Genomic DNA, 141,442 nt, shown 5'->3' on the forward strand with positions numbered 1-141,442 from the left:
TGGGCCCTCTATCTGAGGTTGGGTAGAATAAGGTGGGAAGGGACTGTTTGGAAAGGTTTCAGGATGGACCTAGGAGAGGCCATGTCTAGCTCAGGATTCAAGGGACATAGATGTTAGTCCTAAGGTGTGGCCTTTTGGAGTTTCAGATGGAAAGCCAGACGGGTTTGCCCTGCTCCTCTAACATGGAGGAATCGAACCCAGACTCTTTCTCTGTGGCCCTGGATAGCAGCCCGAACCTCTGCTCAGCTTTCAGACGCCCCAGCTCCTACCTTTTGCTGGGCTCCTGGGACATTTCTCCTTGCATAGCTCAGCAGGCAGGCAGCCTAGGATTGGAGGGGAGTTTGTGTGCGGAATTGAAGGCTTCCTCTTCTGGGGCATCCTTCCTTCCAGGGGACCCACCTTCCATCTCCAGCTACTCTGGAGTTCCAGACTCTGTCCTCTAACTCTTGGGGGGGGGGGAAGTTTGGGATTTTCCACTGGAGTTTCCGCCGTCCCCTGCCCCTTTAGACTGGGAAGTGCCCTCAGTAAATAATCCATTTGCACGTAGATGGTCCCCTTCATTCAATCAAGGATTGGGTCCTTTCCCTTTCTGCCCTGCCTTGGGGTACTTGATCGCGCTTTCCAGGAGTCGTTTTTCATATTTTGTTTATAATTTTTCCCTGTGGGGGGATTCATGGGATACAAACAACGGTGCCAACAGGGGCCACTTTTCACTTTCCCTTGTATCTATAAAGTGCATCGCTTTTATCTCTGGGCTCAGGGACGCTGAGGGGGGGCAGGGAACACATTTACAGGACTAAGGGCAGAGCTGGCCTCGCTGGGGCAAGCTGCACCAGCCAGGTTTTGAGTCCGGCTGTGAGAGCTGAGCAGGACTGGAGACCAGACACGGCAACACGGTGGTGACTTGGGCACTGCCGAGTTCAAGGTGGGGGGCCAGCGAGCCAACCAACCTCAGCCTGGCTGGGAGTGGGGGTTTCTGAGCAGAAAACCTCCCTGCGTAGACTCCACATTAAGAAACAGCGGCAGCATTGTCCCGTTGCCCCTGTACTGATCTGTGAAGGCCCTTCACTGAGGTGCTCCCACCCGGGGTGCTCCCCATTCCCTGGCCCTTCTGTGGCCCAAGGTTGCTTCCCAGGCTGGCTGTGAGCCCAAGATCTCTGGAGGGGCAGTCTCAGGGGGCACCCTCAGGGGGCACCTTCCACAAGGGAGCAGAAACGTATAGGGATATAGTCACGCCAGAAGCCAAACGGAAAGGCGGACCCTCAATAGTTCCATTGAAAGGACACACACACACAGAAAGCGGACACATCTCTGCTAAATATGGGTCAGCATGCATTTAGCACTCAGCTGCCGTGAGCCCACTCCTGTTCATTCCAGCAGCCAGCACTGCCTGTTGATTTTATCCTCCCCAGAACACACAATCGGCTTTGGGGCCACAAAAGGTTTATCGTGGGGGCTTGCACATCTCTAATCTCAAACTTCATCCTTAGGAAGCTTAGGGTCAGTACTGATCATTCAGGGAGCCTGAAAGGGGCTTTGGAGGCGGGGGAAGTGGTGGTGGGACGGTAATCTATAAGAGGAATCAGAGAGGGTGGGGGACATCCCATGAGTAAGATGTCAGGGGAGGAGGAGTTTTATCTGTTCAAGAACATCTCCTTGGTGGGGCCATGGGATGGGCCTCAGTACCACATTGCCCCGGTCTGGGCCTTCCGCCTCCAGGCAGTCTTCATGGGCTTTGTCTTCTTTGCAGGGACACCACTCAATGCCACGGTGCTGGTGGCCACCCTCCGCTACAAAAAATTGCGACAGCCACTCAACTATATTCTGGTCAATGTGTCCCTGGGGGGTTTCATCTACTGCATCTCTGTGTCCAGCGTCTTCATCGCCAGCTGTCACGGATACTTCATCTTTGGGCACCTTATTTGTGCTTTGGAGGCCTTCCTGGGAACTATAGCAGGTACTGGCAGGGAAGGAGACTTGGGGGAGACAAAGAATTGCTTCAGGATCGGAAGCAGGGGCCAGAATGTTGGGTTTGAGTGGGCCCCTAAAAGAGGAGCCGGGGAAAAGGGAGTTTGGTGTTCTTTATCATTGGGGTACAAAGCAGCCGGGACTAGAAGTTTAACCAAGTCCCAAACTCCACACCAACCATCAGTCCAATCCCTTCTTTACCCCTTCTTGCTCCACCGTCTGTAAGTCACTCTGCTTGCCAGGCTGGGTGGGGCTGTCTACCCCAATTACTCTCACGTTTCACTACAGGTCTGGTGACAGGCTGGTCACTGGCCTTCCTGGCCTTTGAGCGCTACCTGGTCATCTGTAAGCCCTTCGGCAACTTCCGCTTCAGCTCCAAGCACGCACTGATGGTGGTCCTGGCTACCTGGACCATTGGTATCGGCGTCGCCATCCCGCCCTTCTTTGGCTGGAGTCGGTGAGGGTGTAGGGCAATGGTGCTGAGCTAGGAGCTCAGGTTGGTGTGGGTGGAGAGAGTTGGGTATGACCTTAGTCTTTGACCTTTTAAAAATTTATTTCTTTTAGAGAGAGGGCGAGGGTCGGGGAGGGTCAGAGGGAGAGGGAGTCTTAAGCAGACTCTGCCCTCAATGTGGCACACGATGTGGGGCTCAGTCTCATGACCCTGAGACCCAGCCAAAACCAAGGGTCAGAGGCTTAACTGTGCCACCCAGGCGCCCCTAACTTCCACTTTTAAAGAGCTGGTGGAGTAGGTGAGGCTGTGGGAGGCAAGTGCTAACGTTCACCCTGCAGTTGGAATTGCTATAGCCTCAGCTGGTAAGGGCAGAAACTGCCCCTGCAGGGAGTCCTGGAGTATCCTCTAAGTGGAGAGCACAGTCCAGAATCTCAGCTCCCACTCCACTCATTCTTGTGGTGAGCCCCGCAGTGGGTAAGTGCTTGTCCGGTGGGTGAGTGCTTGGTCCCTTGCAGGTACATCCCTGAGGGCCTGCAGTGCTCCTGCGGCCCCGACTGGTACACCGTGGGCACCAAATACCGCAGCGAGTACTACACCTGGTTCCTCTTTATCTTCTGCTTCATTGTGCCTCTCTCCCTCATCTGCTTCTCCTACTCGCAGCTGCTGGGAGCCCTCCGAGCCGTGAGTGATTTTTGTGAGGTTCGGGAGGGGGGCAGTCATGGGGCTCCAAATGAGCGGGAAGAGTGGGTAAGGGCTTTAGAACAGGAGACCTCTGGAAACATCCACAGCCAGGTAGAGGGGATATCTAAAAGCAGTGAAGAAAGTGGGGGCAGGGAGTATGATGGAATGGTGGGAAGAGTAGGGCTCAAATGTGTGGTAAGAGATTCGTGTGATCCCTTCCTAAGTCACAGACCAGAGAGCCGTCTCCACTCGCCTTCCTCAGGGAAGGAGAGCAAGAGGCACTAGGCCAGAAGCTGGGACAGAAGAGCGGCCATTGAAGGGGACGCCCCCCTGGTAGGAAAGGGTGGAGATGTGGGAGTTGAGGGCCAGGGAGAAGAGAATATTCCTCTGTGCTCTGCCCAGGTTGCAGCCCAGCAACAGGAGTCTGCTTCAACCCAGAAGGCCGAGCGGGAGGTGAGCCGGATGGTGGTGGTGATGGTGGGGTCCTTTTGTTTCTGTTACACGCCCTATGCTGCGATGGCCATGTACTTGATCAACAACCGGAACCACGGGGTGGACCTACGGCTGGTCACCATTCCTGCCTTATTCTCCAAGAGTGCTTGTGTCTACAACCCCATCATCTATTGCTTCATGAATAAGCAGGTAAAGCTCTCTATTTACACTCCTATGAAACCCTGTTGGTAAGACCTGGTTCTTTTCTAACAACTTTTGATTCAGAGCACCTTAGACTCCACTCAAAAGGTTCTGAGGGTTGAACAAGGGAAGCCCTTGGTGAGCACAGGGGGATGGGTGCGGTTACCGAGACAAGGTAACAGAATCCAGAGAAAACATAACTTGAGCCATAAAAATCAGTTTGCTCCGAGGGGCAGGATGTGAAGCGAAAGGAGTTTTTCTGAAAAACTAATAGATTAATCATTCTCCTAAATTCCTAGTCCTTCCATTTCAGAAGCTCTAAAATTCTTTCCCTTCCAACTGCCAGCTTGCACAAGTGTATGCAAAAGCACAGGAATCCAACACATTCATAAATCTCTAACACAGCTCATCACCTGAAGGTACTAAGTGGCCTCCTAATCCAAATTCTGTATCTGAGCTAATAAAAACCCAAACTTAGATGAATCTAAGAGAGTTCTTCTCTTATGGGGCAAACTCCCTGCTTTGAGAATGAATAGCTATTTTGTTTCCTCGGTCCACAAAGACGGATTCAAAACTTCTGGATGGGAACAAAACTGGCAATTCCTTCCAATTGGGAGCCCTCCCTAATAATGGTGGGGTGGGTGGGCAGGCCTACTCTGGCCTTGCTTTTGAGTATTTTGATGAGGCAAGTGCTGCTTGGAGGTTTCCTGACAGCGAAGCCTCTGAGCCAAAATATGTAGGAATTATTAATGTAAACCCAGGAATAGCTCTAAGGATTAGGCATTTGTATTCAAAACCACCTGAGGAGAGGACACCTGGCTGGCTCATTCAGGTAAGCGTCTGCCTTTGGCTCGGGTCAGGATCTCTGGGTCCTGGGATAGAGCCCCGTGTCAGGCTTCATGCTCAGCATGGAGTCTGTTTTTCTCTTTCTCTGTTCCCCTCCCTCCACTCATTTTTAATAAATAAAATCTTTAAAAGGAAAACCAACCAACCATGTGAGGAGATCCTGGGTATAAGGCATTGCACAAGGCTTTGGGAATACAAACCAAGAGATCTTTGTCCCCCGTATTTCTTGATGTACTTCCTCTGTACTGGTCACAAGGGGCTAGCTCCAATTCCGCCCTTTCCTTCCAGTTCCGAGCCTGCATCATGGAGATGGTGTGTGGGAAGCCCATGACAGATGATTCTGAAATGTCCAGCTCCCAGAAAACAGAAGTCTCTTCTGTCTCTCCCAGTCAAGTTGGCCCCAACTAAGGAGCCATACTGGCTTACCTGCAGCAATTAGGATTTTACATTTAGAGAAATTTCTTCTCTCTCTCTCAAAAACCAAACTAACAAATGCAGAATAAGATGGGAAGGGAATAGTGGGAATTCAGGGAGTCAACTTTCCATTTTCCTACTGCTCCTTTCCTACCTACAAAGCTATTGTTCCAACTGGGTCTTCTTCAGGTCACTCCAAAGGCCATGTCAACAATCCTCAATTTCTACTCCTAAGTGGCATCATTCATAACACTTGGAGAACTGATTAAGTATGAGGCCACGATAAAGGAGTATGAATTTTTCAGTGTATGGATAAGCCACTAGGGAAATTCAAATCAAAACCACATTGAGATATCACCTTACACCAACTGGAATGGCCAAAATTAACAGGATAGGAAATAACAAGTGTTGGAGAGGAAGTAGAGAAAGGGGAATCCTCTTACACGGTTGGTGGGAATGCAAGTTGGTGCACCCACTTTGGAAAACAGTGTGGAGATTTCTTCTTCAGAAATTAAAAATAGAGTTACTCTATGACCCTGCAATTACCCCAAAGATACAGATATAGTGAAAAGAAGGGCCATCTGTACCCCAATGTTCATAGCAGCAATGACCAACTGTGGAAAAAGCCAAGATGCCCTTCAACAGACAAATGGATAAAGAAGATATGGTCATTATATACAATGGAATATTATGCCTCCATCAGAAAGGATGAATACTTAACTTTTTGTATCAATGTGGACAGGACTGGAAGAGATTATGCTGAGTGAAATAAGTCGAGCAGAGAGTCAATTACATGTTTCACTTACTTGTGGAGCACAGGGAATAACATGGAGGACATTAGGAGAAGGAAAGGAAAAGTGAAATTGGGATAAACCAGAGGGGGAGATGAAGCATGAGAGACTGCAGACTCTGAGAAATAAACTGAGGGTTTTGGTGGGGGGTGGGGTGGGTATTAAGGAGGGCACATATTGTATGGAGCACTGGGTGTGCTGCATAAACAATGTTGGAATGCTGAAAAATATAAAATAAAATTAAGTTGTTAAAAAAATAAACTTATCTTTTTTGTAATTTTTTTTTCCTTATTGGGGGATCTGTTCTGAGATGATACATTTGGAATTAGAACAAACTTAAACACCCTAGAAATGGGAGATATAAAGAAAAAACCAAAACCTTGAGTAGGCCCCAAATATAAGTTTGAAAGACCGTCTTTATGCCACCACAGCCAATAACCCACTAGTTCTGGCAGGGACAGCCATATACGGAAGCTCCTGAGCCAGCATGAATTATTTGAGCTCCTCCCACCGAATTTGGCTAAACGTATACATTTGTCTTAAGCTGCATTATTTAGTAAAGTTAACAGTTAATTCCCTTCATGTTCTCAAAATGTCTATGTACCTCTTAATATCATCTATAAACTATAAACCAAAATGTTCAAAAAACTTGATACTTGATGCTTCCCTTCTGAACCCCTTGAAAAAGAGCCTTGTTGAAATAAAAGTCAAGATAAATGCTGTGTGTGCGTTCAGGAACGGCTTGTGTTTGGTATCAGGTAATTCTGTAATGAGCAGCTGGACTCCCCTCCAGTCATACGACCTGAGGAAAGCAAAGAAGGGAAAGAAGGGGTCCAGCTGCAGTGGGGAAGATGCCAGAGAATTTCAGAAATAAAAAAGGAATAGCTAATCTGGGAGAAGGCAGACCTTCTCTGGGATGGGGAGGAAGCATAGTAGAACTTCTAGACCTCCTTTTCTTGACAGTTTATAGCACCCATCTTTCTAAGCAAGGATTCCATTTCTTAAGAGAATAAAGGACATACTCATACCCCACCATGAATGTAAACAGTTTTATTTAGAAACAGATAGGTACCTGTTTGCATTATAGAATATAAAACTTGGTTTACACTCTATAAAAAATAACCAGTATCCAAATTTAAGAGAGCTAGCATTCACAGAACACACAATGTGGGTGTGTAGCTACTGTTCACCAGCCTCAGGCTTGACTGAAACCAAAAAGATAATCCGGGGTCATCAGAGGTTAGAGTATGCTTGCTGCTGAGCACCCAGTATCCAGAATTTGCCATTTCAGCATATGAAGGTTTGTTTTCTAAGTGCATAACTTTAACATCAGGCCTGGGTTCTCTGTACCTAGTGAGCTGCAAGGCCCTCCTGCCCCTCCGTTCATGATGTGCCCTCTCTAATCCTGGGTTGATGTTATCATCTTTGATCTTCTGGATGATAAAAATGGGGCATCTGGAGAGCTGAGAATTTACATTCCCCTATACTGGGGTTAAAAAGAGTGTATCCACTCTCAAGAGCTCAATGCAAAGGCCAGGATCAAATTACGTTATAGTCTGGCTTTTAACCAGGCCAAGTAGTCCACTTCAACATGATCATGGAAGACCAAAGGATACACCTAGGTTCAGATTATAATAATCACCCAGCACCACCTGAATGTATTATCCAGAAAGATATATGAAATAATAAAGGTTAGATATACATATATTTATCTTAGTAACCTGAGGGCTAAAAAGGTTTGGAATACAATAATTCTTCTCAAAAGAGGTCCATCTGTAAGAAAAGGACCAAAAAAGACAGAGTTCGTGTTACATAAACTATGGGTAAAGGTGAGTTGGGAACAGAAGGCGGCTTCTTCAGCTCTTTCTACAACGTCCCTCTCTTTGACAAGAACTGGCAACCTGCTGATCCACGATAAACTTTTCGGGGGGCAGCGCAGAGAGGGGGCAATGGGTCAAAGGCAAGAAAGTTGAGCTATGGTCCTCAAACCAAAGAGTCCTCTTGTAGGCCCTCTCATCTTTGAGTCTGAGTTCAAGCTCTTCAGCTGACACAGAAATAGGCCTGGTAGTAAGTGGTTAGCATTCTGAGGTATGAGGATCCCTGGTAAATTCAGCAGCATGTGGTTTTTGGAAACCAGCCCACAAGATAAGAACACTGCAACCAAGCTCCTAACTAATACTGCTATTTAACCACTGTCTGAAAGAGAAAGGGAAAAGAAGGAAAAAAAAAATCCCCAATACATTGGGAGGTTGTAAGCTTCATATAAGGTGGCCCAAATAAACTCTTTATTTCATCTCAGGGTTTCTCAAGAAAACTCTCATTTGGTGATCATTTCTCTCATTAAAGGCACTTTCAATGAAATGACATAATTGAAAAGGAGTACATTTTAACTGTAGTGAAAGCAAGATTAATTCCTAGGAACACCTGGGGAAATAGGAGCTAAACGGGGCACTTACAGTGATTCAATAGGCAAGACAGTCTTGAGCACTTCAACAGATGCACACCCTAAAGAAAGTGTGTGCCCTAAAAACACTTGTACTTTTCCCTTAGTTTTCCAGCTGTTTCTATGTATAGCTCTGTAAAGAGATCACACTCACTTGATTGATTTTCAAGACACTGGCCCTAACTCTTCCCACACAGCTGTGCCTGGCAAAATTAGCGAACAGCTAGTCCTACTGGGAAGAAAAACACTGAACGAAATCAAGTCGAGCCAAGCTTTCTGACAGCACAGGGATCTGTCCTCGCCCAGATAATGCCACGATCAATTGCTGGACTGAGAGCAACTGAATGGAATATGTGGCCCCTACTACTTACGAAACACTTTTCAATAAGCAAGATGAAGTGTTGTCTCTCTAAATAAAATAGTGGGGTGTATTTTTTCCCTTTTCTTTCTCCTAAATATCTCTTATTGATCTCAGGCTTAAAAAATTAGTTAAGTCAGAATTACAAAAATTATATGGCAAGGGTTGAGAAAGAGTGAAGGGCTAACGTCTGCCTACAGCGTGAGTTGAGGATGTTGATCCTTCATATCATACTCCCAACCAGAGAACAGATACAAAAATAAACACACCATGTTATACATAATACAAAGTGTAAATCTACAAACACAAGTGTACTAATTAGAGTTGTTCCTCAGAAGCACAGTTCCCTCCGGTACCTCGAAGAGGAGGAGGAATGGGGACGGGATGGTTTTCATTACACCTTTTCAGGTCTTAAAGTTTGTAATAACAGTCTCAGTAGCGCAAACAATTTCATGTGAAACCAGAGGCTGTAAAAATAAATTACTTTGGAAGAAATGTGGATTCCTCTGTCTGCAGCTCAGAACTCATCATGTCGTACTAAGGCCTCACCAAAATCTGTGGCCTGGCTGCCCACAAACAAATCATACTTGTCAACAATCTCCTCCTTGGTAAGCTTGCCGTCCTGAAATTAGAGAGAAGAGTAAATTGAGGAAAAAACGATCTCCCATTCCCAATTTAGCAACACCACTATAAAACAAAACGGGGTAAGTCAGGATTTAAGATTCAAATTCCTACTAAATTAATGTGAACTCAACCTTCACCCCCAAGCCTCCACAACATACAAAGAGGGAAGAAAATAGCAATTAACACATTTTTCTTATCAAGAACGTTAAAAGTGGAAGGGTGGAAATAACATAGCTCAGTAACTTAATGCATCCAGCAAAATGTGGGCCATCTCCTATGTATAGGCAAGAGACAGGAAGAACTGGGGAAAATACTTTAAAGTGAATCCAGTCATTGCCTAACAGGAACAATAAAATCTGCTAACGTCCGCACGAAGTTTTCACCCCTGCTATGCCTTAGCCAGCAACAGATTCCAGACACAACCCCTAACAAAGGCTGAGACACTCAGCTCAAAAATTATCTAGGCCAGATTCACAAGGGATGACCTTGGGAGTTTCCTTTTCTCACATATCTGGAGACACAGCACCTGGCTACTGAAGTGACTGCAGCAAGAACTCAAAACAGACTGTCCCTTAAAACGGCTCAGATGATAAGACACCGCATTTGAAAGCAAAGACTGGCCTAGACTGGAGAATGCTCAGAATACAAAACCCTTCATCTTTAGATCGATTTTCAGCCTACTCTAGGCAGAGCATTCAATTGTTGAAAAGGTGACGGCTTAGTGAGACTACCACTCTTTTTATGAAACAAATGCCTCAGATAAATGATCAAGAAAACTTTTAACAAGCTCCAGATAAATGCTGATTTATAACCTACTACAAAGAACTTAATTTTAAAAAATGTATTTAAGAAGGAAATGACCAACTCTGAGCATGCAAATGAACCTGTAATAGGTAAAAGCACAAAGGAAATAACAGAGGGAAAAAAGCAGAGAAAATTTCTTGGGGATCTGAAGATAACAGATGATGCACACTGGACATACGCTACATACAGAGGTTCTATCCTGAAGCCAAATGCCTCCAATGGTGTGAACACTACTGGGCATAGGGATTTTTTTTTAAAGATCTCATTTATTTGACAGAGATCACAAGTAGGCAGAGAGGCAGGCAGATAGAGAGTGAGAGAAGGAAGCAGGCTCAACGCTGAGCAGAGAGCCCAATGTGGGACTCGATCCCAGGACCCTGAGATCATGACCTGAGCCGAAGGCAGAGGCTTAACCCACTGAGCCACCCAGGCGCCCATGGGCATAGGGATTTCTAAAATGAGATCACCTAGCTAGCACTGCCCTGTTAATTTTCAATTGTCGACTTAGTATTTGTAGCAGACTTAGACCAATTAAGACCTTACACGCTCTATGTACCTCAATAGGAATGTTTTAGGCAATTCCCTAGAAACAGACTTCGATCACTACCAGGTTGTTTGGGCCTAGCCAGACTTACCTTGTTCTGGTCAGATTCATAGACTAGGTGCCTGGCTTCTGCCTCTGCATGATCATAGTCAGAGGGGAGGATCCAGTCTTTGGTCTCTTCCTTGTCCATCTTCCCATCACGGTTCTTATCTCGAAACTCAACAAACTGTTCTCTTTCTGTCTTTACCCACTCCGGCTCATCAGCATTTCCATCATGGCTGTACATGTCACCTGCACACACATGTACATAATACAAAAGGTAAGTTTGTCTTTTTCTCAAGACTGCCACATGGTAATCTGGCTTAACTCTTCTTGCTCATCCATCTGCCTGGAACCTAGTAGCAATTACAAAGGTATTTTAGGTCAGAGAAAGCAAGGCATTTTCCTGAGGCTTACTCAATAACCTTATAACAAGAATATTTCCAAATGCTTAATATACTTAATAGCCAAAATATGGAAAGAGCCCAGATGTCCACCAACAGATAAATGGGTAAGATATGATAAAGTCACACACTGGAATATTACTCAGCCAGCAAAAAGAATGAAATCTTGCCATTTCCAACAACTACAGAGTATTACGCTAAGCAAAATAACTCAAGAGAAAGACAAATACCGTATGATTTCATCATATGTGGAATTTAAGATACAGAACAGATTAACATAAGGCAGGGGAAGGAAAAATAAGATAAAAACAGAGAGGTAGGCAAACCATAAGAGACTTTTAACTATAGGGAACTGAGGATGGGGGACAGGATAATGGGGAGATGGCCCTCGACACAAAGAGCACTGGGTGTTATATGCAACTGATGAATTGTATAAATTCTGCCCCTGAAACTAACAATACACTATATGTTAACTAAACTGAATTAAAATAAAAAAAAAAAAAGAAGAATGTTTCTAGTAGCTGATTGTAATAGGAGTGCAAAGAGAATCCTTAGCCCTCAAGAAATGCAGAAATAAAGGGCAATGACTAGCGTCCAGAAAGATAAAAGATTAACTTTTAAAAGATAGCTGTTCCCTACATTCCATTTCCACCCAACGTAGCTAGCTAAACGTACTGCTACTAGAAAGGTGCTATTTTAAATTCTCAAGAAAACTTTAGAAGTGTATGCTAGAAACCCAAACCAATTACTGAGTACTTTTAAAAATGTATCTTGGAGTGCCTGGGTGGCTCAGTGGGTTAAGCCTCTGCCTTCGGCTCAGGTCATGATCTCAGGGTCCTGGGATCGAGCCCTGCATCGGGCTCTCTGCTCCACAGGGAGCCTGCTTCCCTTTCTCTCTCTCTCTCTGCCTGCCTCTCTGCCTACTTGTGATCTCTGTCTGTCAAATAAATAAATAAAATCTTAAAAAAAAAAAAAAAAAAAATGTATCTCTAAAAATGATGGCTATATATATGCTATAATGTCCATGATCACATTTCAAAAAATGAACTTTGGGGACTATTGAATACTCAGTCCAAATGTGACTTTCCTAATTATCTTCTGAAGTTGGTTTGTTCAGAGGCACCTGCAAAGCTCCGTTGGTCAACCATCTGACTCTTGCTTTTGGCTCAGGTCATGATCTCAGGGGTGTGGGATCAAGACCAGAGTCAGGTTCTGTGTGGGGCATGAAGCCTGCTTAGGATTCTCTATCTCCTCTCCTCCCACCAGCCCCACCCCGCAACTAAAATAAATAAATAAACAAATAAAGTTGGTTTGTTCAAATTACTTATATGAACACTATAGGCAAGAAGTTGCTATGGTACTTGAATTTTACTAGATTTATGTAAGAGTTAAGGTACTTTAAAATTCAGTATTATAGCCGAGAGAGATTCTTCACAATTGTTTAAATGTCTACTTAGGGGCGCCTGGGTGGCTCAATTGGTTAAGTGTCTGCCTTCGGCTCACGTCATGATCTCAGGGTCCTGGGACTGAGCCCAAAGTCAGTCTACCTGCTCAGCAGGGAGTCAGCTTTTCCCTCTGCCTCTCCGTACCCCCACCCCCACTTGCTCCCTCAAATAAATAAATAAATAAAATCTTTAAAAAAAATATATGAACTTCTACTTAAATACTGTAGATGCCAACTTTAAAATGTGTAAGGGAATACTGTTTGGCAAAATTCTTTCAGAATTATGTGAGTGAAGAGGTCTGAAGACTACTGAGTTTACTACATTGAAGTAAGTGTATGTGCACTGCATACAAGATATGGAAACACACCTAATATATGTCTAGCAGTTCTAAGGAAAGGTAGCTATTTAGTTGTGATAAAGCTAATTCATACATTGAAACCCACAAAATAGAGGTGGCTCAGGTAGCATGGCCCACACCACCGATTTGAACCCAAGTTAGCCTGCGCTTAGGGGAAATACCACCCTGCAAGGAAATTTAACATATGCCAATCACAATTCTCCAATTGCACAATTGCAGCTTACCTGACCCTAGAAAACAGGAACTGCCAGCCCTATAAGGAAATCCCTAGCCTTCTAGCCAATCATATCTGTTTCTGTTACTACTTCTAATGCTTTATAAAACTCACTTTTGCCCAAAATCCCTTGGGGAAAGTGCTCCACTGCTTGTTAGGCATTGCACTCCCCAATCCGTGGACTATTTTACCTTGAATAAAAGATGAACTTGTTACTAAACTATATTATTGTCATCTGGTATTGCTGTCTTTCTGAATTTGAGGGCTAAGAGTAGACCTTTTTTTAAAACAAAACAAAACAAAACAAAACAAAAAAAAAAAGAAGAAATAACTCAAAGTAGGACTTCCTAGTTCTTTATCTATGTTATAGCACATTCAGAAAATGTTTTTGTATGAGCTGCTGGACTAGCTCTCCTGCGGGCCAAGAAAAACTTTCACAGTACACCTATGAGGAAATTCTGAATTAGAGAGGGAATAAATGTGTACTTAAGAGAGGTACTTTTGAATAAACAAATGAATGTAAAAAAACCCATACTTTTATATATTTTTATTTTTTTCAGAGATTTTATTTATTTGAGAGGGCAAGCGAGAAGCAAGCAAGGCAACAGAGGGAGAGGGACAAGCAGATTCCACGTTGAGCGCACAGTCTAATGAGGGACTAATTTCATGACCCTGACCTGAGATCACTACCTGAGCCAAAATCAAGAGTCTTGATGCTTGAGCACCTAGGCATTCTTTCAAAGACATACTATTAACAGTATTTTAAATACTATATATAAAAAAAAAATACAGGGGTGCCTGGGTGGCTCAGTGGGTTAAAGCCTCTGCCTTCGGCTCAGGTCATGATCCCATGGTCCTGGGATCAAGCCCTGCGTCGGGCTCTCTGCTCAGCAGGGAGCCTGCTTCCCTTCCTCTCTCTCTGCCTGTTGTTCTGCCTACTTGTGATCTCTCTTTCTCTGTCAAATAAATAATCTTTAAAAAAAAAAACAAAACCATAATTTAAGTACATTTTAAATCTAAATAAGATGACAATAATATTGAATTTTCTATTTAAGAAAGAGTTAATCCTTTTAAAATATAATCTCAAAAAAATTTTGAGATTATGTAAAAAATTTTTTTAGAGATACATAACCTAATGCTTACAGATGAGATGAGATGATAACTGGTATTTACTTCAAAAGAATTAAAATTTAAAAAGTGGGAGGGGGAATAGTTGAAGATTTAAAAGGACTGGCCATGGGCTGATGGCTGTTAGGGCTGGGCACAGGTACACAGGGGTTCATTATACTATTCTAATTTTATGTGTTTGCAATGTTCTATAACAAATTTATTTTTCATTTTTTTAAAAAAATTGTATTTACTTATTTGACAGAGTGAACAAGCAGGGAGCGGAGAGGGGGAAGCAGCTTCCTGCTGAGCAAAGAATCTGACATGGAGTTCAAACCCAGAACTCGGGGATCACAACCCAAGCCAAAGGCAGACGCCTAACCAACTGAGCCACCCAGGTGCCTCTATAACAAATTTATTTAAGACTAAAAATACTCAACAGTGTAACTCCAGGGACGACTTATTAATGCTAAATATGAGAGACAATGACCGTCTGGTTTATGATCTCTTTCCTCAACAGGGTAGAAACTAGCACAATCCCCAGAAACTGGGAGACACTGCGGGGAGACTTTCAGGTTCACAAAGCCCTGCATCCTCAGTGTAAATGTTTACATTACTTGATCATTTACAAAAGAAAGTAACAAACATACATACACACAGTTGATAGTTTTAATAGTTTCAAAATACAATTCCTCTGCCCTTGGACCTGTATGATAGAGATGTAGAAAGAAGTATCTATCTCCTTCTTTGACCTCAGTGCTGGTACTTAACAGTTATAAACCTTAATTCCTCTCCTCTGGAGGGTCAAATGAGTTCCTCAGTTTTAGCAATGGTGATAAAATGGCAAAAGACAAGAACGAAAGATAAAATAATTAAATATTTAAAGGCCGAAATACTCAACTTTGAAACAGGCTCAGTAAGTGCACCCAGACATTTATTTCCGCTGTGCTGATGAACTCCATTAAAAATAACCATTTTGGTGTTTAAAAAAAAAAAAAAATCTATCTTCTACTGCTCATCTCTCTTTTCTAAAAAACTCAAAAAACACATCAGTGAGTCTTTGAAGAAAAGAAGGGTAAATATTCAGGGAGTAATTTAAGTAAATAACCTTATATATAAATAACAAGTGTAATTAGGCAAAAATCTGAGAAAAGAAATAACTTGTTTAATTCAAAGGACATGTTTGAAAAAAAAGGAGACAGAAGACCTAGACAGAAAACACAACAGAAAATCATGAAAAGGAACAAAGAAAGGATTTAAGAGAAATCAGCAACTTGTGGTCATTTATTTACTCACGGATCTTTTTAAGATTTTATTTATTTATTTGACAGAGAGAGATCACAAGTAGGCAAAGAGAGAGAGAGAGAGAGAGAGAGGAAGAAGCAGGCTCCCCGCTGAGCAGAAAGCCTGATGCAGGACTCAATCCCAGGACCCCAAAATCACGATCCAAGCCAAATGCAAAGGCCCAACCCGCTGAGCCACCCAGGCACCAATCTCTTTTATTCTATTCCCTACCTTCCTCTCTTGGGTTTCCTAATGCCAGCCTAGGCTCCCTGCAACTCTTTACTGTCAATTACATAGGCATCTGGGATGCACGGTATCACTGCTATCCAATATGAAATGTGGCTGGTCTGAACTGAAATGTGCTGCAAGTATAAAATATGCTTTTGAACACAGAATAAAAAAAATCCTAACTTTATATTGGTAACACATAGAAAGTATAGTATTTTCGAATATTAGGTTAAATAAAATATATTATTGAAAATCATCATGTTTTAAAGAAACTTTTGACGTGGCTATTAGAAAAGTAAAAATACGTATGTGCCTCACATTTACATTTTGACTGGACAGTGCTGCTTCAGATGCTTTATCACAACCCATTATTCCTCATGCTCATCTGGCCTTAATGACACGCTAAGGGTTGACCCATGGGATAAATTATTTCTATGCACTAACGTACTTCCACAGAGCTTCTCAGCTTCTCCTAGGAAAAACAGTAAAAACAGACTTACCAATATACTCTTCAAGATCTATGAAACCATCAGCATTCTTATCTATATCCTCCATTGTTTCCTAGACAGAAGAGGAGACAAAATAAATATCTGGATGAGATTTAGGCAATACCTTATCATTCATTAAAACATAAACATATATGTTTATGTGTGGGTATGGTTAGACCACAGGAAACTGCCATTTCCCAGCTAAAAAATGGTAAAACATCACTTATTTTTTATGCTTCAACCCAAAATAACTATGAATCTTCTTGGGAAACACTGGTACCATTTAAAAATGACTATCCCACTAAGCCCATGATGATGTGGAATAGCCCGAGTCATGCTGAAGTCATTCTAACAGGAGATGTGACCAGTATGTCTATAACTATAGTCTATATTTTATGTTTATAAAACTATAAAGTCTGTAGTTTGTTTTATTGGTAACTGCCCTCTGTGAGAATTCTTCAATATTACTGTTATTAGTGTCTGATCACTGGTTATGGGACATTTTTAAAAACAGGATTTTTGGTTGCTGGAGGTAGGGGGTAGAGAGAGGGTGGTGGGGTTATGGACATTCGGGAAGGTATGTGCTATGAAGTGTGTAAACCTGGCGATTCACAGACCTGTACTCCTGGGGCTAATCATACATTATGTGTTAATTAAAAAACAAACAAACAAAAAACCCCAGGATTTTCTTGGGGCGCTGGCTGACTCAGTCAGTACTGCATGTGATTCTTGATCTCAGGGTGGTGAGTTCAAGCCTGACACTGGGGCTTAGAGCTTGCTTAAAAATAAATGCAAGTCATTCTTTCAGATACAGAGTAAAGAATAAAGAGGAAAAACAGTATAAGCAACAAAAAGAGGAACTGGGTTTCTGTTGAGAATCACTACTCTCCACCAACCTGTACTACTATATCTTTCATGTAGTCATACTCCTCAGGGTGCAGGAAAGCTGTGAATTCCTCCTTTGTGGCAATGAGGTCTCCATCCTTATCTGCCATTTTAAATCTCCGCTCATCTCTAACCATCATCTGTTTATAGTTAAATCCATCATCAGGGTCTGGATCATCTAGAAAACAAAACGTTTAGGTCAAATCATAAGACTGCCACAAAACATGAAAATGTGTGGACTGAGGAATCAATTTACAAGAAAGATAAATCAAGCAATGAAGAAATAACCCGACTACACAGGTAAAATTGTAACAGTATGAAAGCATTCAGTTTTGGTAGTCAAAGTCAGGTGCAAATTGAATGTAAATGTTTGCCATTCCAATGGAACCCTGGCTCCTTGGCTATGTAACCTACTATGTGACACTTTGCTACTTTTGGTGTTAAGGTTACTAGAAGGTTCAAGCTTTCTGGTTATATCTGAGAGACACTGGTTCTAAAGTCATACTATTTCAGTTTCAATCCTAAACTACCACCTTCTAGCTGTGTGACTGTGGGCAAGTAACTAAAGTGTGCTTCAATCTACTCATCTGTAAAATGATAACAGCAGTGCCTGCTGCTCAGGACTATTAGGAGGTATGCATGAGCGAATAAATCTAAGTGCTCAGAATAGTGCCTAGCTTATAGTTGGCTCTCAGTAAGTGTTAGCTATTGCTATTTTTATTGAACATTAGGCTCCCACTGAGAAGCTAGATATCAAAGACCTCCTATCTCATATTAAGACCACTTTGATTCAAATCAACAGAATATTATCCTCTGAAGGTCACACTTTAGTTTTTTCAGCCAACTCAGAGATCTACCATGAGTTATAAGTACTGCTTGCCAACACCCTCCCCTCCGCATTTCTGTAAGATTATAGAATGCCAAACTAATCCAGAGTTATAGAAAATAGGTCAGGGGTTACCCAGGGATAGGGAGAACTATAAAGGGACACGAAGAAACTTTTTGGGTGATGGCTATATTCATTTATCTTGATTGTAGTGATGGGTCCATTGGTATATACCTATGGCAAAATTCATCAATTGTACATTTTAATTATGTGCAGTGTATTGTTTGTCAATTATACCTCAATAAAGCCATAACAAAAAATAAACATTAGATTACAACCAAATTGAAGCTGGACCTAAACATCTGTTTGCTGAACTACAGAAGCAGTAGTTATTTAGACTCTATAAGAATCTAGAAGAATGAAACTCAGTTTAAGCTGAAAAAAATGTTAGGAAGGAGTTATCCGTAGGAAAAACAAAACAAACAAGCAAAAAACCCCTTTCAATCTGCTGTGTGGACCAAAAGGAAACATGTGAAGACATTATGAAATGTAAAAGACATCACATTAAACCTAAGAACCAATCTTTCCTACAACATACTGATCAAATAAAAAAAGATACAACACTAGTTTTATAAAAGACCCACAGGACCCCTTTAACAATTAACATCACACTGCTGATTGCTGATACTGTCGTTCAATCTTTCCATACATTACGCACAGTTTAGAAAACAAAAACTACTGCTATACTTTGAGAGTTGGGCAGTTTGAAGCTTCATTCTTTGTCAAGTGTCAAAATTCAGTAAGATGGCTTATTGAATCATGAGTATCTGTGATAGTCAAAACCATAACAGGTTGAAGATGGAGAATTAAAGGAAAATATACAACTCTTTAAAGATACTAAGTCATCTCTTCTAAACAAATGAAGTTTCAGTACTAACTACGTAACAAAAATAAGAATAGAAGAGATGCCTGGGTGTCTGACCCTCGCGTCCTGGGGTCAAGCCCTACATTGGGCTCCTGCTCAGCGAGAAGCCTGCTTCTCTCCCACTCCCCCCTGCGGTCTCTCCCTGTCAAATAAACAAAACCTTAAAAAAAAAAAAGGTAATAGAAGACAACTTATACATTAAGACTAGATTCTTAACAAAGAGCCCTCTTCTCTGCTTAGGGTAAAACATGGTGACTGCAATCATGGATATACAGAAGGATGAAGAAGGAAGATAAAAACTTGACTTTTAATAACTAAACTCCTGTGTTTGCTGTCATTGCTTGGAGTGCCAGATCTATCCTAAGTACGTTTTCTGTGCTATCCAGCCAGTATCATTTGGGGCAGGCTCTTGATCTAGTTTTGGTACAGCCAGAATGGATCTCGGTATTTTAAAATTTTTAATTGTGGCAGAGACAGAGTTAACCTTCCTTTTGTGGAAAGCAGATTCATTAAGACAGATTTTAGTTAAAAGCTACGATGATTTATGCCTGAACTCAAAAACTGAATCAAGAATATACTCACAAAAAGCCCCTCAGCACTTCTGCAAGTCGCCTCATTACCTCAGCACTAACCACCCACATGCCTTGAGGGAAAGATGCCTTATAAAGATACAGCTTCTCTAGCAAGTGCTTCAGCATACGCAGTCTCAGTAGAAATACCCATTACATTGAATCATTTGACCTATCCAGCAACAGAGCTCTCAGTAGATTTCTACGCACATAATCATACAAAGAGTTTAAGATTCATTCTGGATAGCAAGTGAGTGCCTACGTAGGTCTGAATGGAGATTTATTAACACACCATTTTGTTTAGATCACCAATAGCCTACTCTTCACTCTATTTTTATAAGTCCAAATAACTCAGGAGGGTGTTGGCTTTCAGCCAGAAAGCAAGAAGCACGGGGTGCCTCTCCATCTGCACTGACTTTTAATATACATGTTCTTAATTGGGTGAAAGGTATGTTTGGTTCTTGGCTAAGTGTCAAGCATGAAGAGAGATTGCCACTTTAGTCTTAGGAATGAGAACAAACCCAACACAGAAATAAAAGTTTCTTCACTAGAAATGCATGCAGTCCTGTAACTAACACAGACAGCTGGCTATCCAGTGGGGGAAACAGACTTATTATACACTCACTGCTTGTTAATCAGTGGTGGAGAATGCCTGCTTTAACCCACAAATTTGCCTAACTTCCAGGATAAAAATGCAAGAAGTAACATTTATACATTCCCATCTCAAATTGTAACCAAGTACAGGAATCTCACTAAAAAACATCCTAAGTCATCAACTCAGTAAGATTGCCACCTAGCATTCAGCAACAGGCAAATGTAATAAGAAAAAGAAAATTACGAACAGGTGGCCCAAGCACATAAGCTACCAAATAAACAGAAAGCAATCAAAGTCACATTTATTTGCCTTGAAGCATTTGCGTAGCAAGCTGATAAACTCATGTGCCAGAGAAAACAAATGGGAAATTTTCATTTCTAAACTTTGGTTGGCAGACATACTAAAATAAAGGGGTTAGATTTTATCAAGGGGAAGCTATTATATTTGATATTTATTTTATTAAGGAAAGACAGTCATTTTTCTATTCCCATGAGTTACAAAGGAATCTAATTTGGTTTGAATTTCAGGTCCATATTTATATATGATATATTATATATATTAAAATATATATTTATATATTATTTTTTAAAATTCAATTTATTAATATATATAGAGTATTATTACTTTCAAGGGTAGAAATTAGTGATTTATCAGTTGCATGTAATACCCATCAGGTCCAATACTTTAGTGTGACTATGTCAAGAGACATCTCAGTCTCTTGCTTTTGCATTAGTGAAACAATGCAGCCTTTTAGACGAGATCTACTCCAACAATGGTCTCTGAGGGATCACAGAAAGAAAATTTGGTAAAATAATATTATCTGGAATGCTAAAGATATAGAAGATGCCAGACCTTAGAAAACCAAAATTAAATAAAATACTTAATATACACATTGAAAGTTAATAAGATAAAGGGAAATCAGTTCAGCATTGGACTATTTAAAATAAGCACTTTCCTTCACTGTGTGACCCATTTGTTTCTTTGACTCAAGACCATGGTCTCTATCAGGCTGACATCTTGCCCCTTACCCAGGTAAGTGCCATAAGTCACGTTTCTGTACTCATCCCAGGAGATTAAGCCGTCTTGATTCATATCAAACTCGTGCCATTGGTTTTCAACATTGTCATATATGTATTTCTTCTGGGCGTGCTTAATCCAGGATTTCAGCTCCCCCTCCGTCACAAACCCATCTTTATCCACGTCTATTTTATCTACAATCATTCTACAAGACAAAACAGTTACGTTTCAAGGTGCCAGCTCCATAAGGCTTTTTCCCCCAGATAGCAGGGACCTACCTAAAACGTAGCCGTAGGTGGCATTTTTATACTCCTCCCAGGAAACGAGGCCGTCCTCATTGAGGTCATGCCCCTTCCACTGTCGCTCTACATCCTCGTATATCCAGCGCTTTTGTGCAAATTTAATCCAGTCTTTGAGTTCATCCACAGTGACAAACCCGTCCTTGTCGCCATCTATTTTACTTACAATCTTTCTGTAGAAAATGCAGAGAAATCCAGCAAGAGGTTAAAAGGACACAAGGCTCCCTCTAGACTTAAGCCAGGTGTGTGCTGTAACCAGAGGTGTTGGCCAGGGCTAAAGCATGGACATAAAAAAAAGTCTCCAAAAAAACCTTCCAGACAGGCAACTGCAAGTATTTCTCTTAAGTGACCTGTCACTGGTCTGAAATGAGCTCTCCAGATAAGGCAAGCACAGTCCATGGCTGTTGCACCTATATCCAAAAGCAAACCCAGTCTCATCCCTTTAGGGGTAGGTTACTGTCAGCCAACAGTCAGAACTCAGGAGTGACTATCCATTCCTATCTGCATTCTCCATTCTTTGCATCAAAAAACACGCAAATCTTGATGTTTTTCTTTACTGCTTTTAGAAGAATCTCAATTTCTTGATAAATAATCACAATCACTGATATGGTTTTCTAAAAATTCAAAAATTTAAACCAGACTTTAAAAAATCCAGTTGCTTTTTAAAAAAAGGTTAACACTTTTGTTAAAAATAAAAAGATACAAAGATAGTTCTGGGATCACTTCAAGTTAAGATTTAAAAACAGAAGCCAAAAACCCAACACACACACACACACACACACACACCCCAAAACAGAGGGGGAAAAAGTCCACAAAGTTACACAAAGACAGAAGGACTGATGCATGTTTATTCTAAAAAACAACTAGCAGCTAATTATACATTATGTTGAATTTTCACATATAACCACAAAGACAGAGAACTCTGAGGAAACGATGTGATAAGAAAGTCTGCCCCAAAATACACGAGCTTAGGAGAATGTTAATAAGCTGAGAGGGTGAGGATACAGATGATAAAGCAAAACTACAAAGCTAAAGAATCAATATACTTCACCCTTCATGAGCTTTTCTTCCAGGCTTGCCATCTCAAGTTTAATTAAGAATTCTGAAATGTGTGCATGACATATAAGCCTCTAAGGATGCAACCACTCATTTATAGAGGCGCAGACAACCTATGTAGTGTCACCCAATTAAGTGGCCCAGTTTGGAATGGGAACTTCAAAACATCCAAGAGATGTGAAATCTTGGCATACTCCTATGCTCTACTATTTGCAGGATTGAAAAAGACTGTCACTTGGTAGCAAATAATGTCTTTTCCCACTCTGCATTCATTTCATGAATACTGGAAAATGATTAAAATCACAGAGTACTACTGACACTATGAAAAAAGGTTCATCTTGATATTGGTATGTTGTTAGCCTTAACCATCTAGTCCTTAAACTCTGTAATTTTTCTTCAGGGAATGTGTAATCTAGCTTTTGCTCTAAAATGTTAATAGAAAAGTTAAAGTAGTAAGAAACTCTCTCTTAGGCACAAGACAAAAAAAAAAAATTTTTTTTTTTTCCCAACTTCAACCCTGGAGAGTTTAAAAAAATATTAACACATTAAGTTAGTTATACCAGTACACTATACACCTCTGCATTATCTACAAATGAATTCAGTTTATATCCAAATGGTATTACTGACTACCAATAGCGCCACTGTACCATTAAGAAAAGGGTAAGGTATCAGAATGCCTCCCATTCTCAAATGAAAATTTTAAACTATTATAAATGGCTTAAAGAGAAGGTTCATTCAGATAAAGAGGCATATGACTGCTCAAGATGGGCGTCTGTTAACAAAGCTGGCTGAACTCCACTCTCTTCCCACAGACGTATCTCAAATGCTTTCACCCAGAGGTTGGCAAACTTTTTCTGGAAAGGGGTAGACAGTAAATGTTTCTTATTTTGTCAGCCACATATGGTTCATCACATATCTCTATATTTTAATAACCATTTAAAAATATAAAAGCCAGGCGCCTGGGTGGCTCAGTTGGTTGGCCACTGCCTTTGGCTCAGGTCATGATCCTGGAGTCTTGGGACTGAGTCCTGCATCGGGCTCCCAGCTCCACGGGGAGTCTGCTTCTCTCTCTGACCTTCTCCCCTATCATGCTCTCTCTTACTCTCTCTCTCAAATAAATAAGTAAAATCTTAAATACATAAATATAAATATAAATATATATGTATATATATATGCACGCCATTCTTATCTTGCTGGCCATCAAGCCTGTAGGCAGCTGTAAAAGTACAGTATAAGTGAGGATATCCTATTTTAGGCACTAAGCTCTAAACTCTGATCTTTTAAAACCTGTGCAAATTTATAAAGCTAATGGTGTTTTTCTCCTGTGACACTGAAGGAACCTACAGATGTAGTTATGATGCCACCAAATAAGCATTTATTTCAGGATAGACATAATGTACTTAGTGGACCTCATGTTATTTCTAAGAAGTAATACATGCCTCTACATTTCAAGAATCAAAAAGCAAATCCTTTGGGTTTTTTGTTTTGTTTTAATGAACCCAAGTAAGTAAGCTCCATTAAGATGCATAGTATTCCTGAAATTTTTAGCATGCAAAATTTTATATATATTCATATGTGTACTTTTCTGAGGTAGTCCTTTGCTTTCCTTAGACTCTTAAAGGGGCTGGCCTGTGATCTAAAGAAGGATGAGGAACTGCTCTAGTTCATTTCTGAAGCAAATATGCCAAGGATGAAAACTTTTGAGTATTAAGGGCCACCACCTCAAAACAAATAAACCTCATTTGAAGGACACATAAATGAAAATTAAGTACACTTAAGACTCCTTTGGATGGCAGAAGGAGAATACACACATAAGAAAAAATATTCTATCTGTCAACATTCTTAAGAAAAAGGGGAAACTCTATTAAACAAAAATGTTTTTAAATATTACTGAAGATTTAAAAATAATGGTGAATTTCCACAACTATATATGTTAACAATGATCATCTCTCCTAATCACCTGCCTTCTACACAGGTGGAAGCAGGCAGCTGGGGGGTGGGGAATCTGTTGTCCCCAACCTCTGGTGTGTAGTTACCTAACAAAACAATGTTTAGAAATGCCACAATGAACAGGTTTAAAAAAAAAAAAAAAAAAAGTTCATCTGGAATCCTTACTTCCAATAAACATTATTTCTCATTATCTCCAAAATTTAGAAGCAAATACTATTCACTCATACATTTTATGAAAAGCATTGTCTTAACCATCTTATTCTAATCAAATATAGAGTCTGCTCATGTGCTGACATTTTGCTATTTACTAGTGACAAAAAGGAACATTCTCTCCACTGAAAACTGCTAGCAGAGCTCCACTACCTACATACCTGACTGACACACAGGCTAAATGCCTTTCATTATTTAAGAGTAATTCTGTGAATAGCCATGTGCAGACCCAAATGTGGGTTAGACATGCCCATTAGTATAGGTAAGACATGAAGACTGAGGACACCCTCATGCATCCGTATTTTTAGCCCAAATGTTAGCAGAGTTATAAAATTAAAATTAAAAGTGAGCATGGTCTCTTAGTTAGAAAAGCAACCTAACAGAAGACGGACTCCTTAATGTATTTGTTTTTCCTATTTTCAAATGTTTGTAGTTTCTCATTCTACATAGCAAAAATCTTTTGAGTATTTCTGTCAGGGTTTAAGAATAAAATAGTGTGTCCTTTAGTTTGCAGATAATCCAATAAAAGGATAAAATAAATTTATTCTTTTTTTTTTTTAAAGATTTTATTTATTTATTTGACAGAGAGAAATCACAAGTAGGCAGAGAGGCAGGCAGAGAGAGAGAGAGGGAAGCAGGCTCCCCGCTGAGCAGGGAGCCCGATGTGGGACTCGATCTCAGGACTCTGAGATCATGACCTGAGCCGAAGGCAGCGGCTTAACCCACTGAGCCACCCAGGCGCCCCATAAAATAAATTTATTCTGAAGTATCACCCAAAACAAACTGTTATGTCTTTTAAAAAAAAAAAAAACATTTATTTGTTGTTTCATTTATTTTTTTAAAAAACATTTATTTATTTGGCGAGAGAGAAAGTACAAGCAGGGTGAGCGGCAGGCAGAGGGAGAAACAAGGCTCCATGCTGAGTAGGGAGCCCGATGTGGGACTCGATCCTCGGACCCTGGGATCACGACCTGAGCCGAAGGCAGACACTCAACCAACTGGGTCATCCAGGTGCCCCTCTATAACATCTTCTACTCACAGTCCTATCCAGGATGGCAAAATACTTTTGGAAATTCTTACATAATACAACTTTCCAAACAAATCTCTTAAATATAGTTCAGAAAGTTACACCAATGGTGCTCATTAAGGAGAAAATGTTCACTAATAACGCATTTCCTCAAAAAGGAAGGGTTTGGATGAGCCAAAAGAAAAAAAAAAAAAAGACATTCTTAGATCCTCAGAAATAATCAAGTGGGATTCCACCAAATCAACTCACTAAGTTAAAAGACGCCTGCTGAGAGCCACAGAACCCAACTATGGCCCACTTGTTATTCAAACAGCAACACAGGGGCACCTAGGTGGTTCAGTTGCTTGAGTGAGACTGCCTTTGGCTCGGGTCATGATCCTAGAGTTCTGGGATCAAGCCCCAAGTCAGGCTCCCTGCTCAGCAGGGGAGTCTGCTTCTCCCTTTCCCCCTGCTCATGCTCGCTCTCTCTCACTCTCTCTCTTTCAAATAAATAAAATCTTAAAAAAAAAAAAGGCAACTCACACTCAACATTAAGACTGTTACTTTATTGGGGTGCCTGGGTGGCTCAGTGGGTTGGGTCACTGCCTTTGGCTCAGGTCATGATCTCAGGGTCCTGAGATCGAGTCCCGCATCGGGCTCTTTGCTCAGCAGGGAGCCTGCTTCCCTCTTTCTCTCTGCCTGCCTCTCTGTCTACTTGTGATCTCTCTCTCTGTCAAATAAATAAATAAAATCTTAAAAAAAAAAAGACTGTTACTTATTATAATCTTCTAAAAGGCTCTTGTTTTTAATTAAGCAAATATCTGAGAATGAAAACAAAGAGGGTGAAGGATATTCTCAGAAATCACAAACTATAGAAATTAGCCCAGGGGTCTCATTTGCAGTTTATTTTCCACTCAAAGACTTGGCTTGAGGAACAATCAATAGGTTACAGATCATTTTTAAAAATTAAAACTATCAGGGATAAGAGGCCCCCCATGTAATGTTCCTTTGGAAATAAGATGCATTTCAATTTGGGTGTGGTAGCATTTGGTACTTTTAAGAAAAATGACTTTGCTTTGTAGAATGAGGTAAAACTGTTAGTGGAGATATTTATGAAAGCAAGCAATTAATTAAATTTTAGTGGTAGCAATTCTGTGGTTAGCTTTCAGAAAATGTAGTTCAAACAGTCCTATACTGGGTGGCCAAGCCAGAAGAAAAAAAAAAGAATGAGCCGATTTGTAATGAAATGTAATTACTTTAGCCCCCTGAGAGCTGGTGCCTTACCCAAGCCTTTCCTTGCTCTCTTCAGGTGTCAGCTGATCAAAGGTCTTCGCTTCTTCGGCGCCCAGGAAGGCATCATGGTCATAATCAAAACTCTGAGCATCATTATGAACTTTGTCGCTGAGCTGAGGCTCATGGTGTACACGGTCCTTCTTTTCTGTGGGCTTGCTCAAGGCAAAGGCTGTGCACAGGGACAGGCACATAAGAAACTGTCGCAGGTCCATGATAATTAGATCTTAAAGAAAAACAAAGGTTAGTTAATTCAGGAAACAGTGTGCTCTATAATCAAATAAGAAATTAAAAGCTCATATCCACTTATTAATCTGATATTATCCCAAATATTATTACTTAATCCAAAAAATAAGAATGGTAGAATATCACTTTCTAATATTATGGTGAGGAATTTTCACCAGTTTCCTTCACATGATTGGAAGCTGACAAAGAATCAGTTAAAATATCCACCCTGTAAGTAGGCTCCCTTTTAAAACACATTAATCTTCTTGCCCAAGTTCTTACTACTAAAAGCGAAAAGACCAACTTTATTTAAATTCAGACCTACTGACTACAAAAAACTTTACTTTTTGTACTATATCAGGGATCTGGTCTTTAAAACTGGCTGGTTATTAGGATCACCTAAGAAGCTTTAAAAAAATTCCCCCATTCAATTAGAATTTCTGAAGTTGAATGCATGCACCTGAAGTTGTAAATGTTTCTCAGGTGGTAATAGTGATCATTAGATCAGGAACCACAAACTATTTGAGCAGATTCTTTGTCCTATATATAGCAACAAGTTGTCTCCCATATCCATGGTCAACTTCAAACCACCTTCAGAGATCAAACCATTCAAATGTGACGGAGAGCAACTGCTTCGGCATTCCTTATACTGTGTTTCCCCGACTTTCCCCGGCATGAGGATGCTTGGAGTACTGTTCAAAGCGCAGACAGACCCCAGGTCCTACTCCATACCTTCAGAATCTTGGCAGGCACAGCTGAGTCTAATGAACAAGCACAAGGCTTGGACACTTTACCAAAAAATACTGACCAAAAAATCGCAGAGAGGGTGCAGAATGGTAATTTGTTTAGCATACTTTACAGATGCCCCACAGTATTGTCTATAGACAGTAGGTCTTAGAGAAAAAAACTATCAAATTAAAAATAAAGAGCAAAGATTTTCCCAACTTTCATATTTTAACTAATCTTTCACCAGTAGAACATGGATTCTGAATGCCTTCCCCCCCGCAGGGAGTCAGTTTTTGTAAATTCAGAAAATCTCTTACACATTTCCACTTGTAACCAATGGCTCCCTTACTGGATAGGCAGGTAGTTATTAGGCATGAGGCTTGTTTGTGGGTTTGTGTCCCCCCAAAAGATATATATATATATCCTGAAGTCCTAACAGGCCAGTACGCATGAATGTGACCTTAGGGGCATCTGGGTGGCTCAGTCGTCAAGCGTCTGCCTTTGGCTCAGGTCATGATCCCAGGGTTCTGGAATCGAGTCCCATACTGGGCTCCCTACTCAGTGGGAGCCTGCTTCTCCCTCTCTTGCTACCCCTGCTTGTGCTCTGTTAAATAAATAATATCTTAATTATCAGATAAATAAAATCTTAAAAAAAAAACAGGATCTTTGCAGATGTAATTAAGTTAAACTGAGGTCATTTTGGATTACAGGGTGGGCTCTAATCCAATGACTGATAAAAGGAGGGAAATTTAGACAGTCACACAGAGAAAAGAATGCCAATAAAAAGCATCTGACCTTTTATGAATGCCGGATTAGAATGATGCATCCGCAAGTCAAGGAATGTCAAGGATTCCTGGCAACCCCAGAGGCTAGGAAGAGGGAAGGAAGGATCTTCCCCAAGGGCCTTCAGACAGAGCATGGCTCAGCCAACACCTTGATTTCTAACTTCTAGCCTCTAGAACTATGAGAGAATAATAAGCATCTGACCTTTTAAGCCACCCAGTTTGTGCTAATTTGTTACAGCAGCCCTAGGAAACTAGTAAATGGCTCAGTACAGAGGACCACTGCATCACATGAAAGGTAAATGCATTAATTACTTTACCCTAATTTGAAGATTATGCTAGCCAGATTTCTACTTCCCTAGGGATGTCACTAATGGAATCATCTAGTCCAAGGGCTCACAATTTTTATGTGAATATTTTTAAAAACGTGAAAATTCTTTCAGCAGAACTTCTAACTTAGTGGTTCTGAATCTAAAATGTACCCTAGAATTACCCAAAGACTTTTATGAAAATATGATCACTAAGTCCCACCCCTATTAATATTTTTAAAAGGCAGCCAGGCTGTGAACCACTATTTTAACTAACCTCTCAAATAGCCAAAGTAATATCTTAAGAAATTTGACCTGAGGGATGCCAGGGTGGCTCAGTCAGTTAAGCATCCCAGGGTTCTGGGACGGAGTCCTGCATTGGGCTCCCCGCTCAACATGGAGTCTGTTTGTCCCTCTCTCTCTGTCCCTCCCCCTGCTCATGTTCTCCTTCTCTCTCAAATAAATAAAATCTTAAAAGCCGCAATCATACAAACACCCTATCTTGTTTCTTCCTGATTAAGAATTATTTCTCGGGGGGCGCCTGGGTGGCTCAGTGGGTTAAGCCGCTGCCTTCGGCTCAGGTCATGATCTCAGAGTCCTGAGATCGAGTCCCACATCGGGCTCCCTGCTCAGCGGGGAGCCTGCTTCCCTCTCTCTCTCTCTGCCTGCCTCTCCATCTACTTGTGATTTCTCTGTCAAATAAATAAATAAAATCTTTAAAAAAAAAAAAAAAAAGAATTATTTCTCGGGACGCCTGGGTGGCTCAGTTGGTTGGACGACTGCCTTCGGCTCAGGTCATGATCCTGACCTTCTCCTTGCTCATGCGCTGTCTCACTTTCTCTCTCTCAAATAAATAAATATTAAAAAAAAAAAAAAAAAGAATTATTTCTCTTAGGGGTGCCTGGGTAACTCAGTTTGTTAAGTGCCTACCTTTGGCTCAGGTCAGGCTCCATTTCTGCTTGTGCTCTCTCTCTCGACAAATAAGTAAGAAAAAGCTTGGAAAAAAAAAATCTGACCTGAAAATATACTTAATATGAATAAACTTCATATATCTGATCCTGCCTGAAAGTACTGGGAGCTAGAATGAATTGTTCCAGGGGATAAAGAAATTAAGTATGCCAATAGATTAGACATATTTCAGTGTATGTTTTTCTTGTAATCCACAAATAGTAAAGGAAGTTACATTGCATTACCTTGGATTTATAGAGTCCTTTGGATTCAGTAAACTAAAGAAATGCTTACAACAACTAATGGTGAGCATGTTACATTAATATTCCTTAAAAGTTGGAAGAAAGCAAACAGAGAAATAGATTTAATCCCAACACAACCTAGAGAGATGATTATACAAAAGCACAACCTGAGGCTGCCATGAATAACTTTCAGGCTGCAAAGCACATAAGGACACTGTATTCCATACCTGGGAAAGCAGTGTAGTGGGGAAGGGGGAGAAGGTCCTGAAATGGCAGAGGAGTCATCAACAGACTGTAGAAAATATTCCATGTAAATAGGACAGCATGAGTAAGTCAAACACAAACACCTCTAAGGAGATGACAGGAAGCAGTCACTCCTGGGATGCCCATTCTCAAAAAAATACTCTTACTGGATGGTTGGTAAGACTGACGAAAATTCGTAAGAAACAAAGTGAAAGCATGACCATGAGACTGCTAGGGAAATGGGAAGAAGGTGGGACTTTTCTTAAGCTGTTCCCACCAATGTCAGAACTCAGCTATGCTTCTGAAACTTTATCAGTATTCTGTTTCATGCTATCCCATCAAAACGCCCAAATATGTATACAAGACACTTGCACAAATATATTCCATAATGAACGTTTATAATGATAAAAAAAAAAAGGAAAACAAACTAAACCAGAGAACTAGTAAATACATATTAAATCTATATTATGGGAAACTACACGAAGGCAGAAGGTGGATCTATTTACGCTGCAATGGAGAATTCATGAAGACATGTTAAGCGAACAAAAGAGCAATTTGCAAAACAATGTTAAAATTTATGTAAAAAGAGAAACCAAACAACCTCTGAGGTTGTTTTTATTTGTATAAAATAGAAGACATATGTGCAAAATTGGCGTGGAAGAATAAACATCTATATGAAAAGAGCTGTAACCCCCAGATTCAAGGGAGAAGAGATGGGTGGGGTGGTGAGGCTGGTGTGTGGAGTGGACTTTAATATTGTACTCTGTTGTCTATATTTGGTAAATGAATACACACTGTGTACCACCTCTGTATATTACTTTTTAAATATTATTAAAACTCTTTTCAATACTAGTTGCAAAGAAAACATTTTCAAGCTATTTCTCCAGACTAAAAAACGAGACTGAAAAAAAATCACATACCTTGGGGGTGCCTGGGTCGCTCAGTGGGTTAAAGCCCCACATCGGGCTCTCTGCTCAGCAGGGAGCCTGCACCCACCCCCCCGCCTGCCTCTCTGCCTACTTGTGATCTCCGTCTGTCAAATAAATAAAATCTTTACTCCCCCCCGCCAAGATTTTATTTATTTGAGACAGAAAGAGAATGAGAGAGAGAGAGAGAGAGCATGAGTGGAGAAAGTTCAGAGGGAGAAGCAGACTCTCTGCCTAGCAGGGAGCCCGATGTGGGACTCGATCCCGGGACTTCAGGATCATGACCTGAGCCAAAGGCAGTCGCTTAACCAACTGAGTCACCCAGGGACCCTCACATATCTATTCCTAAGACATAAACTTTATTTTTCTTTAAGATTTTTTTTTTTTTAATTTAACAGAGAGAGAGAGAGAGATTACAAGTAGGTGGAGAGGCAGGCAGTGAGAAAGGGTGGGGGGGGGGTGAAGCTGGCTCTCTGCTGAGCAGAGAGCCTGATGCAGGGGTCAATCCCACGACCCTGAGATCATGACCTGAGCTGAAGGCAGAGGCTTAACCCACTGAGCCACCCAGGCGCCCCTTAAGACATAAACTTTTTAAAGTAAAACATGCTGCTCTAGAATAACTCTTCAGCTTGCCCTTCAATAATTCAAATGATCAATCAAATCAGCGAACAGAAGAAAATTAAAAGATTTAATGGCTCTCTTAAATGCCAAAATGAGTATGCCTTTATTTTAGGGCAAAATAAAACTTCCATCTCGAACTACAAACAATTCTCTAGACCAATAAAACTCTTTAAGGACAAGAAACAACTCTGTTATTTTCCACAATAAATATCTATTTTGTGATACATCCAAACAGTATCTGTATGTTAGCGGTTTAAAAAATCAAGTAAAATCAAGTCACTGCAACAGAAGACTTTCTTTATGCCTATTAATAAGGAAACTTCACATTTAGGAAAATTTTATATATAATTATTTACATCCTCAGAATAAAATGCCCTAACAATTCTTGCATAATTCCATGACAACCCCTGCAAACCCCAAATGTTACAATAGGAATAAATGCCAAAGCCCATTACCAAGGCTGGAAAAGATACTGTACAAAGTTCTGATACATGTAACATACAGAAATTAACAGTAGCTCACTGATTTAGAGGCAAAACTACATTTAAGTTTGAAGCTTAACATCTTGATAACAAGGATAAGAGAATTCGAGAGTAAAAGAGCTTCTGCTTTATTTTTTAAAGATTTTATTTATTTGACAGAGAGAGATCACAAGTAGGCAGAGAGGCAGGCAGAGAGAGGGGAAGGGAAGCAGGCCCCCTGCTGAGCAGAAAGCCCTATGCGGGACTCCATCCCAGGACCCTGAGATCATAACCTGAGCCCAAGAGCTTCTACTTTATCATCTATCCATCCCTTTCCCTTTCTCTTTCCATTAACCTTCCAATCCCATGCCTCTAAAGGCTCCTTTCCCTATTCTTTTTTTTTTTTTTTAAGATTTTATTTATTTAACAGACAAAGATCACAAGTAGGCAGAGAGGCAGGCAGAGAGAGAGGAGGAAGCAGGCTCCCCGCCGAGCAGAAAGCCCGATGTTCCTGACCCGAGCTGAAGGCAGAAGCTTCAAACCACTGAGCCACCCAGACGCCCCTCCTTCCCCTATTCTGTCAATCAACACTTATCAGGTCTCCACAATCCAAAATCAGTCTTTCCCAGACCTGGCTATTCATTCAAGGTTGCCCTTCCCTTTGCTTCTCCCATAGGAGTGTCTATGTTGTTATCTCTGATCCTCACTATCTACTGCCACCCTGAAATCTTTTTTTTTTTTTTTTAAGATTTTATTTATTTGTCAGAGAGAAAAAGAGAGAGAGCAGAAGTAGGGAGAGCTAGCTACAGGCAGAATAGGCAGAGCAGGCAGAGGAAGAAGCAGACTCCCCACCAAGCAAGGAGCCTGATGAGGGACTTGATCCGAGGATCAAGTCAACCGCTTAACTGACTGAGCCACCCAGACATCCCCGGAAATCTAGCTTTCCATCTACCACTGATGAACCTACTTAAAAAGGTCACAAGGACTGCGTGATGGACAAAGCCAATGGTCCTAATTTCATCTCTCTGCAGTGGACAATGAAAAACCCTGCGTTTTAAATAACTTCTAAAAATAAATAAATGAATAATTTCTAAAAAATATACACTCTTTGTACCCACATATAGTATACCGACTCCTGACTATCAGAAACTTTCGCACGGGCCTCTTGTTCTATGACCATAGACACTAAAAAAAAAAAAAAAAAAAAAAAAAAAAAAAAAAAAAAGACTGTACTAGATTTATCTAAATCCATACAGTACATAAAAATGTTCAAGTAGAAACAAAGGATATCCCCCAAGACAAAGGTTATTTTATATGGGAAGATGTGAGAACAGTATAAAACAACTTTTCACACAAGGTATTTGAAGAACCATGTTAGTGCAGTTATTTCTGAAGCATCTCTATCTTTTCAAACTGAAACCAAATGATGGAAGACTATAAATGGCCCTTCTCTTTCTCCTTCCCTCTTCATCACAGCTACACATCAATGGAAAACAGGATATCAGGAAAACAGAAATACTTAGTTGCATGAACTTTTATCATGTGATCTAGAAGGTAAATCAATGGCTGTAGAAAAAGCATCTCCCCATCTCCTATTTCTCAAATGACCTCTAAGTTTCTCTTTCCAAAATTCTGTCTCTCCTTCGCCAAGGGTAACATCTAATTTTTTTTCTCAAAAAAAAAAAAAAAAAAAAAAATTTAGGGGCGCTTGGGTGGCTCAGTCGGTTAAGTGTCTGCCTTCTGCTCAGATCATGATCCCAGGGTCCTGGAATTGAGCCCCATGTTGGGCTCCCTGCTCACTGGAAAGTCTGTTTCTCCCTTTCCCTCTGTCCCTCCCCTGGATCCTGCATGTGCGCTCTCTCTAAAATAAAATAAATAGAATCTTTGAAAAAAACTCTAGACCTGTAGTGTTCAGGATAATAGCTATGAATCACATGCAGCTGCTAAGCACTTGAACTGTGGCTGGTGTAAATTAAACTGTGATCAAATGTTACACTTTACAAAGAAAAATGGCATTCTGTATGTACTGGATTAAATTATTAAAATCAATTTAATCTGTTTAACAATTTCAGGTGAAACTATATTCATGTGACATGTACTATATTTCTATTAGATAATGCCATATTAGAGACATAAATTAAACAGAACAGGGAAGATCACGTAACTATCATCCTTTTGAAATATCTCACCAATAATGGTCTTCCACAGTTACTTTCATGGACTGCTCCAGTTAATTTATAAGGAGAAAAGATTAACAGCACAAGCCTAAATTTCTTTCAATCATAAAGACTAGCCTTAAGAATGAATTTATTTTATCCATTCAAAAATTTCCTTGAAAGCTCTAAATTCTTGCCATATCCCTCCTTTTGTTCCCAGTCATTGGTCACAGAACACTGAAATTGTTCCAGGAAAATTCAGATGTCTGGATTAAATACAACTTCTCAAGAACATCAGCATTGAGTGATCCCACAGGTATTTTGGTTGACCAAAGACCCATTGCTCAAAGTTAACAAGTGGGAGAAATGGGTGTGGTAGTAAAATTCCAGTTCTCTGAGCTGGATAATCAGCAAAAAAAAAAAAAAAAAAAAAAAAAAAAGGGCAATCCTCTATAATGTAGCAAAACCAGGATCTCACTCCCTAAGTGTCTACATCATCTTGGGTTGGGGGAACAGCCTAACAGCAGTGTAAATGTACTAAGGCTGTTATGAATGTTATGAAATATAGAAATTAAAGCTATCTGTTTATTTGACATTCCTCACTTACAATTTTAGTGCAAGCACCACAATGGATTATCACATCCAAGGAATAATGTCATCCTTTGTGATCCGGTAAAAGTCATAATGAGAAACCATTTGTTCAATATTTCTCTAGTGACAAAGCAAATTTACATCATATCATGAACACATTCTAATTAAATTATTTGTGGTACTGAGAACACACATTTATATGACAGCTGAGAATACAAAAACTGCAAAATTTGCCTAAAGAAGAGCTTTGAGAATGACAAACCATTACTCAGGTTTCCTTAGTTTTATAACCAAAGCAGCTCAGTACAAACTTTCAAATTTTCTCGTTACAAGTGAAAACATTAAGAAAAAAGTTCTAAAAACTCTGGGAGAAAAAAGTTTCCTTTGAGGCTGATGAAACTTTAACACATAATTAATGGCCATAGGAATGCCTTGCAAAATGCAGAGACAGGAGTTTTGTTTTCTGGTTGCAATGCTGCAGTGCATGCTTAACACACAAAAAGTCCTTGAGAATTTGGTATTTATTTTAGCTCAAACTCCCTTTGGTGCCAAATGTCTATAAATTTTAAAGTCCTAAATGAAAAGACATATCTACGACAATTACTCCATCTGGAAGTAATCCGTACGCATTCAACTTTTATAAAACTTGTTTGTACCACTCCACAATAACGATCATAGGGTACTTTAAGTTGTCTCCTTAGCTCCCCTATAGACACTACATTTTTAAAAGGCAGGACTCTCAGCTATTACAAATTAGTATCTTTCTACAGTTCCTAATACAATGTCTTGCATTTTTTATATACCAATATATTTTACTGCATTAGTTGGACAGTACTTGGCAGCAAAGCAGTTCCTGCCTGCTCTCCAACCCCCAATTCCCCTTACTGGAACTGGCTATCAGGCAGCAACAGGCAAAGTGTTATTTCAGCTGTTTTAACTCTAATACATAAATTACAACACCAACCAACACCCGTATTTAAGAGTTCACAAAGGATCTAGGATGTTACAGCCTACCATCTCCAGTGGCTATCCCTGGCTACACCTCTGTCCTTCTAACACCCCGACATACCCACGTTATAGTAAATTTGTGTTAATATCAGTTACCTATCTCCTGTACTAGTGTAACATATAGAAAATGCCACAAATACATATCATGTGACACATCATTAAATGAACAAAGCCAACAATTATATTGAGAGTTATCAATAGGAGTTGATGTCAAAGCTGCAACCAAGTACCATCCACTTAGGCTTGCCCAATTCACCTTTATCAGTTCATGGTCCTCCTAGTTGCAATCCCCCCCCTCAAAAAATCCTACTGGAGACCCCTGAATCACTGTAAAACTCAGATTAGGCCTAGGCAACTCATCCTCTACCCGCAAATACAATTTACAGGTTTGCACTATAATACTTAAATTCTTCAGCGATGGCCATTGTTACCTGGTTAACTAAATTCAAGGGATGAGGTCAGACATGTATTTGTCTTGTGTATTCCACTCTCAGGCAAAAAATAAATTAATCAGAGATTACACGTCCTCTACTTCGCAACTACTAAGCCGTATTAGAAGCAACCTTATTCCCAATTCATTAACGTTGACTTTATGGTCCATGCCACCAGGAAGTGATCGCAATTCAATTCTCAGAGACATTACTTTGGGAATTTATACAATCAGGAATTGAGATCCTACAACTTTAGTAGGAAACTTTTGCCGCGGTGCAAAAGCTGCTTTCAAAACTACCGACCACCTAACTATGCTCTTAATCAGGGCAGCTGTTGGAAATTAACTTTACTTCTCCACACAGCATGCCAAAAATGAGAACTAAGATCCACACAGCTAAAAGCAACAAAAAAGGTAAAATACAATTCCCTACTAAAGCTTTAAAAATTATTTCCCGTCGCTGACAGAAGTATGCAGCCAAACATGGAGGCTCGAAGCAGTCAGCTTTTCTTTAAAATTCTATCAAAGTTTTTGTGTTTGTTTTAATCACACAGTGTCTTCCGACTTTCTCCCCCTCCCCCCTCCCCCCGCCCCGTTTCTACACCCTCAAAGTCAGCGAACACGACTTTCCTGGCAGACGCACCCTCCTCTCGGGATGTGGCCTTGGGGCAGCGCTGGAGGACACAGGTAGGCCCGCTGGTGGGAGGTGGCAGAGAACTGTTACAATAACACTACCCCACCGCTCTCCGCCCTTCTGTAGGCAAACAGGAGGGACTCGGTGAGAGACGGGGCCCAGGCGCGGACGTGGCGAGCCAGGCACAAAACAGTACCCCCCAGAACGCAAATCCGGGAGCCGGAGTTCCCCGAGACCCAGGCCCCTTCCCAGCGCTCGCAGGAGGGCGAGCAGCGGCCTCCAACTCAGACGGCGCGCGGAGGGCCCCGGGGTCGCAAGCAGGCTCAGGGCCCGTACCCCGCGCTAGCAGAAACAAGGGCCCCGAACGGAGGGGACCTATGCCGCGTCGCGAGCGAGGGCCGAGGACAAAAAGAAAGCGATAAAGGACGAGGCTGCAGAAGAACCGAGGGCCGCTGTACCTACCTTTCCTCGTAGCGCCCACAGCCCACGGTCCCGCGGCCGCAGCTCACCCACCGGCTCAGCTCACGCGCGCAAGCACCGCCCAACCGGAAGCAGCTCCGCGCCCCGCTCCCATCCGCCTCGCCGGCAGCCTTCTGACCAATCATCAACTAACCCGCCGCTGACGTGCAGCATTCCTGGACATCCATTGGCTCTACAGTCGCGTAACCGGGATTGGCTGGAAAGCGCCACGTCCCCGCGAGCGCGCCGAGTGCGTGGACCGGATTCCCGCCCAACCCGGGTTCCCGGCCCTGTGGGGATGGCGGGTCCCAGCCCCTTACTCCGGGTGGCGTGTGCGCGCTGCTGTCTGGCGGCCACGCCCCGGTTCACAGCGCGTGACTCGGCCTCCACACGGCTTTTTGGATTAGCCTTGTAGTTATCTTCAAGGATAACTGCTTGTGGAAGCACGCCGGGCCGAATTAATTCGACTCTATCAGTCGCCGATTGTATTAACAATCCCAATTTATTTCCCGTCATTGATACCGCCCTGATGTAGCCTACGAGAGGCTCTTCACTCGTTGGCTCCAGTGTAACTTTCAGCTTTATCTCCTACCAGTCCCTTCCACTTGGCTTTTGCTCTGGCCACCACCTCTCGTTGTTTCCTAACAACCCGCCCTTTCACATCTCTTTGATCTGTATTTGATTTGATCTGTCTTTTTCAAGTGATCTCCTCTGCCAGGACTAAGTACGTTTTTCTGATTTTCTGCCTAATGAATGGCAATAGAAGTCCCGGTTAGCTTTTGAAGTCATTCCTGACCCCGCTAGACATAATTCCTCTATTTGACTTCCTAACACTTTGTATCTTCAATACACTTTGCCAAATTTTGCTATGAAAAGCTTTTTATCGAGATGTCCTCCTCTAGGCTAAGCTCCAGGGTAAAGAGCTGCCTTATTCATCTTTTTTTTTTAATAAGATTTTATTTGTGTGTGAGAGAGAGAGCCCAAGCAGGCAGAGGGGCAGAGGGAGAGAGAGAAACAGACTCACTGCTGCGTAGGCAGCTGGAGGGGGGCCGGATCCCAGAACCCTAGGATCATGACCTAAGCCAAGGCAGACACTTGACTGAGCCACCCAGGCGCCCCTGCTTTATTCATTTTTTTAATCTACAGCTCTGACCTTGCTGCCCAGTTCAGAGCAAAAGCTCAATGATTTGGGGCGTCTGGGTGGCTCAGTGGGTTAAAGCCTCTGCCTTCGGCTCAGGTCATGATTCCAGGGTCCTAGGATCGAGCGCCCCCATCGACTCTGTGCTCAGTGGGGGCCTGCTTCCTCTCTCTTTCTCTCTCTGCCTGCCTCTCTGCCTACTTGTGATCTCTGCCTGTCAAATAAATAAATAAATAAAATCTTAAAAAAAAAAAAAAAGCTCAATAATTTCATGAACTGAATGGGCAGGGCCCACATCATGTCCCTGATTTAAGAGGAATACAGGAAATTTTTCACTTATTCAATTTCATGTCATGAAATTCAAACATTGAATGAGGACTACTATGTTTGCAACACAAATGGAACATAAACTTACTCTGTTCTTAGCACATAAAGCCTCATGCTTTAACATCCAATTGAAGCAAGTAGTATGTTGATGAAAGCTTTAAATACAAAGCAAGTTAACCCACTTTTAAGTGCCAAGGAGACACTGACAACGAATGCTTTGGCAATTCAGACAAAAGAGTGACGGTGACCCTTGCTGGTAATCCGAGAGGTCTTCCTAAGAAGCTATGACTCAGACTGGACTAAAGAATTCCTGAATGCAACTATTTAGCAACAGCAGTAGTGAGGAACAAGAGAAGGTGGGGGACAGATTGGGGGGTAAATTCTTAGGCCTGGTAGGGGATGGAGGAGGTAAAAAAAAAAAAATGTGGAGAGAAAGCATAGATGTAAGTTTCTCTAAGTAATATAAAGTCTTAATCTGAGGACCCTGAGCTGAAGGCAGAGGGAATTATGGGTCTTTTGAAGGTTTCTAAATTTGTGCCTATGTGGGAGGTAGAATGAGATTGAAAATTCTAAGTGTTCTCTCTAGGAGGAGTTCTTTCTAATAGGGATTAACTATAGAAGAGACTGCATCAGGAAGTGTTTTTAACACTTTAGGAATTGCCTCCTTGAAGTCAAGCACCGTGGCAGGTGCTGGTAAACCCACAATGAATAGAACATGGTCCGAGCCCTCAAAGAACTGCAGTCCGATGGGAGAACGACCCATCTTGGAAGGGTCCTAGAGGAAGCTGGATAAGGCAGTGGGACTCTGCCAGTGATGGGACCCTCCATCCCTGTGATTCCCTGTGGGTAAGAGCTTGGCCTAAGGCAGAGCAAGGAAAGTGGAAAAAACTCTTATATAGAGGAATTTTTAAAGTGGAAATAAGTCCTGAGCTTAGTGACTGCTTACATGAAAGAAATGAAGGAACACTCAAAAATTTATATTATTAATCATAGGAAACTGGGAGAATGGGTGTAAGAAAAGAGAAATGAGTTCAAGACATGGAGAGCCTAAGACAATGGCAGAATATCTTAGAAGAGTTAATAGGGGCCTCTGGGTGACTCTGCCTTCAGCTCAGGTTATGATCTCAGGATTCTGGGATCAAGCCCAGCATGGGGCTTCCTGCTCAGCAGAGAGTTTGCTTCTCCCTCTGTCCCTCAACCTGCTTGTTCGTTCTTTCTCTCTCTCTCTCTCCAATAAATAAAGTCTTCAAAAAAATTAAAATAAAAAGAGTTATTAGGCTGGAGGAGATACTCAGAAGGATCATTGACCAGGAGGCAGCCAAGCCAGCCATGAGAATGAGTGAGCTGAGGAAAGAAAAGTACATTAACCCTCCAGGGAGCCCAGGATTTAGAAAGTAGGTGGAGGAGGAAGAGGACTTGAAGGGTGACACACATAAGAAATGTCACCTTGGGGCGCCTGGGTGGCTCAGTGGGTTAATCCTCTGCCTTCAGCTCAGGTCATGATCTCGGGGTCCTGGGATCAAGCCCCACATCCAGCTCTCTGAACAGCAAGGAGTCTGCTTCCCCCCCCCCTCTCTGTCTGCCTCTCTGTCTGCTTGTGATCTCTCTGTTACATGAATAAAAAAAATCTTAAAAAAAAAAAATGTCACCTTAGCTGCCCCCAAAGCCTATGAGTCCCAGTTGCTGTCTCTCAGAGAAGTACTGAGGTACTGTTTATGGCAAAAGGCTGATGTTCTTCAAGCATGATGTTCTTCAGTGCTCCTGAACATTTACTCCACAAATAAATGGATTGTTTCCCATGTACCAGGCACTGTTCTAGGCATTGGGGATACAGCACTGAACAAATGGACCGAACTCTCTCATGATGCTGATATTCTGGTATGTAGCCAACTGTCCAGATAAAAAAGCAAAACAGAGAGAATGGGAGGTAATGATAGGTACCAAGGAATAAAATAAGGCAGGGAAGGAGAGAAGTGAGAGCTGGGACTATCCAGGATGGTGTTGCAATCTTTAAAGAGTGGCCAGGGAAGGTTTATAAAGAGGAAGACATGTAATATCCAAAGGTGGTGAAGAACATTCCAGGAAGCGGGAACAGCAAGAATGAAGGTCCTGACCTGAAGCATGCTTGGCAGTGTTCAAGAAGCAGTGGGATGCCAGTGTGGCTGGACCTTGGTAATTGAGTAGAGAAAATGAGGTCAGAGAGGAAGGAGCAGAGATGTGGAAAAGGAGCAGAAGGACACCATGTACGGCCTTTTGGCTCCTATAAGGGCTTTCACTCTACTATGAGAAGGACTATGACTAGGACATGGAAGAGACTGGCTGTTGACCGGACTATTTCCTACTATGGACATGGCTGGACTACAGTATGGTTGGGTAATTGAGCTCTGGCCAAAGGAAAAGTAGCAGAAATGATGTCTACCACTTCCAGTACTGGTCTTACAGACCTGCTATGAGCCATTCTCCAAGCTCTCTTTCTGTGGCAACCCTAGAAATCATGTAGTACAGATGGCCCATCACAAGACGGAAGGAGCCCAGGTTCTTGTGGAAAAACACTCACTAACAGGAACAACTTTTTTGGACTTTTTCTGAGTGAAAAATGAATTCTGTGGGTTATTTTCTACCTCTGATATATTGGGATCTCTTTCAGAGCTAACATTACCTTAACTAATACAGATGGGAAGACATTGGAAGGTTTTGAGTGGAAAAGTGACATGATCTAACATTTTAAAGGGGTTACATGTGACCGAAGGAGGTGAGATTAGAAACAAGCCACCCATTTAGGAGGCTTTTGCAACAATCCAGGTGATTACAATGATGAGGATGGCTTAGTCCAAGGTGGTTAGCAGTGAGAAGTGATCCTGCAGATATTCTTCTGAAAGTAGCCTAAGAGGATTTCCTAATGGGTTGGAAATGGGGTGGAGAGAAAAAGAGAGTCAAAGATGACCCCAGAGTTTTGAGAAAGCAGAAAAATGGAGCTGCCATTAACTAGGATAGAGAAGACCTTGGAAGGAGCAAGTCTTGAGGGATAATATTAAAAGGTTAGTTTTGGACATGTTAAGATGCCTATTAAATATTCAAATAGAAATGTCAAGTAGGCAATTGGATGTGTGTCTGTGGAGTTCACAGTGTTCTGGACTAGAGATATAAATTTGGGAATAATTGGCTTATGTGTGATATGCAGCCAAGAGTTTTGATTTGGAGATGGTAGAAGGTGTTGATGAGAATGAATCAGCAAAGGAAACTGAGAAAAGTCAGTGAAGGAGGAAAGCCAGGAGAGTGTAGTGTTCTAAAAGTCAAGTGAGGAAAGCATTTCAAGGAGAGAGGAGAAGTCACATATGTCACATGCCGGTAACAGTGAGAGGAGGACTGATTAGCCATTGGCTTTAGCAACGTGGGGATCAGGTTTGGTGGGGTAGTGGGTGCCAAAACCTACCAGAGGGGTTCAGGAGAGAATAGGAAGCAAGAAATTAGAAACCATTTAAGGAATTTACTTTAAAGGAGTGGAGAAAATTGGAGCAGAGGGGTAGTGGGGCTAAGGAAGGTTTTGTTTTATTTTCTTCTATTTTAAAATGGAAGAAATATGTTTAGCAGAAATACCAGCTTGTTGCAGATGGAAAGGATCTAGGAGTGAGGATAAAATTGATGTAGGAAAAAGGAAGAATTGCTGGAGCAACGTCCTTGAGTAGAAGAGATAGGATAGGATCTAGTACAAAATGGAAGGAGTTAGACTTTGCTTAGAACTGACACGGTTCTTCCACAGTAATAAGGAGAGAAACTGGATCTACGGGTCTGGTTTCAGGTAAGTGGTGGTCATGGTGGAGAGAGCTTGGAGTTCCCTTTCCATTGCTGTGATGTTCTCAGTGAAAAAGGAAGCACTGGGAGGCACTGGGGGTCTGAGGGAGGAGAAGGTGTGAGGTAGCCATTCAGGAGAGAGAACAGATGAGGGAGCATAGTGCAATCTCCAAGCAACATTGAGGACTCTCCCGAAAACTGAGATGACTTTGAGGTAATACAGGTTAGTATATCACGTGGTTTTTTTCCAGCCAAGTTTAGCAGCATGATGCAGGCATGGAGTTGGTGGAGAGTTGGACTTGGCCAAGTAAATAGAATCACGTGGAAGAGACACAAAGGTGTTGAGGGTGCATGGAAGGGAATGGTGAGAATAATGACTGATCATGGAATCTAGGCTGAAGGGGAAGGAAATGACATGAGGAGAGAGAGGGACAGTGAAAACCCAGAAGGAGCAATAGATTGTGGGATTAGTGGGTGGAAGGATTACTGGACTCAGGGAAAGACAGGAGGTAGTGGAGCTGGAGAGAGGGATTCATGGAGTGGGGTGCAGTGATTAATGACAAACTCTAGGATAAAATCACAAGAGTCAATGGCTGATGAGGGTAGTGGGCAGGATTACTGGGGTACAGCAGCTCAAGAAACCTCGACCAGGGCATGGGAGGGTTCATCTAGGTGGATACTGAAATCACCAACAATTAGGACAAAATCCGTCTCTGGAAAGAGTGATGGTGATCCAGGACCTTACCTTTTAGCCTTCCAACCCTTTAAATTACTCCAGTGTTGGAAAAGACCCTCGTAGCCTATCTTAAATCAGAGCAAGACATCTGAAAAATTGGAAAGTTGGTTGAAATATTCATGGTCTATTTTTTACTGAATGTGAAATATAGTGTATTTTATTTTTTAAATTAAATTTTTAAAAAAGATTTTATTTATTTGGCAGACAGAGATCAGAAGCAGGCAGAGAGACAGAGGAGGAAGCAGGCTCCCTGCCGAGCAGAGAGCCTGATGCGGGGCTCAGTCCGGATGTGGGGCTCGATCCCGATTCGGGGTTCAATCCCAGGACCCTGGTACTGTGAACTGAGCCGAAGGCAGAGGCTTTAACCCACTGAGCCACCCAGGTGCCCCTGAAATATTGTGTATTTTGAATAAAATGGCCAGTCTGTGAGCCATGAGACAGACACTCTTTGGTGACTCCCTTGATCTGTAATTTGTGAACCTCTGATTTTACCTTTACTCTAATCCTGGAGCCTCTGACTTACTTATGTTTTGAGGTAGGACCTCCTCTCTGTGGAATCACTGGTTTCATAAGCACTAACAAGGTATGTCAGCATTTAAAGGGGGTATCAGATGTAAAAGAAATTGAGCTAGTGTCTGTAGGACTGAGACCACAGCCAGCTTAGAATGATGGACCACAAAAGAGAAAGTCCCCCTACCTCACACACCTTGTCTTAATACTGCCTCCTGAGGAAACTTTCTGCAGTCTCAATCCCAAACCTTCATTTGAAACACCAGGGCCAGCCGTGGTCGTATAGTGGTTAGTACTCTGCGTTGTGAAACACCAGGGCCAGGCTAGCAAATCCAAGTTAGGGAATGTGCTTAGGAAGAAGATGTAAAGCTTGAATCAAAAGAGGGACTAACAACAACAAAAATAAAATAAAATAAAATAAAATAAAAAAGGAAAAAAAAAGGAAACTTCAGGAGAGGCCCTTGGCTGGAATTGTTTTTAGTCCCTCATAGTTATCCAGAATAATTGGCACAGAGAAGAAAACACATTTGTTTGGGTATATGGCCTTACTTTCAAGTTTTAAATTAGATAAATAGAAGCTTCGTGAGGCATCTCTCAGTGGTGTATTTCTTCTCTTTTCCTCTTTGGCTTCTCATTCGGGTCCCTTCTGTTTATTTCTGTTACCGCCTTTCTGTGAGATCTCCCCTCTCCTCTGACTTCCTTCCTCCACCTCCTCACCACCGCCATTTTGTTCTCTTCCCCTCTCCGTCAGTCCTGCTTCCCTTTCCTTTCTTCTCTTCATCTCCATCACAGCTTCCTGTGTCTGTCCTGGCGGTGATAACGGAGGTGAGGTAGGACGGTGGTGGTGTGAACCAGAGGTGCGTAGAGGAATGATGTTGGAATGATGCCCTTACCCGGAGCCATGCTCCCAAATGGTTCTCCAAGGAAAGGCTATGCTGTCAGCATGAGGAGACTCTTATTTTTCCTTAGTTGTAGCTTTCTCCTTCCCTACAGCAGACAGAGTCCCTCAGAAAGCCGAATGTGAGTGGTGTTGGCGAGGGCCGCATAGATTCTCCCCAGTGCGCAAAAGGGGTTCAGATAGAATTTCCTGTTAGCGTAGGGGAGAAAAATGTCCAATGAGATACAGCTTGCCTAAAAAACTTGTCTGTGGACACAAAGATACTTAAGGTAGTTTTTTAATTGTCAACTCTTAATAACAGGCATCTCATAAGGGTAAGTGTTATATTGATATTATTTGACTGGAGAAAACACAAGCCACTCCTCCCTTCTTTAGAGATCTCCCTCTGGTCAGACAGAGGCACATAGAAAGTACTTAATGAATATTGGCCAAATGAATAAATGGATGGGGATGAACATTTGGCACATGGGAAAATAAGGCTGGGCTCCAGAGAAGTATCACCCCCTAGCCCACGCTTTCTGGCCTAGTTCCTTCTTGTTCGTTCTGTGACAGAAGGTTGGGGCTCCCCAAGAGCTCTGGAAAGGAAAAGGAAGAGCCAGCTTCTCACTCCCTCAAAGAAGCCAGAGGGAGGGACTGTGCTGCGGAGGAGGACAGGAGGACACAGCCCCTCCCACACAGCAGGGAGAAAGCAGGTCTAGCCACAACAGTGTTGTCCTGGTCTCTGTCCCTTCAGAGCCACTGGTAAGAACTCCCAGGGGCCTCTAGCGGGGCTCTGGAGTTGCCACATTTAGGATTTCACTCAACCCAGTTGGAGGTAGAGAAGAACCGGGAAGGAACAAACAGAACTGAGGTGGCTTTGGCTGGCAACCCCCACTCCCACCCACCACCTCCTGGAATCACCCCCAGGCCCCTAGGACCTGAACCCAGGCCTGAAATGGGACTCCAGGGCTATCCCATGAAGACGGTCAGATTATTTCCAACACAGTACCTATATGAGCGGAGCCAGCTGTAGCCCCGTGGAGGCTGCCAGGGTGCTGAGGAGTGAAAGGGGCTGCGGCCCAGAGGGGTTCTCTCTTTCCCACTCTCCATAAGTGAGCGAATTTCTCCAGCTGAGGTCACGGATGCAAGGGATGCCATCCTCTCTGTGAGTCTCTCTCTCTAGGTCATAAAGGGAATGCATTTGTTTGTATCTTTAATTCACAGAGCAGTCTTGCAGTCATGGCCCAACACTGGTGGGGTGCTTCTTACGAGCCAGGCGTGGTCCCCAACCATCATGTGCCTTAAAGCTCTTTTAATTCTCACAAGGAGCTGGAGAGATCAGCGCTGCTGTGGTCCCCATCTTACTAGGACTCTGAGGCCCAGCGCAGTTTTAAGTCACTTACCCAGGGTCATATAATGAGGAGTCAGAGCCAGAATTCAAAGCCAGGCAGTTAGAGCCCATGTTTTAACTATGCTATGGTTTGAACCAGGCAGTGCCAGAAAAAAGAGGGAACCACATGTGGCTTGGAGAGCATACTGAGTGAATTTCCCGAGGAGATTCAGCTAGCTGAACTGGCAATGGCCTTGAACCCAGATGCCCTTCAGCCTGAGCCTGTCCTCAGTCCACTTGGCTTCAGGTACCGTAAAGGTGGCTTGCAGCCCAACAGCTTTGGCATAACCGGAAGCGTGTTAGAAATGCACAATACTGACTTAAAATCTGCATTTTAACAAGATCTCCAGGGGGCTGCTTGCACACTATAGTTTGGGAAGCACTGCAGTAGGGCCACACTACCCACTGATGGGGGAGTTGAAAGGTTTAGCCACACAGGTAAGCCTTGGGACATTGGTTTTTCTTTTCATCCAGAAGTTCCGAGAGGTTGGGGTATAATTGTCCTTCCAAACTCAAAGGGTATATTATCTGGACCAAAGAGTTGAAAAAGGGTTCCTTCAGTTCCGAGGAAAGTAAAGGGTCCTGGGGACATCCTAGGATGATTCACTGAAATCAGCCTTAGGACAGCATGGGCGTCATAGTTCCCGTGAAAACACATACCTCATGATTCTGAAATTCCAGCTGTTCTCTCGAGTCCTAGAAATAAGTGTGACTTATTCTGTCTTCTTCAACCATAATCTCATAGAGTATGTTTTGAGTGTGTGTGTGTGTGTGATGGAATCTTTGTGTGAAAACACTAATGCATCATCATTGTATCATTGCTCACATGACATGAGAATGCATTCTCAGGCTTTGGGGATTATGGACCCGGGTCAGCTTTACCTGCCATTTAGAGCAGGGACTGGATGACCCGGCAGCCTCCAGGCTGAATTCGCTCCCCAGATAGGTTGTGTTTGCCCACTAAGTATCAGCCTGGACTGTGTTTTAGTTTTTATGGGGGAGGGGCTGTGTTACATAAGAATCCAGATTTTTGGCTTTTGTTGAGAAATCAGAATATCTGGCAATACCAGGCTTGTGTTCCACCATGGTGAATACTGAAGGCTTCATGGAAACCTTCATTTTCTTGATGCTACCCTCCCCATCACCTCCTCTGTCTCCTTGCTGAAACCAAGGGTCAGTCCAGCTGGGGTGTAACTCACAATGGGGTGGAGAGAAAAGTCAGCCATTTCTTACAGGACACCTAGACTCCCTACCCATTCGTAGCACCTGCAGACATTTGAGTTGCAATCCCTGGACTGGACGAGAGTCGGCAGAGCTTCTCTGAGATCTACGCATTCCTCTAAATTCCCTAAATATAACACGATATTCTGGCCACCTCCCGAACCAGTTGGGAGGAATAATTTATTAGTGGTGTGGCGCGTGGATATTTCTCGAGCTCCCTTTGCGTTCCTAATCCTGGGCTTGCCACTGCAGATAACTCAGAGGCATGAGAAGAATGAATATTGGTTGAAGAAATGAGGCTTAAGCCTATGAAACAAGTAGGGAATAATGGGAGAGAGGTTATGACCAAGGAAGGATTCGTCTGGAAAGATAGGTAGGATTGCGGGTGGAGCATCAGCGGGAAGGGAGCAGACGGGATGAGTAACACACGGGGAAGGATAGCTAAGGCTTACCTAGAGTAGATTTGGGCTGGAGAAAAAGATGGGGCACAGGGCTTCTATTTGAGGGGGAGAAAGGGATCAGGTGAGATGGGGAAGGGCGGGACATTTGCACAGGGTCATGCATGCCAAAAGGCGTTGATTTGGGGTAAACTAGAACCTGGCAATATCTAGGGAACCGGCTGCTCTTTCCAGAATGTGTCATGCACTTTCACACAGACTCTGACTCTCAGAAGGCTCTGCCTCCTCTTCTTCCGCGGGCCCTGCCTGTAGCCCTCCTCTACGACTCAGCTCATAGGCCCTCCCCAGTAGTCTCCTGCGGAGAGTGAGGGACCCCTGTCTTTGTGCTCCCGAGATACCCCAGGTATGAGTTCTGAATGTTTCCTAGAAAGAGAGGTTTTGTGATTTCAGGATCTACCCATCTGACCACCAAATTATAAACCTTTTTGAGGGGATACTATGTCCTCCTCCATTGGGACTTCACAGTGTTGGGCACTTGCCAAGGGCTCCCTGCATGTTTTGGAATGAGTAAATGAATGAATGAACTAGCAGAAGATTACTGGACGGGCCAGGCATGTGGTGATAAGGCGGATTAGGGTAGAATCTGTGGGAGTAGAGCTGAAGGAAAGCATATCAGAAACATTTCAAAGAGAGAAATCGCCAAGACTTGCTACCAAGTTGAGCACGGGGGCCAAAGAGCCTGGAGGAAGTCAGACTCAGGTATGGAAGGACAACAGAGATCTGAGGACGCTGGGATGGGGAGCTGGAGGGGACCTTCTTCCTACATCTGTGGGGCAGAAAGTTCTCCGAGACGTGGGTGCCCTGTTCCCTCCGTTACCTGAGCTGTCCTTTTTGGTCTGTGTCTTTTTGCTGCTCCTGGAACTCCAGCCATTTCAGGATCAAGGAAACGAAGGCCAAAAGGAAAAGAACAGAGCATGAAATTCTCATTTCAAATCTTGTTTCTAGTCATATTTTTCTTGATGCAAAAGCTTTAGAGGCAGATATAAATATGAAAAAGGCCCGCTGGGCTACCCTGGTAACAAAGTACCAGAAGAAAAACTAGGGAAGGGGGAGGGGAGAGGGGGGTGGGGTGGGAGCAGAGCCCTTGGTGCTGCTTTTGCTGAGGAAAAGTGGGTGCGACTCCATCTGTTTGGTCCTTTGTCTCAGCCTTTCATTTTATTTGCCGTAAGTTGCTTGTTGTTGCCAATGTGCAAAAACTGATAGAATTGTGACCAGACTAGAACCTGCCTGGATGAGGAGAGAGAAACCATCACTGGGGGCTTCATTCTGGGAACTTAAAGAGAAGAGACCAAATGTCCGTCCAAAGCAATTCCTGAGAGGACAGTGAAGCAAAAATTCATTTCTCCCTGTTTCTCACAGCCTTCTGATCCATTCCAGACATGACAGCCCAGATGAGGTTGCCTCAGTTTACTGGCTGGCCTCTTCACACCTCGGCTCCCTCCCTTCAAATCAACTGTCACCTGGACAGCCAGCGTCACCTTGGATCACGTCACTTCCCAGTTTAAAATGAGGCTAAGGCTCCCACTCGGCTAAAGCCTTCATTCATTCACAGGGCTTCCCAGGCCCTGGCTCAGCTCTGCCCAACCTCTTCCATCCTCCCACCCCCGCCATTTCTGCGCTGGCCCACCCTCCTTTTTTTCTAAACTCACCAATCTCTTCCTCAGGATGAAGCCTCATTTGTTCCCTAAACCTCTGTAGCTTTCTCCACCCTTCCTCTGGGTAGAGCCTATTTCTCCTTCTGGCCTTAAGTCCCCTCTGACCTTCCAGAAACATTAGAAGTTGCCTGTGCCAGAGATTGACAACAGGCCCCTAGACCCCCTTCTTCCTTCCTTCTGTGTGCGGCAGAACCTCTGACTTTGCGTTGGGCCCGTGGCTACACACACGCTGGTGAGTGCATTTCCCAGCTCCCTTGTAGCTGGGTGTGGCCAGGTGCCTGAATGGTGGCCAGGAGTATAAATAGAAGCAAATGGTAATGACAAAAGAAAAATCCATGATTTCAGATTTTGAGAGGGTCAGTAAGTTGCTTCAATATATCTTGCTCTACTAGAGTCCAGGGGTCTCGAGCTCAGCAATGTGACCTCTCACCCAGAAATTTCTTAACTACAGATCTCTGTAGTTAAGCCTTTGATACATACATAGAGTGACAACTTCCGGTATAAATTCTTAGGCAGTGGGCAACTGACACATCATTCTCTTGCGCGAATACTTTTCTACTTCCAGCCCATGTTTGAGTTAATAATACAAGTTAATATTGATTGAGGATTTCCTCCGTCCACCTCTGAATCTGCTGAGGAGCATGCCAAGGACTGATGTGTATGAGCTCATGTCACCTTACGCTATCTGGGTGAGGTTGGCACTACTATCATTTATTTCCATTCTGCAGATCTGAACCCTTGGGACCATAAAAGTGAAGCAATGGGCCCAAGGGCTCACAGTCAGAGCAGTGCCTGGGGCCCAGGGCTGGGTGAGCTCTGAACCACTGTAAGAGATTGTCCCCTCCAACTCCCGACACTGAGAAAAAGGCCTTTCTTTCCTCTCCTCTCCTCTCCTCTCCTCTCCTCTCCTCTCCTCTCCTCTCCTCTCCTCTCCTCTCCCCTTCTTCCCTCCCTTTCTTTCATTCCTTCTTTCTTCTCTCTCTCTCTCTCCTTCCTTCCTGGTTTTTCTCTTCGTGACATTTCCTAACTTACTTCTGTCCGCCCTTTTCTTTTAAACCACAAATCAAGATTGCGGGGACCCTGATTCCCAATCATCTTTGCCCTCTGGTCGCAGTGCCCTGTGGTCTAAGTGCTCTCAAATCCTGTTAGCCCTAAGGCACCTGCACATACAGGGACATTTCCTCAGGCACAGAGAACATGGGCCGGTACAATGGAGTTTTCCAGAACAGATTATCCATTTAGAAAGCAACCACAGGAGCTTCCCGAAGGCTAAGCAGAGGCTTAGCTAGCCAGGGGAAGAGGTAAACGAACTCAATGAGTAGACAATGTTTTCACTTTTTCTCCCTAAGGACTAGGAACAGGGTTAGAAATTAGGTTTTCTGGGGCGCCTGGGTGGCACAGTGGGTTAAGCCTCTGCCTTCGGCTCAGGTCATGATCCCAGGGGCCTGGGATCGAGTCCCACATTGGGCTCTCTGCTCAGGAGGGAGCCTGCTTCTCCTCATCTCTCTGTCTGTCTGTCTCTCTGCCTATTTGTGATCTCTCTCTCTGTCAAATAAATAAATAAAATCTTAAAAAAAAAAAAAAAGAAATTAGGTTTTCCTTTCCCACCTATGCTACTAACTTACTCTTCTTATCGAAGAGTTACTTTTTATTTTGTACAACATTCCTCTGGAGTCAGGCCCACCGTGCAGGCTGTGTGGAGGAGACTAAGGCAAAGAGAACTGGGTAAAGGTTATTCTGAGTCAAGGATAAAACCTGGATCCTGAGTGGCAGCATTTCACGCTCCTCCCTTTGCTTGGTTTCTGGATCTTAGGGCCCAGGCCATTTGGGCTGTGGCAGGGACGGGAGGCTGGCCGATTTAAGGCACATACCTGAACTCATCGTGCTGGTGCAAGTCAGCAAAAATCTGAGAGAGCGCCTCACTCTCACCCTTGGCCATCAGCTGCATGAGGCTCTCGCTGGGCTGGGAGACTTGGGGTTTCTTCTGTACTGACTAGATGGAGGAAAAAAACAAAGCCAGGTAGTTAAGGGCTTAGGGTCTCTGCATTTTCCTAATCATGGTCCAGACACGAAGATGCTGGAACTGGGGCTCTGCCTCTGGGCTGCTGGGTTAGCTGCTCAGAGGGGCCGTTCTGAGGCCATCTCTGTTTGTTTCTGTCCCCTGAATTGTTATAAATAGCCTTTGGTGCCTTAAGGATAATACTGTCATTGAAAACTTTAGACGTAATTTAGTAGATCATCTATTCGTCTTTTTTAAAATTTTTATTTATTTATTTGACAGACAGAAATCACAAGTAGGCAGAGAGGCAGGCAGAGAGATGGGGGAGGCAGACTCCCTGTTGAGCAGAGAGCCTGATGTGGGGCTTGATCCCAGGACCCTGAAATCATGACCTGAGCTGAAGGCAGCGGCTTAACCCACTGAGCCACCCAGGCACCCCTAGATCATCTATTCTTATGAACATATACCTTCATATGTTCCTGAACAGCCCATTCTTAAAAATTTTAATAAAGCTTCTGCTACTTAGTCTTATATATAAATGTAGGGGGATCAAATATCTGTTGTAGGAATTCAATAGATGTTTAAAAAATTACTTTCTCGGGGCGCCTGGGTGGCCCAGTTGCTAAGCAACTGCCTTTGGCTTGGGTCATGATCTTGGGGTCCTGGGATGGAGCCCTGCATTGGGTTCCCTGCTTAGTGGGGAGCCTGCTTCTTCTTGTCCCTCTGCTGCTCCCCCTGCTTGTGCTGTCTCTCTCTGTGTCCAATAAATATATAAAACCTTTAAAAAATTAAAAAAAATAATGACCCAGTCATTACATTCCTTAGAATCTACCCAAGACAAATGAAACATACATCTATGCAAAAACTTGTACACAAATGTTCCCATCAGAATTATTCATAATAATCAAAAACTGGAAAAAATCCAAATGGCCAACTGGTGAATGGACAAACAACACGTGATATACCCATACACCAGAATGCTACTCTGCAATGAGAAGGAAAACGGATAGTCTGTGACTGTGCAGAAGTGGCCTCATGCTACAATGTAGATGAGCCTGAAAAACACCATGCTGAGGGAAGGAAACCAGGCACAAAAGGCTAGTATCGTAGGATTTCATTTATACAAAATTTCTAAGAAATAAGAAATTATAGAGACTGCCTAGGGCAGTGGCTGCGTAGGGCAGAAAATAGGGATATTTGAAGGACTGTACATGGGCACAAGGGAATTTGTAGGGCGATGGTTGCCCAACTATGTACTGTTACTGAGAACGCTGTGCGGTACATTTGAAAGGGCTGGGTTTTATGGCCGTAAATTATGCCCCCAATAAAGCTGATTAGCAAAGGTCTAAGGCAGGGATCGCCTTCACGGTGTGCTCACCTATGAGCTCACCTACCAGCATACCTAAACTCCACAGTTTGGCTCTGGCCTTTGCTGGAGGGGGCAATGGTGCCCACTTACGTGAGAGTCTCCCGAGGGGCTGCAGTTGATCCTGGGTACCAGACAGTGCGTGAAAAGGATCCTTGGGTCCTTGGTGGTGATGGACAGCCCCGTATGCAGAATTTGTACCAGCCGGATCCAGAAGTGGAAGACAGTCTCAGGATGGTCCTGGTGGAGCCTCAGGTAGTAGATCTTCTCGGTGACTGTCCTCAATCGCAAGATGCGTTGAAGCCGGTCACAGACCTGGAACTCCACGAACTTCAGTGGGAGGATCCTGAAGCCACAAGAGAAGACACACCGTGGCAGCTCTGTGGCTTCTGATCCAACCACGTCTTCGTTAATATGAGGAGTGTCCCCTACAGGACTGAGGCTTTCGGGGGTAGGAGAGAGAATGCTCAGCTCCGTGGTGCTCAAATTTGCCGAGACCAGATTCACCTGGGGAGCTTGTTTAAAACGCAGACACCTGAAGAAATCCCCTGCAACTCAGATTCGGTGGATCTGGGGTGTCGCCCTGAAATCTGCCATGATTCTCAGGCTGGTGTTCCCTGGGATCCTGCTTGAGAGAGATAGCCCTGGGGTAAGGTGGCTGGGTAACGGGTTTCCAGTTTCTTTCTTGATAGCCTAAAGGAACTGCCCTTCTCTGCCACAGAGTGGCGCTGTCTAGCCTGTCCATTCATTGACCCCAGTGCTTTCACTACTCTTCCCAAAGGGGTTGGGAACTGGGAGAAGGAACTGGGCTGGGCTTTCTATAGGTAGGCCCAGAACATAGAGGCGAGGTTTATCATGGAACCGACATGGAGAAATGAAGGGTTTGTCTGGATTTCTGGGAATCTCTAGAGATTCTTCAGATATCCTACAGATTACTTATATGAAAAAGGGCTGTTTCTTCCCAGAGGAGTCTGAGGTCCCTGTATGTTACAGTTTTAAGGGAGACTTAGTTCCACTCGTTTTACCAGTAGGAAAACTGGGATGAGGCAGATAGCCTTGAGACTCAAAAATGATTCGAGTCGTTGGCTACCGAAGACTAGAACCCATGTCTCATATCTAGTGCTCTATCTGCCGGACCTCACTGCTTCCTTGCCCCTTGGCCCAAGGCAGGAAGACTTCCTATGGATTCAGTGGGTGAGAGCAGCAAGAAGGAAAGTGGGCATGCTGACTGGCTTCTCATTGCTGACCACATAACACTTCTCTTTTCCGCCCCATCCCCCCGCAACCTTGGCCTTAATGCTTCCAGTGCATGATCTGTCTTGGGCTACTGTTGTCTAAAAAAGTAATGTCACTGCCAGTGACTTCTCCGTCTCTCCCTACTTTGAGTTGAGTCGCAAAGCAGCCTCTGCTTTGGGTCCACCCCTCACCGCATTCATCCTCTCTTCGCATCTCTATTGCTTACCTCTTCAGCTTGATGTTTGGGGCCGTAGATGGTCTGTTCCATGTCTGGCTCTGTCCCTGGTGCCATTTGACACTAGCCATGAGGAGGATATTGGGAAGGGGCAGGCAGGGCACGGAGGAGGTTACCCCAAGGGCCATGGTGTTGGAGGGTTTGTAGATGTCTATCCAGTTCCTGCCCTTTCTGACCTGCAAAGCAGCCCGAGGGGCACAGCCTGAGCATTGGGCAGAAGCAACAGTGTATTCTAGGAGAGGTGGTCTCTCAACCCCAGTCCTATCCACATTTGGAGCTGGCTAATTCTTTGTTTAGGGGAGGGGGCTTTCCTGAGCAAGACAGGATGGTTACCCCGTCTCTGTCTCTATGCACTAAAGGCTAGTAGCAATCCTACCCCTTGCCACGCCTCCCAAGTTGGGACAATCAGTAGTATCTCCAGAGGTTGCCAAATGCCCCCTGGTGGTGGCCGCTGAAATCAACACTTATTGAGAACCACTGTTTAAACCTATATGGCTTCAACAACTGGAGTATTTACCCCACCTCCTGTTAACAATTGCCCACAAGAACTATAACCCAAGAGTTCCTGGTCCTGTGTCACATTTCTGTGACTCCTTTACACACTGCTTCCTAGATTTTCTTTGAAAAATGTGTCCTTACCCCATTCTTTGAGGGACCCTATTGTTTCCTGCACTTCCCCTTGCAGCTCCCAAGGTCTGTTTATTCTGGGTTCCATTTGGCCAGGGGAAAGGAAGAACAGGCAAGGAAATAAAAATGCACAGAGAGGCCCCGGGGTGGCGCGGTTGGTTAAGAGGCCGACTCCTCATTTTGGCTGAGGTCACTATCTTGGGGTTCTGGGATGGAGCCCATACCACCCCCTAGTTGTGGGCTCTGTGCTCAGTGGGGAGTTTGCTTGAGATCCCCCCCCCCCCCATGCAGTGCACTCACTCGCACATGCTCTCTCTGTCTCAAATAAATAAATAAATCTTTATTCTTTCTCTCTCTCTCTCTCTTTCTTTTTTAAAGATTATATTTATTTGACAGAGACAGCAAGAGAGGGAACACAAGCAGGGGGAGTGGGAGAAGGAGAAGCAGGCTTCCTGCTGAGAAGGGTGCCTGATGAGGGGCTCAATGTCAGGACCCTGGGATCATGACCTGAGCCGAAGGCAGATGTTTAACAACCGAGCCACCCAGGTGCCCCAATAAATGAATCCTTTAAAAAAAATGCCCCAAGTGCTCGTTGTACTTGTGCCTTTGCTTCCTGGCTTCACATGTAACAACCAGCTTGGTCCAATCCCTTTTATAAATAGAGGAAACTAGGATTCAGGGCATGCAGATCATTTGCACAATGACGCTCCCTGACGAGAAGGCAGAGACCCTGAGCCCTGGTCCTCTCGGGGCCCTGCTCCTGCTCTTTCACCAGTCAGCATTTCTGCTACGAAGCCTCCCAGGGAAGCCCCCTTCACTGCCTCCTCTTTGTTCCCCTCTTGGGCCTGACAGCCCGGAGAAGGAAGCACACTGAGGGGTTCGGATACCAAGTCCTCTACTCAGAGCAGAGAACACCTGACCTCTGTCCCCACAATGACAAGTGTCTGCGGAAGAAGCTCTGTGGGGGGCTCAGCAAAGTCAGGGTCAGCTGCATTCCAGGCCCACTGACTTCGCCTTGCCTCAGTGCTCACTCCACTCCAGGCCCCGGGACAGACTCTCCCGGCCACATCTTGGGAACAAGTTGAGAAGAATCAAGGAATGCCATTGTGAGCGACCCAAGGGTACCTGGACAAAGTTGCTTTCAAACACCACTGAGTCAGGAAACAGGTTGAATTCTGGAGAACGAAGCATCTGGCAGAGAAGTCCCTCCTCCACACCTAGGCCCACTCCAGGGTTTGGCTCCCCATCCACGGACAAGAGGCCCCTGACTTCTTCCCAGGCATTCAGGGAAGGGAATGTTGGAAAAGATCTTGTGACTTTTACTGTCTTCTTTGATTTCCACCAAGTCTTTCTCTGTGGAACTGATGACAACATTTCCGCACATGCTCAGGGGCCTGCTGCAAGTTTGGCCTGGTATCTCTCTCTTCCCTCCTGGCCCTGGGTGGCTGGCCAAGGCCTGGGACCGCCAATCAGCTCACAATACTGAATGGATGACATCATGAAAAAACCAGGGCAGGCCTGTGGGAAAGGAAAATGCAGAGGGGTTTCTCTTTTCCTCCAGAGGGCTTGTTTCTGCCCTGATAGTCCCCAGCCCCTGTCCGGAACCCGGGGACATAGTGCCCCCAGAGGTTGCTGGGAAAGGGATGACCGCTATTCAAGTCCGCTTCAGGGAGCCAGGCAGGAAGCAAGGAAGGAAAGCTGCTGGGAGGGTATTTTCTTTCCTGCCTTTCAACCCTCCCTTACTCTTTTTTTTTTTTAAGATTTTATTTATTTATTTATTTGACAGAGAGAGAGAGACAGTGAGAGAGGGAACACAAGCAGGGGCAGGGGGAGAAGGAGAAGCAGGATTCCGCCAAACAGGGAAGCCGATAAGAGACTTGATCCCAGAACTCTGGGATCATGACCTGAACGGAAGGCAGCCGCTTAACTGACTGAGCCGCATGGGAATCCTTAGCTCTCCCTTACTCGTAATGCAACCTACCCCCAAGCAGTTTCAAGGGCTGTTGTCTATTTCAAACCCCGCCATTCCCAGCTGTGATGAGGCTGCGTTTATCTGGAGGACACTTACCCGTTTTGGAAGGAATCGCAGGGCTCTGCTCCGCGCTCTGCTCTGCCTGGGTGGTTACTTTTGCAGGTCTGTTTCCCTCAGGAGGTCACACTGAAGGAGGAGTCCACGTAATTAGTTTCTTCCCCAGAGGCTGGCTCTGTGAGGGTGCCCAGCAGAGAAGAGTGGAACCGCGCTGGGGCAGTTCCGCTAGATCAACAAGACATTCCCCCTCTCAGAGAGTGACAGCATTCCTCAGCCTGGAGTCGGAGGAAGCAAGAGCTCCAAACCCTGCAGTGGCTAGGTCAAGGGCAAAGAAGGAAGCAGTCTGACCGCTATTCAAGTCCGCTTCGGGGAGAAATCATATTCTAATTTGGACGAAATTCCGGAACTTACTAAGCTATGTATTATCAAATCAAAATAAAATATGATCAACTCAGAAAAGTAATCGGACAACCAGTGCATGTGATGTACAAGCGTGAAGAATTACTTCTGCATTTCGTTATCAAGTCAGAGCGGTGGCTGAAAGGTCTAGAGGCTTTGCTGACCTGGTTCCATGTGCCCCTCACCTGGTGGCCTTCTAGTTTGCCCGTTTCAGCACCTGAAACCACTCCCTGGTTGGTAAAGCAACTGCCGCGTTCATGTTCCTTGTTTTCTTCTGTTTATCATGTGGGATAAATGTCCTCTATGGAATGGTCTCTAGGGATGGGGTCAAGAGACCCCGTTCTGAGGTTGACATTTCTCTGGAAGCAACACACAGTCCAAAAGTGATGGCAGTTAACACGCTGAGATAAATTGAACTTGCCTGCTATGGTCTAGCTGATTGGTCTAGGTATGTAGTTTGTATGTATTTGGCCATTGAGACAGCCAGAAGTCCCCTTCAATGGGGGAGATGGCTTTTTCTGTTTTCTCTGCAAGCCTGTTTAGCCCATTTCTGTGGTATGTGGAAGAGGTTTAGTGCCCAGTCTAGAAAGCTAATTACAAGGAAGTGAGCTTTCGGCACTAAACAGAATCTAAAGCAATAATCAAATGTCTTTAAGATGTCTACCATTCCTACTTGCCCCCCTCAAGCCTCAAAAGCTAGCACACCAAATCTTTCTAAAAACCATCTTATAGATGCTCAGTTGCCTTTTTCAATATCCATTCTCTCAATTTCCTTAATAATGGTGGAATGTCTGATCTTTAGTCGGGCACAGTTTTCTGGAATAAAGATTACATTTCCTGGCCTCCCTTATAGTTAGGGGTAAGGCCATGTTGTGGCAACAGAGATGTAAGCGCAACCTGCATCTGTGGTGAAGAGACATAGGAGGAAAAGGCATACTTTCTCACTCATTATTTTTTTCCTTCTGGCTGGAATAGAGATTTGACAGCTGGATCTTGAGCAGCCCCATTGGGCCATGATGTGACATTCCACTGATGGTAGCATAGAAAGATAAAAGAGCTCCAGTTCCTTGATAATCATAAAATAGCCATACTAGTCCTTCCTGGACTGTGTACCTCCAGACTTCCTTTATATATGAGAGAAATAAATTTGGGTTTTCTGTTATACCAAGTCAGGCTTAAAAATTGCTGATATAGGGCAACCAACTGAGTGGCTCAGTTGGTTAAGCATCTGCCTTCGGCTCAGGTCACGATCCCAGGGTCCTGGGATGGAGTCCCGTATCAGTCTCCTTGGTCAGTGGGGAGTCTGCTTCTCTTGCCACTCTGCACCCCCCCCTCAGTGGTCTTGTCTCTTTGACAGTGTTGATAGTACTTTGGTTTGAGGCTAAAATCACTTAGTAGTGTTGAGTATCACTTCAAACTTGCTCAGGAATGACCAGGATACCTGATTGCATATTCAGTTGGGGCTAGACCAGGGTGCTGTGGAGCTTAGAGCTTATACAGTTTTGGAGACACTTAAAAATAAAAATACTGGGAGCGCCTGGGTGGATCAGTGGGTTAAAGCCTCTGCCTTTGGCTCAGGTCATGATCTTGGGGTCCTGGGATCGAGCCCCACATTGGGTTCTCTACTCAGCAGGGAGCCTGCTTCCTCCTCTCTCTCTGCCTGCCTCTCTGCCTACTTGTGATCTCTGTCTGTCAAATAAATAATAAAATCTTAAAAAAAATATTGGATAGTTGAGGCAGTAGGGAGTTATTGTTTAATGGGTACAGAGTTTTAGTTCAGGAAGATGACAAAGTTCCAGAGATGCGGGTGGTGATGTGCCCCCGACAGTGTGAATGGACGTCATGCCACTGAACTGGACATTTGAAATGGTACATTTCATGTCTATTTTACTACAGTAAAACATTTCCAAAACATAAAAAGGAAAATAAATATGGTATTACCACAAAAATATGATAAAACATTGCCAGAAGCCCTCTTAGGGGCCTGGGAAGTTTCAGTGTGAACAAAGGGCCCTGAAGTATAAGCTTTATTATCTTCATGGCAAATCTGTCCCATTTAAATCTATGTCACTATTTTTAAAAAAAACTATTACATAAGCAGTATATGTGCTTGTAGAACATCAGAAAATAGAGACAAGTTTAAAAAACAAACAGCATATTCTTACCTCCCAGAGAACATCACTGCAACAACCATGGATGTGCGCGTGCGTGTGTACGTGTGTGTGTTTGTGAGACAGAGAGAGAGAGAGAGAGAGATTATGTTCTAAAAATTGTTTTTAATTTTTCTAGAATCTGTATTATTTAACCAACACTTTTTTACCTTTGTATTTTGGTATACTTTTATCTCATCTCATCTCATCTAATTTCTAGGCCATATTAAAATTTCTCCAATTAACTCCAGTTATTCTTACAACTGATTTATTCATATCAGTACTCAATCCAGGAGCACACATCCCCCTTAAGTTTATTTTAATCTAGTACAGTCCCTTTTTTAGGACACTTACTAGTGGAAGCAATTGAGATCATTGTCCTACAGAATATCTCATCTTCTGGATCTATCTGGTTACTTCCTTGTGGTGTCTAGTTTGCTTGTCTAGCTACTATTTTTCCATGAAATAGAATTTATATCTAAAGGGTTGATGGAGGGACACCTGGGTGGCTCAGTCATTAAGTGTCTGCCTTCGGCTTAGGTCATGATCCTGGGATCCTGGGATCAAGTCTCACGACAGGCTCCTTGCTTAGTGGGAAGCCTGCTTCTCCCTCTGCTTGCTGCTCTCCCTGCTTGAGCACTCTCTCTCTCTCTGACACATAAATAAATAAAATAAATAGATAAAATAATAAATAATAAATAATAAAAAATAAAGGGCTGATGTATTCAGGAAAGTTTTTTTTTTTTTTTAAAGATTTTATTTATTTATTTGACAGACAGAGATGACAAGCAGGCAAAGAGGCAGGCAGAGAGAGAGAGGAGGAAGCAGGCTCCCCGCTGAGCAGAGAGCCCGATGCGGGGCTCGATCCCAGGACCGTGGGATCATGACCTGAGCTGAAGGTAGCGGCTTAACCCACTGAGCCACCCAGGCGCCCCAGGAAAGTTTTGTTTTTTAAATAGCCACTATTTCTTAGCAAAGAGCTATCATAGGATCTAGGTAAGATATTACCCTTCTTTCCCAAAGAATATCCTAGGAAAATATGTTAAAAGAATATATCTCAGAAGAAAAATGATACCAGGAAATAGAATAAAGTCCTTGACAAGAATCCTCTCTGTACCATCAAGGGACCTTATAGATCCCATGAAACAAGCAAGTAGACAAACAAAATTAGAGATACCAAAATAAGATGAAAAGGGGACAGCATGTAAGGAGAAAAAAAAAAAAGAAGAAAAACCTGCTCAGTATCTGACAGTCACACTCAGTATCTCACTGCTCAGTATCTGACAGTCACATTTCCATAAAAAATGGAGGTGAGGGGTGCCTGGGTGGCTCAGTGGGTTAAGCCGCTGCCTTCGGCTCAGGTCATGATCTCAGGGTCCTGGGATCGAGTCCCGCATTGGGCTCTCTGCTCAGCAGAGAGCCTGCTTCCTCCTCTCTCTCTCTCTGCCTGCCTCTCTGCCTACCTGTAGTCTCTGTCTCTCAAATAAAATAAATAAAATCTTTAAAAAAAAAAATGGAGGTGATATGACAGCAAACCGAGTCAGTGACATGGTCAGCAGGTCAGAGACTATCACACTAAGTATAATAAAGAAGGGCAAGAGATGAAAAGACTGGAAAGAAAATGATGGATGTGGGAGACATTTATGTTGACCAAACATACAGCTAGAGTCCCTGATGAAGAGGGAACAAATGGAATTGAAAAAGTATTCAAACATGTAAAAGAAAAAGCCATTTCTGAAACATAAGACCCAATTTGGCACACAAATGGATTTACTCTATTCTAGGTAAACTGAGTAAAGAAACCACTGAGACCAGTATAGCTCTTGGGAAGATGCTAAATCTTAGCACAACAAAAGCATCTTACTACAAATATCTGGATAGAAGAAGCAGACTATCTACCAAGGGGAATACATTTTTTAAAAAGATTTTATTTATTTCTTTGACAGAGATCACAAGTAGGCAGAGAGGCAGGCAGAGATAGAGGGGGAAGCAGAGAGCCCAATGCGGGACTTGATCCTAGGACCCTGGGATCACAACCTGAGCCAAAGGCAGAGGCTTTAACCCACTGAGCCACCCAGGTGCTCCTACCAAGGGGAATAAAATGAGACTGGTTCCAGACTTCAGCAACTTTACATGGGATGAGAAAATGAAATGATGTGAACCAATAATTCCACAAACAGGAATTACATTTACATACAGGAATGACATCCATTCAAGTATAAAGGAAGCCAACATAATCTTAAAATACTAAGCACACCAGAATAAATAAATCCATAAGCTGGTTCTCAGGGGAAAAATTAGACTATTAGTGACAGTTTAATTTTTTATAAAAGGAAGACACAGAACATATGATTTGAAATAAGAAAACACAAATAAGTACAAATAACTTCAGGATCCTAGGTAAAAGTAATGACATGAGGCTTACATGAATTACTTATACTCTAGGTAGTCAAAAGACCTCAAAATGTAGTGACTTAAAATAGAATTTCGATTTGCTCTTACACAGTAGTCCATAGACGGGCAGTCCTGGGCTGGTGGAGTATCTCTGCCATTGTCAATATGTCACTATCTGTCTCTGGGTTTCAAGGTGGCTGCTCCAGCTCCTGCCATCACGTTTGCATGCTGGCCAGTGAGAAGGGGAGGGCACACTCATTCCTTTTAAGGGCATGACCTAGAAAGGGCATAATCACTTTTGCTCACATCCCATTGGTCGGAATTCAGTCACATGGCCACACCCAGGTGCAAGGGAAGCTGGGAAATGTAGCTTTTAGCTGCATGGCTATGAACCCACCCAGAACTGGGGGGTTCTGCTATTTATTATTTAAGGATGGGAATCCAGTATACAATCGGCAGCCTCTGCAAAGAAGCCATGTCCCAGAAATGCTCCCTCTGACATTCACAGTAAATACATTAATCGTTTTTTTAAAAAATTTAACTAGTAGCAACCTAACAAGAGGTTAAGTGGTGGCCAAAAAACAGAACAGAAAATCTGGGTATGGCCTGATACCAGAGAAAGAAAGCTAGTTAATATAATTGTGTGTGTTCTCACAAATTACCCACACCAACTCCTACCCGTTCCCCCAAATTGGAGAGAGGCAGCCTGAGGGAATGAGTAATCAGCTCAAGGGAAACAAGAGAAAAATTTGGAAGAGGAGCAGTCCCTGTTGAGGCAGAAAGCTCAGCTGGGCTCTCTGTTCTTTAGCTCTTTGGGCTGAATTGACACATTACCCCATGAGAGCAGGATAAACCCCCAACTAGAGAAGAGGACATTTTTAAACCCTGCCAGGAGAGAACACAACCAGGTCCTCCTCACTAGACAGATGGTCCGAAGAGATTGGAGATGAGAAGTGAATCGGGGTGAAGGTCGAAGAGGCAGGATGTGGCTTTGGGGCTGGAGAGGGGTTGGAGGGAGGGAGCCTCAGGCGGGGGTGATAGCGCAGACAGTACTGGGGCGCTGTCCAGGACTTGCTTCCTTGAGAGCTCAGAAGGTGTGGGACCAGCAGAGCAAAGCAGCTTTGAGGAGCTGCTGCAGGGAGAGGTGGGAGTGGAGAGAGCAAAGTAGGCTAAATGCTGCTGTCAAAGTACCATCCAAGTACCGTCAAAGTCAGGAGCACAGGGTTGAGGAAAATGTCAACGCTCCAATATAGTGCTTCTCAACCTTGTCACACCCAAATCCCCTTTTCCTGACTAATACATTGTAACTCCCCCCTTACCTTCTGAAATAAAATTCGTGATTAAAACCTAACTATATTTTACTTATTTTTAAAATTTTATTTAATTTTTTAATTTTATTATATTTATTTTAAAAAGTTGATTTGCTAGCCTGGCTGTAATATAAAAGAAAAAAAACTACAATAAAATAATATGTGTTCCAATATATAAATGCTGGTGCATGACTCTATTAGAGGTCAAAATGAAATATAGTTAGAAAATCAGAAACTTATACCCAGAATGCAGCAGTTACCGAAAACAAAACAAAACAAAACAAAACAAAAAACCCACCACCACCACCAACAACAACAACAAAAAACCTGTAAAGGTCTGATGAAGTCCCAGAACCTTAAGTCAGGTTCGGTGTGGTGAGGAGGTTCGGAGCCGACGACTAAAGAAAGAATTCTTAAGACGTCATTGGTGCAAAATGGTGGTTTATTAAAGCACGGGGACAGGGCCCGTGGGCAGGCAGAGATGCAGCTGCCGCCCCGGGTTGTGAGGGGTGGTTGGTTATATACGCAGGAGTTGGGTAGGTGAGGACAAAGGGGTGTTTAGAAGGGCCTTTGGGGCAAATAATACTATCAGGATATTGAAGGCTTAGTTGCTATCAAGTAAAGACAATTAGGAGTCTGGTGGAATGTTACATCCCTGCTATCAAACATCCTTGTTAATGAGATTTAGGTTTAGAAGAAATTTAACTTTATTTACTTTTCCTTCCACCTCCGCCTCCTTAGGTTTTATGGAGGGGAGGGTGACATTTGACTTGAAAAACTGAGTTCTGTGTCCTTGGAGATTGGGCTATTGATAAGGTAACTTCTTTGTTGTAATCTCAAAGAAATTTGCAAACCAAGGGAGACTCCTGTCTTGCAGGATTGTGATCTCAGCAGGTTAACTATTTATCACTTTATGGCAGTCAGGGGTGCCCGAGGAATGCTACACCTGTGGAGGGGAGCGGATGAAGAAAAAAGAGGGGGGGGTTGCAAGGCGCCAGCTCTTGCTTTGTCCTCAGCCAGCCTCCTGCTCCCTCATCAGGTCTATTGAACTGGCTACTTGAAAACGGTAAAACCCCACTATAAATTGGTAAGTGGGATTCCAAATAGTCAATAGGGATGGAATGGTGTTCAGTGAAGTTAAGGAAATACTTGAGATTAGCCTCCTCAGCCATGGAGTCCCAGCCGCAGTGGGTCGCCACCTGGTGGTGGCAGTTATCCACTCTGCGACCTAGATGTAAGAAAGAATGCCGATTCTCGGGGCCGGCTTGGCACCTTAGCTTAGCAGCTAGTGCGCTCCAAGTCTGCATCGGAAGGTCTCTGCGATGACGCTGACAGGAATGGGCACGACGGGGACTGACGCCTGTGAGAAGAAGCCCAGAGGCCATTGTCCTTCTGCCCTCTGGACTTTGAGAATCATGCACTGCCCCGGCCAAACTGGGTTTTACTTTTCTCCTCTGTGAAGTATAGTTCATCCTAAGAGCTATCTCATGGAATTATGAAAATCACATTAGATTGTTGGTAAGGAGACACTTAAAAATGCAAAGCATTTACAAAGGGAACGTCCTGGGTGTGCGTGTGTGACAATCTCAGGCCACTAGTTGTCTGTCACATTCTTCTTGCATCTAGATATGCCCCTCGAATGGCACTGAAGTGACAGAAATTCCTTTCCTTCTTTGTGCAAGGCAAAATGCCTGGCTGGAGACTTTGGGGGGGCTGTAAAACCATTTTAGAACAAACCATCTGTGACTATTTCTTTGTATGTCAAGGACACATGGTCTGTTTCCTATTGCGACTATTAATATTCAAAACCAGTGTTGTGTTTGGGCAAAATTAGAATTTTTAGTGATATTTTAATTAAAGAAACATTATCTACCCCCAGTGGGGAAATTAATTTATCCTAAGTCAGGCAGGAGGCAGAAACAGAGCAAAAACCAGAATAGCCTCCTCTTAAAACATCTCTAGATTGTGGTATTTCGGGTTGTTTCAAGTCATAGTATCTGTAAGTGACCTTAGCTTTAAGAATTCTAAATGTTCTTTTTTAAATGCTTGTTTTATGAAGCTTTACCACTCTCAGTTGTTTCCCTGTTTTGAAATCATAGTCTCGTGTATTTCTCAAGATCGAACCCTCATGGGCTTTAGAGTTTTTTGTTTTCTGTTTTGGTTTGGTTTTTTAGCAGGGTAAGGAAGACTTTATTGTGGCAGGGCGGGGGAGGGGGTCTCAGTCAGGATAGGGACAATTGTGATGGAATTTTGCAATGGGGAGAGGCCTTGGGCTCAATTCCCAATGAAGCTGGGGGCAAGTGGGAAGTATAGCCGAGGAGGAGGCCAGGGGTCTCTGGAAGAAAAATTACTGAGGAAATGTCAGGAGTAATGGGGATTTTTTAAAAAAGATTTTATTTATTTATTTGACAGAAAGAGATCACAAGTAGACAGAGAGGCGGTAACAGATTGCCTGACGCAGGGCTCAATCCAAGGACCCTAAGATCATGACCTTAGCCGAAGGCAGATGCTCAACCAACTGAGCCACCCAGGGGCCCAAATAACACTAGAGTCTTAATTGACCAGCCATTTGTTATTTTTCTTATGATTTATGAGGACATTTGTGATGCATCTCATTCCATCACATATTTCAAGTGGGTCTGTCTTAGTGTTATTCCTGGAGGACGTTTTCTCTTTGCTCAGAATTCCATTTCGGAAACTTGAAGATATGTTCCTACATTGTTCTGGTGATGGTTTTTGCAGATGTCATAGCCTGGTGGGCTTGGATTGACCCTGGGTCACAATGTTTTGTTTCTTTTTTCTTTTAAAATGCATGTTTATTGGCTCTTCAAAGCTTTACTGATCGCTTCTGTGGTGTTATTTTCATCTTAAGAAACAGTTGCTGATAAATCAATTTTATTTAGTTGTTATTTTAAATTTTTAAAAGATTTTATTTATTTATTTGACAGCGAGAGAGGGAGCACAAGCAGGGGGAGTGGGAGAGGGAGAAGCAGGCTCTCTGCTGAGCAGGGATCCCAATGAGGGGCTTGATCCCAGGACCCTGAGATCATGATCTGAGTCAAAGGTAGGCACTTAACTGACTGAGCCACCCAGGTGCCCTGAGAAATCAATTTTTTAATAAAGATTTTATTTATTTATTTGACAGAGGTCACAAGTAGGCAGAGAGGCAGGAAGGGGGGGGCGGGCTGAGCAGAGAGTCCAATGTGGGGCTTGATCCCAGGACCCTGAGATCATGGCCTGAGCTGAAGGCAGAGGCTTTAACCCACTGAGCCACCCAGGCGCCCCCTAAGAAATCAATTTTAATCATAAATCCATTCAGCAAAGGCCATAGTTTCTTCCTGTGTTGGGAAGCAGTGGGGGGCGGGTAGCAGGGGTGGGGGTAGGCGAGACATTGTGGGCACCAGTGCTGGCTATGGCAGAAATAAGTTATTTAACACCCTTTGATTGGGTGTCTAGCAGGATAAATGGAGGCACTGGAGGACACACAAATGAGTAAGATACCAAGGGCGGATGTATCAGTCTACACAGCATCCACTTTTCTGGGAACAGCCCCTCATTAGTTAGACTTCATGGCTTTAAGCACAGAAACTGACAGGCCAACCTAAGCCAAAGGGAATTCATCGGAAAACTACTGGCACATCTTTACCACAAATGGAAGTGAAGGGAACCAGGCTTGGGGGACAGGCAGGAGCCAAAAGAGAAGCAATAGACTGGATGGAAGCCCAGCAAGGGTCACACAGCCAGGCCGGCCTGGTCATGGCTCTGGCACAGGCTGAGGGCCTGTGGATGGAAACTTACTGAGAGGAAACTTCAGGAGTAAGGGAGATGATATTCCTGCTCAGGATATAAAATTCAGCTAAGTCCTTACAACCGACCTGAAGAGTTAGCAGAGGGAGTGGTTCTGGAACTAGGAGAGTGTTGAGTAGAAGAGGCCACCAGGAAATGAGCGATCTCTTTCTGTTTAGGGACACGGCCCACCTTGATGTGAGAAACAAAGGCAAAAGAAAAATTAAATTTCCTTACTACCTACAGCCCACTGACAAGCCCTTGAAACAGGCAGAGCGACATTTCTCTAGGGACTTAGCTTCCTCGATGTTACTTTGCTCAGGGCAAAAGCCAGTCTTAGCTCCACCAACAGGATCCTGAGTCTACTTTAACATCTAAAAATTCCTTTGGAAACTTCCTGTATCTCTACCCCCCAAGATACATGTTCTCAATCATCCCCCAAGCATATGGCCCACCCATACACATCTGAAGGGTCTCATGACTGAGTTTTTACTAGACAGTAATAACTTTTTCCTAACAATCTCTATCCCCCTCAAGATCCTGGAAACCTTGCTTCCCAAATCCCCAACCCCCTCCCAACCTGAAAGTATATAATGGATCACTCCACAGGACCCCAGTGCAGCTCTTTCTGTCCACCAGTCCTGTCCCCATGCTTTCATAAAACCACCTTTCTGCACCAAATACATGTCAAGAATTCTTTCTTGGCTGTCCGCTCTGAACCCTAACATCTTTCCTACATCACTCCTTCCGTGCCTACAAGGGAGGCTGTCATTATTTTCACCCCATTCTCCTCTCTCCCTCTGATCTCCTACCTGGACTTCCACTGGCCAAACCCACCTGGACTCCAGAGGCAATGGGCCCTTTGATGTAGCCTAGACAGATCAGCTTGGAAAACGGGCAGGAACCAGAGGAGTTCTGGGGCACAGAGAATGGGGAGAAAGGAGGACTGGATTTCGAGGGAGAAAGGAAGATAATTGGCACACGGAGGTACAAGGCCCAAGCTAGGATTCCTGGGACATTTAATGCTAAATGGAAGACACAAGAATGGAAAACTTGGTGGGGACTTACTCATGCCAGCGAGTGTCCCCAGAGTGTAGATTAAATCCAAGTCCTGGGTGCCGCCCTGGGTCTGCCCCTTCTGGCCTTCCCAGTTTCTTCAGTGGTCTCTCTGATTCAGTCATTCTCACATGGACAGAAGGACATACAACCTAAGCTCTTGCTGCCTCAGAGTCATCCTTGTCGTTTACACATGAAGAACTCTGACATACAGTTTGGTACCAGAGAGGGGCCTGCAGGTTACAGAACCCCAGGGAGCTTATTACCCCAAAGAAATGGCATAGATTGCATCAAGATTCAAGTCATATTCTGGGGTGAGAACTTGACAATGGTCCACCGCTCATTAAGTGACTCCTTGAGGGTAACTAGGACCATTTGATGACAGAGTGTATCTGCTGCAAGTAGGTACCTGCTGCCTTAGGACAATATCAAAGAAATGGATTCCAGGACACTGGAATACAATGGGGCTTCAGGGTGCCCGGGGGGCTCAGTCGGTTGAGCGTCTGCCTTGGGCTCAGGTCATGATCCCTGGGTCCAGGGATCAAGCCCCATGCTGGGCTCCCTGCTCAGCAAGGAGTCTGCTTCTCCCTCTGCACCCCTCAACCCCTCAGGCTCTCTCTCTCTTAAAAATAAATAAATCCTAAAAAACAAACAGTGGGTGCTTCCGATGACACTGAATAACTTAAAAAGAACAAAAGTTAAAACACTGAGATTTGCGTCTCTGGGTTATTGAATTTCGAAGGCTGTCAGGTCCCAGCTTCCATCCAGTCTCTCTCTTTTTTTTTTTTTTTTTAAGATTTTATTTATTTGACAGAGAGAGATCACAAGTAGGCAGAGAGGCAGGCAGAGAGAGAGGAGAAAGCAGGCTCCCCGCCGATCAGAGAGCCCGATGAGGGGCTCAATCCCAGGACCCTGGGATCATGACCTGAGCTGAAGGGAGATGCTTAACCCCAGGTGCCCCTCCATCCAGTCTCTGTGTAAGAGAGGCACAAGGCGACAACAAGACTCCATCAACTGCCACAGGGATAGCAGAGAAGACCCAAAAGACCCAAACCCTTGGGTCCTTCTGAGCAACCCCCCACTACCCATCCCAAGGGAGAGGAAGACTTTCCTTCCTTGCAGGAGGGCACTGAACATTCCCCTCCACGTTACTGGGCTGGTAACCAGAATTCATCGCCATGGTGCCCCAGTGGGTGTGGGCAGATAAGTATGGGAATCAGCACAGGGCAGGGAAAGTATTCCCCCAGGAGAATGTATTGAAGAAACTGGGTAATTTCAGTCTGTACAGTCGGCAAATACTGATGAGAATAACTTTGAAGGCACTCCACTGAGGAGGGAGAGCATAATTTTAGAGAGGGCTGATTTTACTGATGTGGATGTTCTTACCAGAGATGACATCATAATTGTGCTATGTCTCACAGTGCTGTATATTTCTTACAGTTTGCTGTGTTGGCCAAAGCAAAGCTGAATCCAGCCTGGTTCACATTAGAGAACAATGAGCCACCAGAAATTCCTTGAAGCGATGTTGAAAAAGGAATTCAAAGCCTTCAGGAGACAAGAAAGTTGACTTTGACTTGGATCTGTCATGTACCGCCTATTGCCCTTGCCTGACAATCCCTTTACTAGGTCCTGAGTACTTGCAGGGCTCTCCAAGGTTTTGAGAAAGCACTAGAATGTTTAAGAGGCTCTTTTTAAGCTAGTGAATGGGCTGTGCAATCTCAGTGGAAAAAGGAGAAATCTGGAAGCACTCAAGGACCAGAAGCATAGTTATGCATGGTCATCAGAGCTGAGGATGGGTTGACCTTTTGAGATTCTGTGCCTGTGGTTATTTAATCAAGGGTGTTTGGGGACATTGTTCGTGCCTTCGGGCTGCCTGTACTTCTTTTTTGGCATTGATACATTGTGAGTTTTGCCTCCTCAAGGGGAAGCCAGACCTCATGCTCTCAGCCTCCCTTTCAGTTAAGGAGTATCTTGTAAGCTGAATTCTGCGGAACAGACTCAGCTGCCCTGAGACCTTGACTTGGGTTTAAGCAGCATAAGGAAGCGAGCCAGCACTGTGTAGGGACATTTCCCCCCCGGGGTGGTGGGGGAGGGAAGGGGACAAGTGGCAGTAGAAGCATCTGATTTTGGAAGGCAGGGACGGCAGACTCCAGGCCAGGGTCACTGGTGGAAGCTGAAGTATGCGTGCAAGGTGTGGTAGGGGGTGTTTGTTGGAGAGATCCTAAAGCGTGAGCGGTTGCTCTGGAACGAGCTGTATAAGCCTTCAAGCCATTTCTCTCTTGCCTTTCCAGAGAGTCTGTCAGCTACTGGATATCCTTTGAGCTGTTCCTTTTATGCTTGAATTAGTAGTGAGAGTTGGCTGTTGACAGCCAGAAGATCAGGCCTGAGTTAGGGTCCCTAGGAATAAAATGGAGAGGCGATGACTCGGGTCATTTGTATCATCAACGGAAAGCCGTCTCTAGTGTATACAGTTAGAGGAGCCGGGCTGCTCGCACTACTCGGTGTACAGCCGGTGCTCAAACCCCAGCTCCCTGAATGAAGGAAAGACTGGGATCCCTAACCAGGGACCCTATTACAAGCACCATAAACCACCTACCATGAGTGTTCCTCCTAGACGTCCCCGAAGAGACCTTACACCATTTACAGTGACACTGTGCCCTTGTAAAAGGGAAACGCAGAAACTTTCAGGGACCAGGGGCTGCTGACTCTGAGTTAACACCAACGGGGTACCCCAAATGCTACTGTGTTGTCTGCCCATTAGAATGAGATCCTTTGAAAAACTGTTTCAAAAGGAATACACTAAGTGTAACACCATCTGTCTAAACTCCTCTTCCCTCTCCTGAAACATGCAAGGGAGCAGAACCACCCACTTGGACCTTGAAATCTGGCTTACTCAGCAAGGTTATGCGGACACGCTGGAGGCCCACGGCGGAGCGCCTCTCTGAACAGAGAGCAAAGAGTCACACTGAGGTGGACATTTGTTATTATCAGCCACCGGACATCTGTTCTCCTAGCCGTTCTTTTGTGGCACCCCTCCATTTCCCCTGAGAACCCCCCGGCCTGCTGCAGCATGGGTGAGATGTTTGATTATCCACCCCTACCTGAATCCGCTGAGCTCTTCTGATGTCCGGCCATTCAGCTCTGGTGCTGGCTCTTCTGTGAGCTAACTCGTGTCTTTCCAATAAATTCCCTTTGGTTTAAATGAGAGTCGGCTCCTTCTCTGGGGCAAAGAAGTCTAATATGAAGTGGTATCCGTTCTTAAAGAGTTCCTAGTCCCACCAAGGAAACAGACCCGTAAACAACTGTAAGGGTGTGAGAAAGGTCATGAACAGGCACACGCAGGGACAGAGCATGGAGATCTCGCAGGAAGGGCAAGTATCGCGAGAGCAACAGACAGACACGCAAGGGAAGTGACGCGTGTCTGGCGCCGAGCGAAGGACGTGCTACATCCTTGCAATAGGGAAGCTCATGGCGCATTTAGGAAACAGCATAAATTTCATGTGGTGGGAGCGCGAGGTGCAAGGGAAGCAGCCTCTGGGGAGTGGAGAGGCTGGAGGGATAGGCCTGGCCATTTCCTATCAAAGAGCTTGGTTTTTAATCAAGGGTGAAGCTGTGGTCAGATTTATGTTTCAGGAAGATTGCTCTTTAGCAGTGCAGAAGGGAAACGAATTGGGAAGAAATCAGAGTCATCAGACTTGCTCCCTATATGACCTTGAGCAAATTCTTGAACCTCTCTGTGGCTCACGTTCACATAAAAGCTACCAAGAGGCTCTCCTCCCAATGACTTGTAAGGATTAAGTAATCTTTGTAAAGTCTTAGCATAGGATTTGGCACATGGTAAATTGCTAATGAAGTCCACTGTTACTGTTATAATGATGAGAGCTTGGGAAGCCAGCTGGGATTATTACCGTATTCTAGGTGAGAGCAGATGGAGTCATAAACCAAGGCAATGGAAGTGAGGGTGGAGAGCCCTTAAATGTTTGTAAGCACCCCCTAGCAGTCGAGTGGTTGGCCATTCATGCAGGGACATGAGAGTGGCGTGGGTACGTATTGATAATGGTATGAGGACCACAGGCATAAATTGGGAAGTGAGGTCACCCTTCACATCAGCCTCTAAGTTCTGCTGCTAGATGTCCCTCATCAGCACCAGCAATGTTCAGCTGGACTATAACAGGCTGCAAAGAAATGTGTTTTGTTTTAACTTATTGGAGACAAGAAGAAACCCACAAACATTGGGCAACCTCTCAGCTCCTGTCTTTTCTGACGGGTCTGGCCAGGATTTAGTGCTTAGTCCACCCAAGCGCACACAGGAGGGGATGGCCATGTACTTTCTCCCTCTATCGCTCTATTTCCTACAGTGTGAACTCTAGGAGAGAAAGTCCTCCAGCCCTGATCTGCAGACCCGTGGTTCAAACAGTGTGTCAACTTTAATGGCTTTCTTGTGTTTCCAGCTGTTTCCTCTGGACTGGATTTCTTGGCTTGGCTTAGCTGCTTTGGGGTTTCAGTGGAGCAGACAGAACATTTTTTCCCACTTACTTCCCTAAAGAGTGAGCGCCTGCTCCTAATTAGTCCATCCCCAGTCCAAAGCCCCACAGAGCACAACCTATAACAATTAGGAATTCACTTGGAGGTTTATTGGTGGAAGAACAGAAGCACTTTGCTATAAACACCATTATACCTCTCCCACGGTCTTGGGCCCACAGTGGGAAAACAGCATTACAGGAGGTTGTATCAAGTTCGCTGAATGAAGTTAGGGAAGATCACCCTGTTTTGGCTTGGTGTCAGGGTCCCAGAAGGTTCTCTCCTAGGGAACTGGCAACAGGAGCTTGCAGGAAGTGCTCATCTGGATTTTCTTGTTCCCAGAGACTGTGGCTCAAGGCGGCTCTCATGGGTATATTCAAGTTGACCGGAGATGCCACTCGGGAGGGTATCTTATAGCTGTCCAGATTGTCTATTTTGATGGCAATGTTGGTGTTACTGTTGGAGCCCAGGAATTGGGGGGTCATTGAAAGCAATAAAAGAAAAAGCATTGTTAAGAATTTAAGAACCATTTTTAAATGCTGTCTTTTCCAGAAAAAGTGCCTTGAGCATAGTGACAGCATGTATATGTGGTGCGATGTGTCCAGAGTGACTTGAGCAGAGAAAGTCGAGCAGGAGGGAGGCTCCAGCTCAGGCCTGCTCTGCTGGACTGGAACAGACACCCCTCCAAACCTTAAGTGTCACTTTTATGCGTTGAGAACCTCATGTATTAGGTAAAACTCGAAGGCAAGATCTGAGCCCTCTGGGATCTGCCTGAGGCCCACTCTAACTTCCAGGCAGCAGGATAAAGCTGAAGAAAACCTTAAGACAGTTCTCCAAGGGGCAACTGGGTGGCTCAGTTGGTTAAGCAACTGCCTTATGCCCAGGTCATGATCCTGGAGTTCTAGGATCGAGTACTGCATTGGGTTCCCTGCTCAGCACAGAGTCTGCTTCTCCCTCTGACCTCTCCCCTCTCCTTCTCTCTCTCTCTCTCTCTCTTAAATAAATAAATAGAATCTTTTTAAAAAATGTTTTATTTCTTTATTTGACAAACAGAGATCACAAGTATGCAGAAAAGCAGGCAGAGAGAGAGGGGGAAGCAGGCTCCCTGCTGAGCAGAGAGCCCGATTCCCAGGACGTTGGGATCCTGACCTGAGCTGAAGACAGAGGCTTTAATCTACTGAGCCACCCAGGTGTCCCATAAATAAAATCTTAAAAAAGAAAAAAAAAAAGACAGCTCTCCATAACCGTAATAACTTAACAAAGTCACAGCCACTTACTGTGTCTAGAAAAACAGAGTGTAGCTTAATTTTTAAAAATTTTGTAAGCTTTCCTTTTATACTTTCATTTCTCTTAAGGCATGATCTGCTTTGTTATTCTCTCTGGTGTATTAGGCTTCGTTTTGGAAATAATTGTTTCTTTAAAAGTGTATGATTCTGGGGCACCTGGGTGGCTCAGTTATTAGGCGTCTGCCTTTGGCTCAGGTCATGATCCCAGGGTCCTGGGATCTAGCCCTGCATCAGGCTCTCCCTCTCCGACTCCCCCTGCTTGTGTTCCTTCTCTCGCTGTGTCTGTCTCTCTATCATATAAATAAATAAAATCTTTTTTTTTTAATCTGATTTTTTTCCTCAGTTTCATCACCACATTTATAAGTCTTTTAAGTCCTGGGTTGTGTTGCTTTTTCATATATTCTATCACTTTCTTCATTTCTTTCATCTCATTTTGAAATGCTGGGTTGTAGTTTTCATTTGTTTAGCAGGCACGTCTTTTTCATGTGCTTGCGTTGTCTGTAAGCATTTATTATGCTTCATATACTCCTTTTTTTCCTTATATAATTGTGCATGGGGTTTGATTACTATCCTTTTCTGACGGGTTTTTTTTTTTTTTTTGGTAATTTATTCTTATTTTAATTTTTTATTTCTTTTCAGTGTAACAGTATTCATTGTTTTTGCACCACACCCAGTGCTCCATGCAATCCGTGACGGTTATTTTTAACGTGAAATGGTTTTCCTGAAGTTTTGGATTGAGGGTCAAGGTAGCTTTCTGGTTTGGGTTCCAGAGCTCCCTCTTGTGTCGCTTTTGTGAAGTGTTTATGGCCTTAAATTTTCTATCATTTGGGGTGTGGGGGGGGCTGTGTTCCTCTCTCCTGTCTTTAGCTTTAAAATAAGCCCTGCCCAAGAGGACTCCCTTAAAGGGCAAGGGGGCTGTGACAGCTACTGCCTAGATGGCATGGATGCCCGCAGAGGCAGGGCCTGAGGGGGGCGGTGGACGGATGAAAGGAAGCCATCAGAGCATCACCAGAGTTGCAGTGGAAGGTGAGTGGGGCATCAGGTACAGGGCTCTAAAGAACCCAAGAAAGCTCGTAAGAGAGAGAGCTTTAAAATTAGGAAACAGAACAAGAGGAGTGACAACCCAGTTCCCACAACGGAGGACTCTCTGAACACGAGGCCAGGCTGAGGGAGGCTGTGAACAGTTTAGAGTTTTGATAATTATCAGGCACCAGACATTTTAATTTCAGGATTGACACTGCTTTTGCAATTTAGAGGGACCAAAGGGCCTTTTATATTCTGAGGGGGAGCTCATATGCTTATGGAGGCTGTCAAAGAATCAGCTTTTATCTTGGGGTAAGAAGAAAGCTTCTCCCACTGAAAAAGTTATAAAGGGAAGACAAAAATAAATTAACATTTTGATGATACGCTTCAAGTTATACTTGTTCAGCATATTGGTTGCATGATCCTGCTTTTGTTTTCCATCACTTATTGCAAGAGTACCATACAATGGCTTAGCAAATGGTGTTGGAGCCATCTCTGCTTCGGGTTATTGTCTATTCTGTCAATTTTACAGAACAGATAAGTGAGGCAAAGAGAATTCAGAATTGTCTCACCCAGGGAACCCTGGTGAACTGGGTCTGGAGACCGTCAATATCTAACTCCCTGAGTCTGCTTTATTAGCTTACCCTTCTTTGAATTAATTTACTCATCCTTCATTCCTCTTATTGAGCACAAAGCTCAGAGCTCAGAGCTTTCGTAGGCAGTGCTCAATAAAAGGAATGAAGCCTAGGAAATTTTTCTGCCTAGGAAATATTCAGACCCGTCAGCCATAGACCCTGTTTGCAAGAATGGGCTTATCATAAAACTGAGGGGAGAAGTCAGACACATAACTATCTAGAATAAAAGAAGGAACTGGGCTCATTTGGGGGAGGGTGTCCCCGACCCCACCCACAGCTCAGTGCCACGGGAAGGGATGTTGGAGCTGCCTATGTAGAGGGTACCCACCAGTCTGCTGTGAGCTGGGGTTTTCCTGAGATATTCGAGAAACTGTCACTGGTCTGCTCGGCCGCCAACAGCCTGAAGTTTTCGCTGGGCTGAGTGGATGATGGGAGGCTGCTTTCAGGCTGGGTGGAGAAATTGACAAGTCAAGAGGACCGGGTCTGTACTCTGAGGGCCGTGGCCGCCTCGGACCAGAATCTGGAAGGAACTCACAGGAATCTTCCAGCCTACACCTGGACACCTGTTCCTTAAACATGAAGCTCCAGGATCATCAGACCATAGTTGCCCCCCAACCCCCGCTCCTGGCAGGATCACCTCCTCCTCTCTGATGAGCTGTCATAGCTACTGCTCCAGGACATTAAGAAATCAGGGCAGGTGACTTTGAAAATCAGGCATAGTCTACCTAAAGCTTTCAACTAAAACAAGAGAAGGAAACCTGAAGATTCTGAAACCTGAAGGTATTAGGCAATCCAGCCTATCAAACTCTTTCCTTCTGTGCCTCTACCCTAAGCAGGCCCAGGAAAAGTCTTCTGTGTGTCGAAAGGTGTGGGGGTATGGTGGGGGGAACCTCAAACTGAAAGGGAAAAGCAAATCCTTGGGGGGAAAGATTTGCAGAAACTTGTGATTAAAGGTTTAAAATTCTTGATGTATAAAAAGCTTTATTTTACAAATCAATTTAGAAAAACACAAAGCTGCCAATAGAAAAATACTAAAGAACACAATAGACAATGCAGAATATATATATATATATATATATGTATATATATATATGTATATATATATATATATACATATATAAAACAATGTTCAAACTCACTGAAAATCAAAGAGCTGCTACTTTTTTTTTTTTTTTACCTATTGTGTTAGAAAATTTATTAAAATGTATACTTCTCAATTGTGATAAGGACACAGACACAGACACTCATTGCGGAGACTATACTTTGACCTGAGCTTCCTGGAAATAATGTGGCCAAATATATCAAGAGCCTTAAAAATGATCCTACCCTTTGAATTCTGCTTCTAATAAACTATCCTGAGAAAACAATCAGAAATGTGGACCATACACATACATGCTTGTTTTAGTATCACTTACAAAAATGAAAAGTTAGAACCAACTCTAAATGGCTGATAAGAGAATGGGAAAGTGAGGGTTTTTTTTTTAAAGATTTTATTTATTAATTTGACAGAGATGACAAAGATCACAAGTAGGCAGAGAGGCAGGAAGGGAAGCCCCATGCGAGAGCCCCATGCTGGACCTGACCTGAACCACAGGCAGAGGCTTTGACCCACTGAGCCACCCAAGCGGCCCTCGGAAAGTGAGTTTTAATGAATTCAAACTACTGAACAGCATGAAATTATCAAAACGATGTGCATAAATGCTTCTGATATAATCTAAGTTGGAAAAAAAAGCAACATTCAGAAACACATTATATATTTAATATCCTCAAATATATAAATTAAAAATTAATTTTTAAATGGAAGACTGTTAAGAAAATGAATGAACATAGGGGTGGGAGAAAGAAAGGCAAACCAGGAAACAGACCCTTAACTATAGAGAACAAGCAGAGGGTTGCTGGAGGGGAGGTGTGGGGGAAGGGATGGGTCAAAAGATGATGGGGATGAAAAAAAAAAAAAGATGATGGGGATGAAGGAGGACACTTGTGATGAGCACTGGGTGTTGTGATGAATCACTAACTTCTACACCTGAAACTAATATTACACCGTATGCTAACTGGAACTGAAATAGAAACTTGGAGAAAGAAAAATAAATGAATAAATAAATTTTTTTAACATTTTTTTAAAAAAGATTTTATTTATTTATTTGACAGAGAGAGATCACAAGTAGGCAGAGAGGCAGACAGAGAGAGAGAGAGGAGGAAGCAGGCTCCCTGCTGAGCAGAGAGCCGATGCGGAACTTGATCCCAGGACCCTGAGATCATGACCTGAGCCGAAGGCAGAGGCTTAACCCACGGAGCCACCCAGGCGCCCTGAATAAATAAATTTTTAAAACCTTGATTAAATGGAGTCCTAGCAAATTCATTTTAGCCTCTAACCTTTAAAGAATAAATGTTTTCCAAGTTTTAAAATACTCAACAACGTGGAAGCACATGCACAATTCTTCAGTTGAGATGAAGAAGACAGCATAACTTAATGCCAAAACCTAATAAAGATCAAACAAAAAAAGAAAAATAATAAATAAAATGGAAGACTGGAAGGAAATATGCCAGAATGTTCCAAGTGATTGCTTAGGGTTAGAGAGAAGTGGGAGTGGTTTTTCTGTGATTTTCTAATTTTCTTTAGTGAGCATTTTTCTATTTTAATACTGGAGATTAAAAAAAAAAAACCACAGAAAAATTTTAAGTGAGTAAGGGTGCCTGAGTGGTTCACTCATTAAACATCTGCCTTTGACTCAGGCCCTGATCCCACATCAAGCTCCCTGCTCAGTGGGAAGCCTGCTTCTCCCTCTCCTAGTCCCCCTGCTTGTGCTTCCTCTCTTGCTATGTGTCTCTCTCTGTCAAATAAATAAATAAACTCTTTAAAAAAATTTTTTTAAGTGAATGAAGTACTTTATAGCGCTTTTTTAGGAAAAGTAAATGAATTCACTCTTTATGTCTGTAGACCTGAGTTTGGTATGTGCTGTCATTGACCCTTGAAAATGAAGTCTGCTTCCACAAGGGTAGGCTTTAACACCCACCAGTCCTCAGAGGCGCTGTGCTCCCCATCTCCCCCCAACCCACACCGCAGGTCTTGACATGAGGCCCCACTTACTGTTATTCTAGTGGAACTGCTGGACATTTTGGGCACCAGGCAGTGAGTGAATTGGATTCTTGGGTCTTTGGTGGTGATGGACAGACCTTTCTGCAAAATTTTCACCAAGCGGATCCAGAATTGAAACACAGCCTCTGGGTGTTTTTCGTGGAGCCTCAGGTAGTAGATCTTTTCAGTCACTGTCCTAACCCGCAGGATGCGTTGGAGCCGGTCACAGATTTGTAGCTCCACGAACTTCAGGGGGAGAATCCTAGACATGATCAGGAAGTTCCCATAGTGAGGAGCTCACCCATTCAGTCAAGCATGCTGTGCCTACCTAGCACTTGGCCCAACCTCACTAGGCTCCCTCCTCTGCCTGGGGCCACCCCAGGGAGGACCCTCCAGCTTTCCCACCCCTTCCGGCCTCTCCCTCCAGCCTTTCTTTACCTGCTGAGGGTGACCACGGGAGCACAGTCAGGAGTGCTCCAGGAGGAAAACTGACCCTGGGGCCAGGTGACATTGGCCATCAGGAGGACGTTGGGGAGTGGCAAGGAGGGCACCGAGGAGGTCACCCCAAGGATCACAGTGGTAGACCCTTCATATACATCCATCCAGCTGCCAGGCTTAGTGACCTAGAAATCAGCCCCAGGTACATGGGTTAGAGAGAAGCAGAAGACAAGGGTGGAAGAAAGGAGGTGTTAGAAAGCAGTACGTCAGCTTGATGACATGCTGGGAGCTTCTGAGCTGTTTGCCAGTGTGCGGCACACTGTCCTGGGCCATGACCAACTTCCATCTTATTTGGGGGTCTCCCCAAAGAGACCAGCTCACTGGTAACAGGAAATTGGGTTGCTCCTCTATGTATCCTCTGCATGATCTAGCTTTAAAGGTTTTATTTATTTATTTAGAGATGGTGGCAGTAGGGGGGGGGCGAAGGGGAAGGAGAGGGACAAGTTGACTCTTGTGATGGGCGGGGAGCCCAATGTGGGGCTCCATCTCATGACTCTGAGATCATGACTTGAGCCAAAATCAAGAATCAGATGCTTAACCCACTGAGTCACCCCCAGGGCCTTTGCATTATGTAACTTTTAAAGGAGTGTTAGTAAGAAAAAGCTGAGAGGCTTTGAAATTTTATTCCTCCATCCTTGGGTAGAAGAAGCCAACAAGGCTTCTAATGATCTGGAAGGGAGACTGTGTAAAGAGAGTTCCAGAAGGGGAGGAGAGTGAGGAAAGAGCTGTTGAATGGGGAAGACCCAAGAAGCCCAACATGAGGGAGGTATGGGGAGCTTCCTGCAAGGTGAGGGGGGGCCTAGCTTGTTGCTGGATCTTGAGTGAAATAAGAACCTGTTCTCTTGCAGCATCTGAGGCTGGGGCAGGACAGGAGCCTGGATGCTTGACACTGGGCCCAGTGTCTCAGCTAAGACACCCCCTCCTCATTGTCCAGGGTGGGCAGAGAAGCCTCTGAGGAACTGCAGGGACCAGGGTAAGGAACAGTTGAGGGGGGACCCCTATGTTCCCAAGACCAGAGGGCCTTCTCTCAATGTTTTAGACTTTGTAGGACCATCAGAACCATTTCACAGCCATGGTGGAACTGGGGACAAGAGGAATGCCCCAGAAAGGACTGAAATTTAAGTTCCCACAAACCTGACTAGAAGGTGCTCTGAGAAAAGTGAATTTTTATTTTGAAGGAAGAATTTTATTTTACTTTTTTTTTTAAGATTTCATTTATTCATCAGAGAGAGAGCAGGCACAAGCAGGGGGAGCAAGCGACAGGCAGAGGGAAAAGTAGGCTCCCCACTGAGCAAGGAGCCCGATGTGGGACTCCATCCCAGGACCCTGTGATCATGACCTGAGCCAAAGGCAGATGCTTAACCGACTGAGCCACCCAGGCGCCCCAACTTTTTTTTTTTTTTTTTTTAAGATTTATCTATTTGAGAGAGAGTGAGCTTGAGTGGGAAGGGCAGAGGAAGCTGGGGAGAGAATCTCAAGCAGACTGTGCTGAGCGTGGAGCCCCAAGCTGGGCTCGATCCCACGACCCCGAGATTATGACCAGAGCAAAAACTAAGAGTGGGACTCAACCAACTGTGCCACCCAGGCGCCCCTCAAGTAAACGTTTAACCCCCCATGGGGCAGCTTGGGCAGGCAGGCTTCCCCCTCCCTGGTACAGTCTTGAGTTTTCTGCTGCCTGAGTCACTGTGCATCCACCCAGAGAATCTAAACAGTTTTAATATCAGGTCAAAGAGAACATGTTAAGAGAATAAGTCTCTGCCAAAACATCACATCCCAATAGAAATGACTGGAATTTGGTATCCCGAGACTGGATCTCCCATGTCACTGTTCCTTCTCCACCGAAACCCCCCAGGCGGCTGGCTGGTGGCCAAGCTCTGCAGCCCCCTAGGGCGGCTCAGGAACCCAGGAGCGCCCAGAGCCCTGAATGCCTGAATGGCTGTCTGAAATCTGAGGGACCCGTCAGGGAGTAGCTCACTGTTGCGTGAAAGTGTCTCCAAATTAAGCTCAGATCGTCTCTACTGTCTCCTGTAAGTCCTCGCTGCTTTGTGACGGAGTCACACGGATTCCTGGCTTCAGACCCTCCTGTGCATTTCAGCCTCTTGCCTTCATCCTGGGACTTGAAATCCCTTGGCCTAGAATGTCCTCCCCCTGCCCTTCCACTTATCAAAGTCTCAATGATACCTCGAAGAATGGCTTAACCCACCTCTTCTGGGGAGCCTTCTTCAACTGCCGAAGTCCCAAGAGTGTTCTGAACTCTCTAGACACCGGCACCCCCTCTCCCTGCTCATGCTTTAGGGATCAGCTGGTCGAAACCACCTGACCAGAGCCTTCGTAGCAGTTACCATTTTATTTATTTATTTTAAAGATTTTATTTATTTATTTGACAGACAGAAATCACAAGTAGGCAGAGAGGCAGGCAGAGAGAGAGGAGGAAGCAGGCTCCCTGCCAAGCAGAAAGCCCGATGTGGGGCTCGATCCCAGGACCCTGAGATCATGACCTGAGCCGAAGGCAGAGGTTTTAACCCACTGAGCCACCCAGGCGCCCCGGTAGTAATCTTTATAATTCTGCCTAACTCAAAGCTGTCTCTAGCCGGCCATGAGCAACTCTGGGAGTTTTTCCCTTTATATCTACTTCTTGTCTACTTGTCTATATCTATATCTTGTCTATCTTCTATATCTACTGACTGAGCCAGCCACACACCCCAAGCTATATTAAAATGACTGCCCCAGGCACGTCTGGGAGGTTCAGTTGGTTGCATGGCTGCCTTCAGTTCAGGTCATGATCCCAGGGTACTGGCATTGAGTCCCACATTGGGGACCCTGTTCAGGAGGAGCGTGCTTCTCCCTCTGCCCACTGCTTCCCCTGCTTGTGCTCTCTTGCTCTCTGTGAAAAATAGATAAATAAATAAAATCTTAAAAAATTAAAAATGAGAAAACCCCAAATGACCACCCCATACTCTCAATGGCCCCATGCTTCCCAGTCCAAAAACGCTCACTTCCATTGGCCAGATCACCACGCTTTAGGGAATATGGAACCTGGGCAAGGCAGATTCTAGGAGCTTGGTTCTCAAACAAAGCTACTTCTAAACCATCCCAGAGAAAGGAGGTTGGATTTCAGGGCAGGGATTCAGATAGCAACCTTCATTCCCTCCCTAGTGGCCCTGGGAGAGTGCCTATGGACCCTCTTTGGAGAGTAGGCTCTAATGTGCCCTTTTGCAGCATATAAGTCTGTTTCCTGGAAGCACAGGACCTGGGGGAGCCCCATGATGCCATAGACACAAACTGGGCTGAACTTGGGATCCAGACCCTCTGATTGTCTCCAGCCACAGCAGCTTCCTTCTCCTCCCCAGGGCTTTCAGAGGCTATGGCAATTTTGGATCAACCCTTGGGAGGAGGTTTTGGAAAGGGAAAGGGAGCAGGCTCTGAGCTGCACATGGGTACCTGGATAAAGTTGCTTTCAAACACCACCGAGTCGGAGAACAAGTTGAATTCTGGAGAATGAATCAGTTGACAAAGAAGGCCATCTTCCACCCCAAGTTCCACTCCAGGGCCTGGTTCCCTGACCTCAGGTGGAAGGCCCCTAATTTTACTCATTGGTTCTTGGGAAGAATGAGCTGGGGACCATCTCTGGGGCTCCACACAGACCCAGCCCAATTCCGAGATGTTGGTGTGACCACTACTCCCCCCAACCTCCACAGCTCCACCTCCCCTCCTGACTTACAGGCTGTCCACCAGGCCAGGGAGGGCCTGTCGGCTCACAATGGCAGGCATGACATCAAGGAATGTGATGGGTAACAACAGGAAAGCAAAAATAAAAGAGGCAAGGAAGGACTGGGCTGGGGGGTGGGGGGGGGGAGGTTTTTCCCTCCCCTTTCCTACACACTACACTATCAGTAATGTAGTCTTAGTCCCTTTTTCAATCTCTCTGTATCCATGAGGAAAAGGACTGCCCCATGCTTATGCCAAGAGGGCAGTGAGCTGACCAGAACAGCAAGGCAGGCTCTCAGGGAACCCACGGCCTTCAATCCTCTCCCGCCATGGGGAAGCCCCTCACAAAAACTTTCTCTGAGCAAATAATTTCCTGAAGTTAGGCCCTCACCTGGCCAGAGGAGCTCAGGACAGAGGCAAGCAATTCATCCCAATCTTTCCTACCCCATTTCATGGGATAAAATGAGAATTTTTTTTTTTTTTTTTTTTTTTTTTTTTTAACCAGGCTGTTAACAAAGCAAAGAGTCTTATTTATTTTTGGAAACAGCGGGCAAATGAGGAAGTGAGGCCTAGTGGTCTGCCAGAGCTAGAGCAAAAGAGATCTTGAAAACGGTTAAATTTTCAGGAACTTTGCAGACTGTTGTTAAACACAGCCATTATTAAAAATTAAATTATATAAACTTACACTTAAATAAATTATACAAAAGCAAAGGTCATGGCCCACGCTCCTCTTCTGAATTATTTTACTACTCTCTAGAGGTTCTTTACATCTCTTGTACCTTCAGGGTAGAAATACTATATAATGCTGCACTACGACTGCCTATCTCTTCTCCGTGTGTGTTCCGGAACTTCCTGTCGGTCACTTCCTTCAAACCCACTGTGCTGGGACTTATTCACACCAGGGAACCAGTAAATGTTATAAATTACACCTTGATGTATTGTTTTGTTGGCTGTCTGAAGTTACAGAGAAATGTTAATGATGCAGTAAACTTAAAAGTGTCTGTAGCTGTTACAGATTTGTCTGTAGACACAAACAGATCTGAGGAGTTTCCCAGAATATTGAAAGCTACTGTCTTGATTTAGCAAAGAAGTTGCTTAAGTCAGCAGATGAACATGTGAAGTTCCAACATACAACTTGCTTAGTTCTCTTTCATCTTAGTCGTTGATGTAAGTGGAGGAGTCAGCCAACACTCATGTCAGAACAACACTTGTTTGTCAGTTGCATAGGCTGGCTCAGAATGCAAGAGTTTGACAAAAATCAGTGAAGGATTTCTGTGCGAATCAACTGCCTATATGAAGTGTACAAGAGTACTATATGTTTTATTGTCAGTTATAAAGTGTGTGCTATACATACTTTATGTCAGTACATTGTTTTTTAAAGATTTTGCTTATTTCAGAGACAGAGTGAGCAAGTGGGGTGAGGAGCAGAGGGAGAGGGACAAGCAGACTCTGTGCTGAGCTCAGAGCCTGATGTGGGACTCGATCCCACAGTCCTGAGATCACAACCTGAGCCAAAATCAAGAGTCAGATGCCCAACCGACCGAGCCACCCAGGGGTCTCAATGTCGGTAAAATTTTAGAGAAAACATATATAATTATATGTAATACATATTTGTACATATAGGTATATATACATGCATATATATTATACATACTTGTTATAATTATAATTAATATAATTACTATTTATAGTACATAATATTGAATTATAGGGTATATACTACATAATTATATATTATATGCTATATTATGCTATATAGGTAATAATGATATCTAGCATGTGTATTATGTATGACTATGGTATTATATATTATATATATTCCCCCTCGGAGAGCTGATGTCAAACATTTACTAGCATAGCATTGTACTGGCACCAACTCCTCTCCTCCCCTCGCAATCTATTTTTGGCATCATGACAAGAAAAATGCACTCAAAGATTTCTTCAGGTTGCATGAAGTTGAGGAGGGGACAGAAAATAGTTATCCCTCTGACTATGACTGGACAGTTACCAGGCTCTTTCACTTTGGTGTTTATACAAGGAGCAAGCCAAGGAGGTAAGTCAGTTCTCCCATGTCTTTTAAACTCCCAAGACACACACTGGGGCAATCTTCCCATGCTTTGGGTTAAATTTCCTGGTGATTCTCTTAACATTAAGTGGGAGGCCTGCTTCTTACTGGTGTTTTTCCAAAGCTGATGCCTACATCAGAGGCAGAAGTTTACATCTTAGTGGCTTATTTCTTCTTAAGACTTGCTCATGAGAAGAAAAAATATTTATTTTTTTATTGATGAGAAGTCTATAATACTGGAAATTCATATATCCAAACAATCTTCAAGGTCACTAATTTTCCTTTATCACAGTACTTTTTTTTTTTTTAAGATTTTAGTTATTTGTCAGAGAGAGAGTGAGCACATAAGTGGGGTGGGGGTCAGGCAGAGGGAAAAGCAAGCTTCCCACCATGAAAGAGGCCCGATGTGGGACTCTATTCTAGGACCCCAGGATCATGACCTGAGCCAAAGGCAGATGCTTAATTGACCAAGCCACTCAGGTGTCCCAGTACTCTGTTCTTGATATTTTTTTCCTTACCTTGTAAAAGGTTAATGTCCATCAATAGGGCACCAGTTAAACTATGAAACTTCCATACGATGTAATGTTTTGTAGCCATTAAAGGAACAAGGCAACTTTATATATACTGATAAGGAATGATTACTGAGACCTATAAAGCCAGAAAAAGATGAAGAACAGTATATATAAAATGCTATCACTTGGGTAAAAGGCATTAAAAAAAAAAAGAATATGTACTCATATATGGTTGAACATGCCCAGAAAATTTCTGGGAGGAAAAAAAATGTTGACTGCCTTAGAAGGGGTAGGGCATTGGTAATGGTGGTAGAAAAAATGACTTCTTTTTCACAAAATACCTTTTGTACTGTTTGTACCATGAACATGTTTTTCTTTTAAATAAATTTTAAAATAAAAAGTATTAAAAGAAATTTCCTACATATGACTCTACAAATTGGAAGAATCATTATTAGCTCTAAAAGTGGTCTGACTAGCCTTTTACGAAGATGGCGCCGAAAGCTAAGAAGGAAGCCCCTGCCCCTCCCAAAGCCGAAGCCAAAGCAAAGGCTTTGAAAGCCAAGAAAGCGGTGCTGAAAGGCGTCCACAGTCACAAAAAAAAAGAAGATCCGCACATCACCTACGTTCAGACGACCCAAGACTCTGCGTCTCCGAAGGCAACCCAAATACCCTCGAAAGAGCGCCCCCAGGAGAAACAAGCTTGACCACTATGCCATCATCAAGTTCCCCCTGACTACTGAGTCAGCCATGAAGAAAATAGAAGACAACAACACACTTGTGTTCATTGTGGATGTCAAGGCCAACAAGCACCAGATCAAACAGGCTGTGAAGAAGCTCTATGACATTGATGTAGCCAAGGTCAACACCTTAATCAGGCCTGATGGAGATAAGAAGGCATACGTTCGGCTGGCCCCTGACTATGATGCTTTGGATGTTGCCAACAAAATTGGGATCATCTGAACGGAGTCTAGCTGGCTAAATCTAAATACAGTTTTTTCATGATTAAAAAAAAAAAAAGTGGTCTGACTAGAGTTGTGGATATGTGGTCAGGGCTATATTGGACATACTGTTTACCTCCTGAGTTAAAGACATATATTTGAAGAAATAAGGGCTTAAATTTTTCTAAATATAGTAAAAACTATAAACCTACTGCTATACAAACAGTAAGTAATTACTAGAAATTGTAAATATATGACTACACAGAAATGTTAAACATTCTTTATTTTATTTATTTATTTGACAGAGAGAGAGACAGAACCATAGAGCACAAGCAGAGAGAATGGCAGAGAGAGAGGGAGAAGCAGGCTCTGCTTCTGAGCCTGAGCAGGGAGCCTGATGTGGGGCCCGATCCCAGGACCCTGGAAGGCAGACGAAGGCAGATACCCGACTATCCGAGCCACCCAGGGATCCCCATGAGTAGTAATGTTAAATATGTATACATATAATTTTTAAGGTTCTTTAGCTAACAATTGACTATTTAAAAATTGTAACAATGTGCTCGCTTTGGCAGCACATATACTAAAAATTGTAACAATGTAATAATTAACATCAGGTTTAGAACATATATGTAAGTAAAATATATGACAAGAATGGCACAGTGGATGAGAGCAGAAGATAAAGGTGTAGTATTGCATAGCTCTGACATTATACACGAGATAGTAAAATACTATTTGAAGTTATACTGTAATAAGTTAAAAGATGTCTATTGTAAATCCTTGAATACAGGAACCATTAAAAAATTAGAGATGTATAGCTAATAAGTCAATAGTGAGGATAAAATAGAACACTAAAAAATTGATAATTAACCCAAAAGAAGGTAAGAGGGAAAATGGAACAAAGAACAGATGGGAAACGGAAAATAACGAGATAGAAGATTTAAACCTAATCTTACTGATAATTACACTAAATATAAATGGCCTGAACATTCCAATTAAAAAATGAGATACTGCTGGTCTGTATAAAAAGCAAGGCACGGGGCACCTGGGTGGCTCAGTGGGTTAAGCCTCTGTCTTTGGCTCAGGTCCTGGGATCAAGCCCCACATCAGACGCTCTGCTCAGCGGGAAGCCTGCTTCTTCCTCTCTCTGCCTGCCTCTCTGCCTACTTGTGATCTCTGTCAACTAACTAACTAAATAAATAAAATATTAAAAAAAAAAAAGCGGGGCGCCTGGGTGGCTCAGTGGATTAAGCTGCTGCCTTCGGCTCAGGTCATGATCTCAGGGTCCTGGGATCGGGTCCCGCATCGAGCTCTCTGCTCAGCAGGGAGCTTGCTTCCCTCTCTCTCTCTCTGGCTGCCTCTCTGTCTACTTGTGATTTCTCTCTGTCAAATAAATAAATCTTAAAAAAAAAAAAAAAAGCAAGGCACAACTATGTGCTATCTATAAGAAATCCACAATATATAAAGACACATAAGTTAAAGAGACAGAGTAAGATAAACTTTGCAGCCAGTAATCATAAGTCAGTTAGAGTGGCTATATTAATACCATACAAAGAAGACTTCATGACAAGGAATAATACAAGTGATGAAGAAGTACAATTTTTTCTAAAGGCTATTTATTTTGAGAAAGAAAGAGACAGCATGCCTGCAAGCTGGGGGAGGGGGAGAGGGAGAGACAGAATCTCAAGCAGACTCCATGCTGAGCTCAGGAACCTATGTGGGGCCTGATCCCAAGACCCTGAAATCACAACCAAAATGGAAATCAAGAGTCAGACACTTAAGTGAACTACCTGAGCACCCCAAAGAGGTTTTAAATTTAAATTAAATTTAAATTAAATACAATTAATTAATATATAGTGTATTATTAGTTTCAGAGGTAGAGTTCAGTGATTTATCAGTTATATATAACACCAGTGCTCATTATATCACATGCCCTCTTTAATGCCCATCACCCAGTTACTCCATTGTGCCACCCTCATCCCCTCCAGTAACCCTCAGTTTGTTTCCTATGATCAAGAATCTCTTATGGTTTGTCTACCCCAAAGAGGGGCATTTTTAAAAGAAAAGGAGGTCAATTTAAGAAGACATAACAATCCTAAGTGTATATGTATCCAATAACAGAGTTTCAAAAAACATGAAACAAAAGCTGATGCAACGAAAGGAAAAAAATAAACAAACAGATAAATAGAGTTGGATATCACATCCTTTCTCAGAAATTCACAGAACAAGTAAACATTCCAAGAGTGATACAGAAGACTTGAATAACTATCAACTAAGTTTATGTTTATGGTTTTTTTTTTTTTGTTTTGTTTTTTAAGAAAGAGAGAGAGCATGCCTATGAACTGGGGTGAGAGAAGCAGAGGGAGAGAATCTTAAGTAGGCTCCTTGCTCAGCACAGAGCCCAATGCAAGGCACAATCTCACAATCCCGGGATCATGACCTGAACCAAAATCAAGAGTCAGATACTCAAGCAACTGAGCCACCCATGTGCCCCACTTTATGTAATTTTTGTAAAAAAAAATTGTTTGTATTTTGTATATTTTCTTTTTTTTTTTTTTTTAAGATTTTATTTATTTATTTGACAGAGAGAGATGACAAGCAGGCAGAGAGGCAGGCAGAGAGAGAGGAGGAAGCAGGCTCCCTGCTGAGCGGAGAGCCCGATGCGGGGCTTGATCCCAGGACTCTGAGATCATGACCTGAGCCGAAGGCAGCGGCTTAACCCACTGAGCCACCCAGGCGCCCCTGTATATTTTCTATAAAAAATATTCTGTACACTTTTCTATAAAACAGAACACTCAGAACCCAAAGAATCCACATTCTCTTCAAGTGCTCACTGAACATTCATTAAGATATATCAATGTACGGGGGCGCCTGGGTGGCTCAGTGGTTAAGCCGCTGCCTTCGGCTCAGGTCATGATCTCAGGGTCCTGGGATCGAGTCCCGCATCGGGCTCTCTGCTCGGCAGGGAGCCTGCTTCCTCCTCTCTCTCTCTCTGCCTGCCTCTCTGCCTACTTGTGATTTCTCTCTGTCAAATAAATAAATAAAATCTTAAAAAAAAAAAAGATATATCAATGTACTGAGCTATAAAAGGCTCAATAAATTTCCACTAGTTAATATAATAAAGGGTATGTTCCCTGACCATAATCAATGAAATTAGAAACAATGAAATCGATGAAAGAAAAATATTTGGAAAATGTTCAGGGATTTGGAAATTAAACAGTCTACTTCAAAGTTAATAAAAGAGCAGTTAAATTTATAGAAATTGAGAAACCTATAGTTAGTGAGATCTAGATAAAAGGAAAAAATACACGAATTGCCAAGAAAAAAAAAAAGAGGAACCATCACTGTTGATCTTGTGGATTTTAAAAGTATAATAAGGAGGGGCACCTGGGGGGCACCTGGGTGGCTCAGTGGTTTAAGTCTCTGCCTTCAGCTCAGGTCATGATCTCAGGGTCCTGGGATTGAGTCCCACATCAGGCTCTCTGCTTAATGGGGGGAGTCTGCCTCTCTTTGCCTCTCTGCCTACTTGTGATCTCTCTTTCTCTGTGTCAAATAAATAATAAAATAAAAAAATATTTTTTTAAAATAAGGAGGGGCGGGGCACCTGGGTGGCTCAGTGGGTTGTGCCACTGCCTTCGGCTCAGGTCATGATCTCGGGATCCTGGGATCGAGTCCCGCATCGGGCTCTCCGCTCGGCGGGGAGCTTGCTTCCCTCTCTCTCTCTCTCTGTCTACTTGTGATCTTTCTCTGTCAAATAAATAAATAAAATCTTAAAAAAAAAATAAGGAGGGGCACCTGGGTAGCTCAGTTGGTTAAGTGTCTGCCTTCAGCTCAGGTCATAATCCCTGGTCCCAGGATCAAGTCCCGCATCAAGCTCCCTGCTCAGTGAGGAGCCTGCTTCTCCTTCTCCCTCTGCCTGCCACTCTGCCTACCTGTGTTCTCTGTCAAATAAATAAATAAAATCTTTTAAAAAAAGTATATTAAGGAAATAGTTTTAACTTAATGCCAATGAATTTGGCAACTTAGGTGTTCTATGTAAATGTCACCACATAGATATTACTGAAACTGATTTAGAAAAAAAGTGACAAAAACTGATTTAGGAAAAATCAAATATATATTCATAGAGGAAACTGAATTTGTAACTATCTTGCCACCAATAAAACTCTAAGCTCATATGGCTTCACTAGAGGAGTTTATCAAACTTTTAAGGAATAATCTTATACAAACTCAGGAAATAAATAGGAAACAGTTCCCAATTTCCCAACTCATTTTATGAATCCAGCATTACCAAATCAGATAAAGACAATACAAGTAAAGAAATCAACAGACCACAGACCAGCATTACACATGAACATAGATAAAAAATTCTTAATTGGGACACCCAGGTGGCTCAGTCGGTTAAGTATCTGCTTTTGGCTCAGCCATGATCCCAGGGTACTGGAATGGAGTCCCATGTCTGGCTTCTTGCTCAGTGTGAAGCCTGCTTCTCCTTCTGCCTGCCGCTCCCCCTGCTTATGCTCTCTCTGACAAATAAAATATTAAAAAAAGAATTCTTAATCAACAATAACAAAAGGGAAGATATACTATGTTCATGGACTGGAAGATTCAATATTAAGATGTCAGTTCCACCACAAATTGATCTGTAGGCTCAATAAAGTCCCAATTAAGATTTCAGAAGGAGGGGCGCCTGAGTGGCTCAGTGGGTTGAAGCCTCTGCCTTCAGCTTGGGTCATGATTCCAGGGTCCTGGGATGGAGCCCCGCATTGGGCTCTCTGCTCAGCTTCCTTTTCTCTCTCTCTCTGCCTACTTGTGATCTCTGTCTGTCAAATAAATTAATTAATTAAAAAAATTTTTCAGAAGGATATTATAAATAGAACTGGAAAAGATTACAGGCATTTAAAAAATAAAATTTCAAACAAGTAACACATTCACAAGGTACAAACAATATAAAGTTTCAAAAGGGACAGTGAAGAGCTCCTTCCCACACCCATCATTGGCTCAGTTCCCACCACACTTCCCTCCAAATGAAGCCACTATTATTTTTCTTTCTATCCTTTTAGAGAATGTTTAAGCATACTTATACCAGCATTTACCATTTAACTTTTCCTGTCTCTTCTTACATAAGTATTAGTATACTATTCTAATATGTCTTATGAATAAAATATTCTTCAATTCAGATTTCCTCAGATTACATAAAACTACCTGCTTTTATCAATTAGTTAATTCTCCATTTCATAATGTTAAGCAATAGGGAAAAAAGGGTCTAAATTACATTCATACTATTACAATATAGAAATGTCCAATGTGTATGAACAAAGTCTAGAAGGAGACATAAGAAAAATTTAGTGTTTGGGGCACCTGGGTGGCTCTGTGAGTTAAGCCTCTGCCTTTGGCTCAGGTCATGATCTCAGGGTCCTGGGATTGAGCCCCACATCAGGCTCTCTACTCAGCAGGGGGCCTGCACACACCCCCACCCTTTCCCTCTACCTGCCTCTGTCTACTTGTGATCTGTCAAATAAATAAATAAAATCTTAAAAAAAAATAAAGAGCTTTCATATGATATTAGCTCTTTTTTTTTAAAAAAAAAGTTAGTGTTCAAGTGATGAATTATGAGTTAAATATATGTATTTGCCACATAAAGCAAATCCAATCTGAGGCACTATTGATGGTCTATGGGCAAAGCAGTATGTAAACATTGCTTAAGTTACAGTCATTTCACAATTTTGATTTGCTACAATGGGTTTTCTCAGGAAAAAAAAAACTCATATGTGTCCATACAGGAATTATGTAGGGTTGAAAAAGCACATTATTGAATGTATTTTACTATCTGCATTTTGAAGAGTTCCTCAAAAAAAGAGAAATCACATTGTGGAAAGAGCTGTAAACCAGCAACCAAGAACCCATTAATTCAATGATATTGTCTAAGTTATTTAGCTTCCTTCTGTTTCCTCTGTAGTAAAATGAAAAGATCTATGCTGTTCAATACAGTAGCCACATGTGGACTACTGAGCACCTGAAATGTGGCTAATCCAAATGAAGTATGTTCTAAGTGTAAAATGCCAATATGAATACATACTTAGTACCACAAAATGTAAGGTATCTATCTCATAAATAACTTCTTAGGTTGATTACATGTAGAAATAATATTTTTAGTATATTGAGTTAAAGGTGTTTAAAATATTTTGCTGTTTCTTTTTAATGTGATCACTAGAAAAAATTTAAATAACACACGTGGCTTGCATTATAGTTTTATTGGATAGTATTAGACTAGATCATATCTTCCAACCCTTAATATTGTGATATCTATCATAAGCTTTAGAGGCAGGGCCTTCAAATCTGTAAAGCATTACACAGCGTGTAGTTAGTGTCTCCTTCTTCCTTAAAACTCCACTAGATGGCACTAGAGCAAAGGCCTCAAGCTAATAAGAATTTAAGGTTTGTACTTTCTAAATATGCAATACTTAGGCTCCTTTCAACGTCTTGGCTCACAATTCCCTCTAGTAGGTAAACCCTTTCCGGACGTGGCTACCTGTTCATTTCTTAAAATTCAGATCCTCTAAGAGGCTTTCCGTTTAACGTGTGCCTCCAGCCAGCAGATAACTTTATGTACCCACAACCTATACACATTTCTATCATGGAACCATGGAACGTTATTGGTTTGTTTACATGTCTGCCCCACCACCACCACTACTGTCTTAAATATGTTATCTCAGGGAGGGAGTAATGAAATGTGCAGTAGCTGGTAGATGCTAAAGGCAAATGCATCCATCAGGATAAGCCAACTTATGTTGCAGGTGCTTAACACAATAGCGGTTTCTTTCTTATTTACCCTCCATGTTCATCAGGGATCAGTCAGGGCTCCCCTCCACTGCATCCTCACTCTAGGACCTACATTAATGGACCTACATTGGGAGCACTGCTAGTTAGTAGAGTAGAGTGGAAAAGGTTAAAGGTTTTGGAGGTTTTTAAACCAGTCCTCAGTGTTAAGGACCTACTTAGCAAGAGGCTTTCATTAAAGTTAAACTGTCCCTGTTCCCCTTCCCCCAGGGGATTCACTTAAAAACAAGTCCCGAAAACCAGCTCCAGGTAACTAAGCCCAGATACAAGGATGGGTCAGACCAGGTGGAGACATCCAATCAGTGGGGGGATGCATACTGTCTCCCTGGTTACCAAGGAGTATGGGCCCCACCCTTTGGGAGCCTTTTGGGCGCCAATTCCAACAAGGTGATAGGCTAGGTCAAATGACTACTAGGATAAATTGTAACTCTGTTGGTCACCTAGCATCACTGTGGAGTTTCCTGTGTGTGTTATAATCTCATTGGTCACCCGTGCGTGGCCAGGCCCGACCGCATGGCCTTTGCCCTTAAAAACTAGAGTGTGAAACAGAGAAGGGTCAACCGTCTCTTGTAAGAGGTGCGTCCCTGGACGTTCGGTTAGATTCTTGATGCTTGGTGCGAAATAAAGCTTTGCTTGACCTTTGCTTTATATCAGTCTCGCTCCTTCAATCACGGACCCATTATTGGGGCATAACACTCAGGTGTTCTAATCTAGAATTGACACAAGTTACTCCCACTCACAACTCTTCGGTCAGAACTAATTCATGGCCTTGTCCAACCACAAAGATGTCAGGAAGTGCATTTCTATCATGTGCTTGAAAGACAAGGGCAGAAATATTTGGAGACCATTAATGACCCTTCTAGTCAATAACCATTTAGTTCACTATCCCTCCTGCAGCTCACTATCCCTTCTGCATTCACCATACCTCCCCAAAGAAGACAACCCAGTAAAATTCCCTTCAGCTACAACATCAAGTTCAAATTCAAGAATCTCTGAATGATGCACTATAGGCTCTACATCACTTTCCGAGGAGGCTTGAGATGGAAAACTACACACTCAAAAGACAAGCCCTACACATCTAATAAATATTGGTAGAATGGGGACAAGATGAATGCACTAAGGGAGAAGGGGAGGAACAGGAAACACAGCAGCCTAGTAATCATGATAAGCCACAGCGCAGATGTGAAGAAGGTCCCTTACCCTTGGGGAAGGGAATATTCCTTGATTAGGCCCCAATTTTGCTTCCTGGGAGCACAGTCTTAGGCAACTCTTCTGCTTTTAAGCTACTGAGAATTCAGAATTGTTGCTGCGGCAGCATAACCTATCCTCATGTGTCCTTGACTGATAAGGAGAGAGGACTATAGAGGTGGGTGTTGCAGCAAAGGGATGATCTTTTTAAAGATAAGAAGAGGGCAACTCGTGTTATACAGCAAAGTATTTGGTAAAACTGTTGCCTGCAGTTAACAGAGAAGACATACTTGATCTAATCTATCTAAGAAGTTGAGAAAAGTCAGAGAACAGAATTTTAGCAGCCTGAATTGGATACTGTTGGTCACTACTGACAAAGCACAAGATTAGTTCAGATAAGAACTGAAATGGCCAGCTTGCAAGCAGGCACAAGGGCTGCCAAGAAAAATCAGTGGGTTTACAGGGCTCACAGAAGCTACTGCTTCTCATCCCTAACTGGTTAACAGATAAAGCTGAGAAATGTTTGCAAGGACAGATGCCATTTTGAACTCAGCTTTGTAGGTAGGATGACTGACGGACTGTGTTGGGGTAACCCAGACCTGTCCCAGGCTTAGCACTGAAAATACTGCATCCCAGAAAATCCCTTTGCCAGGGGAATGGGGACAGCAGGTCACCCTTTTCATAGGAAAGATGAGAACAAGGGTATGGCCATCACGTCTGTTGTTAAAATCTCCAAGTAGGTTCAACTCTCTTACAGCGAAAATCTCACAGAAGTCCTGGCACTCTGTGAATCATTTCAATTAAGCTGCTTGGGCAAGAGCCTTAAGGTACAGCTCTCCGGCTTAGATACCCCGAATGAGTTGGAGGTGTAAGAATAAGAAAATTGTATCAAATTTAACTAGTATGTTCTAGGATAGCTACTGGCACATTAAAGTGCCTGAAATCAGAGATGAAAAGCCAACCTAGGGGCGCCTGGGTGGCTCAGTGGGTTAAGCCGCTGCCTTCGGCTCAGGTCATGATCTCAGCGTCCTGGGATCGAGTCTCGCATCGGGCTCTCTGCTCAGCAGGGAGCCTGCTTCCCTTCCTCTCTCTCTACCTGCCTCTCCGTCTACTTGTGATTTCTCTCTGTCAAATAAATAAATAAAATCTTTAAAAAAAAAAAAAAAAAGAAAAGCCAACCTAATCTTTTACTGTACTATGCTACTGAGATGAGCCACAGAAACCACAGACATCCAGAGGATCAGGGGCCAGATCGCACCATGTGTCCAGAAAGTGGGAGCGGGAAACACTTGCTAAACAGCACTACTGGGCACCTGGGTGGCTCAGTGGGTTAAGCCGCTGCCTTCGGCTCAGGTCATGATCTCAGGGTCCTGGGATCGAGTCCTGCATCGGGCTCTCTGCTCAGCAGGGAGCCTGCTTCCTCCTCTCTCTCTCTGCCTACTTGTAATCTCTGTCAAATAAATCAAATTCACCATACGTAAAATGACACACATCAAGAGAGTGTGAATGCACTTAACATGGAGTAGGGCATGGAGAGGAGTAGACACAGGCAAGGGAAAAAACAAAAACCCCAAACCCTCCATTTCTGTGTAAAAGCCAAGCTGTGAATTTCTGGGAGTGAGCAGAAATAACCGTCTGTGAAGTGTGGACATTTTACCAGCCTACCTGGAGAACAATCAAAATTGAGCACTCATTCTGGTGGCTAAAAGGATAGAAGAAAAAAAGCCTATTGGGCTGATAGTCCTCTTTCCCCCAGAGACTGAGGTGGGGGGGTGGGAATACTAGAAGAAAATCATTTTTTTTTTCTTTAGAAATGGAGAGTCAAGAGAAGACTAGATATTCTTGGCCCAGGCTCATTAAACTGATGGATTCAGGGCAGACCCAACTGCCCTTGCCTCCAAATTCAGGTTTATTTACATTATATTCTTTTTTTTTAAAGTAAATTCTATGGTGTGGAGGCTAATCAGAGCCTTCAACTCACAACCTTGAGATCAAGATTCTGATGCTTAGAGTGGCACCTGGGTGGCTCAGTGGGTTAAGCCTCTGCCTTTGGCTCACTTCATGATCTCAGGGTTCTGGGATCGAGGCCCGCATTGAGTTCTCTGCTCAGTGGGGAGCCTGCTTCCCCCTTTCTCTCTGCCTGCCTCTCTACCTACTTGTGACCTCTCTCAAATAAATAAATAAAATTAAAAAAAAAAATTCAGATGTTTAAACAACTGAGCCACCCTGGCGCCCCTACATTATGTTTTAAACAAAATGTTTTTTTTTTAAATTTTATTTATTTATTTGGCAGAGAGATCACAAATAGTCAGAGAGGCAGGCAGAGAGAGAGGAGGAAGCAGGCTCTCTGCAGAGCAGAGCCCGATGTGGGACTCGATCCCAGAACTCCGAAATCATGACCTGAGTCGAAGGCAGAGGCTTAACCCACTCAGCCACCCAGGCACCCATTAAACAAAATGTTTTTAAGTACTTTTCTGCTCCTGAGTTTTTAAGATGTCAAACCCCAAATCTAGGAACTAAGATCCTTCCCTACCACTGATTTCAAAGGCAGAGGCCACTGACACATACTAGAAGTATATATTCAATTTTTATTTCATTAGAAAAATTCATTTAAGCCACATGGTGGCCATAACGCAGGCTTTGTCATCCTACTGTCCCCTTCAGACCAATATGCACGCACACATGCTCTGTTGGAGAAAGGACTCTACCATGTGAAACAATGAGAGGTGGACACTATTTCATCATCCCCCTCCCTACAGCCAACCCATACACCACTTCAACTGTCGTCCAGACACAGACAAGCTCTCATGAAGAGAAGCTGACTACCACATAAACTGACCATAAGACACCCAAGCCCGAAGGAACTCTCGGCCGATGTTGACGAAGCAGAGATGAAGACAACACCATCTCCCAACAGCTGAATATGAAGCACAAGTCCCTAAGAGGCATCAGAGCCATGTTGCTAAGGACACCAGCACGTACAGCAGACCCTGGGGAGAACAGTGAAAGCATTCCATCGCAGTCACAGGCAACCCACTAACACCTGTATATTAGACACGCTCTTCTTCCAGGGCAAGAAGCATCCAGGTGGAGGCCCTTCATGGGCCTGGTAACAGTTCTGGTAACACCGAGGTTCTGAGCTTTCCTGCCTAGGAACTGGACACCTGCCTGTTCCAAGGTTACAGCTGGTGGAGAGAGGGCTTATCACACCCCTCTGGATGGATGGTCTGGAACACCCTTGGGGGCTCTGTGCTGGCTGGTTGACCTCTGGCGGTCCAGGAGCTCCCAGGCAACGGGCTCTGCAGTAAGCTCCCCAGGGACTCCATCAGTCTAACGAAGATGGAGAGCAGGGTCAGCACCACACCTAAGAGATAGAAGTTCAACACAGGCTTCATGGCTGAAAGGACCCCTCTCCTCTGTAGAGCAGTAGAGTCTTCACTTCTCGAAGGTCTCTGGACACTAAGGGAAGAGAGGTGAGATTAATCTACAGCCTTTTGGGATATGCATGCTCCTAGTCCTGACTTCTATCTTCCCATGAAACAAAGGGTGAGGCTCAGCCAGTCAGGAGACAGAGACCAGTAGATGTTCTTCTGCAACAGAATCTCCAAGCATATTTACACTGTAAACTCCATGGCTGCAGAGCTAGTCTTGCTTCCTGGACTAATCCAAGAGAACTCCTTAACATTTTGACCTCTTCTAAAATAAAACCTTTTACTTTTGCCAGGTACATCGCACAATCCCTGTGCCACAGTCCAGGGACCAAAAACCTTCCTGAACGGAGTCTTTTTGAGGGGGAAAGGTAAGGACATGCCCCTGAGAAAGCACCCTGCTTAGGGGCTTCTCCTCACATCTCAGTCAGGTTCCAGTCCATCATAAACTTTTCGGTAAAGCCAAAATAATTCTAATTATTAAAATCTATCAAGTTCAGTTATTTAACAAACACACCCTGAATACCTACAACGTGTTAAGGCACCGAGGAAGGTATGAGGGCCGGGATCCGGTAGACATGAACCTTGCCCTCACGGGGCTTACCATCTGGGCAAGAAATTAGGCAGTCAGACACACAACACGCCAAGTGCTGTGATACAAAGGGTGCTTTGGGAGGGCAGGACTGGGAGCCTAACCCAGCACTAAAGAGCATGGGGAGAGCCACAGGAAACATAGGGCCATCCCTGGAAACAGGGCAGGAGAGGCTGATTCTGGACCCAGACGGAGACCGAGCGAAGCGCAGGAGCCCAGGAGACGCGGAACCAGCCCGGGAACCCCCAGGCGGCCGGCGGGGCAACGCAGCCTGGGGGAAAGGGGGCGGAAAGCCGGGGAAGCCCACACGGCCGCTCACCTCCAGGAGCAATGGCCAGCAGCGGCCCGCTCGCTGTAACAGCGCGTCGTGCAGAAGACCGGAGAAAAGGCAGCTCCCGAAGAGCGCTAAATCACAGCCCAGACGATTCTCTGAAGGTAAAACCGCAGCCGGAGGTAAAGAGCGGCAGAACGACGGAGCCCACGCGGCCCTCTTAAAGCCCCGACCCCGACCCGACCCCTCCCAGGCCCCGTCGCGGAGCGGCGCACGCGCACTCGGGCCGCACGCTCCGGCCTGACGCACGTCCGCGGCTCCGCCCCCACGCAGGGGCGGTCCGAGGTCTGGACCCCAGTGCACCGCTGCCAGTCTGACTTGTTTCGGAGAGTAGCCGCCTTGGAGCTCTGAGTCACTGATGTCTGCAATAGGACTAGCGTGTGTGTTAACGCAGACCGCCTTTTTCTGCCGCGGGAAACGGGAGGAAATCAGCACATTTACTCCCATTCCAAGTGGGTTGGAGACACATCTGAAGTGTCCAAATCCAGAGGTTCTCCGGTCGGAAGAAGGCAGAGAAGGGCTCCCTTACCAGACGGTCCAACAGAGCACAGATTGCCAGAAGGCATCAGATCCCCACCCATTGCCCCCACCCCCAGTATTTAAATTCCCGCGACTGTAGAGCTTTCTCTTTCTGGAAGTACCAAGATTCCGGGCACGCGCCTCGCCCTCTCATTCCAAGTGAGGTTTAATTTGCCATTGATATCACTGGAAGGGCGAGGCCGTTTCACATCCTATTATGTGCTGCTTTCTACGAAAGTTTGTCCTGTGTAAGGTGAGCTACTCAGCGGGCACTGGCGTCTGTGCCTGACTGACTGCACGAGGCAAGTCACTTTGTACTCACTGGGCCTGTTTTCTCACCCAAAACGTGGCCACTAGATGTAGTTTTTAAGAGATAATTTCAGGCAGAACCAAAGAGCTAAGACGTGACGATCGAGCTTCATACCTTGACCTGGGGGCTGGGAAGACTTACTTAGCAGCTCTCCACGGCCCCCCACCTACCCCCCGCGAATCTAGAGAAATGTAGAGGTTCTGCTGTGAGAGCACCCAATGGCGGATCTCAGGAAATTGAGTCCTCGGGAGACTCTGGGAAGGAACCTCTAAGGCTGTCAGCGGTTTCATAGTTTTCCTCCTGGGGAGGAGGAGGGCACTGGACCAAAGCACTAGGGCACGTGACTCTGGGCAGGTCCATGGGGCTGTAGGATCGGCGGTTCCATATGTGGGGGTCAAGTGCCGTGTTTAGATGGACAAGAACCCGGGAACTTGCACGGGCTCCGCGATTTTGGGAAAAAAAAAAAAAAAAAAAAGGACGGAAGAAGCAGGATGGGAGGAGCCAAATGACAACAGCGACCTTTCCCCTACTTTCTCAGGCTCGAGGTCTTGTTTTTCCAGGAGGAGGGGTGAGGAAAGGAGAAATTGGGGATGGAGACGTGCGGGCAGGCAGGCACTTAAAAACTAACTTGTCTACTTAGCCCGCAGGAATTTTTGGTCTTTCCTTACATTAGAGTTTTGTCTGTTTTTGTGCTGGACTCAGTGACGCTTGCACTGTTGTCAGGAGACACTAGGGCACTGAAGTCACACTGAGAGATGTCCCAAGGACCACTACTTGCTACTTGGGGGCTTTGGGCAGATCCTTTAACCTTCCTGTACCTCGGATTCCTTAGATGTTATATGGAATAGTAAGAGTCCTTAACAGGAAATTAAATGAATTCATCCTTGTAAAGCACAAAGAATGGAGCCTGGCACATAGAAAACATTCCAAAGGGCTAACATTATCTTTATCATCGACTACAAAACTCCCCAAAAGGGGCTTCGTTCATAGTAGCCTATGATTGGCGTGTGAACCCAGGAATTCCACAGTAACCCTTTGGGCCCTGCTTACTGTGAGCTCTAAATTATATTCACACAGCCCGAAGGAAGAGATGGGCTCTCCAACAATTCCCTCTCTCCCATAGTCACTGTCATTGCCTAAATGTCATGCCAGCTGAAGTTAACCAGGGTTTGGGTGAATATAGCCCTATGCTTCCCATCTATTAAGTACAAAGATTATCTTTATCATCTTTGGGTAGGTACTGGGCACATCTAAATCAAGAGTCGTGTCCCATCTCCACCACCTTGGCCAAATTACTTAATCTATTTGAACTTTAGTTTCCTAATCTGTAAAGTGGAAAGTAATATACAAGTAATATACAAATGAATACAAGTAAATAAATAGGAGCTGCTCGGTAAGGTATGGCTATTGAGTTACTAAACCGTTTAGAGGCAGGTTTTTGTTTGTTTGTTTGTTTAAGTAATCCCTGACCAGTGTGGGACTGAAAAGATTCACAGGCTCTGCCAACTGAACTGGCCCTCCCCTCTCTCTCCCCGCCACCACCACCCTCTGCAAGTCCTTATCCTAAATCAGGTTGTCCTCTAGTTGGATAAGTAAGACCTACAAAAGATAACTACCAACGCAAGGCACTTGAGGGGTAGTGGTTAGAAATTAGATTTGAAGGTGAGTCCTGCTCTGTGATTTGCTTGCCTTTGTCCTTGGGTTCTGCTTTCCTCAGTTCTTCCTTTATAAAATGGGAGTAATAATAGTTCTAAACTACTAAGAATATTATGAAGATTAAATAATGGATGCAAAGAACTTAGCATAGACTAAGGGCAGAATAAATGATGGTTTCTAAATCTAATTTACTCCCAAGGTAGACCTCTGTGAATGGACTGCAGGGCTTCGGGTGTGGAAGTAGAGAAAGAGAGAGAACTGGGTGGGAAGAGCATAGCTAGGGTGACAATGGTCTGCTTGGGGATCTGGGATTTTAGCATTCACTGTGAGTGGAGGGAAGACTGGGGGCAAAGTAAGCATTCACCAGATAATTGACATGCACCAAGCATTTTGCTAGATATCTTCCATGATATTGTTTAACTGAATTCCCTTAGCAACCCTGTGTAGCAGGAATTAGTGCCTCCCTACTTTGTTAACTGTGCTTTTTTCCTTCAGCTAGTCTTTTACTCATCCTTCATATCTCAATTCATTTTTTATTTATTTTATCTTAATTTTTCATATCTCAATTCAAACATGTTTTTTCAGGCGACCTGAGTGGCTCAGGGGTGTTCTCTCTCTTTCTTTCTCTCACTTACATACTCTCTCTCTCTGAAATAAATAGAATATTAAAAAACAACAATAACAATACAATACAAAACAAAAACATGTTTCCTCTGGGAACCCTTTGCTGACCTTCAGACCCTTGCTACAGGCTATAGTGGCATGATATACATGATACACATTCCTTTCACTATGTTACTTTACCCTGGATGATATTAATGTCTGCTTCCTCCTCAAAAGCCTGAAAACATCAGTGAAAAGAGGGTCTAGTCTGATTTTGTCTTCATTTCATCCTAGCACTTAGCACCACACAGTAGGCTTTCAATAAATATTTGTTGACTAGAGAAATATATGAACAAATGAATATTTTACTCGGCATCTTCAGTGAGTCCCCATTGTTCCACCAAAGAAGGGAAGAAAGGACCTTAAGACAAACCCTCTTCAGGGTCTACCTCCTCTTTGGGAACTGCTAATCAAGGAAGGCTCCTTATGAACCATATCCTTAGCCCAAGCCCCTCAAAAAAATTGTTTCCATAGTCAGCCCACACAGGAGTACCATACTAAGAAGACAGTAGCCTCACAAATTTGATCTTAAGATCCTGGGTCCATTTAAAGGACGTGTCCTAGGATGCCTGGGTGGCTCAGTCATTAAGCATCTGCTTTTGGCTCAGGTCATAATCCCAGAGTCCTGGGATCCAGGAGCCTCTTTGGGCTCCCTGCTTAGTGGGGAGTCCACGTCTTCCTCTCCCTCTGTGCTTTCCCTCCCTCTCTCTTTCTCTATCAAATAAATAAATAAAATCTTTAAATGAAAATAAAAGAACATATATGCCCTTTAACCTAGAATATCACTTCAAAAAATGATCATTACAGAAGAATTACTGCACGTGGAGAATGGATTATTTGAGGCGGTTGCTACAGCACTGATGAAATACAAAAGACCAGGAAGAAACAGAGCCGCCTGGCAGCAGGAGGTGGTGAAGTAAATGACCGACCAGTACCAGGATTTCACATTCATACTATGGGTTACCATAAAGCCAGCCCAAAGAATAAGCAGTTTTGTACATACTGACATGATCTCCATAATATCTTAAGTGGGAAAGCCAAGTGTATAGGGTGTGTATTACATGCTATAGTTTCTGTTAAAACTGACTCCCGAGATAGGATGTGGAAAATGAGATACAAACGGGGCTCCTGGGGGACTCCGTGAGTTAAGTGTCCTTTTCTTGATTGGTTCAGGTCAGGATCTCAAGGTCTTGAGACTGAGCCCCGTATCAGGCTCCACGTTCAGCAGGAGGTCTGCTTGAGATTCTCCCTCTCCTTCCCTCTCTCTCAAATAAATAAATAAATAAAATATTTAAAAAAATGAGATACCACCTCCTATCCACCTCCTGTTGGGAGGTATTGGGAATGTAAAATGGTCACCTGTTGGGGAAAACAGTTTGACAGTTACTCAAAAAGTTAAACATAGAGTTGTCATATCATCCGATAATTTCTTTTTTTTTTTTTAAAGATTTTATTTATTTATTTGACAGACAGAGATCACAGGTAGGCAGAGAGGCAAGCAGAGAGAGAGGAGGAAGCAGGCTCCCTGCTGAGCAGAGAGCCCGATGCGGGGCTCGATCCTAGGACCCTGGGATCATGACCTGAGCCGAAGGCAGAGGCTTTAACCCACTGAGCCACCCAGGCGCCCCATCATCCGATAATTTCACTCTGAAGTGTATTCCCAAGAGAACTGAAGACCTAACTTCACACAAAAACTTAAATACACTCATGGCAGCACTATATATAATGGCCCAAAAAAGGCCCCCAAATGGCCCAAATGTGCATCAACTAATGAATAGGTAAACAAAATGTGGTACAATGGAATATTATTCAAGCATAAAATTTAAGTACTAATACATGCTCTAACCTGGGTGAACCTTGAACACATTATGTTAAGCGAAAGAAGTCAGAAACAAAAGGACGCATATTGTATGATTCCATTTATATGAGATTGTTCAGAATAGGCGAGTCTATAGAGACAGAAAGTCTGTTATTGGTTGCCAGGGGCTGGAGGGAGTGGGGAATGAGGGTGACACCAAATGGGTACAGAGTTTCTTCCTGGGATGATGAAAATGTTCTAAAATTAGACAGTGGTACTGGTTGCACAACTCTGTAAATATACTCTACACCACTGAACTGTACACTTTATTTAAAAAATTTTTTTAAAGATTTTTATTTATTTATCTGTCAGAGAGAGAGAGAGCAAGCACCTGAGGGGGAGTGGCAGGCAGAAGGAGAAGCGGGCTCCCCACTGAGCAAGGAGCCTGATGGGGGACTTGAACCCAGAACCCTGGGATCATGACCTGAGCAGAAGGCAGACACTCAGCCGACTAAGCCACCCAGGCATCCCAAGAACTGTACATTTAAAAAAACATGTGAACAAGATCTTAATGAAGCTGTTATTCTTTAAAAAGGAAGGCATATTAAAGACATCTTCAGCTGACAAACAAAAACAGAGTTAACCTCTATAGACCCTTACTAAGGAAACTTTTCAAGCAGGTAAAAAGAAACCTGAACCCAGAAGCAAATAGTGAGATTCAAGAAGAAATGGTGAGAAAACATTGAGAAAAAGTATGAGTCCTGAAAACTATGTTTCCAAGCTGGAGGAGAGTAGGACGCACTTCAACAGAGGGCAGCGTGGAGATCGGAGGGGTCCTCTGTGGGAGGAGATGGCACCAGAAGGATGGATGGCATCTGAAGGAGGAGATGGTGGTGGGTTCGTGAAGAGACCTGTATCAGTGCGAACGTCCTGGCTTCAGCATCACAACATAAAGATCCAAGATCTTAAGTTGAAAATAGTGAGCAGATAAAGCTGAACAAGTCTTATTGGGGAGGAAGGGAGATATTGATTAGTTTTAGACATTTTAAGTCTTTATTAAAAAAGTACAGGGCAGCACTTCCTGTTCCCTTTTGAACAATTCGGTCTTCAGGCCATTGGGTGGAACAGAGCAGGTGTGCCGCAGTGATGGAAGAGGACCAGTGGCCCAGAGTGGAAATCTCTTTTATTCTCTACTGTATCCTCAGCGTCTGAAATGTGTTCAATAAATATTCGTGGAATAAAGGGATGAATGAATGAATGGCTCACTCTCTCACTTCCTTCCAGACTCTGACCAAACGTCCTTTCTCAGGGAGACCTTCCTCATCATCCTATATAAAACAGACCCCTATCCTGTCCATCTCCCTTACTCTGCTTCTTTTTTTTCTTCATAGTACTCAATACCACCAAACCTCTCTTATATTTATTTGTTAATCACCTGTCTTCTCTCACTAGACGGTAGCTCCTTGAGGACAAGAATTTGGACTATTTTGTCAACTACTATGTACCTAAACCCAGAGCGCTGCCTGGCATGTAGTATTGGTGTACAGTAAATACTTATCACATGAATAAATAATTTTTTAAGAAAAAAATCAGCTCCTCCATGATCAGTTCTATTTACCTGTAATTGTTGCACAACATCTGAACAATGATTATTTCTCCCTGATATGGTTGAGATTTTCTTCCCCCAAATTTTCTTGCAAGGTGCATGTGTTACTTCTGTAATTAGAGAAAAAAAAACCTTTAAAAATGTAAACTAACATTTTGAAAATTAATTGCTTGTGCAACATTGTGACAAACAGCAGACATGCAACGAGGGAAAGACAGCCAAAGGAGTTGGGATGGGGAAATTAGGTCAAGAGCAGTGGCAGTTGTGGGGGTGGGGGATTTTATTATAAATAACTAAAATCTTAAAAAAAAAAGGCTCAGTGCCAGTGCCCTATAGACTTTAATGGACTCTCAAAAATGTGTGAGATACAGAAAAGAAAACACATTGCTTCAAGATTTTTTTTAAAGATTTTATTTGTTTAATTGACAGACAGAGATCACAAGTAGGCAGAGAGGCAGACAGAGAGAGAGAGAGGAGCAGACTCCCTGCTGAACAGAGAGCCCAATGTGGGGCTCGATCCCAGGACCCTGGGATCATGACCTGAGCCGAAGGCAGAGGCTTTAACTCAATGAGCCACCCAGGTGCCCCTGCTTTAAGATTTTTTTAAAGGCAAAATTAAAAAGATTAAGCACTTAATCGAAGGTCCCGAAATATGACATTATGTCAACCAGAAATTTCAACTCAACTCGATAACTTTAAATGGGGGTCATGGAAGTGTTTTAACCTCCAGCACACGTAAGGCATGTCTAGGGTCTATGGAAGTTCTTAAAGTGGGTGAATGGTAGATTATGAATTAGTTTATAGTTTCCTATAGTTTGCAATCTCCTCCTATAAGCATATATGGTAAGAAGAAGAAAAATTCAATGAATTTTGAAAAAGCATGTGAATGGAAAAGCTGAGGAGGGACACCTGGGTGGCTCAGTTGGTCAAGCAAGCGTCTGCCTTAGGCTCAGGTCATGATCCCAGGCTGCTTGGAAGGAGTCCCGGGTGAGGCTCCTTGTTCAGTGGGAGTCTGTTTCTCCCTCTACCCCGCCCCCTGCTTGTGCACTTTCCATCTCTCTCTAACAAATAAATAAATAAATAAATAAATGATTTTTTTAAAGCCAGGACAATTTAGGGTGAAGAGATCCTGTCTCCTCATCTTAACAAAGGCTGTGGACTACCTAGTCCTCCAATTTCTGTAGGTAAAAATAACCAAAAGGGAAACCAATTCAAAACACAGATTTCAAAAAGTTTTCTCATTTGATGCTGTCCATTAAGTCATGTCCATCCAACAATGAGAATAAAACTGTGTGTGGTCATTGTGCTCCCTCTTTCCTTCATGGAATCATAAAAGTATTAAATATTAAGACCTGGAGGAAGTCTTTCATCTTCCTGTCCTGTCGTCTTGGCTATCACAGTAGATGGAGAATGGGGAGCCCAGGTCAACTGTGACCTGGTCGGACACAGAACAGAGTGAGCTTCCTGCTGCTTTGCAAGTGGCTACAGGAGCTCCGGGAGGTATCTTGCTGTCACCTCAGGGAGATGGAGGTTGCGCTGGAGGGCTTGGAAGGCAATGGGGTTCTCCTGATTTCTGTGCTATTTTCATTCATAATTGCAACACCTACTTCCCTCTCTTCCATGTGTGGCTACACACACATATGCCCTATGTTTCCATATATGTGTACCTAAGGACACATTCTCTCTCTTCTGTCAGGCTGACACCTTTCCCCCAGACACAGATGCCCAGACATTTCTGCCACCAGCTGTCTAACTGCATGGCTCTCTTCTGCGTCGGCTAGTGGAGGGCAAGGGGACTGCCCTGCAGCCTCTTATTCCAGCCAAGAAGGGCAGAAGCTGCTGCCAGGAAAGACAGTCTGGTCAGAATTCTCCTCTCCCTTCCCCCAACGGTGGCGGCCCAGGCCGTCCTGAGACCTTGCTTCCACCCAACTCCAACCTCCCAAGCCTTCCCGCAAGCCTGATGGTCTTGAAAGGCAGCTAAATCCACTCAGTCTGTCAGGTTCCCAGCTCTCTCACTTGGCCCTGGAAACCTCCCTAGTCCCCCAACTCTGGTTCTTTTGTATATTGAAGTATCCCTTCCTGATGTCATAGCATTCAATGTTTTGCCTCTCAGCTAATAAGCATGTTCTGTCTAGAGAACCTCCAGTACTGTTCTTAAAATGTATTACATGAAAAATGTATTACAAACATTTTACTTATTCATTGATTTCCACTGTTACATTGTAATCACTTTGAGAAGAAGGGTTCTTTTAAGATTTTAAAAGATATGGGGCGCCTGGGTGGCTCAGTGGGTTAAGCTGCTGCCTGTGGCTCAGGTCATGAACTCCGAGTCCTCGGATGGGGCTCTCTGCTCAGCAGGGAGCCTGCTTTCTCCTCTCTCTCTCTGCCTGCTGCTCTGCCTACTTGTGATCTCTCTCAATAAATCTCTCTCAAATAAATAAATAAAATCTTTAAAAAACAAACAAACAAAAAAAACCCAGACAGGCTGAGCTCCATAATGCTCGAAATTTCCTGTTGGCAGATTAGGTTCTAGAACTCAGTCCTCTTATGGTGTCCCGGCAGCCTCTTGTCCTCTGACTTCTGGAGTAAATTCATAGTTGTCCCCTGCCTCTTCTGTCCTGCAAAACAGGGAGAAGTCAAGGGAAATGGAAAAGAAAGGGATGTGGAGAATCTCTTTTCGCAGAAAAGATAATGTCGGCTTAGGGACGAGAGATGGGAGGCACCCAGAAGATTGAGCCTGGTGTGTAATGGGACATGCAGAACCCTTGGGCTCTGAGTGTGTACATTAGGACAAGTGTGCGCACACTTGGGAAACTGTATCGTCAGTGGCTCTCAGCCTGCTGATGTTCTCATTGTCGATGGGACTCCCACAGCCCCAGAATGCCTGGGTGTTTGGCTTTCAAGGCCTCCTGGCACAGGTCACTTAGTCAGGAGGTATGTGACTATTGTTGTTTTGTGTACCTGAAACTATGTGCAGGACTCGTCATTACAGGAAGTTCAAGTTCTTTGGTTGGAAGAGTGAATCACCCAGTACCTAGTGGACATGGGCTGCCCGCAGTTCCCTTACTTCTTCCAAGGCAGGAAAGGAGGGAAGTCCCTCCCCTCACCCCCATACTCCCAGAGGCCAGCACGCCTGAACATCTTTTTCCCGCAGAGAGAATGCATTGTGAAATCATCCCCTGAGGAGGAGACATCACTGCAAACATCATTTATGAGGCCCTTGAGGGAAGGGCACAAAGTTGAAATCATTCCAGAATCTGGAGTCAAGACAATGGCCTGGAACCAAGCTCAATAACCAAACTTGCATTGCTAAGCTCCCAAGTTGCATTGCCTGATTGACCAAGGAAAGGACATTTTCTCGTGCCACACAAGACTGAGAAGTTGCTGCTCTCCTCAGAGCCTAGATTTCAACAAAATCTACTCCCGAGGCTGGGCTCCCCTGACCTGTCAGGGCAAGACAGAGCTGGTCCTAGCTCTGCGGGGGATACTGTCTTCTTCCCCAAGGCTGCTGTCCACTGCTGGAGCTGGATTTCCTCCTCCAAGGGTGGGCTCACCTTCTAACCCCTTCTCAGGAAAGTCATATTCCTGCTCCCAAAGCAGGAAGCTCATCAAATATATACCTCAGATTCTTCTGGCTGCTCTTCCCAACCTGGGATATGTGACTATCCTGTCAGAACATACAGCAATCCCTGTCCTGCCCTCTTGCTTGTCTGAAAAAGGTCAAACCCAGCTCTGCTGCTAGGCTCCTTGCATTTTCTGACTAAGCCTCCTTTCTCACACACCTGTGGTCCACTTATCCTCATGCGCCCCCAGGCTCTCTTACAAAATTCATATGCTAAGTTCCAGAAAGGATGTGGATTTGGCATCATCATTTTTCTATTAAAGATTTCTTGTTGGGGTGCCTGGCTGGTTCAGTCGGAAGAGCATGCAACTCTTGATTTCCAGGTTGTGAGTTTAAGCCCCATGTTGGGTGTAGAGATTACTTCAATAAATAAAAACTTAAAAAAAAAGATAACTAGTTTTTCTTTTTTCTTTTTTTTTTTTTTTAAAGATTTTATTTATTTATTTGACAGAGAGAGATCACAAGTAGATGGAGAGGGAGGCAGAGAGAGAGAGGAGGAAGCAGGCTCCCCGCTGAGCAGAGAGCCCCATGCGGGACTCGATCCCAGGACCCTGAGATCATGACCTGAGCCGAAGGCAGCGGCTTAACCCACTGAGCCACCCAGGCGCCCCCGATAACTAGTTTTTCTTATCAATTTTCCAAGTTCTTGCTATATTAAGAAGTTGAGTCCTTTCCTATTGTATTTTGTGTGGAGAAATATTTCCCAATCTATTTGCTTTTAATTTTGTTTGACTATTTTCCTCTTTTTTACACTCACTTATTCAACAACTCTTTTTAAACATCACCAAGAATAAGCACTGGGCAAGGCATCTTGGAGCCTGAACTACTTACCTTTGGGGCCCTTCCTTCCACCTACCCTCCAATTATTCAACTTACAGGTCTAGAAGCTTGATCTACTTTCGGTAGATTCACATAAGTAATAAAAAGGTAAAAATTAATTTAAAAGGTATAATATATGGTTAATAAAATAACTCACTGTGAATAAAACTCACATGAAATTGACCTATAGACAACTTATTAAATAACTTCCATTTATTAGGGATGCCTGGGTGTCTCAGTCTGCCTTCAGCTTAGGCTGTGACCCCAGGGTCCTGGGATCGAGTCCCACATCGGGCTCCTTGCTCAGTGGGAAGCCTGCTTCTTCTTCTGCCTCTGCAGGTCCCCCTGCTTGTGCTCTCACTCACTCGCGCACTCTCTCTCTAGCAAATAAAATCTCAAAACAAAACAAAACAAAACACCAAACTTCCATTTATTAGATCACAATAAAACCCCCAGGTCTTGTGCTAAATGGTCAATGAGTACTTTCTTTCTTCTGCATAAATGTCCACTTGGGGGCCCAAAGCACAGCAGAAAGTAGCTTGGGGCAGTAGAAGCAAAGCGGCTGGGGCATCTCCAAGGCAAGCATCACCAAGTCCACAGGCTCACTGTTCTCACTGTCCCTACAGGAGGGGATAGGGACTGCATTTCTTGTGCTGGGTATTTCTGGGTTAAGGAGCATCAGCTTCCAGGTCAAATGGAACCTGAGTTGAAGCTCAGCTCCACTACTTATAGACAGGGTGACCCTGGATAAGCTACTTAAACTCCCTGGGGTCCAATTTTCTCATTAGTTGTCTCTCAATGGGTGTGATGATGCCCCCTCCCCCACCCCCGAAGACTGTTCTGGAAGAGTAAATGAAATTACGTAGGCAACGTTTTGGGCAGTGTTTGGCATTGAAATGCTCAATGACATTGATTAGATTTTATTCTTATTATTACCACTATTATGATTCTCCTTATGTTATATGCCAGAGGTTGGTTGTATCGGGTGCTGTGGATGTAGCAATTAACAAGACAGACAAGGCCCTTGCCTCGTTCTGTGTCCAGGGATCTGATACCCTGATTCGGCACCTCACTACCATACTTGATCAAACAAGGCTGAGTTTTGCAGCACCAAAGTCATAAACCAAAGTCATAACCAATAACTCACAAAGTCATAGATATGGCCTCCTATCCCTTCTTGCACTGCCTTGTTGAGAAAGTCACATTAAATCAAGGAAATCTCAGACTATAAGTTCCTTGACAGCAAGCAATTCACTTATTTCTTGTTCCTCCGAAGAGCACAGTACATGTTTGGAAAAGGACTGGTGTCCTTCTGTGAAGCAGAAAATCCGTACATGAACAGACAGAGGGAAGATGGCCATACAAAGACAGGGAGAGACTGGAATTGGAACTGCCATGAATCACAGGAGTGCTTGGGTTACCAGAAGCCAAAAGAGGCAAGGAAGGATTCTACCCTGGAGCTTTCAGAGAGAGCATGGCCCTGCTGCCACCTTTGGATTTCTGGCCTCCAGAACTGTGAGAGAATAAATCTCTGTTGTTCTTGTTGTTTTTAAGCTTTTATTTATTTATTTATTTGACAGAGAGAGAGATCACAAGTAGGCAGAGAGGCAGAGAGAGAGAGAGAGAGAGGAGGGGAAGCAGGCTCTCTGCTGAACAGAGAGCCTGATGTGGGGCTTGATCCCAGAACCCTGGGATCATGACCTGAGCCAAAGGCAGAGGCTTTAACCCACTGAGCCACCCGGATGCCCCAGATTGCTGTTTTTTTAATGGTCCTTTGTTAGGAAAGGACCTAAGAAAATTGCACAGATGGGGTGGAGTGGGGAGTAGATAGAGGATGAAAAGGATTCTGACACAATGGACATCATTTACACATTTGCAGGAATGTCAAATTAACTAATTTTAGGACACCAGGAAGCTATGTTAGACCATGGGGAGGAGAGGGGAATTAAGTTGTGGTGGCAGTGTGGGGGGTGGTGTGGGGAGATGGATAGTGTTATGGGACACTAGGCATCTAGGAGTTGAGCATATCTGGGGCCAGATCAGGGGCATACTGAGAGCAGAGGTCCAGGGGAAGGCAAAACTCCTCAGAAGAGGAGTTTTCCCATCAGTCTTACCCAAGGAGTAACTCTGGGGACAGGGCACATAGGTGGGTTCCCAAAGGCAGGGGTCCCACTCTTTTGACACTGAGGACTCCTTAACTAGCTTCATCCATAAATGTTTCAGTTTTGTTGATCTCCCAGCAATTTGTCCATTAGCGGTGCTGATTAACAAGTTATAACTAATAATAATGTATTTACTCACTTCAACATTTACTGTATGCCAGGTTTGTGCTCTAAGGTGGTGATAGAACCTGAAGGGTGTGCATTCTCTATGCTTTAGCAGCTCAAATAATTTTAGTCAAAATTAAGTCACTTGACATTTCAGTTCACCTAGGAACCCTAAAGAGAGGAAGGGTATGGGTTATATCAGAATTTTTTCAATATCGAAAATAGTCCTGGGAACTTTTTAGCGTCAATAGGCTGATTTCCTAATTCTGAAGGGTGAACAGAAAGCAGTCTTTTGTTTTCCAATTCTGTAAACCCCACATAGAGATCACAGACCCTACAATACAAATAACATAAAAGCAAGATTTAATGCCACTCCCCATAGACCTTCAGACACAGAGGCAATCACAAAATAGAGCAAACAGAAAAACCCCAGAGGGTTACAAGTGTTGACAAGGATGTGGAGAAATTGGAATCCTCAGAAACTGAGCCTGGGGATGTCAATGATGTTGCTGTTTTGGAAAAAAGTATGCTGGTTCCTCAAGAAGTTGTGTATGGAGTGACTATATAACCTAGCAACTGTACACTCTAAATGGGTGAATTTTACTATATGCAAATTGTACTTGCTTAGTAAAATAAAATCTCAAGCGCTACTGACGAATGATGTTGAACATCTTTTCATATGTATATAAACTATTTGTACATTTTCTTCAGAGAAGCGGCCTTCCGCGCCTTTACTCATCTTTAAATTGGGTTGTCTTTTTGTCATTAAGTTGTAAGAATTCTTACATATTTGGGGTATAAGTTCCTTATCAGATACATGGTTTGTAAATATTTTCTCTCATTCCATGGGTAACTCTCACTTTTATTTTTATTTTTAAAAATTTATTTGGGGGGGTGTCTAACTTTTAAATGCTAGTCTGGCAAAGCATAAATTTTAGTTTGCTGGTTATTTGTTCTTAGACATTTAACATACTATTCCTTTGTCATCCAGTTTACATTAATGACAGAAGATGAGGACTCCTGTCATTCTCTGATTCTGGACAATTTTCAGCCACTGTTTCTAAGAGCATTTCCTCTCTTTATTCTATTGTCTCCTTATAGAACACCAGTTAGTCCTAGCATTAGTCGCTCTGGTCACCATCTCTCTTAACTTTTCCATCATACTTTCCATCTCTTTGTCCATCCCTGGACAAAAAGCTGCCTTCTGTGTAATTTTTTAGATTTTTTTTCAGTTATTTTGTCTTCCATTCTGTGTAATCTGCAGTTTAACTTGCTTGCATAGTTTTGAATGTTGATTATTAAGGTTTTCATCTCTTGACACCCCTCAATTTGACTTGTTTCTCAAACCTCCTTTATCTTTTTTGATAGCTTATGGTTCTTTTTTCAGGTTTTCAGTTTCTTCTTGTTTTCCTCCAAACATTTAAAACATTCTTTTTTTTAACGCTATACCTAATAATTCCATTATCAGAGGATGGAAAAGGTCTTACATAGCTGTTCATTGGGTATGCTGATATTTGCTCACAGAGGCCTTTTTCTCTGTTTTGCTTTGTTTTGTATTTGAGCTTTATTTGTCCAAACTTCTTTGAGGGAATCCTGTGGAACCTGGGAGAAGGGGCAGCTCCTCAAGAGAAACTTTGTGCAAAGCTTCTTTAAAGAAACACCAATCATGGAGATGCGTGGGTGGTTGGGTCAGGTAAGCATCTGCCTTCCGCTTAGATTATGATTCCAGGGTCCTGGGATCAAGCCCGGCATTATCCGGCTCCTTGCTCAGTAGGGAGCCTCTTTCTCTCTCTGCCTGCCTCTCCCTCTGCTTGCTTTCTCTCTCTCTAACAAATAAATAAATAAAATCTTAAAAAACAACAGCAACAACAACAAAAAAACAAACCACCAATCAGGGGGCACCCAGGTGGCTCAATCAGTTAAGTGTGCAACTTTTGGTTTCAGGTCATGACCTCATGAGTCACGGGATTGAGCCCCAGAAAGGGCCCCTCACTTATCTGGGAGTCTGCTTAAAGATTCTCTCCCTTTGCCCCTTCCCCGACTAGGGCACGCTCAAGCATGTGCTCTCTCTCAACAAAACAAATAAAAGCTTTGGAAAAAAAAAATCTTTCCAAAAAATTTTTTAAAGATTTTATTTATTTATTTGACAGACAGAGATCACAAGTAGGCAGAGAGGCAGGCAGAGAGAGGGGAGGGAAGCAGTCTGCCTGCTGAGCAGAGAGCCCAATGCAGGACTCAATCCCAGGACCCTGGGATCATGACCTGAGCCGAAGGCAGAGGCTTTAACCCACTGAGCCACCCAGGTGCCCCAATCTTTTCAAATTTTTGTTAATGTTTCCTTTTGTGTTTTCCCAGACCAGACATAGTATACATTTTATTCTTATATTCATCCGAAGCATGTGATTCCAAATTCCCACGGGAAAAAATTTTTTCAAGTCTGGAATGTACAGGAGAGTTAGATACGTATCTCTGATCCCTGCCTTTGCTAATGGCCTGATTTCTCCTGGCCCATCTTCCTTGAGAGCACAGCCCTGAGGGCCCCAACTCTTTACCAGGTTTGGTTTTTGAGATTAGCCAACACCTACTGGACAGCCCCTGCTTCAAGGTCACTTAGAATCTTTTTGGTTTTCAGATTTCTCTGTTCTTTGTTTTGTATATTTATCTTCTGCCTCTATAGATTTCCCTTTCTTTTTTTCTTCAAGCTCTGCTATGCATTTAAAAGAATGTTTATATTTTTGGTGTTTTGTATTTGGAAGATTGTCCTATTACCTGGTTCTTATATTGCCTGAATTAGAACTCTCAGGGAGGTAAAAATGCTCAAATAAACACACGATTTCTAGTGTTTGCAGCCCTGCAGAAGACTTCATTCATGCGCTCCAAAAGACGAGTTAATCAGACAACAGAATTCCTATTGCTGGTAGATGTTAGATGTATGACTTCACCATCTAATGTAGAATATTGACCCAACCAGAAAGCAGCACCCTTAAGAGGGGTTTGAAAAAATGAAGTCAGGGTGGTTCTGTCAGTTAAGCGTCTGCCTTCAGCTCAGGTCAAGATCTCAGGTCAAGATCTTGGGGCCCTGAGATCCAGCCCCACATTGAACTTCACTCACTTCGGGCTTCCTGCTCAGCAGGGAGCCTGCTTCTCCCTCTCCTTCTGCCCCTACCTCTGCCTGCGCTCTCTGTTAAATAAATAAATATATATATTTTTAAAGTGAAAATCAGTGCTAAATTTTTCGAGTAGTCAGGAGGGGTGCCGTTAGAGACAAAGGCTCTCTGAGACCTTGAAATTAATTCCCTTCCACCTAACTCTCCTATGTGGGCCTCTGGAGGAAGGCATGGGAAGCATAGTACCTGACATACAGTAAGTGCCCAATAAATACTTGCTGGCTAATGTTGAATTTATAACTGAGTCATTGTGTCACAAGACAACTCCTTGATTTTCTGCAGTAAATTTCTCTATGAATTGGATCAGTTCCAGGCCAGTGTTGGAGAATGAGTTTGTTAAAACACTTACACAGAGAAATAAAGCACATTGGGGTGGTTTATAAGAGATAGCCATTTCCAATTAATCAAAATACAGAGTGTCCTTGGGGTTGAATGACCGGGAAAAAAAAAGATGGGGGTATGAATTGTGATGTGTTACTGAACATGTATGAGACACCCGTTATATTCCATTATTATTCAGAGTTCTCCCCGTGTATCAATTTGTTTAATCCTTCTAACCACCTCCGGAGCTGAATGTTGATACAATCCTATTTTATAGGTGAGGAACTGAGACACAGAGAAATTAAGTAACTTGCTGGTGAAAGATGGAGCTGGAATTGCAACCCGGGCAGTTCATGTGCTAACCCATTAGGCCATAGTGCATCAGCTGGGAGCTGGGTTCCATTACACAGAGCTGTATATACTACTCCATACAGCACGTCCCGTGAAGCCTCTGGGCCTTGCCTGTGTTCTTCTCAATGCTTGAAATGACATGTTCTTATTTACCCCAAAGATGCAAATGTAGTGATCTGAAGGGGCATGTGCTCTCCATTGTTTATAGCAGCAATGTCCACAATAGCCAAACTATGGAAAGAGCCCAGATATTCATTGACAGATGAATGGATAAAGAAGATATGGATATATGCCATGGAATATTACTCAGCTAGCAAAAAGGAGAAATCTTGCCATTTGCAACAACGTGGGTAAAACGAGAGGGTATTATGCTAAGGGAAATAAGTCAATCAGAGAAAGACCATTATATGATTTCACTCACATGTGGAATTTAAGAGACAAAAGAGGGGAGCATAGGGGAAGGAAGGAAAAATAAAAGAAGACAAAATCAGAGAGGGAGACACACCATAATAGACTCTTAATCATAGGAAACAAACTGAGGGTTGCTGGAGGGGAGAGGGGTGATGGGGTGATGGACATTAAGGAAGGCACATGATCTAATCAGCCCTGGGTGTTATGAAAGACTGATGAATCACTGAACTCTACCTCTGAAACGAATAATATACTGTATGTTAATTAATTGAATTCAAATTGAAAATAAAAATAAAAGAAAAAAAAAGAAAGAAATTACCTGTTCTTTCTTTATCTGGGGAATCTTTATTCATCTTTTCGGACTCAGCTGAGATTTTTGTGCCTCTAGGAATTGACTCTACTTTGAATAAGGGCAGCAAGGACAAAGGAAAAAGGGAGGGATCTATATTCCATGACTGAGAAAACAAAAACCAGTAGATTTCAATTATATGAAGCCAAGAGGGAGAAGTCCATGTTGCCTCCTGGCCTGTGGCTCTGGGGGGCTGGGCTGAAACCTTATGTGTGTGTGTGTGGGGGGGGGTGGTACAGATGGGAGAAGCCATTAAGTCATTTTTCTTTTTTTAAGATTTTATTTATTTATTTGACACAGAGAAAGAGCACAAGCAGGGGGAGAGGCAGAGGGAAAGGGAGAAGGAGGCTCCCAACAAAGCAGGGGAAGCCAGATATGAAACTCCATCCCAGGACTCCAGAATCATGACCTGAGCCAAAGGCAGTGTCTTAACCAACTGAGCCACCCAGGCGCCCCCATTAGGTCATGTTTTAAGAGTTTTAGGAGACGCTCTTTGTATCCAGCTTGCCTTTCCTTAGGGCAGATTTATCCAGAAAGGAAACTGAAATTGTTGGTAGGAAGCTTCCTCTCCTCTGTTCTATATGATTTGGGTGGTGATACCAAACCCCTCTGCCCAAATGTATTTTCCTTTTTGGATGAAATCCCTACCCTTTGGGGTACAGTATTGTGCCCTGAAAGGCACATTTTACAACCAGCTATTGAGTTGGGACTATGAGCCAGCAGGGAACTAAGCAATCTTCACAGCAATCCTAAGAAACAGGTACAATAATAATTATTATACATCTTACGCATGAGGAAGCTGGCTTCTGAGCAACAACCCTCACCTAGGGTAACCCAGATTGCCACATGGGGACTCAAACCCAAGTTAGGAATCCACGTTAACTCTCCTTCGAATGGCCTCTCATTGATGCCTCCTGTGTATATACCCCTTCCCCATGTTTCCTGAGAGTGGAAGGGGCCACGGGGAACCAATTCTTTCCTCCTGGCTGCGAGGTTCCTTTACTGGGGAAGTTCTGAGTGGGGAACGTGCCACTCTTTTGGATGCAAGGGCCTGGATGATACTAAGTTTGTTCCAGGAGGGAAGGGAAATCTCAGCGAGGCTCTCTGACTTGCTGTAGTCAAGGAGTGCCTTCTCTGGCTGGACCGCAGGGTGGGGGGCCAGGACCCGAGGCTCCCCTCTAGGCTGGAACTCGCTCCTCCGCCCCCATCGGCCAGTCGGTTGTCGGTTGTCTGCCCCCACAGCACCGCCGAGGGGAGTGCCCAGCGCGGAGGAGCCGGCAAAACCCTGCGGGCGGCTCCCAGCCCCGAGCTGACCCCAAGCGGGGCTTCCCCGCGAGGCTGACTCAGCCGGAAGGCGCTTGTACTCGCCTTTCCCCTGGAACAGACAGACGCACAGACATGGCAGGGAGAGGCGGTGGACCCCAGGGCCCAGAGCCCCTGCTCCCCTCCAGCGAGGCCGGCAGGCGGATTTGGAGGTGCTTGGGGTACCAAGGACTCCCAGTCACCTCGGATGCCACGGCTTCTTAGCGGGGGTGGGGGGTCCACCAGTGCTTGTCCTAGATTGTCCTAGATGGTTCCAGAACTCAGGGAGACGGCTGCTCCGCCTTCCTGAGCATAGCCGCACAGCAACCTGAGGAGAAGCCCTAGCGAGCCCTTAGGACTTGGGCCAGAATTGTACCTCCCCTTCCCCAATGCCCCGCAGGGTGTCAGGGTCTAACCCCCTCCCCCAACCATAGAAGTCAGTGTCTGTGTGACAGGTGTCCGCTGGCATTCTGTGGGGACCTGGCCTCATCAGGGAAGTGAGTGGGCAGGAAGGAGGTGAAAGGTCCCTGTTCAGCTAAGCCTCCACCTGAACCCATGAGGTCAGCAAACCTGGGTTAGGCAGGGAGGGTCAGAGTGAATGAGTCTTTCCCAAAAGCTGTGAAGGGCATAGGTCTTGCTCTAGTCACAAGCAGGTCAAGGGCTGAGCCTTTAGCTGGAAGCCAGTGCCTTCTGAGAAGCAGTGTTTCCTCAGGGGCAATTTCTATCCTGACTGCTTTTGCTTCTATTAATTTTTTTTTTTTTAATATGATGAAGTTGGCCTTTTAGGTATAAGGTAACTCAGAGTCCCAGGGTGAGGAGGGGGTGGGCATCAGGACTGGCCGGGAATGCCATGCCCAGAAGGCACCCTGTGGACATCAGATAGCAAACATGTGTAGACTCGCTGACCTAGCACCACCCACTCCAACCTCCTGTCTTGCCCAACCTGGAAGCTCCAATGGTTTAAATAGAATAAGTGAAATCATCTTCTCAGCTCTGGTCAAAGTCCTGGTGTTCAATCCTCAGCTAAAAAGTAAATATTATCTTTGCCACCTTTCCCAATGCTGACGTTTCTCATGGAGCAATAAGATGTCTCCAGGCCCCTCAGACCCAGGATGGGTGTGGTACCACCTTGCTGTGTCCCCTCACTTCTGTCGCATGGCCTCTCGAGGCTGAAGGGTTAACATCAGCCCTGCCTGACTCTGGAACTTTCTCATTAGGGCTGCTAGGACCCAGTGCATGACCATAGCTAAGACACAGGAGAACCAAACCTCCAGTCAGGACTGCCATCTCGGTAGGACACTAGCCTGGGATCACGAGACTCTTACGGAGTGAGTGTCTGGATGTAGCAAGAGAATAAAGAAGAATGTGGCGCTCACGCTGTAGTGTAATGAGGGTCCCCTCACCCACACAGACCCCGCGTCAGCAAAGAATCCTTCCACATGGCAGAAACTCAGTAAATAGTTGTTACATGAAAAATTTTGGGCAAGTTTTAGACTCAAAAAGACTCCAAAGTGGTCATAACCATGTCCCAACCCTCTGCACAATTGTGAGGTACACCTGAGTTTTTTCTCCCCATTTTTGCAGATGAGGAAACTGAGGCTCGTGGACGTTTTGTGTTGTGCCAAAGAGCACAGAGACAATTTGTGGTTTTGATAGTAATGTTTAGTTTAGGTCTGCTCTATCATTTCCAGGTTGACTCCTAAGTCAATGTTTGGCCTCTAGGACAGGACACAGAAGTAAAGCCCTGATGGAGCCCAGTCAAGAAGAAAGGTTAAACCTTTAAGACTCTGGGGTCAGACTGACTAAATTCAAATCCTACCTCTGCACATTTACTGTGTGACCTTGGCATTTGCGTGGAGACCTCAGTGTATCGGTGCCTTTTTTAAAATGCCAGAAATTTCCCTTTATTAAGTAGTCAGGTCCAAACAACTTGCAAATATTTATATCCTAACAATGCAGACATTTGAAAAAATAATAACATAAATTAAAAGAAAAATATTTCCTTTTTAAAGATTTTATTTATTTATTTGTCAGAGAAAGAGAGAGCACAAGCAGGGGAAGTGGTAGGCAGAGGGAGAAGCAGGCTTGCCTCTGAGCAAGAAACCAGATGCAGGACTCAATCCCAGGACCCTGAGATCATGACCTCAGCTGAAGGCAGACACTTACCTGACCCAGCCACCTAGACGTCCCCACCAAAAAAAATATTTTAATTAATTCTCAGATTGCCACAATTACTAATGGAAACTGTGACTTTTGGGTGTTGCTTTGCTTCTCTAACTTTGGAATCAGATTGAACACGACTACACTCAATTTATGTTTCACACCTACTTCAGGTAGAAAGGTTTGGCTTTGCCAAATAAGTCACTGAAAGGAATGTAGTGCCACCTACTGTAGAAAGAGTGAACTGCCTTGACCTAGTAGCTCACAGGAATGTTGACAGATGTCGAGGATTAACTGGTCTTGAATTTTTTTTTTCCTTTTCTTTATTTATTTGAGAGAGAGAAAGAGAGAGAGAGAGAACACAAGTGGGGGTGGAGGGGCAGAGGGAGTCGGAGAAGCAGACATCTCTCTGAGCAGGGAGCCTTGCTGAGCAGGGAACACAGCCTGAGCTGAAGGCAGTCACCCAACCCACTGAGCCATCCAAGTGCCTTCCCCCTCCCCATTCTTGAAAATTTTCAGATATTCTGCAGAACCTCCCTGTGGCAATTTGGAGAATATTGGCACACAGTCTGAGAATTGTGGTATTAGACAGCATCCGGGATCAGCTGGGCAATTTACTTTTCTGTGCCTTGTTTTCTTCACCTGCAACCTGGGGAATAACACCTAGCTGATGGGTTTGTGATGAGGTTGGCAAGAGGTGTGTGTAAAGCCCTTACGCTCTACATTTGAATCACATCAGCAAGTTAATAAAAATTAGAGATGCCTGGAACCCTACCCACAGATTCTGATGTAATTGAGTAGGGATGGGGGGAGCGCAGGCATCAGAGTGACTTTTTTAAAGTAACCCATGAGATTTTAATGTGTGGCCTGAACTGAGATTCACTGACCTAGCATATAGTGAATAGGCTATTTAAAAAATAAAAATAATATTGTTATTATGGTCAGGCAGAGAGAACACAAACCCAGAAGGCCTGGGTTCTGGAACTTTTTTCCCGTTTAGGGGCTGTGTGTCTTGGGCCAATCACTTGCTGTCTCTTGACCTCTATTATTCCATGTAACATGGAGGATAATAAGTGTGTTCAGTCTTAAATCACAGAGTTATTACAAGGTAACATGTGTGTGAAACTGTTATTTAAACTATGTGGCACTCTGCAGAAGGAAGGCACTGCTGGGCACTAGAAAATGAGATCCCAAAGAGTAACAAAACCCCAGAAAACTTGAGGGCTGCCGCCCTCTGCCAATGTGTGGGCCCACAGACCCCCTGCTGAGAAGATGCAAATAGATGCAAATGGTCGGGTTCACCAGGGCACCCTTCTCAGCTATGGGAAGCCAACAGCCTTTTTTAGAGGCACTGCAGTACTGGAAAGTGCCAGAAGGGGGAACCCTTGTCCCAATCCCAGACACGGGTTTGAGTCTAACCATTTAAACCAATTTGTTTTGAAAAAGTTTAAGTGAATAAAAGTTTAAACTTCTAGATGTTATTTATCTGTATTGTCCATTGTACAATAACACATCAAGTAATTACAAACTCAAGAACTAAAACAAGAAAAAAATGTAAAAACTAAAAGAAATGAAAGCTGATTGTTTCTTGCTTAAGGCTTTTTGGCAGTAGATCTTAGCAAAAGTTTTCTGTAGATTTGTTTTTAATCACCATTTGGACTTTTGATAATTACATCCTTTTGGTACTAGGTTTATATTTCAGCCAGGCAGAAGAGGTGTGCCCATATAATGAAAACGATAACAATGAAAGAATTATTTCTAGAAGAGACAAAGGACTAGTTTTAACCAATGAATAATAATACCTTCATCCTTTCATTCCGAAGCCAAAGATCAAGGGAAAATAAAACCCCAGAACTCACTCTCTGCAGATTTGTATGAAAATGCACAGGACTTTTATTTAGCTCCAAGTGTCATAATAATAGCTACTATCTATTGAGCAGCTACTATGTGCCAGGTGCTTCCTTTGCAAACCGCTATTCCTCATAGCAGAACAGAAGTTATGATCACCCTCATTTTCCAGATGAAGAAACAACTCAGAGAGTTTCTGCCCACAGTCCCACAGCTGATATGGGGGAAATCGGGGGAGGCCTTCTGTCAGCCAAGCTCTTGGCCATTCACTACACGACCCAGCTGTTCTAGTCCACGTGGCTTTGGCTTGAAGACTCTCCTACATCGAGTCCAAGGTCGCTGGCAGGACTGTGTAAAGGAAGTGTCTTTCCCTACATTTTCCTGATCTATCCAGTACGTGCCGCCCTGTAGCTTTAAGACCCTGAGGCTCCGATGGGGCCTGGCACCCCCCACCAACACACACATATACACATACCCCACCCCAGGAGAAAGGGCCTTGCCCACAGTCACAAATCAAAGGAAGTTAAGACATGGCTAGCAGAACAATATGAATCTGAGGAATGAAGTAAGGGGCAGAAGGGTTGAATTTTCAGTCCATTGTTGGACCTTAATGGAAACGATGTTTGTAAGCCATGCGGGCTCTTCCTGAATCCGGAAAGAAGGGCAGCTAGGGGGCCTGTCTCTCTAGTCCCAGGGGCCCTGCCCCCAGCCAAGGCTTTCTGTGGTAACTGTGAAGAGGGTTTGGAAAATCCTGGAAGGGACTACTCTTTAGAAACATGCGATGTTTTATAAGAACTCCTTTCACTTAGTGTTATCCTATACCTTCTAAATAAGCAGCAATTGTCTCTAAAACATACAGTAGATATTAAAGCCATTCACCAAAAATTTCCTCGTCTCTGCTTTCTGGCCCATGGTAGGATTGCACTGCCTGGTCTCTGGTCCCCGCGGACTGGTGTGGCTATAGACTGGTTATGGTCAAGGAGACGAAAGGGAAATGGTAGGATCGCTTCTGGCCTCCAGTGCTTAAATGTCTTTGTAAGCGCTTCAGAGCTCTCCTCCTGGTAGCAAGTGGCGATGCTCCAGGTAGAGGCTCCTCTGTCAGCCTGGGTTTGGAGTGAGCAGAACGTGGAGGAAAGGCCCCATCTGACCCAGTGGACATGCAGAATAAATGAGAAAGAAAGCTTTGTTATTTGAAGTCCCCGGAAGCTGGGTTTTGTTGTTGCTGTTCTTACTGCAATATAACCTGGGCGGCTCTCGCTGTGAAAGGGTGTGCGCCAGCTCCCCATCACTATGCTCTGGGTCGGGGGGCGAGGGTGGTGGTGGTGGTCGTAAATGAATTGTTCAAGGGGCAGTATGTGCAGAAGAGAGGGGATGGGTTTTGGACATAGGTAGATGACAGTGAAACTTCAGCTCTGCCGCTCAGTATATGTGGGAATTGAAGCAAATTTATTTTATTTTTTTAATAAATAAATTTTTTAAATAATGGTGCTTTTTTTTTTTTTAAGATTCTATTGATTTAGTTAAGAGAGAGGGAGTGAAGAGAGAGCACGAGCGGCGGAGAAGAGCAGAGGGAGAAGCAGACTCTCCGCTGAGCAGGGAGCCCGATGTAGGACTCAATTCCAGGACCCCGTGATCGTGACCGGAACTCAGGGCAAACCCTTAACTGACTGAGCCACCCAGGATCCCCCTGAAGCAAGTTTAAAAATGCTTTTCCTACATACTTATTAAAATGACAAAAAGACCAACAAAACCCCTGCCCATACCAGATGCTGGTAAGGATGCAGAGAGATTAGGACTGGGATGGGAAATGGCTTGGCTACTTTAGAAATTAATTTAACAGTTTCTTAAAAGATTGCATGCAGACTCTTGTCCCATCAATCTCATGCTGGCAAGAGAAATGAAGCCGTATATTTACACAAAAGCCTGTGCGTGAATGTTTATAGAGGCTTTACTCATAACTGCCAAATGGGGTTCGGTCGTGAGTGGGTGAGCAGCCTGTGACCCGGCCACACAATGGAATGCTACTGAGCAAAGGAGACGAAGGAGCGACCAACACGGGACACGGGCAACAATGTGGATGGATCTCCTGCTACGGGAACGAAGCCAGACTCAAAGAGCTACGTCCTGTGTGACTCCACCTATAGGACATTCTGGAAAGGGCAAAATGACCGGAACAGAAAACAGATTAGGGACTGCAAGGGACCAGGGGTGCTGATGGGGAAGGGGTCTGTCAGCTACAAAGGAGAACTGTTCAGTATCTCGATTGCGTTGAGGGTTCCATGACTCTAATCATGGTCGAAACTCAGAACTGCATCTCAAAAAGTGTGAATTTTCCCTTATGTAAGTGAACATTTTTTTTTTTTTTGGTAAGTGAACATTTTAAAGTGAGTGAAGAACTAGATAGAAAAGGCCATGCATTGTCTGATTCTATGTATGTGAAAAGTTTAGAACAGGCAAATTCATACTAACAAAGTAATTTGGCGGTTGCCAGAGCTGAGGTGATGGAAAAATGGGGAGTGACTGCAAATGGGCTCGGGTGGAGGGCTTCTCGGGGTGAGAAAAATGTTCTGGAATTAGCTACCACTGATAGGTGTAGAACCTTGTGGCTACACTAGAAAGACTGAATTGTACATTTTTGGGGGGAATTGTACATTTTTAACTGGTGGAGTTTTATGCTCTATGAAAGGTATCTCAATTTGGAAAAGTGAATTAAAAAAACAAAAACAAAAACAAACCTTTCTCAGGTTCCTCATCTGTGAAATATTCCTAGTTGACAGGTTGTGTGGAATGGGTTTCATGTCCATAAAAACACAACCATGTTCTCCCCAGATGTTCATGACCACTGCCTTCCGGGATTCCCATTTTTTAAAAAATTTTATTTAGTTAGTTAGTTAGTTATTTTTTAAAAATATTTATTTTTTATTTATTTGACACAGAGAGAGAGATCACAAGTAGGCAGAGAGAGGAGGTGGGAAGCAGGGAGCCTGATGTGGGGCTCGATCCCAGGACCCTGGGACCATGACCTGAGCCAAAGGCAGAGGCTTAAGCCACTGAGCCACCCAGGAGCCCCCAGGAGCCCCCAGGATTCCTGTTCTTGCTTAACCACTCTGCGTGGCTCTGGGGGAACCAGTTTGCTTCCCTGAGACTCCCATTTTCCATTTGCGAAAGAAAAGAGCTGGATTCCACGAACTCTCAGATTCCTGTCCCCACCCCAGACCCGTACAAAGACCCGTACAGTACTCCTTGTTTGACGAAACCCCAGAACAAGAATTTGTGTCCACATGGTTCTTGGCATTTCTCAAAGTCCCCCCCCAACCTGAGGAACTTAGCTCATTTGTGACCTCACCTGGCGTCTGATGGTCAAGCTTCAGAAGAAGGAGCGATGAACCAGCAGGAGGCAGAGGCTTCGTGCTTGGCTGGGAGCCAACACAGACTTGGGCCCAGGGGCCCTGGTTCAGAGCTGCTGCTGAAGGTCCCACCTGCTCACACTGTTTGGAGCACATGGCCCCAAGGTCAGGGCCGGGTGCCAGGGCTCATCCCCACCTCCTCCAAGCCAGCGCTCCAGGGACGGTGACAGAGCTGCTGGGGCTCTCAGTGGGCTGGTCATGGATGCCCCACTCCGTTGCCCCTCCCCCAGGAGCCTCAGGTTTCCAGGGACCACAGAAACCCACTCTGGTGCAGGTCGGTGTTGATGTCAGTTTTCCAAGCTGCTTCCTAAATCTGCTCTCAGTCTTGAGAGCGTTCTTGGTTTCATTGGCTAGAAGTGAAACAGCGAGGTCTTCCAGCATTTTGGGGCCTATAGGCAAGTAAGACGCCCTTTTTCCTATCTTCACTGCATATAGAGAGAAGGAGCCCTAGGGCAGCCTCTCTTTTCCTCTTGCTTTCTCTTTCTCTTTTTCTGTCTCTGTCTCTGTCTCTTTCTAACTCTGTCTCCCTGTCTGTCTGTCTCTCACAGGTACACGCACATTCATAGACCTGTCTGGAAGTGGGTGGGATTGTGGCAAGGGTTCTGAAGTTCTGGTAGGGGAGAGTGGAGACTGTGTAGGGCCTACAATGAAGGGTGATAAGGAGAGAGAAGGGGGCATCGTATTCCAGCGAGGTCTCACTCTGGCCTGCGGTCATCAGGCCCACCTTTGTACCTTCAAGGGAGTAGAGGTATTGCCTCTCCGGTCTTATCCCCAAGATTGCCCTTCCTGGTAATTGGGTGCTGACGCCCTCCCCAGTGGCTCTGGGCTGAGGCACTGAAGGGAGGGGAAAGCGGTGCTGTGGATACAGGGCCCGCCTGTAGGTAACCAGGTGGGGCTGGAGGCCCGCCTGGGGCCCTGGGGATCTGCCAAGAGGCCCGAGTCTCCAGCAGGAAACCCTGGGCAGCCCTCACCTCCACCCTGAGGACTGAGCTGTGATCCAAGCTGGAGTCTTTGGGGGAGGGGTGGAAATAGGAGAACCCATCGTTCCTCTCATACCTGTCTGAATGGTGCCGGGGAGTGAGTGGATGGGGCAGGAGAGAATACAGTGTGGGATCCCACAGGGTCTCAAGGCGTGAGAGCAGGGTAGAGAGGTAGCACCCCCAGATGTGCCCTTGGACAGATAAGACAGGTGGCAGGCAATGGTTGTGGGGATGAGGTGGGCCGGGGACCATCACTCTGGGGACTGTCCTTCTTCCCCACTAGCAGCCAGGCCTTCACCCCCGAGGCAGAGGCCCCCCCTTCACGGCTCTCACCCTGCCCTCCGTCCTGCCTGCCCACTGTGACCTGGCAGGAGGCAGGAGGAGGCAGGGGCCGAGGCAGGCAGGGAGGAAAGGAGGGTGCTTTTGGAACCTGGCCCAATTGCTCTGCTGACCTGGACAGGGACACTTTCCCCTTCCTGCCCTCCTGGCTTCCCAGGGAACTGAAAGCACCGCAGTAGCCACTCCCCAGGCCAGCCAGTGCTGTGACCAGGGTGGGGGCTGGCCCTGGTGCCCTGGGCCCACACTGGCACCACCATTGACCTGTATCCCTTTGCTTTCCAGCCTCGGGCCAGAGGCAGGAGTGGGTTGGGGTGAAGGCCGGGGTTTGTTGTGGCTGTGATAATGTCAGGGCCTCCCAGGCAAGAGAAAAGTGCACTTTGCACATTGCTTACATTTTTCTTACAAAGCTGGGCTGAGAAAAGCTGGGAAACAGAAATGAGAGAGAGTGGGAAGACTGTCCCTAGTCTGTGCCCCTTGGGGGATGAAGGGAAGGGCCTCACAGGGGGCATCCAGGCCAGAGGATGCTGAGGGGCCCAAGGCGTTGCTGTGGACTTGACATAGATCTTTCCTGAACTGGTGACCTCCAGCCACCACCCCTCTCCACCCTCACCTCTACACCAGACTGCCTAATGCCAGCCTTGTCTTCACTGGTAAAAGCCTGCCCTATCTGGGTGACGTGCGGCAAAGCTGTCAGGTTACATAAGCCCTGGAGGCCAGGGCTGGGACTAGGAAGGGTGTGGGAGAAGAGTCTTAAGGCTAGCACGTGGGTCCTGCTTCCTCCCATCAACCCCCATGGCTTGGATTTGGCTGGTGGTTGGCAGGTCTGGGGCTCCAGCTCCTGCAGCACCTCCAAATGCTGATCTCCACAGGCTGCTCCCTCTCACCTGACCTTGCTTGAGTCCTCGGTGTCCGGGGCACAGATGAGTGACTCCTTGCCTCTGAGGAGCTGGTGGGCAGCCTCTGGCAATGCACTTGGGACCTTTCCTCAAATCCCAGGCTCTGCCCTTGTCCTCCAAGCTAAAGCGTCTCTCCATCCTGTTCTGACCCCGCTCCTCCATGCTTTGCCTCCAGTCCCTTCTCCTCTAAATGGAAGCTGGAGAGGAGAGAGGCACCAGGCAGTGAGGAGAACCTCTGCCCTCCTGGCACCTTTGCCCTATGTCTCTTTTGATGGTCCAGGTGGGAAACTCCTTGTTCTCCCTTTCCCTCCACCACATGAGATTCCCACCCCCTCCCCATCCCATTTCACCTGCTCCGACAACCCTGAGAACCCAGCATCTTCCTCCTTCCCCCACTGTGCTGTGCTTGTTGGCTCCTTCCTTTAGGGTGGCCTGGTGACCATGCCACAGCTGACCAGAAGCGTCTACTGACCAGCTGGCTTCTCTTCCCTTGGTTTGTCTGTGGACAAACTAGTAATTGTGTGTTTTGTGCTCTGTAGAATGTAATTCTATTTCTACCAGCCTCCTCCTCTGATTTGATAAACGTGTGAGTGCGTGTGCTTACATTTCTACAGGCGTCCTTTCAAAGAAAGAGGCGGTGATATTCCAGAAGACCGGTGGGATTCAGGACAGAAGGAAGCCTTGGTTTGGGTGATGTCCCCCCAAATTCCATTTGGCTCCCGGTAGAAGATACGTCAGTACTAGGTGGGGCCCTGGCTCAGGTGAGCCGCACTGCCGTGGGGAAAGCCCAGGGCCCGAGGACAGGAGGCCTGGCTGCTCCCCCCAGCTCAGGGGACATCACAGGATCCTCTCTTAAGCTTTTCTATGCTTTGGTTTCCTCAGGAGTCGCAGGGCCTTACCACCACCTGCCTGACCCAACCCTCAGACTGTGGGGTAGAGAATAACGCTCCCTCCAGGCTGGCCTGCTCACTCCCTCTCAGCACTTTCACCCATGCCATGTTCCCTTTTTGGAATGCCCCCTCCAGGGGCCATCTTTTCCTAAATCATAGCTTCAGAAACCCAGGCTGGTCCTTTTCCTTCTGCGAAATCTCTGATGATTCCTGCTGATGGTGTTGGGTTTCTCCTTCCACCCTCTGTAACCCTCAGAGCTGGCATTAAAAGGAGCATGTAAATTGCCTTATATCGGGAATTCTCAACCTCACCGCTATTGACATATTGAGCTGGATAATTATTTGCTGTGAACGATTCTCCTGTTCATTTTAGGATAGTTAGCAGCATCTCTGGCCCGTTCTCAGTAGATGCCAGCGGCACTCCTCCAGATGGAACAACCACAAATGCCTCCAGAGATCTCCAAGTGAACCCCGGGGGGGGGGTGGAATCAACCCCCCTGCCCCGCCCCAGTTGAGAGCCATTACCTTATATTGTTATTTAACTTTTTTTTAAAATAATTCCTATTTATTTATTTTTAAAGGTTTTATTTATTTATTTGACAGATGGAGATCACCAGTAGACAGAGAGGCAGGCAGAGAGAGGGAGAGGAGGAAGCAGGCTTCCTGTGGAGCAAAGATCCCAATGCAGGGCTCTATCCCAGGACCCTGAGATCATGACCTGAGCTGAAGGCAGAGGCTTTAACCCACTGAGCCACCCAGGTGCCCCTGTTATTTAGCTTTTAACATTTCATTTTCCCAGTGAGATTTCTTTGTATGCCCTAGTATGCCAGGCACACTGTTACACGCCATGTGCTCCAGTTAACATGCTTTCTCAAATGCAAGAAGTGTGTGTAGAAGTGATTATTACAGCTTCCTATAGGCCCTAACACTATTATGGGGTAGAGACATTAACATTTGCCCCTAAAAGTCAGTCCACTCTCTTCCCGCAATCAGATCTTGAGGAACAACCGTTAGCAAGAAACTTTGTGATGTCTACTATAGAAATTTACAAGTGAGACCCATAACAAAAATATTTCCAAGCTAAATTCTACTTCTTTCTTCTTTTTTTTATCTTTAAGATTTTATTTTATTTTATTTTGGAGAAAGAGAGAGAGAGAGAGCATGAGCAGGAGGAGGGGCAGAGGGAGAAGCAGACTCCGAGCAGGGAGCCTGATGGCGGCTCAAGCCTAGGGTGCTCGGATCATGATCTGAGTCAAAGCCAGATGCTTAACGGACTGAGCTACCCAGGCGCCCTGAACTCCACTTATTTCAAGTAAAACTTCCTCAGATCAGAATCTGGATCACAAAAGAATTGGAACCATCCTTTGAAGTTCATGGCAAGGGGCCCGTACCTTGTATTAGATTCTCTGCTAATGGTGTCCGGTTCTGCGCGAGTGGAGAGCAGATGAGAGTTACTAGGACAATATTTAAAGGCTCAAGGGTTGGAGGAAACAAGCCGCGGGTCTTACGGAGCTCCACCAGTTGTCACTTTCTCTCTGCGGACAGACTGTTTCACCTTCCTGAGCGTAAAGTTTCCTTGCCTGAGAAATAGACACAAATGATGGGAAGCAGGATTGCTGAGAAAAGTATAGGCTTAATGTAGTGTCTGGTTCATATAAACTCAATGTTGGTCTTCTCTAATTCAAGGGCAAGTGCTGTATCTAATTCCTCTGTGTACCCCTCTGACACCTGAGCACAATGCTTTGCCCATAGTAGCACACCACACTTTTAAAAAAAAATTTTGATAGCGATACTCCATACCATTTTTTTTTTAAAGATTTTATTTATTTGACAGACAGAGATCACAAGTAGGCAGAAAGGCAGGAAGTGAGAGAGGAAGGGAAGCAGGCTCCATGCTGAGCAGAGAGCCCGATGATGCGGGGCTCGATCCCAGGACTCTGGGGACCATGACCTAAGCTGAAGGCAGAGGCTTTAACCCACTGAGCCACCCAGGCGCCCCACGATACTTCATGAATGGACTATGCACCCAACTTCAGGAAGTCTGGGAGATGAGGGAGTACAGACCCATCAGCACCTGGGATGACCTCAATAGGTAGCCCCATGTTAGTTGTGTCCTAATCTTATACATGTATTTGACTTGTATACTTTGTTTTGAGCTAGAAAAGGCTTTCCACAAGATCTGACCCAATACTCTCATTTCTCAGCTGAGGAAAACAGTCCCAGTGAGGATATGGATACATAGCTCTTTCAGGTACAAACAACTGAAAAAGTCCTTTGTCCTGCTGGCTTAGGAAGATTAAGTCATTTTGCTTTCCTTACGGCTTCTTCAAATAGTTCCTCTAGACCAGCGTTTCTCAACATCAGCCCTATTGACCTTGGGACTGACTGACTCTTTGTTGTGAAGGGCTGTCCTGTGCCCTTGAGGACGTTTAATGGCACTCTGGCCTCTACCCACTAGATGCCAGTAATCCACCCTCTTCTCCCTTTGTCTGAAAATCAAAAATGTCCCTACACATTGCCAAATGTCCCGGGGAGAACGAACCACATTACTGAAGGTAAGATCCTTTCGTATGAAATGCTGCGGCCCTTGGGTTATCCCATCAAAATGTGATTGTTTTAATGAATCCACCCTCTTCTCCCTTTGTCTGAACAATCAAAAATGTTCCTACACATTGCCAAACGTCCCGGGGAGAACGAACCACTGGCCCAGACATTACTGAAGGTAAGAACCACTGGCCCAGACATTACTGAAGGTAAGATCCCTTCGTATGAAATGCTGCGGCCCTCGGGTTATCCCATCAAAATGTGATTGTTTTAATGAATAGTTTGCCAGCAAATTTCATTTGTAGCCAGCGAGCTCTGGAGAAAAGACAGAACCACTCTGCAGCCAGCGCCAGGTCTCAATCACTGCTCAGGGTCACTTATTCCATACGTGTGTCATTTATTTATCACTCTGCCTACTTCCAGTGGACTTTGAGATGGAGCCTGACTTATGTCCTTCTCCGAACAAGTTGCTATGTTCTGTGTGCTGCCCAGGAGTCTGGCTGTGGAGAAGGGTCTCCTCTCTGTCAGAGCCCCTCTCATACTGTACTCTCCCTGCCTGTCTATCTGTCTGCCCCAGTGGCCTGTAAGGGCCACCGCTGCAGAGACAATGACCATGTAATTGGCACTTGGGAAGTGCCCAATAAACATTTGTTGAAGGAACGGTGCCATAGAAATTATAATATGTTGCACTTAGCTGTGAGTCAAAAGTTTAGCTACAACTTGCTTCGTTTACAATAACCATTGCTTATGTTTATTAAGAACTCACCAGAAGGGGGCTTGGGTGGCTCAGTTGGGTAAAAGTCTGACTGTGGCTCAGGGTCATGATCTCAGGGTCCTGGAATCAAACCTCAGCAGGGAGTCTGCTTCTTTCCCTCTGCTCCTCCCCCTTCCCCTCTCCCTCTGCCTCTCCCCCTACTCATGTGCCCACGTACCCATGCTCTCTCTCTCTCTGAAATAAAATCTTAAAAACAAACAAACAAAAACCTACCACAAGCCAGGAACTTTATACGTTTTTTCTCACTAATAGCAAATCAACGTTAAAAGGTAGATACTATTAACCCCATTTGAAAGATGAAGAAATTGGTTCAGAGAGAGTTTATGACTGCAGGGATTATATAGTAAGAAGTCCATATGTGGACCTAGGCTCACCGAATAGCCAGTCCTAGTCCTCTTTGATATATTACTGCTCCTGTCTACAGTCGTAAACCTGTGTGTTGGCTCTTTCTGTGAAAAGAATGATTAGTTCATGATTAGCGACCAGACAAATGACTGTAATCATTGTGTACAGTTAAGATCAGTCTACCTTGGGGCACCTGGGTGGTGTAGTCGTTAGGCGTCTGCCTTTGGCTTAGGTCATGATCCCAGGATCCTGGGATGGAGCCCTGCTTCCGGTTCCCTGCTTGGTGGGGAGCCTGTTTCTCACTCTCCCACTCCCCCTGCTTGTGTTCCCTCTCTCGCTGTGTTTCTCTCTCTGTCAAGTAAATAAATAAAAATTTTTTTTTTGTTTAATAAATAAAATCTTTTTAAAAAATCAGACTACCTTGCTTCTCTGAGAGATCTGCAGGACCATGGAAATAATCTTGTTATACAAAATTGTTTTAGTCCCTTTGGGCCACTGTAACAAAAGTACCGTAGACTGTGTGGCTTAAACAACAGTTTAGGGATGCCTGGGTGGCTCAGTTGGTTAGGTGTCTGCCTTTGGTTCAGGTCATGATCCCAGGGTCTTGGGATCAAACCCCATATCTGGCTGCTTGCTCAGTGGGGAATCTGCTTCTCCCTCTGTCTGCTGCTCTCCCTGCTTGTGCTCTCTTTCTCTCTGACAAATAAGTAAAATCTTAAAAAAGAATAAACAAAACAAAACACCAACAGCAGTTTATTCCTCACAATCTGGAGGCTGAGAAGTTTAAGATCAAGACACTGGCAGATTTGATGTCTGGTGAGAAATTTTTTCCAGGTTCATAGATACTGTGTCCTTTTGTGGCAGAAGGGGTTGGGTTGCTTATTGGGGTATCTTTTATAAGGACACCAATCCCATGACCTAATCACCTCCCAAAGTTCCCACCTCCAAATACCATCACCATGAGGATTAGATTTCAATATATGACTTTTGAGGGGACACAAACATTCACTCAATAGCAAAAATATTGTCTATAATGGCATTCATGGTAACAAGATTTTCATGTGTGGCCAAGAATCAGAGAAACCGTGCTTTAATCCTAAATCTGGGGAGTGGGTGTGCACATGTATAGGAAAAGATACCAGACAGGATAAAATGCAAGATCCTACCACTGCAAAAATTCAATTTCCTTTGTGAGACGGTTGCTGAAAAGTCCGATCCACAACTCTGCCTTCTTGAAATACATCTTAACTCCCCCAGTCATTCAATGTTTACCATTTGCTCTCTTGAATTGTCAGATTTTTTTTTTAACTATACAGTATAAGAATTGTCAAGTGTTTATTTTCTGACTACTCTGTCTCCTCAAAGAAATTGCCTGAAGGCAAGGGACTCTTTTCTTTGCCATCTTTGCTATGTGCGCGTTCATTGTTGACAAGAATAATAACAGTGGTGAAATAGGAAGAGTTATGCCTTCTAGCCAGTAAATGAACAAGTTTGAGCACCTGCGTGCTCAGCCCCACTATGTGGTTATGGGGTACCCCCAAAAGAAGGCAGACAAGGCCTTTTTCCTTAAGGATCCTGCAGCCTTATCTGTTCCTTCGTCAGGTAGTGACAGTTAAAAGCTGAGGAGACTTATTTTCCTCTGGTCTAAGGGAGTCTGTTGAATATGTAAAGAGGGCAGGCAGTAGGCAAAGGGAGATGGATTATCTCCCCGCCCATCTTGTCCTAGTTGAAGTAGGTCTGCGGCTGGCCCGTAGGAGGCGCTCCAGAGGACCATTCCATCAGTCTTCCTAAGCGCTCGGCTCCTTTTCTTTTCTGCTTTTCCTAAGAAGGAGCCAGGACAAACTGGAAGGTCTAGACTGAGGGGAAGGTGATGGGGCGGGGGGTGGTGGTGATGGGGCGGGGGGTGGTGGTGGTGCGGCGTTCCTTTGCAGTTCCACCTCCATCTCCTGGTATCCGCTCACTGATCCCGGGACGCCAGAGACGGGCTGAGTCCGAACACCCGCTTACCGGGCTGGGCGGAGCGCAGTACCAAGACCGAGCCTTCATCCCTTGATGCCCCGCCCCCTACCCTCAAGCCCCACCCCGGCCCTCAGGCCCCGCCCCTTCCCCGGCCCCCGACTGGGCTGCGCTCACTCCCCAGCGGGGGCCCGGGGAGCCTCCAGGCGGAGCGGCTCCCGCCCGCCCTGAGCAGCGGCCTCCGCATGGAGGGGCCGCTTGCTCCACTAACGGGGTCGGGGCCGCTGCCGCCACCGCCGCCGCTTCGGGGAGGCGGAGCCGCCGCCGTTCCGGAGCCCGGAGCCCGGCAACACCCCGGACACGAGACGGCGGCGCAGCGGTACAGCGCCCGTCTGCTGCAGGCCGGCTACGAGCCCGAGAGGTGACGCCCAGGGCAGAGCGCGCGGGGCGCATCCGGGGCGGGCGCGGTGGCTCCGGGAACCCGGCGACGCTGCGGGGGAGGGGAAGGGCAGGCCCTAGCACCCTTGCCCTCTAACTGCCTCAACCCCTAACTTCCTGAAACCGGGCTCAGACGCCAAGCACCTGGATTTGGTTGGGGGATGCAGGCAGGCACTGGGCCAACGGTTCGGTGCTGCGCCGCGTCTGGGAGCGGGGTAGAAAAATGCTCCCTGAAATCTTAGCCCTGTGTCGGATTTCGGTTACACACCCGACGGTACCTGGTCCAAGCGGCTCCAGCTTCTGGGGGTGGAGACAGTGCTTGCTGGAGTCCCTGTCCAACTTTGTTTGCTCCTCCTGTAGCCGTTTCCTCCTAGAACTATCTCCAGAATCTTCCTGGCAGGTGTCTGTGTCCGGATGGATGCTTCCTCAGAGCGCCCGTGAGGACACCGCCCCCTCCTCACCATTCACTCATTCACTGAGGTCTGATGAGGCCGCCAGTGCAGCTCACCTCAGGGTTTTTCTCCTAACCTTCAAGACGCCCTCTTGCCCGTAGCCTGCTGGGGTCTGTAAGAGTCATTGGAGGAAGAGTGGGGGTGTTGAGCTGGGCCCCAGGGGTACTGGCTGCAAAGGAGACAGTGGCTAATCTCTGGATTGTATCACAGCTTGAAATGCAAACCCGCTGTCCTGGTCCAGAGGATTTGGACTTCTTTCTCTGCCCCATCTGTTGGTGCTCAGCAGCCTGGGGAGGTGACCTGGAAGCTGAGTTTTGTGTGTGTGTGTGTGTGGGGGGGGGTGGCCTGGGGGAATTAGCCCCGAAGCTCTGCACAGGGGCTGGCAGCTTATGTAAGAACTTTTAAAGGCTTAAGGGGCTGCTGGGTGAAGCCTGCCCCCCCACCCTTGGCAGGCTGCCTCTCTAGAATTGACTCAGGATTGGCAGCCCTACTTCCTCCCATCCTAGAAATCCAGCTCGTGGGGCTCAGGGTCCGGGGTTATAAAGGGAGAGGCCAGAGGAGGAGAGGGAGCAGGCTGGGGCACTTGCAGGCTTGATGTGGGTTACGCAGGTATTGCAAAAGTATCATTTCAGAGCTCAGACCGGGGCCATGAAGAAGCATTCCTTTTCCTCCTTGTACTTCTGCACAAAGGGGCATCCCCACCCCCCACCCGTCCCTGAAGAACCTGTGTCAAACCTGAGCCCCAGCCAGGTGGTGTAATGAGATTCCAAACCTGCTCGCTAGACCTCCATCTGCTCTCACTGGCTTAGAGCTGTGGGAAGACGACAGGGTTGCATAGAAAGCCTGGGTCCTGGGTTTGAGGCTAGTGTTACTGTTCTCTGGCTTGAACTTGTGCGACCATGTTCCTTGTTCCAGCTCAATGCCAATGTTTGTGTTACCTCTTCTCCCCATCCCCACCCTCCCCTCAAAAGTGTTTTGAAATCTTGTCCCTTCAAAGGGTCCCAGACCAGGCAGAGGAAGACCTCTGGCTCCCTGCCTGGCACTGTTACCCTGTGCCCCGAGACCCTGAAGAAGGTGCTTAGGCCTGTTCCTCTGCCCTGCTGCCTTCACAGCTGCTAGGTGGGGAGCCTCAGGGGACCAACAGCCCTTCCTCTGGCTGAGGAGGCCCACTGGTTGCCTCGGAGTCTCCTCCCCATGGAGGAAGCAGCTGGGGAAGATCAGGAAGAGGGAGGAGGAAAGCCACGGGGATGGATTATCGGGCTCTGGAAAAGGACAGCCTGACCAGGGCTGAGCCCAGGAGCTTAGAGTAATGAGGAGCCCAGACAGGTCAGAGCTGGAGGGGGTGTGGGGGAGCTGGAGAAGGGGCATAGGGCCATTCTGTCATCACTGGGAAAGTGACCCTCCCCATCACTCAGCCTAGCAGCCTCCTCTCTTGGGTCCAAGTTCTAGTCTGGGGCAGATGTCACATTCATTTCATACCAGAATCCAGCTGCTGTCCTGTGCCCCAGGTCTGGTGGAATCCTGACTAGTACCCTACCCATTTCTGACCCATTCCTTAGGAGATAGTGCCCCAGAGCATGTCCCTTAGAGATCTAGAGAGACCCTTAGAGATGTAGAGAGATCTAGCAGTCTCAGCTGCTCTTTGCCTGCAATGCCATTCCAGCCCTATCCTATGGCTACAAAGGTGCCCCCAGAGCAGCTCTGGGTGGCCAGGGTCATTTCTCTGGCAGGTCTCACTGTTCTGCCTCCAGGTGGCCAGTGGCAGGTCTTAGTTCTGTGCTCCTCAGGATACCCTCACTCCCCCATATGGTGGTCTGTGATGTTCCCATCACTCACAGTAAGAGGAAAGAGGGCACTGGATGTCTGAGTCTCTTCCAGCACTCCTCACGGGTCTCATCACTTAGCTCTGTGGGAAGGTCCCCCTTCCATCTGCACACAGATGGAACAATCTGGCAGGGTCCTGGGGTGTCACTGGGGGAGGCTGGGCATCCCAGTGAGCCTCCCCTGGGCCTGGCTGCCACCAAACTGTGGCGCAGTAAACAAACGCAGCCTCCCAGGGCTGGGGGTGGGGGGTTGGGGGGGAGGAGCACCACAGCCAGCCAGCCACCTTGCCAGGAAGAGGACTGTGTCCCTGCCCTGCCTTTTTCTCCCCTTACCAAGGAGTGAGCTGTGGGGACCACAAGAGACCATGGAGTTTGGGGGTCGGGGGGAATCTGCTCTCTAACTTTTGATCAGGAAGTAGCATTAGCTGTGCTGGTCATACAGAGGGAGAGTCTGCCCCCTGCTACACCACCTGTCCTCATGTGAATCAATTTGCTACCAAATGTTAGTGCCCCCATGTAGAAATCCGGGTCTTGCTGGGCCCACAGAACCACCAAACTTCTCTTTGGGGAAATCCTCAGAACTTCCCTAGCTTGTCCTAATTTGTATGCATACTTGCCTAAGCCAGACCTGTGATCCTCCCTCACCTTCCTAGGGCACTATCCTCCCAAATAAAAACAAACTTTCCCCTCTGGGGTTAAAACCCTGATGATTATACACCACTTTCTGAGCTGGGGACAGGGATGTCGGACAGAAGCATTGGATCAGGAAGCCAAGGCAGTACCCATCCTCCCTGGCTTCCTGAACTGAAGGTTTTGCATCTGTAAAGTGGGGCTATCTAATAGTTGGCAGCTGAGGGACTGTAGTGTAAATGTGATCATTTATGAAAAATGCCTTGTAAATTGCAGAGGGCTTCAAGGCCGCCCAAAGGTCAGGGAACGTCATTGTTTAGATTGCCTGCCCCCTAGGCATGATGTTGGGGGAGATGGGGAGCCTACAATCACAAACTCCAGTATGTTGGGGAGAGGTGAGCCCACACCAGTTCCTCAGGGCTCCAAGTACCCATCAGAGAGCCCTTCCTTTGGTCTTGGGTAAAAGCAAACCATGTTAGAGGTATCCCTGGGCTGGGGAGTTAGGACAAGAGGAGACGAGGACCCGATGGCTGGGGGAGCCCAGATTGGGGCCACCCAGGTTGGGAGTGAACCGAGGGGCGCGTTGCAGGGCAGGGGAAAGGGGTGCTAGGAGGCGGGACCACAACTGGTGGAGGGGGCGTGTCCCGGCCAGGTTCAGTTCCCTCCCCCCACTGGATCCACACTCCCTCCCCCGCCCCGTACGCGGGGCTGGCTGTGCCACTGCAGGCGGCGGCTGGGCCGGGCTCCGCGGGGCCTTTGTGCGGCGCGGGGCGGAGGCGGCGGCCTCCCCGGGGAGGAGCGGGAGGAGAGGGCGGCGCCCCGGGTCCGCCTCGCCGCTGCCGCAGCCCCCGCCCCCGGCCAGCCTGGCCCGCGGCGGCAGCGTGGCCGCGGCGCGGCGTCAGCACAGCAGCGGCGACAGCAGCGACAGCAGCAACAGCAGCGGGGCGGCCCGCGCGGGTGTTTATGTCGGGTCGCGGTGTCTCCCAGCAGCATGGCGGACTACCTGATCAGCGGCGGCACCGGCTACGTGCCAGAGGATGGGCTCACCGCGCAGCAGCTCTTCGCCAACGCCGATGGCCTCACTTACAAGTAAGCGCCAGGGAGAGGGGGAAGCGGGGGGAGGGGGTCGGCGCGCCCACCCGTGCGCCGCGATTCCCCCAGCCCGGGGCCCTGCACGTGCACCGTTGCCCCCTCTGCGACGCCCGCGTTCTCCGGCCCCGATTCGAGTGACTTGGGGTGGGGGTGGGGGGACCGGGCAAAGGCAGGAAGGAGGCCCGCGCTGAGAGCAGACGGACGTGGCACAGCGACATAGCGGGCCCTCCGTGCTGTGCCCCGTTTATGGCCGGATCCGGGGTCGGCCTGCCCCCTTTCTCCTCTCGTGGGCATTTTGACCCCATGGAGGGGCCTTGGGACGGGTGGGAAGTGGAGATGTGGGAGTTATGGAGAGACTTTTTCCAGACCTTGGTCCAGGACACCCTCTCGCTCCCAGCTCACAAGAGGGTAGAAGGGACCCTGGAGTCCAGCTAAGGCAGCTGCTTGGGTGTTGCCTCCAGGAGAGGCCCGGCTGGGCAGTTGGGATGGCTCCTTTTCCACACAGACCTGTCCAGCCTTACTTCCACCTGTGCCCTGCCCGCCCACTGGTTAGCACTCGTGCCCCCTGGGCGTGGGTATTTTGTGACTACCATCCCAAGCCCACCCAACACGGGATTTTGGAGGAGGATGAGACCTCGCCGTTTGCCTTTGGCTTAGTTTGCTTTTCCATGGGCCCTGGGCCAGTTGTCCTGTGGGCTGCAGGCCTGGCACTAGCTCCTCTACGGGCTGCAGGATTGTGTCCATGCCAGCAAAGAGCATCAAAACCTGGGGCTGGGAGGAGTGGGATGCTGGCAAGTCAGAAGAACCCCAGTCCTGTCTCCTGCCAGTCCCTGCCTTCCCTTGGAAGCATTCTTGCTTGGCAGGCAGTTTCCCTAGACACCAGGATTCCCAGTCATTCCTGTATGGCCCCCTTGCCTGGACACAGCTGGGGTGTGGGTCAGGTGAGAGATGTAGATAATGCCGAGACAATGTCCGGGGGCCCATACTCCAGCATTTCTCCTCCCGCCTCTCCATGAACCACAGAGGCCTCTTCACTGTACAGAAGGGCTGCCAAGGGAGCAGGGAGGTTCTTGATTTGTCTGGGGGTCTTTGATGAAGGGGGAGAAAGTATCTCTTTGATATATTCTTCGCTGGAGTCTTCTAGGAAAACTCACTAGGGAAATTGCTAGGAGTTTCTCTAGGTCTGGGGCAGGTTAAAGACCCCACCTCTCCGAGCCACCCTGGAGCTCTTCCTTCCTGCACTGGGGTGGGTGCCGGCTGCTTTGCTTAGTCCTATTGGGAGTGTTCCTGAAGTATGGAGCATTTTCTTTTGGGTGTGTCCACCAAGGCCCTGTGATTTCAGGCAGTCTAGCCCGTGGTGGGGGTGGGGTGGTGGCTATAGCACTTTTCTGTGCCATACCCCTGCAGGTGTACACACTCCTTCTCGGGTTTGCTGTGACCAGGGCCCACCCTAGTGTGGGCAGCTGCCACGCTCTGACCAGGTGTCCTGGTCCTAAACTGCTGGGAAACCCCCTTCCTCCCCTTTTCTGTCCCAGGCCGTGTCTGTGGTGTACCCCACTCCAACCGGAGTGGAGTCCCTGCTCTGTCCGAACACGCCCCACGCTCAGTGCCCTGGGGTCCCTCCATGCTGTTCTGAACCCGCGTGACTCAGCAGCCCCGGCCCTGGGCTGAGCCACTTGTCCTGTGCTTTGAGGTGTTTATGCCATGCTGTGCTACTAAATGGTTTTCAGGTTCATTCCGCGTTTGCTGACTGTCTCCCCCTATCAAGATGGAGAAGTGTTCGAGGGTAGGCACTGTATGTACTCTGTGTGTCATTACAGGGACTTCTGTGTCCCTCGATGAACTCTGAGTCCTGAAGGCAGTGGGCATCTGGGGCCAACCGCCTTGGTGGCGCCCCAGTCCACAGACCTTCCGCTGGCTTTGGCTTGAGGTTTCTGGGCTGGAGTCCACCAGATGCTAGTTGGGAGGGCAGGGGGTTGCTTCAGCCCTGACCAGGGAACGACGTGGATCAGAGGGCTCCAATCTTTGCCCCTCCTCCCACTCACAGGCTGCCTCCCCTAGGCATGGTAGGACCTGCCCCTTTTGGGGACCCCACCATACCCTGTAACACTCACTTTTCTGTCTCCACAGCGATTTCCTGATTCTCCCAGGATTCATAGACTTCATAGCTGATGAGGTGGTGAGTACCTCTTCTGCTGACCTGAGGGGAGCGGGACCATGTATGTGGTAGAAGAGGCTGGCTTCTTGTTCAAGGGCAGGGTGTGGGAGAGACTTATCTTGGGCATGTAGCCTTTATTGCTGCCAGAGAAACTGGCACAGAGTAGTGGGTCATGTCTAATGGGGCAGAGGCAGCTGCGGGGACTCAGGGGTATGCTGAGCAGTGTGCCTAGCACAGGGCAGGAGGGCTGTCGCCTACGGAGCTCGCTCGCGGTGAGATTCAAAAAGACCCTGGGGGCATGGGCATGGGTGCGGTAGCCCTCTTACCATTGCAGGGAAGGATTGGGTTTTGTTTGAAATGCTGAGCAAGGACATGACACAAGCCAATAAAATTCTGGAGACTTTGGATGAGGTGGACAGACTTGTTTGTGGATCCATAATGCACAGGAATTGGCAAGAGGATTTGAAAGAATTAGATTTTGGACAGATACAAGGAAACTTGGTGCCTCGCTTTATTGGAGGGGCTCAGCAATGAGCCAAGAGAATGGACAGTGTTCTTTACACAATTAAGATATGACAAGCTCATAGAAGCCAAGGGGTAGGTGCTGATGAGTATAAGTTTTCATGGAAAAGTTAGATTATTCTTTTTTTTTTTTTTTTTTAAGATTTTATTTATTTATTTGTCAGAGAGAGAGCACAAGCAGGGGG

General features: G+C 45.0%; 6 protein-coding genes, 1 long non-coding RNA gene and 1 pseudogene across 15 annotated transcripts in view; 3 read left to right on the plus strand and 5 right to left on the minus strand.

Moving 5' to 3' along the window:
* The first annotated feature begins 1,501 nt into the window (after window positions 1–1,501).
* Window positions 1,502–7,564, plus strand: OPN1SW (opsin 1, short wave sensitive). The gene is made up of 5 exons (XM_082694079.1): window positions 1,502–1,957; window positions 2,257–2,425; window positions 2,935–3,100; window positions 3,503–3,742; window positions 4,868–7,564. The coding sequence occupies exons 1-5, from the start codon at window positions 1,606–1,608 to the stop codon at window positions 4,985–4,987; spliced, it is 1,047 nt and encodes a 348-aa protein (XP_082550205.1). The 5' UTR covers window positions 1,502–1,605; the 3' UTR covers window positions 4,988–7,564.
* CALU (calumenin) lies at window positions 6,820–37,638 on the minus strand. 2 transcript variants are annotated; one of them, XM_082694081.1, is made up of 7 exons: window positions 37,516–37,638; window positions 26,747–26,978; window positions 20,953–21,146; window positions 17,021–17,187; window positions 16,137–16,197; window positions 10,649–10,848; window positions 6,820–9,207 (listed from the first exon to the last, which is right to left on the minus strand). In XM_082694081.1, the coding sequence occupies exons 2-7, from the start codon at window positions 26,965–26,967 to the stop codon at window positions 9,103–9,105; spliced, it is 948 nt and encodes a 315-aa protein (XP_082550207.1). In that variant the 5' UTR covers window positions 26,968–26,978; window positions 37,516–37,638; the 3' UTR covers window positions 6,820–9,102. The 2 variants fall into 2 exon arrangements, with proteins under 2 accessions (XP_082550207.1, XP_082550206.1); XM_082694080.1 differs by lacking the exon at window positions 20,953–21,146 and adding an exon at window positions 21,220–21,413.
* A 6,827-nt stretch (window positions 37,639–44,465) lies between these two features.
* On the minus strand, window positions 44,466–62,262 carry GARIN1B (golgi associated RAB2 interactor 1B). 4 transcript variants are annotated; one of them, XM_082692443.1, is made up of 9 exons: window positions 62,160–62,260; window positions 57,148–57,423; window positions 56,205–56,597; window positions 54,444–54,628; window positions 53,075–53,327; window positions 51,488–51,609; window positions 48,779–48,822; window positions 45,902–46,071; window positions 44,466–45,102 (listed from the first exon to the last, which is right to left on the minus strand). In XM_082692443.1, the coding sequence occupies exons 3-8, from the start codon at window positions 56,451–56,453 to the stop codon at window positions 45,902–45,904; spliced, it is 1,023 nt and encodes a 340-aa protein (XP_082548569.1). In that variant the 5' UTR covers window positions 56,454–56,597; window positions 57,148–57,423; window positions 62,160–62,260; the 3' UTR covers window positions 44,466–45,102. The 4 variants fall into 4 exon arrangements, with proteins under 4 accessions (XP_082548569.1, XP_082548570.1, XP_082548567.1 ...); XM_082692444.1 differs by having other exon boundaries at window positions 44,467–45,102; window positions 48,779–48,816; window positions 62,160–62,259; XM_082692441.1 differs by lacking the exons at window positions 44,466–45,102; window positions 45,902–46,071 and adding an exon at window positions 47,239–47,809 and having other exon boundaries at window positions 62,160–62,262.
* A 10,559-nt stretch (window positions 62,263–72,821) lies between these two features.
* GARIN1A (golgi associated RAB2 interactor 1A) lies at window positions 72,822–83,445 on the minus strand. Its single transcript, XM_082692445.1, has 5 exons — window positions 82,687–83,445; window positions 79,186–79,370; window positions 78,760–79,009; window positions 75,997–76,115; window positions 72,822–73,180 (listed from the first exon to the last, which is right to left on the minus strand). The coding sequence occupies exons 1-5, from the start codon at window positions 82,837–82,839 to the stop codon at window positions 72,985–72,987; spliced, it is 903 nt and encodes a 300-aa protein (XP_082548571.1). The 5' UTR covers window positions 82,840–83,445; the 3' UTR covers window positions 72,822–72,984.
* A 2,555-nt stretch (window positions 83,446–86,000) lies between these two features.
* On the plus strand, window positions 86,001–86,500 carry LOC309845752 (large ribosomal subunit protein uL23 pseudogene; annotated as a pseudogene). The gene has a single exon. The product of its transcript is annotated as a large ribosomal subunit protein uL23 pseudogene (transcript).
* Window positions 86,501–90,640: 4,140 nt separating this feature from the next.
* LOC309844850 lies at window positions 90,641–95,798 on the minus strand. Its single transcript, XR_014300928.1, has 2 exons — window positions 95,670–95,798; window positions 90,641–95,452 (listed from the first exon to the last, which is right to left on the minus strand). It is a non-coding gene; the product is annotated as an uncharacterized lncRNA (long non-coding RNA).
* A 1,260-nt stretch (window positions 95,799–97,058) lies between these two features.
* On the minus strand, window positions 97,059–99,061 carry HILPDA (hypoxia inducible lipid droplet associated). Its single transcript, XM_082692179.1, is given in 3 exon segments — window positions 97,059–97,732; window positions 97,735–97,949; window positions 98,830–99,061. Coding segments are annotated over 2 exon segments (189 nt in total). The 5' UTR covers window positions 97,886–97,949; window positions 98,830–99,061; the 3' UTR covers window positions 97,059–97,694.
* A 35,222-nt stretch (window positions 99,062–134,283) lies between these two features.
* The window catches only part of IMPDH1 (inosine monophosphate dehydrogenase 1), a 16,152-nt gene continuing 8,993 nt past the window's right edge, over window positions 134,284–141,442 (plus strand). For 2 of the 4 annotated variants that reach the window (XM_082692407.1, XM_082692409.1), the window contains exons 1-3: window positions 134,291–134,563; window positions 138,473–138,574; window positions 140,708–140,756. In XM_082692407.1, the coding sequence (XP_082548533.1) occupies window positions 134,388–134,563; window positions 138,473–138,574; window positions 140,708–140,756 (327 nt within the window). In that variant the 5' untranslated portion in view covers window positions 134,291–134,387. Of the gene's footprint in view, window positions 134,564–138,472; window positions 138,575–140,707; window positions 140,757–141,442 lie in introns of all 4 variants that reach the window. The other 2 variants (XM_082692408.1, XM_082692410.1) reach the window with 2 other exon arrangements.

The sequence above is a fragment of the Mustela nivalis genome, assembly GCF_964662115.1.
Source record: "Mustela nivalis genome assembly, chromosome: 12".
Taxonomy (NCBI): domain Eukaryota; kingdom Metazoa; phylum Chordata; class Mammalia; order Carnivora; family Mustelidae; genus Mustela; species Mustela nivalis.

Bases quoted from the DNA above. Each gene is read 5' to 3' on its own strand.
- OPN1SW (XM_082694079.1), top strand. From the start codon at position 1,606: ATGAGTAAGATGTCAGGGGAGGAGGAGTTTTATCTGTTCAAGAACATC. The intron at 1,958-2,256 runs GTACTGGCAGGG...GTTTCACTACAG, and splicing joins CTTCCTGGGAACTATAGCAG to GTCTGGTGACAGGCTGGTCA. The intron at 3,743-4,867 runs GTAAAGCTCTCT...CTTTCCTTCCAG, and splicing joins ATTGCTTCATGAATAAGCAG to TTCCGAGCCTGCATCATGGA.
- CALU (XM_082694081.1), bottom strand. From the start codon at position 26,967: ATGGACCTGCGACAGTTTCTTATGTGCCTGTCCCTGTGCACAGCCTTT. The intron at 21,147-26,746 runs GTAAGGCACCAG...TTTGTCTTGTAG, and splicing joins GAGAGCAAGGAAAGGCTTGG to AATGATTGTAGATAAAATAG. The intron at 10,849-16,136 runs GTAAGTCTGTTT...ATGTGTGTGCAG, and splicing joins AGATCTTGAAGAGTATATTG to GTGACATGTACAGCCATGAT.
- GARIN1B (XM_082692441.1), bottom strand. From the start codon at position 56,453: ATGTTGTCATCAGTTCCACAGAGAAAGACTTGGTGGAAATCAAAGAAG. The intron at 51,610-53,074 runs GTAAGTGGGCAC...TCCTCCATCTAG, and splicing joins GCCCCTCGGGAGACTCTCAC to TCAGTACAGAAGAAACCCCA. The intron at 47,810-48,778 runs GTAACGGAGGGA...CTTGTTTCATAG, and splicing joins GACCAAAAAGGACAGCTCAG to GCTTAAGCCTCATTTCTTCA.
- GARIN1A (XM_082692445.1), bottom strand. From the start codon at position 82,839: ATGAGTAAAATTAGGGGCCTTCCACCTGAGGTCAGGGAACCAGGCCCT. The intron at 76,116-78,759 runs GTAAGTGGGGCC...TTCTCCACCCAG, and splicing joins GCAGTTCCACTAGAATAACA to CCTGAAAGCAGCCTCCCATC. The intron at 73,181-75,996 runs GTGGGTACCCTC...GGGCTCCAACAG, and splicing joins CCCCAGCTCACAGCAGACTG to TAACACCAACATTGCCATCA.